Source organism: Ornithorhynchus anatinus, chromosome 5, assembly GCF_004115215.2.
Source record: "Ornithorhynchus anatinus isolate Pmale09 chromosome 5, mOrnAna1.pri.v4, whole genome shotgun sequence".
NCBI classification, from domain to species: Eukaryota; Metazoa; Chordata; class Mammalia; order Monotremata; family Ornithorhynchidae; genus Ornithorhynchus; species Ornithorhynchus anatinus.
The window spans coordinates 68426463-68570641 of record NC_041732.1 but is presented as its reverse complement, the minus strand read 5'-3'; the positions used below and the strand labels follow the sequence as shown (position 1 = coordinate 68570641).

General features: G+C 48.9%; 2 protein-coding genes across 8 annotated transcripts in view; both read right to left on the bottom strand.

Moving 5' to 3' along the window:
- CLSTN1 (calsyntenin 1) overlaps nucleotides 1-10917 on the bottom strand; it is an 81307-nt gene extending 70390 nt beyond the window's left edge. For 2 of the 4 annotated variants that reach the window (XM_029065770.2, XM_029065772.2), the window contains exon 1: nucleotides 10628-10917. In XM_029065770.2, the coding sequence (XP_028921603.1) occupies nucleotides 10628-10739 (112 nt within the window). In that variant the 5' untranslated portion in view covers nucleotides 10740-10917. The remainder of the gene's footprint in view (nucleotides 1-10627) is intronic. The other 2 variants (XM_029065771.2, XM_029065773.2) reach the window with 1 other exon arrangement.
- Nucleotides 10918-57183: 46266 nt separating this feature from the next.
- CTNNBIP1 (catenin beta interacting protein 1) lies at nucleotides 57184-129079 on the bottom strand. Of its 4 annotated transcripts, XM_029066800.2 has the most exons (6): nucleotides 128903-129079; nucleotides 91352-91438; nucleotides 84932-85139; nucleotides 83486-83617; nucleotides 82253-82343; nucleotides 57184-57984 (listed from the first exon to the last, which is right to left on the bottom strand). In XM_029066800.2, exons 4-6 carry the CDS (start codon nucleotides 83579-83581, stop codon nucleotides 57926-57928), a joined length of 246 nt encoding a protein of 81 aa, XP_028922633.1. In that variant the 5' UTR covers nucleotides 83582-83617; nucleotides 84932-85139; nucleotides 91352-91438; nucleotides 128903-129079; the 3' UTR covers nucleotides 57184-57925. The 4 variants fall into 4 exon arrangements, with proteins under 4 accessions (XP_028922633.1, XP_028922632.1, XP_007660128.1 ...); XM_029066799.2 differs by lacking the exon at nucleotides 84932-85139 and having other exon boundaries at nucleotides 128903-129078; XM_007661938.4 differs by lacking the exons at nucleotides 84932-85139; nucleotides 91352-91438; nucleotides 128903-129079 and adding an exon at nucleotides 84621-84718.
- Nucleotides 129080-144179: the final 15100 nt, after the last annotated feature.

Here is a 144179-nt window from a genome sequence, read left to right as displayed (position 1 = left end):
TACACTGTCAGGTTTTAAAAAAAACAAGTATTTTAATGATGATTCACTTCAGAAAGATTATGATTCTAGGCAGAAGAAAATGGGACAAAATAGATTCTCCATTCGTTGAAAATGCAAAGCATTAACTCCTAAAGTTAATGATCTCTCATCTAAATGGAAATTCTTCATTTGGAACAATTTGGATATTTACTATCCCACAAAACTATCAGTGGGACAGTCAGTGTAAAGAAGCTTCATTATAAAGAATGTTTAAAATGAAGATTGTTTCCTATTTTAGCCTTTGGGTATATAATATAGTCAAGCAAGAAAAAGTTCTCAAGGACTTGGGTTCAGAATTTGTTTAAACCTCTGTCAGAGTGAAAAATCTGCCCTTACATAGGGCCCATGAACAGACATTACTAAGAATTTTCCAGGAATACAGAAGTGAGATTATCACACACACAACTAGATTACTCAAGTACTGCTTATACCTTAGCTGCGTTGCTTCCTTTTCTTCCTGCTACCTCCCAGTCTTTTGACCACTGCACTGGTCCTTGGGACCTCTAGAATCTGAACAAAAGCAAGGAAGGCGTTTTACTCAAACCTAGTCGATTTTACTATTTTCTAATGGCCCAGGGAAACAGGTTTGGAGGTATGAGGGGTAGAAACTAATTGTTAACGTGAAATTGTTTGATTATCTGAGGACTTTCATTAGCTAAGCACCTCACTTCCGTATTCACAGATAATCAGAAGTCGGCCATTCTCCACTGACTACCCAGCATTTTAACAGGAAGAACTACCTGCTTCTTCTATTGGTCACAGGCAGCAGTATTTTTTAAGTTGTTACTACGTGCCAGGCACTGTACTACACTCTGGGGTAGACACAAGATAATCAGGTCCCACTTGGGGCTTGCAATCTGAGTAGGAGGGAAATCAGCTATTGAATCCCCATTTTACATTCATTCGACTGTATTTAGTGAGCACTTACTATGTGCAAAGCACTGTACTAAGCGATTGGGAGAGTACAACAGACACATTCCCTTCCCACAACAAGCTCAGAGTCTAAAGAGGGAGACAGACATTAATATACATAAATAAACAGATGTGTATATATGTGTTCTGGGGATGGGAGGGAGGATGAATGAAGGGAGCAAGTCAAGGTGATGCAGAAGGGAGTGGGAGGGAGGAGGGTTTAGTCAGGGAAGGCTTCTTGGAGATTTACCTTCAGTAAGGCTTTGAAATGGGGGGAGAGCAATTATCCCTCTGATATGGGGGGGGGGAGCAGTTATCTGTCTGATTAGACTGTAAACCCGTCAATGGGCAGAGATTGCCTCTATCTGTTGCCGAATTGTACATTCCAAGTGCTTAGTACAGTGCTCTGCACATGGTAAGCTCTCAATAAATACCACTGAATGAATGATATGAGGAGGGATGAAGTTTCAGGCCAGAGGTAGGATATGGGCAAGAGATGAGATTGAGGTACAGTTAGATAGAGAATACACTGAGATTGAGGTACAGTGAGTTAGTATTACAGGAACAAAGCATGCGGGTTGGGTTGTAGTAGGAGAGTAGTGAGGTGAGGTAGGAGGGGGCAAGGTGACTGAGTGCTTTAAAACCAATGGTGAGGAGCTTGTTTGATGTGGTGGTGGGTAAGCAACGCCTGGAGGTTCTTCAGGACTGGGGAAACATGGTCTGAACGTTCTTAAAGGAAAATGATTTGGGTAGCAGAGTGGAGTATGGAGTGGAGTGAGAAGAGACAGGAGGCAGGGAGATCAGCAAGAAGCCTGATACAATAATCAAGGTGGGATAGGATAAGTGCCTGCATTAATCTGGTAATTTACATTGTAGTAATTAATGTGGTAATAATGTGGTAACTTACATGAGAAAATTTATAGATGAGAACTAAGGCACAGAAAAGTTAAGGGCCCAAGGCCCTACAGAGTCAGGATTAGAACCCAGGTCCATGCTCTTTCTAATAGGCCACAACTGCTGATGGTGTTTGAGACATATCTGACAAGACCTTCACCTCAAACTAAGTCAATACAGTTACTTTCCCCAATTACTTTCCCCAACCCTTAGAAGCCGTTAGCACCGAAAGGACTGGGGAGTTCCAGCCAGGAGGATGAGAACCAGTTGCCTGGGGGTGGCAAACTCAAAGAAGAATGTATTGTGGCCTCCGTTGATCAGGTGGCATGCTCGCAGACATTTACCATTAAGCCAACATGGTAGAGAGAAGGCAACCAGAGGACAGTGCTGGACTTTAGAACTGCCTGTCAGTGAGGAGAGAACCTGAAAAACTCTGATATAATGGGGCTCTTACTCTTTTTTATTGTAATCCTTTTGTAACATGTTGTTTTTACTATTTTAATCTTTTCTTTTGTGTTCGTTGCTAAACCCTCCTCAATCTTACTCGGATTATAAACGCCCTGTGGGCCAGGACCAGGGTCTAATTATTATCCTGTACCTTTCCACATCATTTTTTATGGTATTTGTTAAACACTTTGTGTCATGTACTGTTCTAAGCCCTGGGGTAGATACAGATACAAATACCTTGCCTCCAAGGTCCCACAGCAGAAAATTGGCAGAGCTGGGACTAGAACTCAGGTTCTTCTGACTCCCGGGCCCATGCTCTATTCACTAGGCCATGCTGCTTCCACACAAGAGGCTCTCAATAAGTACAACTGAATAAACAAGGAACTTCCTATAGCTCTCCAAACTCCTCAAGGAAAGGACCATGACTCCAGTCCATCCTCACCACCTTGACCTCTCACTACCTTTGACACTGTGGATCATTCTTTATCCTGGAAACATTATCCAACTAGGGATTCTCCAAGGCTATTCTCTCCTGATTCTCCTCTGTTTCAGTCTCTTTCACAAGTTCCTTCTCTGCCTCCCATTCTCTAACTGTGGGAGTTCCTCATGGCTCAGTTCTGGAACCCCTTTTATTCTTCATCTGCACCAACTCTCTTGGGGAGCTGATTTGCTTCTGCACTTCAACAACCTACCATCTCCACGTGGATGATTCCCAAATCTACCTCTCCAGCCCCAACCCCTCTCCTCCTCTGAAATCCGCACATTCAATCCCTATCAATGCTGTAGCTTCTACCTTCACAGCACCTCTAGATTTGCCCCTTCCTCTCCTTCCAATTGGTTAACCTGCTGATCCAAGCACTTATATTCCTCCTTGCCCGCTGCATCAGCCTCCTTGTTGATCTCCCCACCTGTTTCTCCCCATTCTAGTCTACACTTCCCTCTGCTGCCCAGAATCAGTTTTTCTTTAAAAAAAACCTTCCCATCCACATCTCTCCATTCCTCAAAAACCTCCAATGGTAGCCCATCCAACATCCTCACCACTGTCTTTAAAGCACTCAAATCAGCATTCCCCCAACCTTAACTCTCTGATCATCTACTACAACCCAAACTTCACACTTAACTCCTCAAAACGCCAACCTACTCTTTGTACCTTGATCTCATCTATCCCTCCACCAACCACTTGCCCACATCCTCCCTCTGGTCAAACTCTCTCCCTCTTCCTTATGTGACAAACTGCCTTCCTCCCCACAATCAACGCCCTCTTAAAATCACATCTCCTACAAGCCGCTTTAGCTTTGTCCTCATTTCCCCTTCCCGCCCTCCCTTCTGTATGAATTATTCAGTTAGATCTGTACCCCTTAAGACCTTGGTATTCACCCCCACCTCAGTCCCACAGTACTAGACAAATCCTTACACTCTCATTTCCCCTATTAATGGTTTATATTACTGCCTCTCTTCCCTTCTAGACTGTAAGCTCCTTGAAGGCAGGGATTATGTCTACTAACTCTACTATGCTGTACTTTTCCAAGTGCTTACTACAGTCCCCTGTACATAGTAAAATAGTCAGTAAATACCATTAACTGATTGTACTTCTATTTTATGTCCCAGTCCTCAGTACAGCGTTCTACATACAGTAGGTGTTCAATTCATATTGTTAGTCAGGAAAAACTATATAGCCGTATTCAAAGATGATGCTGATGGTGAAATCTTATTTCCTCATATTGTGTGGCTATAGACAACTAGCAAATCATTCCATGAGATGCATGACAGATACTCCTTTGCTTCACTGATTTTACCACTTGCTATTGGGGGGGTGGGATGGGGGAAGCCAGGAGCTATATTCCAGACAGCAGATACTAAAACCACTTGCTCCATATACTGATCTTCCCAAAAATGATATTTTCCTTTCTTTCAATACTCAGATGCCATTTTCTCAACTGGAACTAACTAAACTGAAGCACAAATTAATAGACTAACAACCTAAGCCCAGTAGAGCTTGAAGTCACCTCAATGTTCCACAACATTTGAGTTGATTTTGAGATGGATAGAGCAGGAGTTTGGTAACTCCTGGCATGCAATGGGAATGGCACACACCGATCAGTTCTGGCTGGCACACCAATTTTTGACTGGGCCAGGAAACCAATGCCCATTTCTCAGGGAGGCAATGGTCCAGAAAAGAAACAGGAGACTAATATTGGATCCCCCCATAAATACCATTAGCTTAATGAGCCAAGTGAGGAGATGGCAAAAAACTGCAGGATCACGTCTACAAACCCTATGGCATTGAACCCTTCCAAGCCCTTCTAAGAGGGTGCTGCATATAGTAAGTGCTCAGTAAATATCTCTGATGGATTGCAAAATTGACATTTGTGAAACCTAAAAGCATTGGATGTAGACAAAAAGCTCAGATGAAGGTGGCCCATGAAATCAGGGCTTCGAAAATTGTGTTCAAAAGCTAACTGCCCAACAAATGACCACCCCCACGGATCCATAGATGTACCTTCCAGGAATAAACTACAGCAAAAGAGCGCATTCTGAATGCATATCTGGGCTCTGAGAGGGAGATAAGGGCAATGTTGTAGGTTCTTCGGTGAGAAAGGTCACAATTCTGACAGAGGCCACAACAGGGAACAGTAGATCTGAGGCGGGAATCCGACTGCAGACTAGGGTCTGATTACCGAGTGTTAGGACTCTCTAGGGAACAATGATTTTACTAGATCAAGATTTTCAAGGAAGATGAATGGCAGTTCTTTACTTAAGAAACAGAAAAATAGAAATCTGTCTCCTTGCCTATATAGTAAGCACTCAATAAATACCACTGGGTGATTTGGGTAGCTATGTAGGCAGTCTCAAGTGAGACCCCTCTAGATTGTAAGCTCACTCTGGGCAGGAACTGGGTCTGCTTGTTATATTGTACTCTTCCTAGTGCTTAGTACATTGTTCTGCACGCAGTAAGCACTCAATAAATACGACTGAAGTGAAGAGAGTAGTTGTGTTGCCTGCCTAAAACTCCTAGTTTTTTGTGATCTAGAACCTGGAAGGTGTTGCGGCCGAAAAGAAGCCCCAAATACATTTATAAAATAAGAAACGTAATCCATCTCAGTTCTCCTGGATTATTCGGCATCGTTCGTATTCTGGATTTTTCCATTTTTATATGTACTAGATCTTAATCTGGAACTGCCTACTGAAGTGCTTTCAACTGAAAGTCAATTTGAAAAAAAAAACTGTCTACAAAATTACAATGAAAGATAACATTGGTGATTCTTTGCCTTACAGGGCAAGCACAGAGCCCCAGGGGGTGGAGTCAAGCGGCTGGCTCTGTCAGAAAGGTGAGCTACCTGAAGATTTAATGGATGGATGGATGGATGGTCAGGCTTATCCACAGGGAAAGCCTGCACCACTTACCTTTCAAAAGGGCTCTCTCCCCAAGTGCCCATAAAGTGCCCCAACAAATAGAAGGTGTCACCACAGATTTTTCTGCCTCACAAGGACATCGTAGAGAATATTGGGCACAATATCCAATTCTCCGTTCTACTAGACAAAATTTTGGCAACCAGGCAGCTGCATTCTTCAAGCCCTGGCCAAATCTTCCTATGAGACCTCACACCAAATCGTCATATGAAATCTATTGTCTAATGTACCCCGGATTTCCATAATGGCAGCTCCTGTCCCCTGCTCCTTAGAGCCCTATAGGGGAGCAGACCTAACCCTATGAAAGGGGGGTCAGGGAGAGGCCAGAGAGGGAAGTCTACAGGTCCCTTCCAACATTTGGGACCCCTTGGGTGGGGGAGAAGGTAGGGGTTTAACACAGCTTTCGAAAAAGCAGCTGTGGCACCATTGTACATGCTCAGTCTGGCACATGCAAAAATCCTCTTAGATTTACAGTAGCAGCACTAAGTATTTATTAAACATTTAACTGTATGCACTGCAAACCAGTCCAGCATCAGCCTTGCCCTTCTGGACCTGAATGCCGCTCAACCCCTGGGTCCAGACTCCACAAGCTTGAAGCAAAGCTTACATCCAAATGGACTAAAATTGAACCCACTGCACCAAAACCACAGACCCTACTGAAGCCAGAAAAAAAGGTTTCAATAATTAGATCAGAAAATGAAAAGTAACGGTGCCAGTGATACCTAGGGTTTAAGAAATTCTAAAAAAGGAAGACAAAAATTAGCATCAGCTTTAACTATTATTCTCTTCCTGGAACCTTTACTACTTGGTTGCTGCACTCTAAGTGAAACAGATGGCACTCAATAATGCACTTCATTTACTAAATGCCATTAAGACCCTAAATTCAAAATGTACTTTCCATTAATATTCCTCTGTTCCTAAACTACCTCCGAGAAATTGGAGAGAAGTTTTCAAATGAGCAATTTCTTTTTTTTGATTTCCTCAAAATTGCAATGTTTCATACAAAACCAGACAACTGACATCCAAGGAATCCAGTTGTTATTTGGCAGGTTATGTTCTTCGATCAATCATTCAGTGGCATTTATTGAGCATTTACTCTGTGCTGAGCTCTGTACTAAGCCCTTTTAGAGTGGAATAGATTTGATAGACACCATCCCAACCCACAGAGTTTACACATTACAAATTAAATGAAAAAATATTGAATTGCTGGGCAAAAGACAGAGTTTACTTGGCTTTTCCAATTAAATATTCAACTTAAGTACAAATAAAACTGAGATCGAGAAGCTGTTTTTTAATTCAAACCTAGCCATCATTCTCTCCCAATATTTCATCAGGACCATTTGGCCTTTTTTGGCTGATAAGAATGACCTTACCTAACCCCCTCCTCTCAGTCCAGAACAGTAGCTCGTAATATGCTCATCAGGTTCCCTGCAGTGGCCAGCTCGGGTATTAATAATCAAAAAATCACTTCCTACCACTAAAATGTGACCACAAGCTAGATGATTCCTACCACTAAAATGTGACCACAAGCTATATGACTGAAAATTAAAATCTGGGTCATTTCAAAGAAGCACTTCATATTTTGTTCTTTCATTAGCTTGTCACTTAATATTCATGAATCAGTCTCATAACACAGAGGGAATTGACCCAGAAAACTGTAGCAGCTCTACCATTAGGACAGGGGATCTGCTTGACAACATGTGCTTTTAAAAACTTCAAGAGACCGCATTAAGAAAATGACCAAATCTTACTGAACAATCACTATAATTGGGTCAAAAAAGCAAATACTTTTTCAATTAAGATTTTTGCTCAGTTGTTTTGGATCCGTGGTAATTATAATGCTTGTGATTCAAAATTCGTATCAAATGACCTCAAAATCCAGTTGACAGTAAGCCGATCATTCTTAGGATGAGAAGCTGACAAATTTACTGAAAGGTGAGAAAAATCTAGCTAGGCAAAAATGCCTTGAAATAAGACTCTAATGAAGTGTGACCTGAAACGATTTTCAAAAATCCAATTTGCCAAAATAGCTGTTAAATGTTGGAGTGAAAACCTTTGTAACAGAAATACATCTTTTTAAACCAATCTTTTAAAATATAAGACACTTTAGAAAAGGCTTTCAGTTTTAAGGCTAAAATCTAAAATTTAAGTTTTGTTTAACACAAACTACGTAAATTGAGACGTGGCTGCCAAACCCTAGAGGTCAGCATCAAATGTAACATAACTGAAAATGAACCTGGAGAGGTCATGGGAACCAGAGATAGACGGGTGGGATCTTGCAACAAAAGATGCATTTTGTCTCCTATTAATTTGTGAACAAAACACTCAATATGTCGAGTCCCGAGAGAGAAAAAAGAAATGGATCATTGAAAAAAGCCCTATAAATGGAAATAACAGATTTGTTGGGTTTCCGCACCCCCTCGAAACTATGCAAATAAAATTCCTCCTCGTTTATACAATATTCCCACAAGCAGTTAAATCCATTTAGGCACTACCTGAGGGCTACATCTGGATTACCCGGCTCCACAGCCAAGGAAAGACGTTTGCAATCCCGAGATCTGTTCAGAAGCAGATCTGCAATGCGTATGCTTTCCCTTTGCAAGATCAATCAATAACAAAAGGATAGAACATTTAAAGAGGTTAAGTGGCTGAAGGCCCGTAATCAAGCAGCTCCATTAAACAGTAAACGCTATCTCTAACGTATTTATGAAATCATTTCGGTTCCACATTCCTAGGGAACGGACGGGGTGTTGTGTTTTCCGTTTCTCTTCGCGACCAGCCTCTGAGCGCTTCCCCCCTTCCCAAATGACATCCTCAAAAAAACAACAACAACCAAAAAAACCCTCTGCATCCAAGCTGTCGGGGAGAGCCAGCCCTTCGGATGCAACGGGAGAGACCTTGGTTGTCAACCTTATCACGATTCACGATTTTAACCTTTTCTTTTTTTGGCAACAAGTTACGACCTCTGGCCTCCTGGTGATTTCAAAGCAAACAGTGGTCTAAAGACAGCGGGGAGAGAGGCGAAGGGGGGGAGAAGTGGAGCTGCCCCGTCCCATTTCCAATTAAAAAAGAAATAAAAATAATTGCCGAGCTTCGGCAGGGGACACCCCCAAAATGGGCATTTAATGCGGGGCTCCTTATTCGGGTCCAGGCATACACGAACCCAGGGAGGAGAAGGCCAAGGCAGAGATGCTTCCCCGACACTCCTCGGGGGGAGACCGGGGAAATAACACTAATAATCTAATAATACTAATAATAGTAGCTGCATTTCTTCAGCGCTTACTACATGTACCGACTCTGTACTGAGCGTTGGGGCAGGCCAGCGTTCTAATCCCCCGGGTTCCGCCACTTGTCTGCTGTGTGACCTTGGGCAAGTCCCTTCACTTCTCTGGGCCTCACTTCCCTCATCCGGAAAACGGGGGATTGAGACTGTGAGATAGCCTGACTACCCTGTATCTACCCCAGCGCTTACAACAGTGCTTTGCACAGAGTAAGCGCTTAACAAATACCATCATTAATTAACAGTGCTTGGCACAAGGTAGGCGCTTAACAGACACCATCATCGCTACTTTTATTACCCCAGCGCTTAGAAGAGTGCTTGGCACAGAGTAAGCGCTTAACAAATACCATCATTAACATTACTCCAGCGCTTAGAAGAGTGCTAGGCACAGAGACTGTGAGCCCGTTGTTGGGCAGGGATTGTCTCTATCTGCTGCCGAATTGTACATTCCAAGCGCTTAGTGCAGTGCTTTGCACATAGTAAGCGCTCAATAAATACGACTGAATGAAGGGGTAAGCGCTTAACAGATGTCATCATTAACACCCCGGTGCTAAGAACAGTGCACGGCACATAGCGCTTAACAGATACCATCATTAGTATGATTACCCCAGCGCTTCGAACAGTGCTTGGCACAGAGTAAGGGCTTAACAGATACCATCATTAGCATTATTACCCCACCGCTTAACAGATACTATTATTATTATTAGGAGGGGGGGCCGACCGGCTTTCCCCTTCTCGTCCGCCAGTACCTCCCCTCTCCCCCTAGTCCTTTGCGGATGGTCCTGGGGGTCCTAGGGGGAGGGGGAAAAGGGGAAAGGGAGAGAAAGGGGAAAAGGGGGAAGGGGAAAAGGGGAAGAAGGGGGAGAAGAGGGGAAAGGGGAGAAGGGGGGAAAGGGGAGAGAAGGGGGGAAGGGGAGAGAAGGGGGAAGGGAAGAGAGGGGGAGAAGGGAGAGAAGGGGGAGAAGGGAGAGAAGGGGGAGAAGGGAGAGAAGGGGGAGAAGGGAGAGAAGGGGGAGAAGGGAGAGAAGGGGGGAGAAGGGAGAGAAGGGGGAGAAGGGAGAGAAGGGGGAGAAGGGAGAGAAGGGGGGAGAAGGGAGAGAAGGGAGAGAAGGGGGAGAAGGGGGCAGAAGGGGGGAAGGGGGCAGAAGGGGGGAAGGGGGCAGAAGGGGGGAAGGGGGCAGAAGGGGGGAAAGGGGCAGAAGGGGGGAAAGGGGAGAAGGGGAAAAGGAGGGGAAGAGGCAGAAGAGGGAAAAGGGGAAAAGGAGGGGAAGAGGGAGAAGAGGGAAAAGGGGGAGAAGAGGGAAAAGGGGGAGAAGAGGGAAAAGGGGGAGAAGAGGGAAAAGGGGGAGAAGGATGGAATGGGGAAAAGGGGGAAAGGGGAGAAGGGGGGAGATGGGGAAATGGGGAAAAAGGGGGAAAAGAGGGAGATCCCCAAACCCTGGGGGGGGGGGGGGCGTCCCGGCTGGAGCGAGGGGAGGACGAAGCCCCCCGCGGCGGCCGCCCCCGAGACCCCCACCTCCCGCCGACAACTGTCCCCGGCGGGCGGGGAGGGGGTGCAGGGGCCGGGGGTCAGGGGTCAGAGGTCGGGGGGTCCCGTGTCCCTCCCCTCCCCCCCACTCCCACCCCCCGGCGGCCGGCCCTTACCTCGGGCAGCCCGGGCCCCGCTGCACAGCAGTCCGAAGAGGAGGAGCCAGGCCGGGACCGGGACCGGGACCGGGGCCGGGGCCGGACGGAGCGGGCGGCCGGGGCGCGGCATCTCTCGGGCTCCCGGCCGGAGGGGACGTGCGGGGAGCGGGTGCGGGAGCAGCCAGGGGCGGGGAGGCAGGGGCTCCCCCAGCCCGGTGCCGTGACGGAGGCCCCGCCTCTCCCACGGCCGGCGCGGCGGGAGCAGCCTAAGATGGCGGCGGGGCCGCGCTCTGTCCGGGCCGGAGCCGGGGCCGGACCCGTCCCCCGGGGCCGCGGGAGCGCAGGGCCGAGCGACGGGGAGGGAGCGAGCGAGCGAGCGAGCGAGAGCGCGCTTGCTCAGCCGCGGCCGGGCCCGGAGCGCGCACGCACGGCGGGGAGGGGGGAGGGGGGCGCGCACGGACGCAGGGAGGGAGGGAGCGCGCGCCGCCGGAGGGGCGGGGCTGCGGAGCGCGCGCGCGCGAGAGAGAGAGCGCGCGCCCCAACGGGCCCGCGGGCGGCGCGCGCCTGCGAGGACGCGCCCGCCCCTCCCCAACGGGATTTCCCCAGACCCGGTTCCGTCAATCAGTCGGTCCTATTTATTGAGCGCTTACTAGGGGCATTCATTCATTCAATCGTACTTATTAAGGGCTTACCATGGGTATTCATTCATTCAATAGTATTTATTGAGCGCTTACCAGGGGCATTCATTCATTCAATCGTATTGAGTGAGCACTTGCTAGGGGCATTCATTCATTCAATCGTACCTATTGAGCGCTTACCATGGGCATTCACTCAATCGTATTTATTAAGGGCTTTCCATGGGTATTCATTCATTCAATAGTATTGATTGAGTGCTTACCATGGGTATTCATTCATTCAATAGTATTGATTGAGCACTTACCATGGGCATTCATTCATTCAATCGTATTTATTGAGCACTTGCTATGGGCATTCATTCATTCAATCGTATTGATTGAGCGCTTACCATGGGCATTCATTCATTCAATCGTATCGATTGAGCGCTTACCATGGGCATTCATTCATTCAATCGTATTGATTGAGCACTTACTATGGGCATTCACTCATTCAATCGTATTTATTTAAGTGCTTACCATGGGCATTCATTCATTCAATCGTATTGATTGAGCACTTACTATGGGCATTCACTCATTCAATCGTATTTATTTAAGTGCTTACCATGGGCATTCATTCATTCAATAGTATTGATTGAGCACTTACCATGGGCATTCATTCATTCAATCGTATTGATTGAGCACTTACCATGGGTATTCATTCAATAGTATTTATTGAGCGCCTACCATGGGCATTTATTCATTCATTCAATCGTATTGATTGAGCGCTTACTATGGGCATTCATTCATTCAATAGTATTTATTGACGCTTACTTTGGGCATTCACTCATTCAATTGTATTGATTGAGCACTTACTATGGGCATTCATTCAGTAGTATTTATGGAGCACTTACTATGGGCATTCATTCAATAATATTTGTGGAATGCTTACTATGGGCATTCATTCAGTAGTATTTATGGAGCACTTACTATGGACAGAGCACTGGACTAAGCGCTTGGAATGGACAATTTGGCCACAGATAGGGACCATCCCTGCCCAACAACGGGCTCCCGGTCTAAACGGGTAGAAAGACAGCAAAACAAAACAAGTAGTCTGGTGTCAATATCATCAAGATAAATAGAATCCTAGTTATGTACACATCATTAACAGAATAAACAGAGTAATAAATATGTACAAATCTGCACAAATGCTGTGGGGAGGGGAAGGGGGTAGAGCAGAAGGAAGGAGAAGGGGCCACTCTGCTGCCCGGCTCATCTTCCTGCAGAAACGATCTGGGCATGTCACTCCCCTTCTTAAACAACTCCAGTGGTTGCCTATCAACCTCCGCTCCAAACAAAAACTCCTCACTCTAGGCTTCAAGGCTCTCCCTCACCTTGCCCCTTCCTACCTCTCCTCCCTTCTCTCTTTCTACCGCCCACCCCGCACGCTCCGCTCCTCTGCCGCCCACCTCCTCGCTGTCCCTCGGTCTCGCCCATCCCGCCGTCGACCCCCGGGCCACGTCCTCCCGCAGTCCCGGAACGCCCTCCCTCCTCACCTCCGCCAAACTGATTCTCTTCCCCTCTTCAAAACCCTACTTAAAGCTCACCTCCTCCAAGAGGCGTTCCCAGACTGAGCTCCTCTTCTCCCTCTACTCCCTCTGCCACCCCCCCTTTACCTCTCCGCAGCTAAACCCTCTTTTTCCCCTTTTCCCTCTGCTTCTCCACCTCTCCCTTCCCATCCCCACAGCACCATACTCGTCCGCTCAACTGTATATATTTCCATTACCCTATTTATTTTGTTAATGAATTGTACATCGCCTTGATTCTATTTAGTCGCCATTGTTTTTACGAGATGTTCTTCCCCTTGACTCTATTTATTGCCATTGTTCTCGTCTGTCCGTCTCCCCCGATTAGACCGTAAGCCCGTCAATCGGCAGGGACCGTCTCTATCTGTTGCCGACTTGTTCATTCCAAGCGCTTAGTACAGTGCTCTGCACATAGTAAGCGCTCAATAAATACTATTGAATGAATGAATGAAAGGGAGGGGAGGAAGGGCAGAGGGAAAGGGAGGGCTCAATCTGGGAAGGCCTCCCGGAGGAGGTGAGCTCTCAGTAGAGCTTTGAAGAAGGGAAGAGAGTTAGTTTGGCAGATGTGAGGAGGGAGGGCATTCCAGGTCAGTGGTAGGATGTAGGGCAGGGGTTGACGGGACAGGTGAGAACGAGGGCCAGTGAGGAGGTTAGGACCAGAGGGGCGCAGTGTGCGGGGTGGGCTGGAGGAGAGAAGGGAGGTGAGGTGGGATACAGGCCCCTGCATTTGGGGAGGGGTGATTTTGCGTGCTCTCTGAACCCTCCCACCTCTCCATCCCAACTTTGGGTGGCGAGGATCCATTATCACCCCTGCGCCCCAGGTAGCCACCCCTCAAGGGGCCTCTCTTCCCAAGAGCTGGGGATGCAGCCTTTGGGCTAATGTGAATGAAACAGTGCTCTGCACACAGTAAGCCCTCGATAAATACAATTGAATGAATGGATGAAATCCTCAGGGATAAACTCGAGGAGTTAAGACCGTGTCGTTGGGAAAAGCAGGATGGCCTAGTGGATAGAGCACGGGCCTGGGAGCCAGAAAGACCTGGGTTCTAGTCCCGGCTCTGCCACTTGTCTGCTGTGTGACCTTGGGTAAATTACTTCATTCATTCAATCGTATTTATTGAGTGCTTACTGTGTGCAGAGCACCATACTAAGCACTTGGAACTTCACTTCTCAGTTACCTCCTCTGTAGAATGGGGATTAAAAACGAGAGTCCCATGTGGGACAGGGACTGTGTCCAACCTGATTACCTTATATCTACTCCAGCGTTTCGGACAGTGCCTGGCGCATAATAAGTGCTTAACAAATGCTAAGGGTCATGCTCTTTCTTTTAGGGTGAAACTCTTCATTGTTATGTATATTCCCAGTGTTCAAGTCTATATTGTGATGCACCTTCCCTGGCTCTGTACAGGGCATTTCAAAGACAATAAGAGGGGGTCAGGATCCTTTCAAAGACAATGAGAGGGGGTCAAGATCCTAAGATCCCACTCCTGGTGGGCTCTCCAGACCTTATGTCTTTCCCCTGGGCTTCCAAGATTAGAGTGGGAAAATGCTAGTGCCCTTCTAGAGATCCTCCAACTAAGGACGGGAACCCTGGTCCCACCCCTGGGGATTCCCCCACCCCTGGGGATCCCCCTCCCCAAATGGCCCCCCAATTCGCTGCAGTGCACACACTGGGAAAGGGAGTGTGGGGAGAGAGGTCGATAAAAGAATCAATCTATCAGTGGTGTTTCTGGAATTTACTGCATGTTTGGGGGGGTACAATACAATAGAGTTGGCAGACATGATCCCTGCCCATAAAATTCGTGGTCTAGTAGATAGAGCACAGACCCAGAGTCAGAAGGACCTGGGTTCTAATCCCAACTCTGCCACATGTCTGGTGGGTGACCAGTCTTAATCCCCACTTTACAGATGAGGTAACTGAGGCACAGAGAAGTAAAGGACAAGTCACTTTACTTCTCTGTGCCTCAGTTACCTCATCTGTAAAGTGGGGATTAAGACTGGCCCGGAATGCCCTCCCTCCTCTAGTCTGTGAACTCTTTGTGGGCAGGGAATGTGTCTAAGTGCTCTGCACACAGTAAACACTCAATAAATACAATTGAATGAATGAATGAATCTAACAGACGATGACTCTCCCCCACTTCAAAGCCTTATTGAAGGCACATCTCCAAGAGGCTTTCCCTGACTAAGCCCTCCTTTCCTCTTCTCCCACTCCTTTCTGCATTGCCCTGACTTGTTCCCTTTATTCATATCCCCTCCCAGCCCCATAGCACTTACATTCATATCTGTAATTTATATATATTAACACCTGTCTCAATATAGTGCTCTGCACATGGAAAGTGCTCAATAAATATGATTGACTGATTGACTGACTGAATGACTGACTGTGAGCCCCATGTAGGACAGGAACTGTGTCCAACCTGATTTATTTGTATCCACCCCAGCACTTAGTACAGTGCCTAGCACATTCATTTAATCATATTTATTGAGCACTTACTGTGTGCAGAGCACTATACTAGGCGCTTAGGAGAGTACAGTATAACAATAAACCGACAATTCCCTGCCCACGACGAGCTGGGAGTCAGAGTTCGTGTCTATTCTTCACTCCGCTGCCTGGCTCATCTTCCTGCAGAAACGCTCTGGGCATGTCACTCCCCTTCTTAAAAACCTCCAGTGGTTGCCTATCAACCTCCGCACAAAACAAAAACTTCTCATTCTAGGCTTCAAGACTCTCCATCACCTCGCCCCTTCCTACCTCTCCTCCCTTCTCTCTTTCTACCGCCCACCCCGCACGCTCCGCTCCTCTGCCACCCACCTCCTCACCGTCCCTCGGTCTCGCCTATCCCGCCGTCGACCCCTGGGCCACGGCCTCCCGCGGTCCCGGAACGCCCTCCCTCCTCACCTCTGCCAAACTCATTCTCTTCCCCTCTTCAAAACCCTACTTAAAGCTCACCTCCTCCAGAGGCCTTCCCAGACTGAGCTCCCCTTTTCCCTCTGCTCCCTCTACCCCCCCCCCCGACCTCTCTGCAGCTAAACCCTCTTCTCCCCCCTTTCCCTCTGCTCCTCCCCCTCTCCCGTCCCATCCCCTCAGCACTGTACTCGTCTGCTCAACTGTATATAACTTCATCACCCTATTTATTTTGTTTAATGCGATGTACATCACCCTGATTCTACTTATTTGCTATTGTTTTAATGAGATGTTCTTCCCCTCGACTCTATTTATTGCCATTGTTCTTGTCTGTCTGTCTCCCCTGATTAGACTGTAAGCCCTTCAAAGGGCAGGGACTGTCTCTATCTGTTGCCGATTTGTCCATTCCAAGCGCTTAGTACAGTGCTCTGCACATAGTAAGCGCTCAATAAATACGAATGAATGAATGAATGAATGAATAATCCCGCCTCTGCCACTTGTCAGCTCTGTGACTTTGGGCAAGTCACTGAACTTCTCTGTGCCTCTGTTACCTCATCTGATGGGGATGAAGCCTGTGAGCCCCACATGGTGCAACCTGATTACCTTGTATCTGCCCCATTACTTAGAACAGTAATAATAATAATAATAATGGCATTTTTTAAGTGCTTACTATGTGCAGAGCACTGTTCTAAGCACTGGGGAGGATACAAGGTGATCAGGTTGTTCCACGTGGGGCTCAAAGTCTTAATCCCACAGATGAGGTAACTGAAGCACAGAAAAGTGAAGTGACTTTCCCAAGGTCACACAGCTGACAAGCGGCCGAGCCGAAATTTGAACCCATGACCTCTGAATCCCCAGCCCATGCTCTTTCCACTGAGCCACGTGTACTTGGCACATAGGAAGCGCTTAACAAATACTAAGCCCGTCAAACGGCAGGGACTGTCTCTATCTGTTGCCGACTTGTTCATCCCAAGTGCTTAGTACAGTGCTCTGCACATAGTAAGCGCTCAATAAATACTATTGAATGAATGAATGAAATACTATTATTTTTATTGGAGGGTTTCGAAGGTGATGAGAGTGGTGGACTGTGGATTTGAAGGCAGAGGGGGAGTTCCAGGCCTGAATGAGGATGTGGGCAGCAAGGAGGCAGCACCCAACAGAACCCTCCCTGGCTGGGATGGAAGCCTGGCCCAGTGAAATTCTGAAGATCTAAGGTATCACCGAGCCTGCCTATCATCGGCAAGAGGAAATGCATTCCTCCAATGCTTGACCTGAAACTCTTAAAACTGTGACCCATGTAGTCACCTATAGCCCCCAAGCACCCTAATCAGATATGGGTCCTAGGAGAGGCATGAGTGGTCCAGTGGTCCAGAGCATGGGCATGGGGATCAGAGGGACCTGGGTTCTAATCCTCATTTTGCCACCTGCCTGCTGTGTAAGCTTGGGCAAGTCACTTAACTTTTCTGTGCCTCAGTGTTCTCATTTGAAAATGGGAATTAAGATTGTGAGCCCTCGGTGGGTCAGGGACTGTGTCCAACCCAATTATCTTGTATCTACCCCAGCGCTTAGAATAGTGCCTGGCACATAGTAAGTCCTTAACAAATATCACAATTCATTCATTCATTCAATTGTATTTACTGAGCGCTTACTGTGTGCAGAGCACTGTACTAAGCGCTTGGAAAGTACAATTCGGCAACGGATAGAGACAATCCCTACCCAACAACAGCTTCACGGACTCCGTCCTCTCCTGGTTCTCCTCTTATCTCTCTGGCCGGTCATTCTCGGTCTCCTTCGCAAGTGCCTCCTCCCCCTCCCATCCTCTAACTGTTGGAGTTCCTCAAGGGTCAGTTCTTGGCCCTCTTCTGTTCTCCATTTACACTCACTTCCTTGGTGAACTCATTCGCTTTCAGGGCTTTGACTACCATCTCTACACAGATGACACGCAGATCTACATCTCTGCCCCTGTCCTCTCCCCTTCCCTTCAGGCTCACATCTCCTCCCGCCTCCAGGACATCTCCACCTGGATGTCGGCCCACCACCTAAAACTCAACATGAGCAAGACTGAGCTCCTCATCTTCCCTCTCAAACAAGGTCCTCTCCCAGACTTCCCTATCACCGTGGATGGCACGACCATCCTTCCCGTCTCTCGGGCCCGCGATCTCGGTGTCATCCTTGACTCGTCTCTCTCGTTCACCCCACACATCCTATCCGTTACCGAGACCTGCCGGTTTCACCTTTACGATATCACCAAGATCCGCCCTTTCCTCTTCACCCAAACGGCTACCTTACTGCTACGGGCTCTTGTTATATCCCAGCTAGACTACTGTGTCAGCCTTCTCTCTGATCTCCCTTCCTCCTCTCTCGCCCCACTCCGGTCTATTCTTCACTCCGCTGCCCGGCTCATCTTCCTGCAGAAACGATCTGGGCATGTCACTCCCCTTCTGAAACACCTCCAGTGGTTGCCTATCGACCTCCGCTCCAAACAAAAACTCCTCATTCTAGGCTTCAAGGCTCTCCATCACCTCGCCCCTTCCTTCCTCTCCTCCCTTCTCTCTTTCTACCGCCCACCCCGCACGCTCCGCTCCTCTGCTGCCCACCTCCTCGCCGTCCCTCGGTCTCGCCCATCCCGCCGTCGACCCCCGGGCCACAGCCTCCCGCAGTCCCGGAACGCCCTCCCTCCTCACCTCCGCCAAACTAATTCTCTTCCCCTCTTCAAAACCCTACTTAAAGCTCACCTCCTCCAGAGGCCTTCCCAGACTGAGCTCCCCTTTTTCCTCTGCTTCCTCTACCCCCTCCTTCACCTCTCTGCAACTTAACCCTCTTTTCCCCCCATCTCCCTCTGCTCCTCCCCCTCTACCTTCCCATCCCCTCAGCACTGTACTCGTCTGCTCAGCTGTAGTTATTTTCATTACCCTATTTATTTTGTTAATGAAATGTACATCGCCTCAATTCTATTTAGTTGCCATCGTTTTTACAAGATGTTCTTCCCCTCGACTCTATTTATCGCCATTGTTCTTGTCTGTCCGTCTCCCCCGATTAGACTGTAAGCCCGTCAAATGGCAGGGACTGTCTCTATCTGTTGCCGACTTGTTCACTCCAAGCGCTTAGTACAGTGCTCTGCACATAGTAAGCGCTCAATAAATACTATTGAAGGAATGAATGAATAGAATGGGGAGACAGACAACAAAACAAGTAGACAGGCATCAATAACATCACAATAATTAGAATTATAGATATATGCACATCATTAATAGCATAAATAGAATAATAAATATGTACAAATATACACAAAAGCTGTGGGGTTATCATTATTATTATTATTTTGGGGACTCCGAATGCCGTGATAATAGGCACAATGGAAATGCAAGGAAGATGGACAGATAAGGTGGAGAATTGCTACCTTCTGTTGTTTTCTACTATTAGGAGAACCTTATAAAGCTTTAATCTTCTTCCAAGAAATAACTCAGACAGATTACTGTGAAGTGCTAAAGTAAAGGATTGAATGAGAAAAGAAAGTTTCAGACTCGGTATTAAAACAAAGGGCAATAAGGTACAATGCTGTCAGGAAAATCAAAATATAGATGTCCATGAGAGGAAACAACAGTGCCTTCCTATTCAGAATTTTGCATCACTACCTCCCCGCCTCATAGTTAGTTAAACAGCAGAGGGATCCAAAAGATTCAGAGAAAGGTGAACCAGATGGCTAGAGAACTCAGACTTGCACATGCTGAGATTTTGCCCACACTAGGATTAGTCAGTCTGGGAAAGAGATCAGTTTGAATGTTGAAAATTCAGGAAAGAGAAATAAAAATTGTTTTTCCCTCTGTCCAACAACAGCACCGAGCATTTATATGGACCTTTTCAAAGGCTCTTTCCAGTGCAAATCAGTTCATCCACAAAACTTGTCTGGGAATTATATTACCGCCAACTCTATTTTACAGATGAGGAAATGGAGGCCTAGAGAAGAGTAGAATTTAGGAATTCTGGTTTCCAGGTCAGAAGCTAAATGGACATCTCATTCTCAGGGCTAGATTATAGAAGAGCGATGATTAACTGGAAAAGGAAGGGATTCTTTTGGGAAAAAAAAATTATCCTACCACTACGCTGTTAAGGGACAGGTAAAGGGAATCAGTGGAAAAATCAGTGAAAAATTAACGACTGAAGAGCCAGAACCATGTCTAACAAAATTCTCATGTCCTGTTTCAAAAGCAGTTGTTTAGAAAGTCAGAGGTTCGAGTCCTAGCCTCATTTCTGCCTCTCTCCCTACATGATCTCAGTCTGGTCACCTCGGCTCTCCGTGATAAATGCGGTAATTATACTTGTTTATCTAAACGGGCCCAAGAGCTCTCTATAAGCTGCTGCTTTCAGCCCTCTCAGCAGAAAGTGTTCTCGTTAAACAGAAAACCTTGTTTCCTTGCATATAGAACCTGAAAACAAAAAGAGCTTTCTTCCCAGTGCCTGAGAAGCAGGTTAGGGCCTGCGGGTTCAAGGATTTGTTCCCCCGGGGAAGGAGCCGGGGAGCCCAGTTAGCAAGTGAGTAATTAAAGGGGGCCCACACCCTGCCCAGAGGACTAGTCTCTTCTGCCTGTGCTCGGGCCCTTTGATCAGCACATTCAATTAGAGCAGATTTCTGCAGAAAGAAAATCCACCTCCCCATCATCCAGGGCTTTCTAAAATCCGGAGGGCAGACAGCCTAAGGGCCTATGATCAGATTTTCCCCGAGTATCGGCCATTTCACTCCCAGAGGGCAACAAAACTCCAATGCACGGGAGGCCTCCCCCAGCCCTTAGTAATGGTCTGGTTTCAGTCAATCAATCGATGGTATTTACTGAGCACTTACTATGTGCAGAGCATTGTACTAAACTCTAGAACTGGAATTAGAGCAGGAGAGGAACACAAACCACTCTTCTCAACCAGCTCAATTTGCTTTTAATAATGTTGGTATTTGTTAAGCGCTTACTATGTGCAGAGCCCTGTTCTAAGCGTGGAGGTAGATACAGGGTCATCAGGTTGTCCCACGGGAGGCTCACAGTTAATCCCTATTTGACAGATGAGGTAACTGAGGCACAGAGAAGTGAAGTGACTTGCCCCCAGTCACACAGCTGCCAAGTGGCAGAGTCTGGATTCGAACTCATGACCTCTGACTCCCAAGCTCGGGCTCTTTCCACTGAACCACGCTGCTTTTACTCTCTAGCATTTAGTTAATGGTCCCAGTAAGTTCGTAGCTGTGCACAATCAATCAGTGGTATTTATTGAGTGCTTACTGTGGGCAGAGTGCTGTACTAGGCATTTGGAAAAGTACACTAAAGTAGAATTGGTAGACACTAACCCTGCCAACAAGGAGCTTAAAGTCTTAGAGGGGGATAGATATTAAAATAAATTACTGAAAGGGAAATAGCGGAGTGGAAAGATATCTAAATAAGCATTGTGGGGCTGAGGATGGGGTGAATATCAAGTGCTTAAAGGGGATAGATTTGAGTGCCTAGATGATGCAGAGGGGAGTTGGGGGAGGAGAAATGAGGACTTAGTCATGGAGATGGAGAAGTGTCTTTAGTAAGGATTAGAAAGTGGGGAGAGAGGTGGTCTGTCAGATAGGAAAGGGGAAAGAGTTCCAGGACCTCTAGAGGGAGGATGTGGGCAAGACGTCAGCAGCAGGATAGATGAGATCAAGGTACAGCGAATAGGTGGTCATTAGAGAAGGGAAGTGTGTGAGTTGGGTTGTGATAGGAGATCAGCAAGGTAAGGTCGGAGGGGGAGAGCTGATTGAGGGCCTTAAGGCCAACGGTAAGGAGATTCTGTCAGATGCAGTGGTGGACAACACAGGGAAAGCCATAGTCGCCACCATGCTCACAATAATTAATAGTGGTATTTGTTAAGTGCTTAGTATGTACCAAGGACTTGTACTAAGTACTGGGGTAGATACAAGATAATCAGGCCCTACATGGGGATCCTCAGCCCAAGAAGGAGGGAGAACAGGTTCTATATATTTATGTTGATGTCTGTTTACTTGTTTCGATGTCTGTCTCCCCCCTTCTAGGCTGTAAGCGTGGTGTGGGCAGGGATTGTCCCTATTGCTGAATTGTACTTTCCAAGTGCTTAGTACAGTGCTCTGCACACAGTAAGCGGTCAATAAATACGATTGAATGAATGAATTTAATCTCCATTTTGCAGACGAAAGAACAGAGGCACAAGAGAAATGAAGTGACTTGCTCAAGGTCACACAGTAGGTAGGTAACAGAATGGGGATTAGAAGTAGGTAGGTGACAGAATGGGGATTAGAACCCAGGTCCTCTGACTCCCAGGCTCATGTGCTTTTCATTAGAAAAGCTGCTTCATGAGAAGCAGCGTGGCGCAGTGGAAAGAGCACGGGCTTTGGAGTCAGGGCTCATGAGTTCAAATCCCAGCTCTGCCACTTGTCAGCTGTGTGACTGTGGGCAAGTCACTTAACTTCTCTGTGCCTCAGTTCCCTCATCTGTAAAATGGGGATTAAGACTGTGAGCCCCACGTGGGACAACCTGATTCCCCTGTGTCTACCCCAGCGCTTAGAACAGTGCTCTGCACATAGTAAGCGCTTAACAAATACCAACATTATTATTAGGACATGGTGCTTCTTGTTCCCTCCTCAAGAGTCACCTGAGGAGCAATCCAGTCACTTTACCCTCAGAACCGAGGTCCTTTTCCCAGGATGAGTCTCCAGCAAAACCGTGCTTGCTCTGCTCCAGTAAACCCCAGAGTTTCACAATACTCCCAAGTTTCTTAGCTGAACATCTGGGACTAAATTGAAAAGGGGAGGGCCCTTGTCTGCCCAGTGTGATGAGCTGGAAAGAGGGATTTGGGGGCAGAGCAGATCTGGGAAGTCCTGCCTCTCAAAAGGTGACAGTCTACTAGGAACCCATCCTGGAGCCTCAGAAGGGGCCCCCTCCAGCCTCTAATCTATAAAGGCCTTGTGGGCAGGGATCTTACTCTCCCAAGCACTTAGTACAGTGCTCTGCAAACAGTAAACACTCAATAAATACAAGTGATTGATTGATGGACTGGAGACCCAGCCTTCAGAACCAAGGGTTGCCATTCAGTTTCCTGTCAACAGCATTTTGGGGGAAGGGACACATACACCCTGCCACAGCATCATCCTGACTTCTGGAAATTCCCTGAAGACAGAGATTGTGTCACATGCATGCTCTGAACAGTCTCCAGCTCTTTTGGGCACTTCCAATCAATCAATCAATTGTATTTAAGAGAAGCAGCATGGCCTAGTGGCAAGAGCACAGGCCTGGGAGTCAGACGATGTGAGTTCTAATCCCTGCTCTGCCAGGGATCTGCTATATGACCTCGGACAAGTCACTCAACTTCTTTATGACTCTGTTTCCTCATCTGTAAAATGGGTATTAATCCTACACTCTCCTACTTACACTGTGAGCCCAGTGTAGGACAGGGACTGTGCCCGAGGTGATGAACTGGTACGTACCCCAGGACTTAGAACAGTGCTTGGCATATAATAAATGCTTAACAAGTACCCAAATTAACATTTATTGAGTGCTTACTGTGTGGGGAACACCGTACCAAACACTTGTACTAAGTATTGTGTAACAATATAACAGAGTTAGTAATAATAATAATAATGTTGGCATTGGTTAAGAGCTTACTATGTGCCAGGCACTGTTCTAAGCACTGGGATAGATACAAGGTAATCAGGTTGATCCACGTAGGGCTCACAGTCTTCATCCCCATTTTACAGATGAGGGAACGGAAGCACAAAGAAGTTAAGTGACTTACCCAAGGTCACACAGCTGACAGGTGGCGGAGACGGGATTAGAACCCATGACCTCCGACTCCCAAGCTTCTTTCCACTGAGCCACGCTGCTTAGTAGACACTTTCCCTGCCCACAATGAGCTTCCAATCTGATTATCCTGAATCTACCCCAGCACTTAGCTCAGCGCTTGGATGTAGTAAATGCTTAATAATTACCACAATTGTTATTATTTTCAATATGGATAAAACATCTTCAGATAACAACAGCAGTCTAACTTCTGGTTGAGCTGCAGGGTGATTAGACCAAGGGAGGAGAGGCAAGTTTCCAAAAAGACCTTCACTGGACAGGATGTGCTCAAGTTCGAGACTAAGGATTAATAATAATTAATGATTATAGTATTTGTTAAGTGCTTACTATGTGCCAAGCACTGTTCTAAGCACTGGGATAAATACAAGGTAATTAGGTTAGACACAGTCCCTGTCCCAAACGGGACTCACAGTCTTAATCTCCATTTTACAGCTGAAGTCACTAAGGCACAGAGAAGTTAAGTGACTTGCCCAAGGTCACACAGCACACAAGTGGCAGAGTCAGGATTAGAACCCATGGCCTCTGACTTCCAAGACCATGCTGTTGCCACCAAGCCATGCTGCTTCTGCCTCTGATTACTGGGCCAAATGATCTACTGGAATTCTAGGAAGTAAAAGACACCACAAGGTCATCGTCAGTAATAGCTCTCATAGACACTTGGACAGGAGACCCCATTAGATATCATCAAATCAATCAATCATATTTATTGAGCGCTTACCATGTGCAGACCACTATACTTGGGAGAGTACAGTAAAATAATGTAACAGAGCTGGTAAACATGTTCCCTGCCCACGGGGAGCTTATAGTCTAGAGGGGCATGTGTCAGGCCAGGCCTGCAGTGTAATGGGATGATATCGTGGATGCTATTTTGCTGAAGTACCTGCAATGTAAGGTGATGATATCATGGATGCTATTTTGCTGAAGTGCACTCTGAGTTCACCCGAACCTAGAGTCTTTCTCAGGGTGGATCCCCGGATCACCCCCAAGCCCTGGCTCCAAGGCTTTGCATTCCCCTCTCAGATCCCTCTGAGCACAGTTGCCACTTCTCAGCTGTGGGACCCGCCGGCAGGAGCCAAAACAGCAGAAGGCTGGGCTCTTAAAAGAAAAATTCCACTCATACAGTAATCTGGTGTCATAGCCATCCTGGACAAGGGAAAAGATGAGCTGCAAGCTGAACTGTCAAGTATAAAAGTAGACCCCTAGTTGGAAGGGGTAGTCCTTGAGTCTCTCACACGACCCCTGAGCCCTGGGAAGGTGCACTGTGTCACCCCCTCCCTCCTACCTGGAAATCACTCCCCTTTCATATTCTGCGGACCACTGTTCTCTCCATCTTCAAGGGTTTTCTGAAATCACAACTCCTCCAGGAGGCCTTCCCTGATTTGAACTCTCATCTCTCCCACCTATATACGCCACAACTGCTCCTTCAGAACTTCTGCATCACCTAAGCATTTGGGTTCTCGTATCCTCCCTGGAGCATTTGGTACATATCCATACATGCTATTGCTTCCTCCTGTCTGTAATTTATCTTACTGCCTGGGTGCTCCATTAGATTGGAAGCTCCTTGAGAGCAGGAATTGTGTCTACTAATTCTGTTGTCCTCTCCTAAGTGCTTAGTTCAGTGATCTATTCGGATTTGGCAGTCAGTAAATACTACTGACTGACTGATTGGCTTCTAAGGACTGGGTAACATGATCTGTGGGCTTTTAGACTGGGAATGTGGGGGAAAGATTAAAGATTTCTCTCCTGCTTCCTCTTCTCCAGCACTACCTCCCCCTCTGTGCCCCTTACATCTACCTTCCTTGGTGTGGGTGTCACCTGCCCCATCGTTCATTCATTCAATCATATTTATTGAGAGCTTACTGTGTGCAGAGCACTGTACTAAGCACTTGGAAAGCACAATTCAGCAATAGAGAGAGGCAATCCCTGCCCACACTGGGCTTACAGTCTGGAAGGACTAGACAACAACATTGTCTGATGGATAGAGCTTGGGCCTGGGAGTCAGAGCACCTGGGTTGTAATGCCAGCTCCACCACTTGTCTACTGTGAGTGACCTTGGGTAAGTCATTTCGCTTCTCTAGGCCTCAGTTCCCTTATCTGTAAAATGGTGATTAAGCCTGTGAGCCCCATGTGGAACAACCTGATTACCCTGTATCTACCCCAATTCTTACTACAGTGCCTGGCACATTGCAAGAGTTTAACAAATACCATAAAAATAAAAACCATGAGATGCTAAGCAAGACTTGCACTTAGGCCAGGCTTCATTCCCACCTCCAAGCCTGCCCTGCCAGGGTACCCTGGGGAGTGTTTTTTCCAAGAGGGTGCTGGCTACTTCCTGGGAGGGAATGAATGATGGAGCAAAGGATGGGATTTCCTATTTTAGGAGCAACTCTCGTTTCCTCCTTTTTGGCTCTCGCCTGGGGGTCGTGGGGGTGAGGGGAAAGAGAAGAGTTTTTCCTCTTCCCTCCGCCCCACTGTCTAGTCCCGTTTGAAGCTGTGCAGCCGGCTCTTTGATTGTCTCCGTGGATTGATTTAGGGGATGCAAATGAGAGCGCCGGCAATCTGACTAAGAAAATCTTTTCCCCTGACGGTTCTGAGTGTGCTCAGAGAATACTCAATAAGCCACTGATGTTGGCTTATCAGCAGGGGGGAAAGAAAGAAAGAGAGAGAGTCTGGGCTCCAGGAAGGGAAACAAAGGGCAGAAAGTATCTGGAGAACCCATCGCCTCTGCACTGTTTTTCTATTCATTCATTCAGCCGTATTTATTGAGTGCTTACAGTGGGCAGAGCACTGTACTAAGCATTTGGGAGAGTACAATACAACAATGAATAGATACATTCCCTGCTCATAAAGAGTTTACAGTCTAGAGGGTGAGATAGACATTCCGGACCTTTAACTCTCTCCTAGGCCCCCTGTTCCTCCCCCTCCCCTATCTCTCACCCCCAATGATCTGGCCACCTATTTCCTCACGAAAATCAACACGATCAGGTCTGAGCTCCCCAAAGTCACCCCTCCGCCTCTCCCCTCCCCCCCACCGACCCTCTCCCCTACTTTCCCATCCTTCCCTGCAGTATCCTCAGAGGAACTCTCCTCCCTCCTTGCAAGTGCCACCCCCTCCACCTGCGCCTCGGACCCCATTCCCTCTCACCTTATTAAAACCATCGCCCCTGCCCTCCTACCTTCCTTAACTTCTATTTTTAACCACTCAATCTCCAATGGCTCCTTCTCCTCTGCCTTCAAACATGCCCACGTCTCCCCCATCCTAAAAAAACCCGCTCTTGACCCCACTTCCCCCTCCACTTATCGCCCTATCTCCCTACTACCCTTCCTTTCCAAAATCCTAGAACGAGTCGTCTACAATCGATGCTTAGAATTCCTTAACTCCCATTCTCTCCTAGACCCCCTCCAATCTGGCTTCCGTCCCCTCCACTCTACCGAGACTGCTCTCTCTAAGGTCACCTGTGACCTCCTTCTTGCCAAATCCAATGGCTCCTACTCCATTCTAATCCTCCTTGACCTCTCTGCTGCCTTTGACACTGTCGACCATCCCCTCCTCCTCCATACCTTATCTCACCTTGGCTTCACGGACTCTGTCCTCTCCCGGTTCTCCTCTTACCTCTCTGGCCGGTCATTCTCGGTCTCCTTCGCTGGACCCTCCTCCCCCTCCCATCCTTTAACTGTTGGAGTTCCTCAAGGGTCAGTTCTTGGCCCGCTTCTGTTCTCCATTTACACTCACTCCCTTGGTGAACTCATTCGCTCTCACGGCTTTGACTACCATCTCTACGCAGATGACACGCAGATCTATATCTCTGCCCCGTCCTCTCCCCCTCCCTTCAAGCTCGCATCTCCTCCTGCCTCCTGGACGTTTCCTCCTGGATGTCTGCCCACCACCTAAAACTCAACATGAGCAAGACTGAGCTCCTCATCTTCCCTCCCAAACCCGGTCCTCTCCCAGACTTCCCTATCACCGTGGATGGCACGACCATCCTTCCCGTCTCTCGGGCCTGCAATCTCGGTGTCATCCTTGACTCGTCTCTCTCGTTCACCCCACGCATCCTATCCGTTACCGAGACCTGCCGGTTTCACCTTTACAATATCGCCAAGAGCCGCCCTTTCCTCTCCACCCAAACGGCTACCTTACTGCTACGGGCTCTCGTTATATCCCGGCTAGACTACTGTGTCAGCCTTCTCTCTGACCTCCCTTCCTCCTCTCTCGCCCCGCTCCGGTCTATTCTTCACTCCGCTGCCCGGCTCATCTTCCTGCAGAAACGATCTGGGCATGTCACTCCCCTTCTTAAACAACTCCAGTGGTTGCCTATCGACCTCCGCTCCAAACAAAAACTCCTCACTCTAGGCTTCAAGGCTCTCCATCACCTTGCCCCTTCCTACCTCTCCTCCCTTCTCTCTTTCTACCGCCCACCCCGCAGGCTCCACTCCTCCGCCGCCCACCTCCTCACCGTCCCTCGGTCTCACCTATCCCGCCGTCGACCCCTGGGCCACGCCCTCCCGCGGTCCCGGAACGCCCTCCCTCCTCACCTCCACCAAACTGATTCTCTTCCCCTCTTCAAAACCCTACTTAAAACTCACCTCCTCCAAGAGGCCTTCCCAGACTGAGCTCCTCTTCTCCCTCTACTCCCTCTGCCACCCCCCCTTTACCTCTCCGCAGCTAAACCCTCTTTTTCCCCTTTTCCCTCTGCTCCTCCACCTCTCCCTTCCCATCCCCACAGCACTGTACTCATCCGCTCAACTGTATATATTTTCATTACCCTATTTATTTCGTTAATGAATTGTACATCGCCTTGATTCTATTTAGTTGCCATTGTTTTCACGAGATGTTCTTCCCCTTGACTCTATTTATTGCCATTGTTCTTGTCTGTCCATCTCCCCCGATTAGACTGTAAGCCCGTCAAACGGCAGGGACTGTCTCTATCTGTTGCCGACTTGTTCATCCCAAGCGCTTAGTACAGTGCTCTGCACATAGTAAGCGCTCAATAAATACTATTGAATAAATAAATAAAATTACAGATATGTACATAAGTGCTGGGAGGGAGGATGAATAAAGGAAGCAAGTCAGGGTGACGCAGAAGCGGGGGAGGGAGAAGAGGAAAGGAGGGCTCAATCTGGGAAGGCTTCGTGGAGGAGATGTGCCTTTAATAAGGCTTTGAACTCGTCTCCTGCTCCTCAGGGTCCGTGGGGCAGAGGCTGGGACTTTTTAAGGACTGGCTTCAGGAAAAATGCACAGCAGGGCCCCACCCAGCTCTACTCCTAGAGTGGAGCTGAATTGGGATCTGAAATGTCTGGGAAACAAAATTAATCTCCTATGCGTTGGGTGGTCATCCTCCTTTTACTCTCTCCCTGACCCCCAAGGGGCCCCTGGGTCACACCAGGAGAGTTTCCAGTACTATACTCGTCTCGACTATGGGAGGGAGAGTCAAGCAGAGGCCTATTCATTCCATTCCTAGCTTGGGCAGTGGCTAGTGAGAGGAAGGCAATCTGCTACAAGTCAAAACTCACCTGTGCTGGGCAGCAGCGGTGTGGGAGAGAGTCAAGAACAGAGACTCAGGTTTACTGCATGGAAGGAGGCAATGGTAAACCACTTCTGTACTTTTACCAAGAAAACTCTATGGATCTACTACCAGAATGATTGCAGATGGAGGTGGGTCGTTCTGGGAGAGATGTGTCCATGGTGTCGCTATGGGTCGGACACGACTCAACAACATGAGACAACAATGACGCCCCAAGGCTTCACCCTTTGGGCAAGAACCTGACAGGCAAGGAGGCTTGAGATTTAAGCAGCATGGCCAGGGATTGGAAAAAGGGCCTGGGAGTCAGAAGGACCCATGTTCTAATCCCTGCTCTGCCATTTGTCTGCTCTTTGACCTCGAATATGTCACTTAACTTCTCTGTGCCTCAGTTCCCTCATCTGTAAAATGGGAGTTATGACTGTAAACTCCAGGTGGGATCTGGAGTGTGTCCAACCTGATTAACTTGTATCTGCCCAGTGCTTAGTACAGTGTCTGGCCAATAGTAAATGCTTAACAAATATCATGTAAAAAACCCCACCCAAAAACAAATAAAAACAAGCAATATGCTAGTGAGGCTTGGAAATAAAGACTGAGGAACCCCTGGCCCTGCTGCTGAGAAAAGGGAATTGTGTGTTTGGATATAGGAAACTGAGGTGATGAGGCTCGCTGCAGCAGAAAGAGTTTCAGCAAAGGAACGTTCTAGCAGTTTGGGGAAACTAGACTTGATAACACTGACAACTGAGGGAGCCTGGTCTGGTGGAAGGAGCAGGGTACTGGGAGTCAGAGATCTAGGTTCCAATCTCAGCTCTTCCACTGGCTTGCGTGTGACTATAGCAGTCATTTAACCTCTCTGGACCTCAATTTCCACATCTGTAAAATGGGAAAAATAACACGGTATCAGCCTCATTGCTAACTTACCAGCCCTTCTGTCTCTCCCCACTCCAGCCCACACTTCACTCTGCTGCCCTGATCATTTTTCTACAAAAACATTCAGGACAGGTTTCCCCACTCCTCAAGAAACTCCAGTGGTTGCCTATCCACCTCCACATCAAAAAAAACCTCCTCACCATTGTCTTCAAAGCACTCAAAGCACTCAATCACCTGGCCCCCTCCTACCTCACCTCTCTACTCTCTTACTACAACCCAGCCCATATACTTAGCTTCTCTAATGCTAACCTTCTCACTGTACCTCAATCTTGTCTATCTCACTGCCGACCCTTAGCTCACGTTCTTCCTCTAGCCTGGAATGCCCTCCCTCCTCAAATCTGACAGATATTGACTCCCTCCCACCCCCCAAAGCCTTATTGAAAGCACATCTCCTCCAAGAAGGCTTCCCTGACTAAGGCCTCCTTTTTCTCTTCTCTTACTCCCTTCTGCATCTCCCTGACTTGCTCCTTTTATTCATCCCCCCTCCATGGCCCACAACACTTACGCATACATCTTTAATGTATTATTTATATTGATGTTTGTCTCCCCTTCTAGACTGTGACTCCTTGCGGGCAGGGAATGTGTCTGTTTACTACTGTATTGTACTCTCCCAAGTGCATAGTACAGTGCTCTGTACAGAGTAAGCGCTCAGTAAATACGAATGAATAATACCTGTCTCTCCCTTCCTCACAGGGATGTTTTGAGAACAAAAATCAGATCAGTAAAGTGAAAACACTCCAGAAAATGAATAGTGCTCTATAAATTCCAGATCTTAATGCCAGGAGGTCCTGAAGCTGAATTGCCCCAAAGGGAAAGGGGACACCATCCCATTGCCACCACTGCCAGAGACAGAATATTGGACTGGGTAGCCACCAGCCTGACCCAGGAATGGCCTTGCTTATGGAAGAGAATCCAGGAATTACCTCTTCTGACTGTATGCCCTGGGCAGGGACCCTGGGGACTACTGCCCCACTTGAAGGAGGGTCTTCCTATCTGGCCACTCCCAGAGGAGATCCAGGAGCAGAGAGCTGTGGGCCCCAGTACCCGTGTCCACAGAGCACACCCCTGGGCCACCTGCAGCCCAAAATAGGCTTTGCCTTTGTGTGAGTCATCCCTCACATAGGAGAGAACAAAGCCAAACGCAGCACCCGGAGGCACAGGATTTGTGGGTATTTCTGCCACTCTGTTTCATTGTTCAACCTGAGGGGATGTCTGCTGCCTCCCTGGCATGGCTCACCTCGTTCATGTTCATGGGTTGCCAGAGTAACGGGATTCACGAAGGGGTTGGTGACCCCTTTCTCACCGGGGAGAGTCATCCATCCTCCCTGGCCTGCATAGGGTGGGGAGCTGGGGCTGGGGATGGGCTGGGACTGAGAATAAAGCTGGAGCTGGGACTGGAGCCGAAGCTGGAGCTAAGGCTGGGGCTGGGGCCAGGGCCAGGACTGAGATGGAGTCTGGGACAGAGGCCAAGACCAAGACTGGGGCTGGGACTAAGGATGGGGATGGGGCTGGGGCTGGGACCGAGGCTGGGGCTGGGGCTGGGGATGGGGCCAATGCTGGGGCTAGGGCCAAGGCTGAAGCTGGGGCCGACATTGGGGCTGGGACCAGGATTGAAATTGAGGCTGGAGCTAGGGATGGGACTGGAGCTGGGGCCGGGCCTGGACGTGGGGCTGGGACCGAAGCTGGGACTAGGGCTGGGGCCGAGGCCAATGCTGGGGCCAGAACTGAGATGGGGGCTGGAACTGAGGCTGGGACTGAGGCTGGGACTGAGGCCAGGATCGAGACTGGGGCTAGGACCAAAGCTGGAGCTGAGGACAAAAGTGGGGCTGTGGCCAGTACTGAAGCTGGGGCCGGACTGAGGTTGGGACTGGGGCTGGGGCCAGTAGCGGGGCTGGGGCTGAGGCCAAAGCTGGGGCCAGAACTGAGACTGGGATGGAGACTGGGACTCAGGCTAAGGCCGGGACCAGGCTTGGGCCTGAAGCTGGGGCTGGGACCAGGACTGTGGCTAAGACTGGACCCAGTCCTGGGTTCAAGTTGGGGCGGGGCCCGGCCTGGGGCTGGGGCCAGGACTGGGACAATTAACAAAGCAGTTCACAAAGGTGCCCTCCATAGTCCCCATGCTGCTTCCCAGCTCTGCCCCCCCTTTGCAGGAAAAAGGAGAAGTGGTTGTTAAATGATTCCTTTTGCCTAATTTGAAAAGGAGTATAAACAGCAGTGTTCCGTTGCAGAGTTCTTCAGAGGGTGCAGTTTAAGTCCAATTATGTGCTATTAGTGCATTTGCTCTTTGTTCCCGTGGCATATTAATTGCATAGCTGGTATTCTGGCAATTAACACAATTATGGGCTCTCTCTTTTCCGGCAGGTCCCAATTCCTGGCTTTTTATTCCATTGAACGGGGCTGGGCAGGCGGGGGTACTGGGGAAAGCTCATTAGTGGAGATCACAGGGAGAACCTCATCCTGTCCACTGAGGGATCGGCCAGAACGGGAGGCCGAGCTGGGTGAGGGAGGGAGCGAGGGAGTCATCATCCACTGGGGGCCAGTGGCTAACGAGGGCACTGATTTCCACTAACCAGGAGAGCAGGAGGAGGGAGCCTTCCTCCCCACCCACCCCAAAATCAGGGCCAGTCCTCCCCACTAGACCAGAGGCTGGGCGGATGAATGTAATGTAAATTCTGTGAGTCACTCGGCTGAGAAGCTCCCTGTTTGGGAGCTGTTTGCTGCAGATTCTCCCTGCCTCATGAAAGCAAGAAGCTTTGTTGAGAAGGCAAGGTCTGTACAGCCTTGGGAAACACGGCTGCTGTTAATCCTGTAGACAGTAAAATCAACCCCCTACTGCTCCCCTCCCCCAGTTCAGATTGGGTTAAGAGGCTTTGTTGATGTTTGGGGTGTTTCTCACGAAGGGAGTTAATGAAGAATTCTCGGCTCCAGAGACACAGGGGACCAACAAATCACTCGGGGATCCCCAAGTAGGGTGACTACTAACTACTGAAAAGGACAGCTCCTTCAGATCCCAGGCCACCAGGGAATGCAGTGTGACATCCTACGCATTTAGCAGAAGGCCGCCAAGCCCATCTGAACCTACAAAGTGTTCCTGGAGATGTGGGGGAAGCCTGAACCTTACATTTGTTCCAATCAATCGATCAATCTATCAATCAGTGGTACTTGTTGAGTACTTTCTGTGTGCATAGTCAATGCACTCCTCTCCCGGGACCCTGCAAACACAGGGACCGCTTCTGAGCCGTGGGGACTGGGGGCCAGAAGCCTAGGCGGTGGAGGGCCGGGGGATTGCTCAAATTTAAAAATACTGGGCTTCATGCTATTACTATTGCTACCAATAATAATAATAATAATAATAATAATAATAAATGTGGTATTCATTAATGGTATTTGTTATGTTCTTAACTATGTGCTAGACACTGTACTAAGCACTGGGGGTGGATACTAGCAAGTTGGGTTGGACGTAGTCCGTGACCCATGTGGGGCTCACAGATTCAATCCCCATTTTAGAGATGAGGGGAACTGAGGCCCAGAGAAGTAAAGTGACTTGCCCAAGGTCACACAACAGACAAGTGGTGGAGCTGGGATTAGAACTGCGCCCCCCCCCCCCCCCCCAGACTGTAAACTCGCTGTGGGCAGGGAATGTGTTTGTTTATTGCTGTACTGTACTCTCCCAAATGCTTAGTACAGTTCTCTGCCCACAGCTCAATAAATATGATTGAATGAATGAATGAATGAACCCAGGTCTTTCTGACTCCCAGGCCCATGCTCTATCCACTTGCCCACGCTGCTTCTCTTGTATAAGATGGTCTGGTATAAAACCATATGTCTTGTGACCCTATTCTTAAGAGAATTACTGGCCAGGTGTAGACCTGCCTGAAATGCCCTTGTTGTGATGAGGAGTGATTGAGCGGAAGGTGAAGCCAGAGTCCTGGTAGGCATAGTCATGGGAAACCAGGCTGGGGGAGCTCTCAACAGGTGAGGACGACACCTGGGGGCAAGAAGAAGGAAACCGCCCAGTTCCTTCTCTCTAGGTCCCCTTTCTAGATGTCACGAAGGGGCAGATTTGGCTAGCCCTGCAAGGTCAAAGGACTTTGTGCCAAAGGAGTTTCTAGGTGCCCCGAGGGCCCCAGGTGGAGATGGGCACTGGGCTTGGAGCACCCTCCAGAAGTGAGGGCTTAATGGCTTTAAAAGATCTTTAATCTTGCTAAGCCCTTCCACAGAGGCCTCTAGGTAAGTATTAGCTAATCCCTCCAACAACCCAGGGAGAGGGGTCAGCACAGCAAAAAAAAAAAGTAGGGCAAAGAGTGGGAACAGCACTGGAGCGCAATCTGTGGGGTCTTCCATTTCCCACTGGGCAATTTGGGAACAGAAACAGAACTCTAGGATGTCACACTGCTCCTCAAAAAACTCCAGTGTTTGCCCGTCCACCTCTGGATCAAACACAAACTCACCATTAGCTTTAAAGGAGTCCACCACCTTGCCCCCTCCTTGCTCACCTTGCTACTCACCTACAACCCAGCCTGCACACTTCACTCTTCTAGTGCTAATCTTCTCACAGCGCTTCCATCTCACCTATCTCCCCGACCCCTAGCCCCAGTCCTGCCTCTGGCCTGGAACACCCTCCTTCCTCAAATGTGACAGACAGTTTCCCCTGCTTCAAAGCCTTATTGAAGGCACATCTCCTCCAAGAGGACTTCCCAGACTAAACCCCGGCTTTCCTCTTCTCCCACTCCCTTCTGCTTTGACCTGACTTGCTCCCTTTGCTCTTCCCACCTCCCAGCCCCACAGCACTTACGTACATATCTATCATTTGTTAATTTGCATTGATGCATACAGTCTCACCACTCAAGACTGTAAACTCCTTATGGGCAAGGAATATGTCTGTCCATTGTTGTATTGTACTCTCCCAAGTGCTTAGTACAGTGCTCTGCACACAGTAAGCACTCAATAAATATGACTGAATGAATGAATGGACGACTCTGCGCAGGATAGAAGCAGCATGGCTTAATGGATAGTGTACTGAGGGAGAGTTAGAGGGTCATGGATTCTAATCTTGGCTCTGCCAAGAGTCTGGTGTGTACTCTTGGGCAAGTCACTTAACTTCTCTGTGCCTCAGTTACTTCATCTGTAAAATGGGGATTGAGACTGTGTCCAACCTAATTTTCTTGGATCCACCCCAGTGCTTATTACAGTGCCTGGCACATGTTAAGCGCTTAACAAGTACCACAGTTATTATTTTTGAGACTTTAGATCCTTGAGGGCAGGGGCTGTGATTCCTCTTTCTATTGTACCATACTCTCCCAAGTGCTTAGTACAGTGCTCTGCACATAGCAAGCACTCAGAAAAAGCTTGGTCTAGTGGAAATTTATTCATTCATAACATCAATCATATTTATTGAGCACTTACTGTGTGCAAAGCACTGAACTAAGCTCCTGGGAGAGTACAATGCAACAGTAAACAGACACATTCCCTGCCCACAGCCAGTTTTATTCATTCATTCATTCAATAGTATTTATTGAGCGCTTACTATGTGCAGAGCACTGTACTAAGCGCTTGGGATGAACAAGTCGGCAACAGATAGAGACAGTCCCTGCCGTTTGACGGGCTTACAGTCTAATCGGGGGAGACGGACAGACAAGAACAATGGCACTAAACAGCGTCAAGGGGAAGAACATCTCGTAAAAACAATGGCAACTAAATAGAATCAAGGCGATGTACAATTCATTAACAAAATAAATAGGGTAACGAAAATATATACAGTTGAGCGGACGGGTACAGTGCTGTGGGGATGGGAAGGGAGAGGTGGAGGAGCAGAGGGAAAAGGGGAAAATGAGGCTTTAGCTGCGGAGAGGTAAAGGGGGGATGGCAGAGGGAGTAGAGGGGGAAGAGGAGCTCAGTCTGGGAAGGCCTCTTGGAGGAGGTGATTTTTAAGTAAGGTTTTGAAGAGGGAAAGAGAATCAGTTTTACAGTCTAGATAGGGTGTGAGTCTGGGAGTCTAATCCTGGTTCTGCCATTTGCTTTCTGAGTGACCTTGGGCAAGTCACTTAACTTTTCTGGGCCTCAATTTTCTCATCTGTAAAATGGGGATTAAATTCTACTCCTGTTCCTACTCCTACTCCTACTTGAGACTATGGAGTCTATATGGGATGGGGACTGTGTCCAGCCTCCTTATCTTGTACAATAATATCTTATTATCTTAACATATCTTAATAATAATAATGTTGGTATTTGTTAAGTGCTTACTATGTGCTGAGCACTGTTCTAAGCGCTGGGGTAATAATAATAATAATGTTGGTATTTGTTAAGCGCTTACTATGTGCAGAGCACTGTTCTAAGCGCTGGGGGAGACACAGGGGAATCAGGTTGTCCCACGTGGGGCTCACAGTCTTCATCCCCATTTTACAGATGAGGGAACTGAGGCACAGAGAAGTTAAGTGACTTGCCCACAGTCACCCAGCTGATAAGTGGCAGAGCTGGGATTCGAACTCATGACCTCTGACTCCCAAGCCTGGGCTCTTTCCACCGAGCCACGCTGCTTCTCGATATCAATATCTTACTCTTATAACATTATCTTTTCTTGTAAAATAATAATATTATTTAAGCTCTTACTATGTGTCAGGCACTGTTCTACATTCTGGGGAAGATACAAGATAATCAGTTCAGACACAGTCCCTGTCCCACACAGGGCTGACACTCTAAGTAGGAAAGAGAACAGGTATTGAATCCCAGAGAAGTGAAGTGACTTGCCCAAGGTCACATAGGCCAAAGATGGAGCCTGGAAACTCCAGCCTGAGGCCTTCTGAACTCAAAGAACACTGGGAAGGCCGCGGCTGTTGTGACTGTTGAAATTCTGAGCCTAGAAGGGCCTGAAATTCTATTCCTCTAGCCACAGTATTCATTCATTCATTCATTCATATTTATTGAGCACTTACTGTGGCAGAACACTGTACCAAGCACTTGGAAGAGTACAATACGACAATCAACAGACACATTGCCCTAATGTTCTGACATCTACTTTTTTCATGGCTTTTCTGTTGTTATTGTTTTAGCTCTCATCATAAGGAAGTCAGTCAGTCGATCGTATTTATTGAGCACTTACTGTGTGAAGAATACTGTATTAAGTGCTTGGAAGAGTACAGTATAACATACACATTCTCTTCCCACAACGAGCTTACCATCTAGAGGGGAGTCTATCACCAATCCCTCCCCAAACCTAATTCTTAGATTGTGAGCCCTTTGGTGCTCACGAACCATTGTCTAATTCTCACCCATGTATTTTTTTCCCAACGGTTAGTACAATACTCTGCACCCAGTAGAAGCTTAATAAATATTATTTCTGCTCACTTACATTGAAATCTAACCAGCACTGCCCCCTTCAAAATACCAAATGAAAGACCTGCCCCAGGAAGTGGATCGTCCATTTCTCCTTAGGGGGAAGAGAGCAGGGACTTCCTTGCTCCGCCACTTGTCTGCTCTGTGACCTTGGGCAAGTCACTTAACTTCTCCAGGCCTAGTTACCTCATCTGTAAAATGGGGATTAAGACTGTGAGCCCCATGTGGGGCAGGGACTGTGTCCAACCTGATTAGCTTGGATCTAACCCAGTACTTAGAGTGCTTGACACATAATAGGTGTTTAACAAATACCACCATTATTATTAGTATTAGGATTGAGGATTGGAGCTCCATGTTATAGCTGCTGTTGCTGCTGTGTTGCTGCTGCTGTGGCCCCAGGCTGAGTAGACCTTGGCCTTCCCTGCTGTTATTAAAAATTCCAGCCTTGCCTCAGGCACCTGATGTGTACCAACTCCCTGGGTGACAGAGGTGACAGCTCCCACAGATTTCTGAGCTGCACTCCCAGGCTCGGGCACCCCAGGCCCTGATGAGACCTAAAGTGCCCAGTCAGGGCAGAAAAAAGCCCAAATAGCAGCTTTCCAACTCCTTGGCTCTCGGAAGACAATTCCTCCACTCCCCCTAAAATCCCCCCCTCCTTTCCCCCTCCTTCCCTGCTCACAATGAAGAGATGATATCTAGAAGGGAAGCTCAGAGACCCTCTTATTTTTTTATAATGGTATTTGTTAAGCGCTTTTGTTATATGGTATTTGTTAAATGCTTACTATGTGCCAGTCACTGTTCTGAATGCTGGGGTAGATACAACTTAATCAGGTTGGACACAGTCCATATCCCACATGGGACTCATGATCTTAATCCCCATTTTACAGATGAGGTAACTGAGGTAATTGAGAAGCAGCATGGCCTAGTGGATAGAGCACAGGCCTGGGAGTCAGAAGGTCGTGGGTTCTAATCCCACTCTGCCATCTGTCTGCTGTGTGACCTTGGGCAAGTCACTTAACTTCTCTATGCCTCAGTGACCTCATCTGTAAAATGGGGATTAAGACTGTGAGCCCCCCATGGGATAACCTGATTACACTGTATCTACCCCAATGCTTAGAATAGTGCTTGGCACATAGGAAGCACTTAACAAATACCATAATAGTTAATAATAATTGCACCAGAGGCATGCGCTCCCGCAGCTGGAACTCTGGTTCTTCTCTCTGGTGTCCAGCTTCCCCAGAGGCATCCAGGAATGAAGAGTGAAGCAGGGTTGGCACTTAGCCCAGACTGGTATTGCAGCTTATGTTTCAGGGCTCTGAGGTGGGCAACAGGCCCTTAAACTGAAGAGCATAGAGAGCAGAAAAGGAGGATTTTCCCTGGAAACCACAGTTGGGTCAGAAAGCTCAACAGCACCAGCCACCCAGCTCTCTTCTGGGGTGAGGGGGTATACCCCAAACAGGATAAAGTTGCCTCTTCTCTCAGCCATGCTCCATCTGCTGCCAGGATCATTTTTCTACAAAAATGTTCCAGAAATGTCACCCAGCTTCTTGAAAAACTCCAGTGGTTGCCCATCCACCTCCGCATCAAACAAAAACCCCTCACTATTGACTTTAAAGCAGTCCATCATATTACCCCCTCCTACGTCACCTTGCTTCTCTCCTTCTACAACTCAGCCCTCACACTTCGCTCCTCTACTGCTAACCTTCTCACAGTACCTTGATCTCACCCATCTTGTCGCTGATTCCTAGCCCATGTCCTGCCTCTGGCCTGGAATGCCCTCTAATCTGACAATTGGCTGCTGTGTGACTTTGGGCAAGTCACTTAACTTCTCGGTGCCTCAGTTCCCTCATCTGTAAAATGGGGATTAAGACTGTGAGCCCCACGTGGGACAACCTGATTCCCCTGTGTCTACCCCAGCGCTTAGAACAGTGCTTGGCACATAGTAAGCGCTTAACAAATACCAACATTATTAAAGTGTTATTCAAGGCACATTTCCTCCAAGAGGCCTTCCCAGACTAAGCCCCACTCATCCTCATCTCCCACTCCCTTCTGCATCACTCTTTCTCCCTTTGCTCGTCCCCCATCCCAGCCCCACAGCACTTATATACATTTCTGTAATTTTATTTGTATTGAGGTCTGTCTCCCTGCTCATTGTGGGTAGGGAATGTGACTGTTTATTGTAGAATTGTACTCTCCTAGGTTCTTAGTACAGTGGTGTGCCCACGGTAAGCACTCGGTAAATATGATTGCATGAATGAATGATTGTTTTTCCTGCAGCTCCACACAGATGTTTGTTTTTCTTTCATATCGGGGCTCATCGGGTCCACCCACAAACACCCAAACACAAAAATGCACATCCATAAAACAAAGCGCTATTTTTATCCTCCACACCGTTTCCTTTCAATGCTTCCCAAATCTCGGGCCAAGGTAAAGCCTCTGTCTTCCTTGGGCCCCTGTCCAATGCAGTGGTGGGAGGGGCGGAGCCCAGCACCTCTTACCCCCTCCAGGGATGGCTCTCCTGGCTCCAGGGGTGGCCCCAGTCACCAAGAAGCTCCAACTCAGCTGGATGCCATGAATTACCATTCCCCTTTACTCTCATACTGGTCTCAGGGTCACCACCAAGCCTGATCTCTTCAGCCTTGGAGGTCACAACCTGGGGATGAGCACGTTTTAGGATGGGAAATAAAGATGAATCCTCTTTTCACAGAAGAGGCACACTGAGGTAGAAAGAGGAAATTTCAGGACTAGGATTAGAACCCAAGCAACATAGCCTAGTGGAATGATCCTGGGCCTGGAAGGCAGGGGACCTGGATTTTAATCCTGGCTCCACCACATACCTGCCATGTGACCTTGGGCAAGTCACTTAACTTCTCAGTGCTTCGGTTTCCTCATCAGCAAAATGGGGATTCATTATCTGTTCTCCCTCTGATTTAGGATATCAGCCCCATGTGGGACCTGATGATCTTGCATCTACCCCAGTGCTTAGTGCAGTGTTTGGCACATAGTAAGTGCTTAACAAATATTACAATAATTATTATTCTTCCTGGATTTCAACTTCTGATCCTTTCCTCCCTCCCTACTTCCAGCAGCCTCACCCCTGTAAAATGTATCAAATGCTCTGTTTGCAGCTAATTCTCCCTCTCTGCTTCCTGGACAGACTCTGCTTCCCTCCCTCCATCCCATGGTTTCTGGAGGCATGATCCAGGTGGGGGAAGGGGTTTACATTGAGGCTGGCCTGCTCCTGGCCTTATGGAAAAAATGAGATTAGGGCAGTCATCACTACTGTGATTGGGGCCGGGGGTGGATGGAGGAGGTGGTGATGCCAGAGAAGGGCAGACCAAAAGGGAGAGGAAGAGCCAGGAGCCAAAGCTGTAGCTCAGAAAGGGAGGTTTTAAACTCTTCTCCTCATCGCTCCGTCTGCCTACTAAAATCCCAGAGGGAGCCAGGAATCTCAATAACAATAATAATAATAATTTGTTAAGACCTTACTATATGGCAAGTACCGTTCTAAGTGCTGATACAGGCTAATCAGGTCCCACATGGGGCTCACAGTCTAAGTAGGGTGGAGAACAAGTATTGAATCTCAATTTTGCAGATGAAGGAACTGAGGCATGGGAAAGTTAAATGACTTGAGAAGCAGCATGGCCTAGTGGATAGAGCCTGGGCTTGGGATTCAGAAGGACCTGGGTTCTAATCCTAGTTCTGCCACTTGTCTGCTGTGTGATCTTGGGCAAGTCATTTCACTTCTCTGGGCCCAAGTTACCTCATCTGTAAAATAAGGATTAAATCTTTGAGCCCCACGTTGGAGAAGGACTATGTCTAAACTGATTAGCTTATACCTACCTCACAGTGCTTAGTATAGTGTCTGGCACATAGTAAGTGCTTAAAAAGGTCATAAAAAGAAAAAAATTTACCTAAAGGCACACAGCAAATATGTGGTGGAGCCAAATTTTAGAACCAAAGTCCTCTGATTTTCAGGCCTGTGCTCTTTCCATGAGGCCATGCAGACTGTTCTCCTTCTATTCTTCCTCCTTCCACCCTCCCACCACAATCAGGTTTTAAGGTCCATGTAGTTCCTAGGTACCTGGGAAGGACCCCTGTTACTAACACAACTTCTCCAGGGACTCCCCAGGGGAGAATGGATGACGGCCACATCCCTAAGCAGCTTTCACACAATCATCTGAATACCATGTGGTTGGCCTGGGTTCTAAAGATGAATAAAGGGAGCAAGTCAAGGTGGCACACAAGGGAGTGGAAGAAAAGGAAAGGGGGGCTTAGTCAGGGAAGACCTCTTGGAGGAGACGTGCCTTTAATAGGCTTTCATTCATTCACTAGTATTTACTGAGCGCTTACTATGTGCAGAGCCCTATACTAAGTGCTTGGAATATACAATTCGGCAACAGATAGAGACAATCCCTGCCCAGTGACGGGCTTACAGTCTAATCGGGGGAGACAGACGGACAAAAACCAGACAACATAATCACAATAAATAGAATCAAGGGGATGTACACCTCATTAACAAAATAAATAGGGTAATAAAAATATATACAAATGAGCCCAGTACTGAGAGGAGGGGAAGGGAGAGGGGGAGGAGCAGAGCTGTGAAGGTGGGGAGAGTAATTGTCAGATATGAAGAGGGAGGGAGTTCCAGGCCAGAGGTAGGATGTGGGTCAGAGGTCATGGGCGAGAGAGGTGAGATTTCAATTCACTGAGAAGGTTGGCATTAGAGGAATGAATGTGTGGGCTGCACTGTAATAATAATAATAATCGGGGTATTTGTTAAGTGCCTACTATGTGCAAAGCACTGTACTAAGCGCTGGGGGGATACAAGGTGATCAGGTGGTCCCATGTGGGGCTCACAGTCTCAATCCCCATTCCACAGATGAGGCAACTGAGGCACAGAGAAGCTAAGTGACTTGCCCAGAATCACACAGCTGGCAAGCAGCGGAGACAGGATTTGAACCCATGACCTCTGACTCCCAAGCCAGGGCTCTTTCCACTGAGCCACGTTGCTTCGCGACATGAGATTGAGGTACAGTGAGTAGGTTGACATTAGATGAACCAACTGTGTGGGCTGGATTATAGTAGGAAATCAGAGAAGTAAGGTAGGAGGGGGCAAAGGGACAGTGCTTTAAGCCAGGGGGAAATAGTTTGTTAGGTTTGGCAGCAAGATGGACAAAATTGAACTACAAAGAGTAGGTTGACATTAGAAGAGCAAAGTGTGTTGGGCTGGGTGTAAGGGAAGATCAGGGAGGTAAGATAGGAGACTGTAGACTCTACACTGAAAGCTGCTCCTCTTGTAGGGAATGTGTGTTACAACTCTGCTATATTGTACAATTACAAGTGCTTACTATAGTGTTCTGCACAGAGCAAGTACTCCAATACCACTGACTGATAGGAGGGGGGCAAGCTGATTGTCTTAAAGTCGGTAGTAAGAAGTTTCTTTAATGTGGAGATGACTGGGCAATCATTGGAGGTTCATGAGGAGCAGGGAGATGAGGACAGCATTTTGGTTTTGGGGGTTTTTTTTAAGAAAAATGAGCCAGACAGCAAAGCAAAATATAGACTGGATTGGGGAAGAGACAGGAGGCAGCAAAGTCAGCAAAAGGCTGAAACAGTGCTCAAGGGGGCATCAGATAAGTGCTGGGATCAGTGTGGTAGCAGTTTGGAGTAGGAGAGTAGCGAGGTGAGCTAGAAGGGGGCAAGGTGACGGAGGGCTTTAAAACCTGGCTAAAACAGCTTGCAAAATACGGTTTTCACCCTGGAAATCAGGAGACCTGGGATCATGCCATCAGCAGTGGAGGTTTCTAACTGGAGAAACACATAGGGTGTTCAAAGAGGTGGACAGACCCAGCAGGATTCTTGAGAAGAAGCCGGCTAGTGTCAACAGCAAAGACCTCAGTGATGAGTAAGGCAACCACTGGGGCAAATTCCCATTTGTATACTCTTTAGAGAAGCCGTCTTGGCCTAGGGGAAAGGGCATGGGTCTGGGAATCAGAGGACCTGGGTCCTAATCCTGGCTCCACCACTGGTCTAGTGTGTGACCTTGGGTAAGTCACTTCACTTCTTTGTGCCTCAATTCCCTAATTTGCAAAATGGAGTACCTGGCACGCAGAAAGAGCTTAACAAATACCACAGTTATTATTATAATTATTATTTCCCAGTGGTAAATATAGGGATAGTAAGAGCTTAATATTATTAGCACTACTACTAGTGGGTCATGGTGCTATTCTGAGATCACTCTGGCCATAAATGGATCCTACACAAAACGATATGTGCGTATGTGTGTGTGTACGTACTTCACAGAAGGGCTGCCTGCAGTCTCATTCATTGCCCTCCATGGCCCAGGGGAAACAGAGCAGGCAGGGGCACCACACAAACCACTAATAATAATAATAATAGTAATTATGATACTCATTAAGCATTTAGTATGTGCCAAGCACTGATCCAAGTGCTGGGGTAATTACAAGTTAATCAGGTTGGACACAGTCCCTGTCCTTCATGGGCTCACAGTCCAGGTAGGAGGGAGTAGGATTTAATCCCAGTTTTCAGATGAGGTTACTGAGGCACAGAGAAGTGAAATATTTGCCCAAGGTCACACAGCAGACAAGCAAAGCTGGGGTTTGAACACAGGTCTTTTAGCTCCCAGGTTTCTGCTCTTTCCACAATAGGTCACCCTGCTTCTCAATCACTGCTTCTCCCTACCATTCTAATTGATCCCTGTGCTCAGGTTCTGAGCCAATTATTTTTATTGAGTACTTACTATGGCAGAGCTCTGTACTAAACACCTGGGAGGGTCCAATATAACAGAGTTGGTAGACATGATTCCTGCTCACAGGGAGCTTACAGGCCAGTGAGTCAGTAAGTCTGTCAGTCAGTCAATAGTATTTACAGAGAACTGTGTGCAGAGCACTGTACTAAACACTTGGGAGAGTACAATATAACAGACACATTCTCTGCCCACAGGAAGCTCACAGTTTGGAGGGGGAGACAGACATTAAGATAAATAAGTAAAATTACAGATATGTACCTAAGTGCTATGGGGCTGGGCCGGGGGAATGAATAAAGGGCGCAAGTCAGGACAACACAGAAGGAAGTTGAAGAAAAGGAAAAAAGGGCTTAGTCAGGGAAGGTCTCTTGGAGGAGCTATGCCTTCAATAGGCTTTGGAGGTGGAGGAGAGTAATTGTCTGTCAGGTATGAGAAGGGAGTTATTCCAGGCCAGAGGCGGGAGGTAGGTGAGAAGTCTGCAGCGAGATAAATGAAATTGAGGTACCATGAGTAGGTTGGTATTAGATGAGCAAAGTGTGGGGTCTGGGTTGCTGTAGGAGAGTAGCGAGATGAGATGAGGTCGGTAGGGGCAAGGTGGTTGAGTGCTTTAAACCCAAAGGTGAGGAGTCCAGCAGGTTCTGAAGTCTTAGGACTGAGACTAACACCCTGATGGGATGTTCCATTGTCAGAATGGGGCACTGGACCTCGAGGGAGAAGCCAGCAGTCTCACAGTCACGGAACCTCCTCTGCCATCAGGGTTCTGTGATCCGTGGGGAGCCTGACACTAGGGCACCCACCTTCCCCTGGCCCACCAGCAAGCCTTAGCAGCCCGAGCCTGGGCTTGGGAGTCAGAGGTTGTGGGTTCTAATCCCGGCTCTGCCATGTCTGCTTTGTGATCTTGCGCAAGCCACTTCTCTTCTCTGGGCCTCACCTTAAGGATACTAAATGGGGATAAAGATTGTGAGCCCCACGTGGGACAACCCAATCACCTTGAATCTACCAAATGCTTAGAACAGTGCTTGCCACATAGTAAAGCGCTTAAAAAATTCCATAATCATCGTCATCATTGGGGCAATGACCCATCTTGTTGGAGAAGAACAGGTGCTGCTGCCTGAACTTTTCAAGCCTTAGGAAGGTTTCAGTGTTTTGGGACTCAAGTGGCCCCTGCCTGGAGCCCACAGAAGCCTGAGGACTATTCTTCTTATGTATCCTTAACCTCCTTGACCACTGCTTCTGCCTCCTCGCTAATCTTCTGGCCTCATGTCTCTCCCCATTCCAGTAATAATAATAATAATGGTATTTATTAAGCATTTGCTATGTGTCAGGCACTGTTTTAAGTGCTGTGGTAGAAACAAGCTAATCAGGTTGGACACAGACCCTGTCCCACATAGGGCTTACAGTCTTTATTCCCCATTTTTCAGATGAGGTAACTGAGGCACTGAGAAGTTAAGTGACTTGGCCAAGGTCAAACGGCAGACAAGTGGTAGAGCCAGGATTATGAACCCAGGTCCTTGATTATGAACCCAGGTCCTTTTGACTTCCAGACCTGTGCTCTATCCACTAGGCCACACTGCTCCTCAGTACTTACTTCACTCTGCTGCAAGAATCATCAAGAAAAACGTTCAGTCCGTGTCTTCCTGCTCCTCAAGAACCTCCAATGGCTGCCCATCCACCTCTGCATCAAACAGAAACTCCAAACCATTGGCTTTAAAACTTCCATCAGCTTGCCCCATCCTTCGTCACCTCACTGGTCTACTACAGAACCCAGCCAGCATACTTCGCTCCCCTAGCACCAGTTTACTCAATGGGCCCTGTTCTCATCTATCTTGCTGCTGACCCCTTTCCCACATCCTCCCTCTAGCCTGGAAATTCTTCCTCATCCATATATACCAGACCACCAGTCTCTCTATCTTCAAAGTATTATTAAGGTCAGATCTCCTCCAAGAGGCCTTCCTTGATTAAACCCTCCCTTCTGTGTTGTCTATGCGCTTGGATCTGTGACCTCTGGGCAGGTGATATTCACACCACCCTAACCCCACAAAACTTAGGTACATATCTTTAAATTATGTATTATAAATTTTGTATTCATATTACTGTCTGTCTCTAGACTAAGCTCTCATGAATAAGGAGTGTGTCTGCGAATTCTGTTGTATTCTCCCAAATGCTTAGTACAGTGCTCTGCACATTGTAAACGCTCAATAAATACCATTGACTGACTGATTGATTCTTCTTATTCTCTCCCAGCTGTGGTGGACTTCTGTTTTGCTTGCAGCTGTTGCTGTTGTTGAGCTGCTATCTTTACTGAATTTACCCAGATATTGTCTTTCCTAATGGGAATGGCCACCCCTTGACCCAGGGGTGGGGTCTAATGAGTGTCTTTGAACCTTTCCCCAGCACTTTAGCCCAGTGCCCTGCAGGAGTGAACGTTCAACATTAATCAGTACATCAATTAATTATGTTTATTAATGTTGGTATTTGTTAAGCGCTTACTATGTGCAAAGCACTGTTCTAAGCACTGGGGAGGATACAAGGTTATCAGGTTGTTCCACATGGGGATCACGGTCTTCATCCCTATTTTACAGATGAGGTAGCTGAGGCCCAGAGAAGTTAAGCGACTTGCCCAAAGTCACACAGTTAAGCGGTGGAGTTGGGATTAGAACTCATGACCTCTGACTCCCAAGCCCGGGCTCTTTCCACTGAGCCACGCTGCTTCTCTACTGAATAACTACAATCATAATAGTGGCATTTGTTAAGCACCACTATGTGCCAGGCACTGTTCTAAGCACTGGGGTGGATACAAGCAAATTGGGTTGGACACAGTCTCTCCCCGACATGGGGCTCGCAATCTTAATCCCCATTTTACGGAGGAGATAACTGAGGCACAGGGAAGTTCAGTGATTTGCCCAAGTTCACACAGCAGGCGCGTGGAGAAGCCGGGGTAGAACCCAGATTCTTCGGACTCCCAGGCCTGTGCTCTATCCACTAGACCATGCTGCTTCTCATTAAGCTATGCTGTTTGTGTGCGGGGCACTGTACTGGATGCTTGGGAGAGTACAATATAACAATAACAGTATAATATAGACATGTTCTCTGTCCATAAGGAGTTCACAGTCTAGAGGAGGAGGCAGACGTTAAAAGAAATTACGCTTATGAACATAAGTGCTGTAGGGCTGAGGGTGGGGTGTATAAAGCAAACAAACATGGAGGCTGGGGAAAGGAAAAGGTCCTGGCCCCGGGATGATCAGTGGGGAGGAAAGCCGGGGAAACAGTATAGCCTAGTCAATCATTCATTCTTTTTTTTTTGGTATTTGTTAAGCGCTTACTATGTGCCGAGCACTGTTCTAAGCGCTGGGGTAGACACAGGGGACCTGTGGGGCTCACAGTCTTAATCCCCATTTTACAGATGAGGTAACTGAGGCACCGAGAAGTTAAGTGACTTGCCCAAAGTCACACAGTTGACAAGTGGCCGAGCCGGAATTCGAACCCATGACCTCTGACTCCAAAGCCCATGCTCTTTCCACTGAGCCACGCTGCTTCTCTATGATTCATTCAATCAATCATATTTATTGAGCACTTACTGTGTGCAGAGCACTGTACTAAACGTTTGGGAAAGTACAATATGACAATAAACAGATATATTCCCTGCCCACATCAAACTTACAGTCTAGACATTAATACAAATAAATAAATGACAGATATGTACTTAAGTGCTGTGGGGCTGGGAGGGGGAAGAACAAAGGGATCAAGTCAGGGCAAAGCAGAAGGGAGTGGGAGAAGAGAAAAGGGGGGCCCAGTCTGGGAAGGCCTTTGAAGCTTTGAACAGCGGTGGTGGGGCGGGGGGTTGGGGGTGGGGGGAGGAATTGTCTGTCGGATTTGAGGAGAGAGGGCATTCCAGGCCAGAGGCAGGGTGAGGGTCGACGGTAAAACAGGCAAGAGAGGCACAGTGAGAAAATTGGCATTAGAGGAGCAAAGTTTGCGGGGTGGGTTGTAGAAGGAGAGTAGTGAGGTAAAGGTAGGAAGGGGCAAGGTGGTGGAGTACTTTCAAGCCAATGGTGAGGAGTTTGATGCAGAGGTGGATGGCCAACAACTGGAGTTTTTTGAGGAGCGGGGTGACGTGTCCTGAATGTTTCTGTAGAAAAATGATTCAGTATAGAGGATAGAGTGGATAAAGCACAGGCCTGGGAGTCAGAGGACCCAAGTTCTAATCCTGGTTCCACCACTTGTCTGCTGTGTGACTTTGGGTAAATCATTTCGCTTCTCTGTGCCTCCGTCACCTCATCTGTAAAATGGGGGTTAAAACTGTGAGCTCCATGTGAGACATGGACTGTGTCCAACTAATTAGCTTGTACCTACCCCAGTGGTTAGTACAGTGCCTGGCACATAGCAAGTGCTTAAGAAATAAAAGCAGGGAGAGGGGAGCAAGGGTGCTGTCTCCTGAAGCAGCATGCAGGAAGGAGGATGTGGCTGGGGAGGGACTCAATAAATGGAGGTTGAAAGTGCCTCGAGGGCAAGATCAGGATTTTCTGTCTTTATGGGACCCCCACCAAGAGCCTTCTCAGTAAGTCACTCAATCATATTTATTGAGCGCTTACTGTGTGCACAGCACTATTCTAAGTTCATGGGTGAGTACAATATAAGGATACATAGCCTTGTGCAGTGCTCTGCATAGAAGCAGCTCAGCAAATACTGATGGGGATGTTGGTGGTGGTGGTTTGGGGGGATGATGATGATGATGATGAGAAGCAGCGTGGCTTAGTGGAAAGAGCACAGGCTTGGGAGTCAGAAGTCATCGAGGCTCTGCCACTTGTCAGATGTGTGACTTTGGGCAAGTCACTTAACTTCTCTGAGCCTCAGTAACTTCATCTGTAAAAATGGGGATTAAGACTGTGAGCCCCACTTCAGACCATCTGTAACCTTGTATATCCCCCAGTGTTTAGAACAGTGCTTGGCACATAGTAAGTGCTTAACAAATGATGATGATGGCTGTGGGATAGTGGTTGGGGAGAGGGCAGAGGAGTACTGGCTGGAAGAGAAGCAACATGGTATAGTGGCTAGAGTATGGGCCTGGAAGTCAGAAAGTCATGGGTTCTAATCCTAGCTCCATCATTTGTCTGCTGTGTGACCTTGACCAAGTCACTTCACTGTTCTGTGCCTCAGTTACCTCATCTGTAAAAAATGGGGATTAAGAGTGTGAGCCCAAAGTGGGCAGGGACTGTGACCAACCTGATTAACTTGAATGTATCTCAGTATTTAGAACAGTGCTTGGCACATAGTAAGCGCTTAAGAAGTACCATAATTATTAATAAATCTGATTGATTGACTAAGAAAACCACCAGAATAATGGTTGAGGGTCCAGGAGACTAAATCCTCATCTTCCCTCCCCACCTCTCCCCCTGTGTCCCCCTTAAGCACTTTGATATTCACTGGAGTCCCGCAGTACTTATCTTTAGTACTCTATTTCCCCTCTCTGCAGTTTATTTAAATGTCTGTTTCCCCTGTATACTGTAAGCTCCAAGCTCCTTGTGGGGAGGGATTGGGTCTACCAACTCCACTGCATTGTACTTTCCCAAGCACTTAGGACATCCCATTGATTGATTAGAAGGAAAAGAAGACAAGAGAGGACCAGGGACCAGCACATTCTCCCTCTTCTCTCCCCTCCGCCTCCCACCCACCAGCTGCTAAACACCATTCAGCCTCAAAACCCAGTCACGCTCAGCCCAGGAAATGTTTTCTGACAATTATGACCAGCAGGCAGAGGAGGCAGGATTCGGCAGGCAGGAGCTTTGTAACTCCCAACTCACAAGCCTAATTTTTGGGATCGTGATTAAGGATTTAATTTCACTCAATTCCCAGTGGCTTTTGAGTCCCTGCCACGTGTCTTCTGTCCCCTCCAGAAAAAAACTCACGGCATGAGCAGAGTCACTGAGAGGCAGGTGGGCCATCGCCCAGACCATGCTGGCTTCATAGTAGCTCCCCCCGGTCCCTCACCTCATTCCCTACTCTACATCCCCTGGGGCTGGGCTTGGGTGGGAGAATGGTCAGGGTCTGCTCCAAACAAAAAGCTTGAAGAGCAACTATCTGAGCCCAGGTAAGGGATGCTATATGATAATAATAATAATAATGGTATTTGTTAAGTGCTTACTATGTGCCAGGCACTTTAATAAGCACTGGGTTAGATACAAGCAAATTGGGTTGGACACAGTCCCTGTCCCACATGGGGCTCACGGTCTCAATCCCCATTTTACAGACGAGATAACTGAGGCACAGAGAACATAAGGTCACACAGCAGACAAGTGGCAGAGTCAGGATTAGAACCCATGACCTTCTGACTCCCAGGCCGGTGCTCTATCCACTACACCATGCTGCTTCTCAAGAGCCTACCAACTCTACTACTTGTTTTGTTGCCTGACTACTTGTTTTGTTTTGTTGTCTGTCTCCCCCTTTGAGACTGTGAGCCCGTTGTTGGGCAGGGATTGTCTCTATCTGTTGCCAAATTGTACATTCCAAGCACTTAGTACAGTGCTTGTAAGCACACAGTAAACACACAGTGAGCGCTCAATAAATACGATTGAATAAATGAATGTATACTCTCCCAAGAATGCTTAGGACAGTGCTCTGCACACAGTAATAAATGCCACCGATTGGTTGATTGATAGGAGCCCTTCATTCCCTTTCATTAATGTCCTTCTGCAGGTTCAGAGTGACTGAATGCCACCTTGAGAGCTGCATTTGGATTTGCACCCTTTATTCACCTCTCCCTCAGCCCTACACCATTTTCTTTTTTTTTTAAATGGTATTTGTTAAGTGTTTACTATGTGCCCGGCACTGTACTAAGTGCTGAGGTGGATACTAGCTAGTCAGGTTGGACATAGTCCATGTCATTCATTCATTCATATTTATTGAGCAATTACTTTTTGCAAGCACTGCACTAAGCGCTTGGGAGAGTACAATGCAACAATAAACATATTCCCTGCACACAATGAGCTCGATCCCCATTTTACAGTTGAGGCACAGAGAAGAGAAGTGATTTGCCCAAGGTCACACAGCAGACACGTGAATGGAGCGGGGATTATAACTCAGGTCCTTCTGACTCCCAGGCCTGTGCCCTGACTACTAGGCTGTGTACATGCATATCTGTAATTTATTTATACTAATGTCTGTCTCCTCTAGATTCCAAGTCACTGTGGGCAGAGAACACGCCTACCAACTCTTGTTATATTGTACTCTCCCAGGTACTTAGTACAGTGCTTTGCACATGGTGAGTGCTCAATAAGTACCATTGATTGATTGAATGAGTGGCTGTGATTTAGGATGAAGGTGGTGGGAAGCGAAGAGGGAATGCCCCCCTTTGGCTCCTCCCCGCCCTCCTCAGCCCTTTTCCATGGAACGGGGCAGGGACAGGTTGGGGAGAGCAGGTGAAGAGGAAGGATTCCACCACGGGTGGTTTGGAAAGGCCCAACCTTTAGAGGGAGGACTGTCTGCTTAGCCACTTTGAGAGTAGGGATTCTGTCTACTAATTCTATTAGTAGAATTAGAAGCAGTATTGCCTAATGGGTAGAGCATGGGCCTGGGAGTCAGAAGGATCTGGGCTATAATCCTGCCATTTTAGTTTGCTGTGTGACCTTGAGCCAATCACTCAACTTCTCTGTGCCACAGTTATCTTATCTGTAGAGTGGGGATTAAGACTGTGAGCCCCATGTGGGACAGGGACTGTTTCCAACCTGATTAACTAGTATCTACCCCAGTGCTTAGAACAGTACTTGGCACAGGGTAAGCGCTTAACAAGTACCATAATTATTACAAGACCCCAGCCTCAAGGAACAGGAAACCCCAGCTTTGTTAGAGCCTGACAGCCCCCCCAAACCGCCCACCCGGCCTGCCATGTGTCCTTTGAGCAGCCAGACCTGTAGAAAAGCTCCAACTAGTTCAATCCAGCCCTTCGAGTGCCCGGCGGTAAGAAGCTGACACGAGACACACCCTTTGGTTACGGTAGCTCAGTCAAGAAGACAAAGCTGGTCTCCAGTCATCCCCTCTCGGGGCCCTAAGCCACAGCTCGCCAAGAGGAACCCCAGCTCACAGCGGTGGAACAGGGCTCCCCTGCCAGGAGGGAAGGGAGCTGAGCTTAGCGCTAAGATTTGCCAAAGGAAGAGGTGGGGCTGAAGATTGGTAAACAGCTCCAGACTAATCCCTGCCTGCCACCTGTTGTTCCCACCCTGGCTTGGGGGGGCAGGGAGTAGGTTCCAGGCCACAGCTGGCCTTCCTAGAAGGCAGTCAGGTGGCACACCATGTGACCCTACCTCTCTCCTCACCCCCCCAACCAGGTGTTGTCCAGGATCTCCTCTCTTCTCTCCCCAGTGCCCATGGCAGGCTCTACATCCCCCTCCCTTCTCCCCAGCCAACCAGACCGGATCGACACCTGAGGAAACAAGAGGCAGCCTGGATTCACGTGAGCTACAAGGCTCACTCTTTGGCTGTGTTACCAAGCTGGCAGGGGAGAAACCTCTATGGCTGGGGAGGTGTGGTGTCAGAGGCTCAGGGTGGGGAGGCAGGAGGGTGCTAAGATGCAGGGAAAAGATGGAGACGAGACATGGGGAGCAGTGGGCATTTCTGGCTCCAAGATAAGAAGGGACTTCCTGTTGAAGTCAAGAGCTCGGGTCTCAGTCAGAAACTCTCCATGGCCTTGGGCAGGGCTCTTCACTGCTCTGGCTTTGGTTGCCAACACTGTGGCCACGGTTGGGGTGATACAGGATTGCTCCATATCCCTAGACTGGGTGTGTGTGTGTGTGTGTATGTGTGTGTGAGGGTTTCTGTGGGCAGGGCTCTGGCAAGGCTCCCTTATAGAGGAAACTCATCTGAACAAGGAACAATACGGAGGATCATTTTCCCTGCCACAAAGGGCTCCATACAAAGCAGAGGGGGCAGCAACTGTTCTCAGTCGCTAGTCACCTGCAGAGGGACAGGGATCCCTGCTCCTTTCAATTCTGAATTCTCCCCTCACCCTGTAAAGAGGCCTGGAAAGCAAGGAGCCACAAACCCCTGGTTGTCTTCCAGCTGCCAGCATGGGGCAGTTTACAGTTCTATCCCTCTCTTCCCCCCTTCCAAACCCCTAGACTGTAAACTCATTAATAATTATGGTACTTGTTAAGTGCTTACTATGTGCTAAGCACTGTTCTAAGCATTGGGGTAGACAAAAACTGACTAATTTTTGTCCCTGTCCCACCTAGGGCTCACACTCTCAATCCTCATTTTACAGATGAGGTAACTGAGGCCCAGAGACTTGCCCAAGGTCACACAATAGACATGTGGTGGAGTCATGATTAGAACCCATGACCTTCTGACTCCCAGGCCCACGGTCTATCCACTCAGACTTGCTGCTCATTGGGGGCAGGGAGTGTCTCTCATATTGTATTCTCCCACACACTTAGTACAGTGGTTTGCACACAGTAAGTAATCAATCCAGCCAACTGACTGTGGTTCTGGCAAATATCCAGGCCCAGACATTCATTCAGACCTCCAACCTCAATAGGGCCCTTCCCCATCCTCCACCCAAGTGTCTGTGTTCCTGGTGTATTTTCACATATTGGCATTCCAGGTGAGCCTAGGGAGGCATGTGTCTAAACATGGGCCACCATGTTTCAGGGGCTTGTTGGGGGCTGCTGTTTGTTCTCCTTTCTTTCCGCTAGATCAGAAGCTGTCTTCTAACTCCATGCTCTCCCAGGGTACCAGATTCAGTGCCCAGCCTCTTGGGGGTGTTTAACTCTGCATTAAAAGTGGCACTTCTGTCCTGGGCAAAGTTCAGGAACTCCAGGACAGAAAGAGATTAATCATGCTGAAGACCCATTGGCATGCCTTTAGGCCCAATCCTAGAGTGTCCATCTGCCTGGTTTTATTATAATAATAATAATAACTGTGGTATTTGTTAAGCACTTATTATGTGCTAGACACTGTACTAAGCACTGGGGGGAATACAAGTAAATCGGGTTGGACACAGTTCCTGTCCTTTATGGGGTCACAGTCTCAATCCCCATTTTACAGGTGAAGTAACTGAGGCCCAAAGAAGTGAAATGACTTGCCCAAGATCACACAGCAGACAAGTGGCAGAGCCAGTATTAGAACCAATGACCTTCTGATTCCCAGGCTCGTGCTTTATCCACTTTGCCATGCTTTTTCCTGTCTGCCTGCCTACTTTGGCTAAGGCACCGGATACCTTTCTGCCTGGTATTTTTAAGCTCCCAGTCTCCCTCCACCTCGGTCCTGTCACTGAGATCCACATTGTGGAGGAGGTGCCCATGTTCAAAGGAACCTGGCAGGGGAATGGCTCTGGAGCCAAGTGGGAATAGGCAGGGAGTTCAGGCATGTCCCCAAGAAACGCTCTAGATTCAGGCAAATTTGGGCATAATGTTCCGTGGAACATTATTACTTTACACTGTGTGCTTGTCACTATAGATGTACTCTGTCAAGAATGTCTGGGGGGTTCAGTGCCCCCTAAACGCTACTAGCCATCCTACGCAAATGCAGCCTGTCTAGGGGGACTGGCAAATCTTCCAGTGGCTCTTCCCCACAGGGCTCCGATTCTCCAGTAGCCACGAGCTGTCACAGATCTCATTGTGGGCAAGGAACATACCTACCACCTCTGTCATATTGTACTCTCAAATGCTTAGGATAGGGCTCTGCACATAGCGAGCACTCAAATGCCATTGATGATGATGAGAATGATGATGATGATGATGATCAGAGTTGGGAAACCACGCATGAGGCCCCAGGAGACATCAGCTCTGTCTGGCTGGGGACAAGCTATTAAAATCTTTTATTGTTAATTGTCTTTTTTCTCCCCCAACACTTACATTTTTAGTCAAAAGATTAAACCACAGAAACACTTTCACTTTTCTTCAGAAGATGAAACATCGTTACACATGAGGAACGCACGTTAGTTTGACAAAGAGAAACACATACACAGCCACCCGGTCCCATTCACACACCCATTTCGGGTTAGACCCTACCTCTAAGACCCGAAGCCGCTCAGCAGAGATCTGCCCCAGAGAAAGAGGGCGACCACGGTGACAGAGAGACCCCCGACCTCCCCCACCACGGGACCGGCATCCAGGTGATCGGACACTCATCCCTACCCCGATATAGGCAGAGATGGCAAACTGTGGGCACTCGGGCCGGGGCCCCTGGGCCTGCTGAGGCCAAGCCCAGGTGAGAGCCAGTGAAATCCTCCAACTCCTTCCGAGCCGGGCAGAGGTTGGGGAGGAACCTTTGTGTCTAGCGCCCGCCTGATCCAGAACCCAAGGGGTGAATAAGAAGGATCCCTCTCCCTAAGTGGCTGATCATTTACACCTTTTCAAATATTTTTTTTTAAACAATTCCTCTTCACTCTACCTTTCTTTTGCACCAACTTCCCTTTCTGCAGTGGAAACGGCGAGGCCTAGTGGAAAGAACCCGGGCCTGGGAATCAGAGGACCTGGGTTTGACTTTTGGCTCTACCACTGGCCTGCTGTGGGACCTTGGGCAAGTCACTTAACTTCTCTGGGCCTCAGTTTCCTAACCTGTAAAATGGAGATTCAATCTCCCTGCTACTTAGACTGTGAGCCCCATGTGAGACAGGGACTGCATCTGACCTGATGATCTTAGTATAGTGCTTGGCACGTAGTAAGCACCTAACAAGGGCCACAGTCATAATAATCATCATCCTGCATGATGGCTGTATTTGGCTGGACCTGGGCTTGCCCAGGGTAGAGTAGGGTGGAGGGCAGCAGGGGACGGGGTGGGGGACAGGAGTTACTGCCAGCATCCACAAACCTTAGCTGGGAATGAGGCAGAGGAGGACGGGTGGGAGGTCAGCTGGGTCTGGAGGACGCCACCTTCACCCTGTCTGCAAGACCCAAGTCGGCACTCCTGGCCCTCAAGCACTGGGGAAGAAGCCTTCTCTCCACCAGTCAGACCTAAGTTCTAAAGAATAAGGGGCTGGGGGCTAAGTAATTGGCTGGTCTGGGGTCCAGTGGGGCACCAGGCACAGCCGGGCACTTCAAAATATAAATGGATGGCAACTTCGCCAGGCTGAACCCGGGCGCAGGCCTTGGCAGCTTTGGGTAAGATTGTTTCTTCTTCAATGTGCGACTACCACTGCAGGTTTGAGGACAAGAACTCTCTGTGTTTTTGCTCTTCCTGCGGGGCCGGGGGCCGGTGGGGTACAGAGGCTGAAACCTGGGGAGTCGGGTGGGAGGGCTGGGCTCCCAGACCCACAGCTGAGGTCACATGGGGCCTCGGGCATGGCCGTGACTCTGCTCTTGACCATCCCTTCATGCGGGCAGCTCCCTCCCTCCTACTTAAAGCAGTAGCCGCATGGCGCAGTGGATAGAGCACGGGCTTGGGAGTCAGAAGGTCATGGGTTCTAACCCTGACTCTGCCATTTGTCTGCTGTGTGACCTTGAGCAAGTCCCTTCACTTCTCTGGGCCTCAGCTATCTCATCTGTAAAATGGGGATTGAGACTGTGAGCCCCACGTGGGACAGGGACTGTGTTCAACTCGATTTGGTTGTATCCACCCCAGAGCTTAGTGCGGTGCCTGGCACACAGTAAGCGCTTAACAAATATCAAAATTATTATTAGTATTATTAAATCCCAGGGTGGGAGGCAGCCTGGGAACAGCAGGGCCCTGGCTTCAGGGAACAAAGCTGGGCCCTGCCCCGGGAGCAAAAAGCTTCTTAGAGAATGAAACCGGAAGATCAGTTTTGGGGGCAGTCATTTTGTTCTCCCCATGAGGATCTGGCCCTTTCCTTAAGGCCGCCAATCGAGTTCCCAGTGACCTCCACAGGCTCTGGAAAGCGGCTGGCCCAGGACCATGAAAGAAATTTCTCCCAGCTGCTGCTCTCCAGGTGCAAGCCCTCCTGGCCTCCAAAAGAGCTGGGTTGAGGGCAACCTTCGTCAGGTGGGCAGAGTCAATGCCCTTTCAAGAGTCCTCCTTCCTTCAGGCCTGGCCCCAGCAGCCTCCAAGCAGCCAAGTGAGGGAAGTTCTTGGGGTACTAGGAATCACTCGTACAAGGCAATGGCCAAATTAAAAAAATCAAATCATAAAAGCAGCAGCAGCAAGCTCACTGTGTAATAAATATTGCAAAGCACCCTCGGTTTCCCTTTTTACAAGTCATTAAATGTCACAACCGTCAATGCCCCAAGCCCTGTTTTCTTCCTCCAAAACCGAGAGCTGAGGTGGTCTGAAGAGCCCTTGAAGCCAATCACAGAGAAACGCACTTTCTATTAACCCGCCAATCAAAATCCTTTTCCAGTTTTAAGAGCCAATCTAAATCATTTCACATTGCTAAGTGACCTATAAAAAAAATAATAATAAAATAAAAGCACCAGAGCATGGAACGCTTCCCGGGCAGCTGACACAGAGAGTCGCAGGAAAAAAAAACCCCAAAACAGAACACACACACACACACACACACGTTTAAAATAAAATAAGTCAGAAATAAAAAGAAAAGGTTTCCGTTGGTCAAGAATGGAAAAAAAAAGTTTCTTCCTTTAGCCAATCACGGAGTCCGTCCCTCTGGGCAAATCTGAGTGACACCACTGCCTTTTCTCGACTCACAGCCCAGCTGAGCAGCGACGGAGAACAGACAACAGACGGAGGCTGGGGGATGCTTTGGAGGGGAGGTGTGTGTGTGTGTTGGTGTGTGAGTGAAGGGGGCAGAGGGGTGGACAGGAAAGAACTCAGGAGGAGCTGGGGGGAGGGGGACAAGGGGCAGGTTCCTCAGCCAGCCTCCCAGATCTGCAGAGCTGTCATGGCCCCGGCCAGCCCCTGGGGCTCTCCCGAAGCTTCTCCGGCTACTGTCTCCTGTCTTCCGTCTCCGACCTGGAAAACGCCATGACCACGTCCTCTGCACCTGCAGCACAGACAAGCAGAAGGGGTGGGTGAGTGTTCCGGGGGTCAACCCTTCCAGGGGAGCAGAGGATGAGGGGGAGAAGGGAGAGGAGGACAGTTCCCTGGGTGGGTCCAGTCTCTAATCCCGGCTACGCCATGTGACTGCTGTGTGACCTTGGGTAAGCCACTTTACTTCTCTGGGCCTCAGTTACCTCATCTGCAAAATGGGGGTTAAAAGTGTGAGCCCTATGTCAGGGACTACGTCCAACATGACTAACTAGCCCCGTGCTTAGGAGAGTGCTCTGCACACAGTAAGCGCTTAACAAGTACTGTAATTATCAATGCTGTCAATCGTTTTTACTGCGTGCTTATTATGTGCAGAGCACTGTACTAAGCGCTTGGGAGAGTAAAATACAACAACATAACAGGCACATTCCCTGTCCACAATGAGCTCCTTAAGCTTGGGCAAGCTGATTTGAGTTGGTACCACCACTGCATGGATCACTCCCCTGGGAAACTCTTTACCCTACGCCGCTGGAGACCCTGCCTGCATTCTCGCTCTCAACATCTCTGCTTCCCCTGGTGGGAGCCCCAGGCTCTTTCCCAGAACAATCACAGGAGAGACAGCCGAGTCCATGGGCAGTGAGCAGGTGACCACAGTGAGGGTGCATGAGGAGCCCCCAAGTTCCTATGAAATCCCTGCTCACTCAGGAACCACAGGATGATGGAACAAGAGTCAGTCAACTCCCCAGGGTGGAGGGGATATCAATCCATCAGTGGTATTTATTGAGCACTCACTATGTGCACAGCACTATACCAAGTGCTAGGGGGAGAACACTATAACAGAATTAGGAGACACAGTCCCTGCCCATAACAAGCTTACAGCCTAGGGGATATGAGCCAGACTCGGGAGTAACGAAGAGAATCCTTACTTGCTCTCAAGGTACCATTAAAGACTGTCAAGCCTAGTATTTTCCATATAGGCAAACTTCATGGCGGTAATGGGATCCCTGAATTTAGGGGGGCCCAGCCATGGCCCTGGTTGTCCCAATGAGGTTCTGAAGTCGAGGCACTTGTGGAATGGCTCTGAAAATAGCCGGGCTATTGGGTCCAATAATAATAGCATTTATTCAATGCTTGAGAAGCGATTCTAGTGGAAAGAACACGGGCCTGGGAGTTAGAGGACCTGGGTTCTAATCCCTACTCTGCCAATTTATTGCTTAGAGCCTAGGGGCAAGTCACTTAAATTCTCTCTGCCTCAGTTTCCTCTACTGTAAAATGGGGATTAAATCCTATTCCCTCAGGCTGTGAGCCCCAGGTGGGATAGGGACTGTCCAACCTGATTGACTCGTATCTACCTCAGTGCTTAGAACAGTGCCTGACACTTAGTAAGCACCTAATAAATATTGTAATAATAATAATAATAGCTTTTACTATGTGCTAAGCACCTTTTGGCACTGGGGTAGAGACAAGAGAATCAAAGTGGACATAGCTCTTGTCCTACATGGGGCTCATAGTCTTTGAGGAAGGAAGAACAGGTATTTTATCCCCTTTTTACAAGTGAGACACAGAGAAGGTAAGTGATTTGTAGAAGCAGCGTGGCTCAGTGGAAAGAGCATGGGCTTGGGAGTCAGAGGTCATAGGTTTGAATCCCGGCTCTGCCACTTGTCAGCTGTGTGACTGTGAGGAAGTCACTTAACTTCTCTGTGCCGCAGTGCCTCATCTGTAAAATAGGGATTAAGACTGTGAGCCTCATGAGGGACAACCTGATTACCCTGTATCTACCCCAGCGCTTAGAACAGTGCTCTACACAGAGTAGGTGCTTATCAAATACCAACATTATTATTATTATTATTATTAAAAGGCACCCAGCAGGCAACTGTAGCCAGAACTAGAATCTGGGTCTCCTGACTCATAGCTTTGTGCTCTCTTCTCTAGGAGCTTCAATCTTGTGCATTGAGAGTTTGGGGAGTTTCCATTGCACATGCTCCATCGTCCTCTCGCTCTCTCCTGCCCCCCACCTCACTCTTGCTCTCATCTTTATAGCTGTTGTGTAAAGAAAACCCTGGGACCCTGTCTGCAGTAGCTGCCCTGCTCAGTCTACTTGTGCTGACCAGGCAAGTCCCAAAATCTGGAGCGGCTGTTGAGACTTGAATGGTTCAGGGTTCATTTGTTTTCACCTTCAAACTCTGACCTGAACACTACATGGCAGCGTAGCCTAGAGGAAAGAGCACGAGTCTGGGTGGGAGAGGCCTTGGGTTCTAATCCACCTCTGCCATGTGCATGTTGTGGGACCTTGGGCAAATACTTAACTTCTTCGTGCCTCAGTATCCTCACCTGTAAAACAGGGATTCAATACCTGTTCTATCTCCTAAGAGTGAGCCATGTGGACTGTGACTGTGTCTGATCTGATTTTCGCCACCTTCAAAGTCTTATTAAAATCACATCTTCTCCAAGAGGGCTTCCCCAGTTAAGTCCTTTTTTCCCCTACTCCCTTCTGCGTCACCTATGCACTTAGATCATCCCCCTCAGCCCCACAGCATTTATGAATATATCCATAATTTATTTATTTTAATGCCTGTCTCCCCTTCTAGACTGTGAGTTCCTTGTGGGCAGGGAATGTGACTATCAACTCTGTTGTCTTCCAGGGGCTCAGTAAAGTGCTTGGAACACCGTAATAATCATGGCATTTGTTAAACACTTACTGTGTATAAAGCACTATACTAAGCACTTGGGTGGATACAAGCAAATAGGGTCAGACACGGTCTCACATGGGGCTTGCAGTCTTAATCCCCATTTTCTAGATGAGGTTACTAAGACACAGAGGAAGTGAAGTTACTTGCCCAAGATCACACAGCAGACAAGTGGTGGAACCAGGATTAGAAGCCAGGTCCTTCTGAATCCCAGGCCCCTGCTCTATCCACTAAGCCACGCTGCTTCTCCCAGTTCCTACTTTTGGCAGTCCCAACTCCCCATAGGTGAGAGGTGTGGGTTGGACTCTGGAATGGGGGGCACACAATATAAAGGGTTGATAAAGGCTTGTGGTGGTGCTGGTGTTGGGGAGGGAAGCCTAAGGGGTCCCTGGATAGATTCCGAGGTCTCTGGAGGCTGGGAAGAGCTTCCCCCGCATTGCCTTTCCCAAGAATGGCTCCTCACCCTCAGCCCCATAATCCTCTTTCCCTTCTTTGGTTTTGCTCTCCTCTGAATCTCATGTCTAAATTCTGTAGCTTCTCCTCCCGAACCCAGATTTCTTACTCAGCTCCTAGGTGGCAGGGCATAGCAATGTTATGGGGGTGCTGGAGGAGAGGAGGCTGAGACAATCACAGGTGAGAAAAGCAACCTGGCCTAGCTAGAAACTAGAAAAACTGGAGAACTGCCAAAAGTAAGAACTGGGAGAAACAGCATGGCTTAGTGGATAGAGCACAGGCCTGGGAGTCACAAGGACCTGGCTTCTAATCCCGGCTCCACCACCTGTCTGCTGACTGACCTTATGTCTGCCTCCCCAGACTGTGAGCCCACAGTGGGCAGGGATTCTCTCTCCTTATTGCTGTACTGTACTTTCCAAGCACTTAGTACAGTGTACTGCACACAGTAAATGCTCAATACAATTTAGTGAATTAATGAAAGGAAAGAGTTGGAGCCTGAGAGTCAGAAGATCTGAGTTCAAATCCCAGTCCCGCTACTTATCTGCTGTGTGATTTTGGGCAAGTCGCTTCGCTTTGTCCCCCAGTTATACCTCACTTGAAGGCTGATGAAGACTGTGAGCCTTATGTGGGACATGGACTGTGTCTCAACTGATTATCTTGTACCTACTCTAGCACTTAGTAGAGCGTAACACATAGTAAGTGCTTAACAAATACTGTGAAAAAAACGTGGAAAGCAGATAAGTAGAAACAACCCATTCACCAGCCTACTTTCTCCTCCTCTCACCATGAGTGGATCATTACTTAGCTTGGGTGAATGGCTATGTGCAAGGGTGGGGAGAAACTGGCTCTCACTGATGGCTCATCAGGACCAAAAGCTCGAGGGAAATACCCCATGCCTTTCCTTTCCCAACAACCAACTCATCCTTTTCCCAGATTCCCACACCTGTTTCCCGAGAACCTGGCCCAGCTGATTTCTGGCCAGGCAGTCTGCCCTGTTCCTGTGCTTTGGGTAGGATCGCTCTTTTTCAATCTGAATTTTAGATTTGGACCGGGGCCTTTGTGAAATCACTTCCTTTGTCATGTTTTCCATTAACACAGGCTTCTAGGGATAGCCAGCAACGGGGTGGGGATTGCTGGGGGTGGGGGGTGAGGGGGAAGAGAAGGGACAGGATGGGGAGGACAGGGGCTCGCCAGAGGCCAAAGTCCTCCCTGAGCAGACCATTCACCCCAACCCTCCTGGGCCTGGATGCCAGGCACCTGAAGGGGAAGGCAGGGGTGGTAAGTCTCCTGTGCGCCCAGGCCCGTGCCTCCCTCTCCCTTGGGCAGCCTGACCCCCTGCTCCCTGCCCAGCTGCTGCCTCCCCCATCCCGTTCCCAGGGAAGTGGCTCCACGTGGCTCCCAAACAACAACCCAGGCTGACCCGCGGCCTTTCCGGCACAATCCCATTGCGCGTTCAAGAAGGAATTCTTCCCGGGAGGAGGAGGAGGGGGGCGGATTGGAATGGCACAGACAAGAAAAGTCACATACAAGAACGGGCTGTGGTGCAGCAGGGTCTGGCATATGATGACGGGTGAGGGCGGAGGGGTTTGGCAGGTGGATGGGTGAGGGGAGCAGAGGTTGGGAGCCCTGGGTACCCGCCCCCAGGAACGGTGGCCTTCCCTGGGCCTTCCACCTCCTCGGAGGCTCGACTGTTCGCTCCCTTCCCCAGGAACCCCAGAGATGGTGAGGCTGCTTCTCCCGGGCGCGGCTCTCCGCCAACTGGAACCGAGGCAGGGACCCCTGGGAGCCCAGCAAAGCCAACCGCCACCCCTCTGAGGAGAGCTGTAGTGGAAAGGCAACAAGCCATCCACAATTAGCCAATTCAACCACTGACCAATCAGGCCCTTCCTTCCACAATCCCCACCCTACAAGAAACTTGGCTAATCACCCAACTGGGTCCACCCGGGGTGGTCTAAACCTCCTCTGTCCGGTTGTCCGAACTCGCGGTGCGATCCAAACAAGGCTCTGGATGTTCCGCTCTCCCCTCTATTGATCCCATCGCTCCCTCACCCCGCCCGGTCCCCTATTCAACTGTAGAAAGCCAGCGGGTGGCTTACAAAACCAATCTCCTGCCCCCACCGGGGTCCGGACACCCCCGGGCCCGGCTGGCCCCTGGGAGAAGACGGGAGAAGCAGTCAGGCGGAGGCTCGAGTCATTTCATTTTCTCCTTCCCTGGGGCTCCTGCTGCTCCTCTGCTACCTCAAGCTGCTCGCCCGTTCCGGCTCCCCGCTCACCAGCCCCGGGAAGCCCCGCAGTCCTTCCCTTCACATCTCGGGAACATCCTGTTCCCTCCTCACACTGAGGACGGTGCAATATCACTGCAGGAAGAATTTCCTAGCAACAGCAGAATCAGAGATTACATCATGCCCTGCACGGCAGCTGAGCTGGGTACCTAGCAGATGCTGATTTCCCCCCTTCCCCCTCCCCACTCCTTACCTCCCTCATGACCTGCCAGAGAAGGAGGAGGGGGAGAGTGGGAGGGTGTAATAAATGGGGAGATCTGCAGAGCAATTTCATCGGCAGGAATCCTCGGGTGAATAGTAATGGTTGCAACCCTCTTACTTCTTCTTTTGCTAGAGAGGGTCTCCCCCTTCTCCCTCACCAGAACGAGGCTGCTCTTCTGCCATTAACTACAGGAGCCGAAAATAGCATTGGCAGCTCCAAAAGGATGCTGGGAAGACTGCAGTTCAGTTGCTGCTGGGAGAACCTGGCTCCCCTCTAGACTCATTATGTGCAGGGAACTTGTCTGCTAATTATTTTGTACTCTCCCAAGTGCTTAGTACCATACTCTGCACATAGTAAGCATTCAGTAAATACCATTGATTGATTCCCTTTCTCCAGTTTCCTGCAAGGGGGTACAGTGGGGAGACATAATCCCAGGGCTACCCCTTCAGATCCACATCCTCCTGGCCTGCAGCCTAGAAACAGGTTCTTTTATTTTTAGCCCTCTGGGGGTCTTTCCATCTTACGGGCACCAAGTCATTTCTTCCACATCCTTTGTAGCCATGTCTGAGCCCTGGATGCCTTGGAAACTGAGGTTCGGGGAGGGAAGGTGACTTTCCCAAGGTCACCCAACAAGCCCTCAGTGAGGCTAGGATCAGAACCCAGGTTGCTTCTTGAAGCCGTTCCCCTCTTCTGCTCTTTGGTGCTCCACTGGGAACCTTAACCCCAGCAGAGAGTGGAAACTTCAGCCCCACCTCAAGAATTCTTTAGATTTATTTTTAGAATTCTTGCCCCCTGCCCCCTCGCCCCCGCCATACTGGGGAAGGTCAAGGCAGGACTAATGGAGATTCCTGGACGCCAAGCTGCAGAATCTCCAGCTGAGCAGCAGTGAGGGTCAAGGGGTGGTCAGCAGACTGACGTGCCTGAGATGGGTGGGGAATTACAGAGTGGCTGACCATTCTGTTCTTTTGATTAGCACTGAATGTTAAGGCCAGCCCACCCCTCCAATGTTTTACACACTTGAAACTCTTTGGTAAATGTGTCTACCAACTTCGTTACATTGTACTCTCCCAAGCACTTAGTACAGAGTGCTGTGCACACCGTAAGTGCTCAATAAATACCAGTGACTGTCTTCCTGCTTGCCAATCAGACGAGCCTTGTAGATAGTCATTGGCCTGGGGGCCAGTCACAGAATTGAGAATGTGGAATTTTCTCTATCTTACTCTGGGCCAGGATATTCTGGTTCTCTGATCACGGACTGCACCGGTCTTCCCAATTGGTAGACCTGCACAATTTGTTCCTAGGCAGAGGGTGACAGAATATGAATGGGTCAACACAAACCATCATCACTACTCAAAGGGCGGCACTGGGAGTCAGGAGACTTGGCTTAATAATAATTACGGTATTTATTAAGCGCTTACTATGTTCCAGGCACTGTACTAAGCACTGGGGTGGACGCTGGGGTGGATAGAAGCTAATCAGGTTGGACACAGTGCCTGTCCCATGTGGGGTGCACCATCTTAAACCCCATTTTACAGATGAGGTAACTGAGGCTCAGAAAAGTTATAAGAGTTGCTCAAGGTCACCCAGCAGACCAATGGGGGAACCGGGATTAGAACTCGGGCCCTCTAGCTTCCAGGCCCATGCTCTTTCCACTTGGCCAAGCTGACGGATGGCCCACCGTTATTCAGGTCCTTGGAGCTCGATTTCTGGACTCCTGCCTTTTTAAATGACCGTGGCGTGGTTGCTGGGTTTAGTCAAAGGATAAATATGTCCTCCTCCACCACCGAGCTTGCCTGCTGACTCCCAGCTTAACTCGGACCCTGCCCCAAGGGAGCAGCTGTAGAAGGGAATTGCATGGGGGTGGGAGTGGCTCCAACAGGCCCCTTCTGCCCCAGCACATTTCAACCCCCGGAAGGCCAGAACCGAGGCGCGCCAACCTCTGCTCATAAGCTCCTTAACGCTTCATCTCCTGGGCACCTGGCCCACCTGCGGCTTCCAAACTAGATTTCAATTCAAACCCTCCAGTTTTCCCCAGCCCCCTTGCCCCCTCCCACTCTGCAGGTCCGTTGGGCTTTAGGTAAGGCAAGAGCAGGGTGGCCCCCTCAGCCCCCCGCTGCCTCCACCTCCCCTGCAGTCAGCAGTGCCACCTGCCCAAACCGGCACAAACTCCGGGAAGAACACGTACCAGGGCCGGGATGCAGGCTAACACCCAGGAAGGGAGGGTGAGTGAGTAATCAGGGGGTAGACAGATGATCCTGGAACCCCACGCCCTCCATATCCACCCTCCTCGGGCCCGGTTCGGGAGATGCCAGCATGCAGAGCTCGGGGCAAGAATGAACAAGAAGCGATGCAGCTCCTCCTCCTCCTCCACCACCACAAAGCCCTCCGTTTTCTGTTTTGTTTCTGACTTTAAAATGTAATAGCGGGCTGTGGCCCAGACAAGAGGGGAAACGGGGCCACAAAGGGAAGGCCGCTGTTTGTCCAGAGAATAGTCACCATGAATAATTGATCTCCCTGCCAGACGGGTCCTGAGCTTCTTCCCCACAGGGCCTCGGGCACAAAGCAGTAGCCCCTGTTCTGCCTGCCAGGAGCTCTCAGACCCAGGTCTGAAAAATAAAGTCGGTGATCCCAGCCTGGGGGAGATGGCTAGGCCTGAGCCTTAGGGTGCTGTTCTATGGCCATTTCTCCCCCTCAGTGACCTTGAGGCCATCTTCCCTAGACACACTGGAGTTTTGTTGCCTCCATTTTAGAGGTGAGGATATTGAGGCCCAGAGAAGTAGAAAAACAGTGGCATTTGTTAAGAGCATTCTAGGCGCCAAGCACTGTACTAGGCGCTGGGGTAGACACAGGATAATCAGGCGGGACAGCATCCCTCTCCCACATGGGGCTCACAGTCTAAGGGAGGGGAAATGACTTCTCCCAGGTCCCAAAGCAAGTCAGAGAGGAAGCTGGATGAGGAGCCAGACCTCTGGAGTGCCACCCAGGACTCTGCACACTTCCTTTACCTGCTCCAGACCCTTGCTTTGCCCAGAAACAAGAGAGCCCACCCCAGAGAGCTCCTGGGACAAGCAACCATAGGTTTCTATCCGGACCCCCGACAGGCCACTTGTCAGGGGACTGGACTGCTCGACGGTCACTCTCTGGCACCAGGTCCGGGCCAGTGATCCATTCCGATGCTCCTCCCTGCCTGCTAGAGAAGGTACGACTCTAGCCCTCACCATGATGTAGCTTGCAGCATGGGGGCGGAAGAACATCTAAAGCCCTGACCAAGGTTTCTTCTATCCCCACCCCCACCCAGATACCCACCTACCCACCATCAGGCTGGCTTTTCCCTTTCAGGCCAAGTGGGAGACCAAACTGACCACACAACCCCCAGGAGCGACTGGAACAGGGAAACTGGTCTGGCCCAAGCTGAGACTCAGACAGTGGGGCTGACACTCCCAGTTACTAAGAATTGGAACAATGAGAAGGTGAAGACAGGCATGGCATGTAATAATAATTGTGGCATTTGTTAAGGACTTATGCGTCAAGGACCATACTAAGACCTGGGGTAGATACAAGATCATCAGGTTGGATACAGTCCCTGTCCCATGTGGGGCTAATTGTCTAAGCAGGAGGGAGAACAGGTATATAACTCCCAATTTATATATATTACTTATCATATAAATATAAACCATTTTATATTTTATATTCATTTACATTTTATATTTAACTCCCATTTTCTATATTGCATATATAAATATGAACCATACACATAAAATAAAGTGATTTATATTTTATTTATATAAACCTCCTCCCCACCCCCTAGACTGTAAGCTCACTGTGGGCAGGGAACGTGTCTGTTATATTACTGGGTTGAACTTTACCAAGGCCTTAGTACAGTGCCCTGCACACAGTACACACTCAATAAATACGTTTGATTGATTTTACAGACGAGGTAACTGAGGTACAGAGAAGCTAAGTTACTTGCTCAAGGTTACACAGCAGGCAAATGAGAAGCAGCATGGCTTAGTGGACAGAGCATCGGCCTGGGAGACAAAAGGATTAGAACTCAGGTTCTCTGGCTCCCAGGCCCGTGCTTTTTCGACTAAGCTACAAGGCAAGCCCCTAGCCCACAGCTCTCTCATCAGGAGCAGGTCTGTTGCAGAAGGGAAAAAAACACCCTACATAACCCTTCAGGGTTGCAGCAATCCCACTGTCAAGTCACTGCCCAGAGACACTCCATGGGAGACCGACACCAGCCCAAGTTCTATCTCCACCCTCTCCATTTTCCAAGACCCCACCAGGATTTAACTCTTAGAGCCGAGATGCCCCCTGCTCTGATTTTTGACTCATCACCAAGTGCCCAGTCGCGAAAACGCAAAGCCAAGGCCTCATTTCCCCACCCCGGACCATGCCAGCCGAACGGTCCTGATACAAAAGAGGCACTGGTGAAGCAGCCTGCTGCTCCTCTTCCTGTTTTTATAGTTTCTCAGACTCTTCTCCGCCCGCACCTCCCACCCAAACCATCATAAGAAGCGGCCCAGCCCACAGCCTGACTCGGAGGGGCTGCCCGAGCTGTCTGGGCACTTTGACAGGCTGTTCTCCTCCCTGTCGGCTCTGCCAGGAAGAACTGGGATCCAGTCTTTTCTGGCTGGGGTGCATTGAGAGAGCTGCCAACATCTATGTGTCACATTTCACTGAAGGCGGTTTTGGAGAAGCAGCGTGGCCTAAAGAAAAGAGCATGGGCCTGGGAGTCGGAGGACCAGGGTTCTAATCCCAGCTCTGCCACTCACTTGATGTGTGACCCTGGGTAAGTCACTTCACTTCTCTGTGCCTTAATTTCCTCAACTGTAAAGTGGGGATTCAAAACCTGTTCTTCTTTCTACTTAGACTGTGAGCCCCACATAGGGTAGGAGTGTTATCTGATCTGCATATCCTGTACCTAACCCAGCACTTAGTACAGAGCTTGGTACATAGTAAGCACTGAAATACCTTTTAAAAAATAAGATTCAATCCCAGGACACAGGGAAAACTATGTCAGACATTCCATTTTGGAACGTTGGCAGGAGGAGGAGGGAGAAAGGTGGGGAGGGGAGTAGGGGGAGCAGTTTTTCCCCTAAAAATTCCAACCTTCCATTCTGCTCCAGTGGATCCTAGTCTCCATCCCTTCCAGGATGTAAGGAGAAGGGGGAGCCCCTGGGGTCAAGGGTTCAAGTCAAGATGGAGTAATAACATTAGAGCATGCAAGCAGGCTCCTTGTGGGCTCCCTAAAAACCACGTCATCACAAAGATTTTACTGAAAATGGGAAGACAGGTCAGAAAGCCCGTGGCCTCTTGCTGCTTCCAGCCTCTCCGATCCACCCTTCACTAGGCTGCCTGGATCGTTTTTCTAGAAAAATTGTTTGGTGCACAACCTTCCACTCCTAGAAAACCTCAGTGGATCCCCATTTCTCTCCACTATAAGCAGAAATCCCTCACCATCAGTTTCAAAGCAGTGAATCAGCCCTCTCACTCCTCTCCCATAACACCCCAGATCCCATCCTTCGTTCCTTTCATGTCATCCAACTCAATGTGCCTCACTCCTGTCAATTTCTTGCTCACGCTCTCCCTCCTGCCTAGTTTCCTCCTCTTCTCTCTTCATCAGGCAGACCACTGAAATCACCTGATTCTGAAATCACCTCTTCTTCCCATCCTATCCCCTCCAGCCCCACCCTTGATTCTGCTACTTCAGAACTTTCAGGTCACCTAAGCACTTGGGTATTCAGTTTTCCCTCATCGCCTCCACAGTAATAATAATAAAAATAATGGTATCTGATAAGTGCTTGCTATGTGCCAGAAACTGTACTAACTGTTGGGGTAGATACAAGATAATTGGGTTGGACACAGTCCCTGTTCCACACCCAGATCACAGTCTTAATCTCCTTTTTACAGATAAAGTATCTGAGGCACAGAGAAGTTAAGTGACTCCTCCAAGGTCACACAGCAGACAGGTGATGGAGCCAGGATTAGAACTCAGGCAGGCCCTCTGATTCCTAGGCCAACCTGCTTCTCCAAAGTATTTGTGTACTTTTCTTTAAACTCTGTCGCTTCTCCCTATTTGTATTTCATTTTAATGCCTACCTCTCTTACTGTATAGTAAGCTCCCTGAGGATGGGGATCATATCTACTAACTCTATTGTACTCTCCCAAGTGCCTAGTACTATACTCTCCCATGTGCCGTACACAGAATAAGAGCTCAACAAATACCTATCGACGAAGGATGCCTCCTCCCTCCCCTTAAGAGTATTCAGGGCAGACAGCTCCACCCTCCAAACCACCAGGTTCCTCCCAGCTGCTGATTCTCAACTGAGTCAGGAGGGCAGCCCTGTCTAGCCCCATCCATCAGCAGAATTTGTCTGGGCCTCAGGGGGCAAAGGGCTCCCTTTTCCTTTTCCTCACCACCCTCCCAGGCAAGAACTCCCAAATTCATGAGCTCCTGGTTCCCCTACCCCCAGCTCCACAGATCCTCATGGAATGGGAATGAGGGTGGAGGGGTACAGATGGCCCGGAAAGGGCTGGATGAATTCCAAGGGCTCTGCCCACCTCTTCCTACTGCACCACTTAAGGCACCAGCAAAGAGAGAGCTCACACCCCCATCCTATGCTGCCCAGACTGAGATCAGGAGACCAATGGCCCTCTTGCCAGCTCCTGAGGGGAGGACTGGGGGACCTGGAGGGAGCTGGGAGTTAACTCAGCCAGATGCCCCTCTAGGGCCCTCTGCCAGGGTGTGTACCAGGTCCCTGGGTGTCCCATGACTTCCCCCAGCCCTTCCCTTCGGCGGGATTAGCAGTGGCAACGCCCTGGGCTGCCTGGGAGAGTGAATGATGCAAACAGTCTGAGCCGTCAGGGGAACAAGGCAGGCCCAGCGGTTGCCTCGAAAGCCAAGCATCTGCGTCTCTCCTCTTGGAAGGCAGGTTCCAGCTCCCAGGCCAGCCCCTCCTGTCCCGGCCACCAGAACCCGGTCTCGGCAAACAGCGATGTTCCTGAGCTTCCCTGGAACGCAGCCTGGCTCTGCCTCAAGCTCCGCGGTCCCCACGGCTCCCACAGGGCCCAGCTTTCTCTCAGAGACAGTGTAACACCAGTTTCTATGGGAATGGCAGCCACAGAGCCACTGCAGTCTGAGCAGGCTCCGTGATGCTAACAACTGCAGAGCACGTCAGACACATAGGAGAAGCAGTATGATCTAGTGGAAGGAGCATAGGTCCGGGAGTCAGAGGACTTGGGTTCTAATCCTGACTCCGCCATTTGCTTACTTTGTGACCTTAGGCAAGTAACTTCACTTCTCTGGGCCTCAGTTCACTCTTCTGTGAAATGGGGATTCAATACTTGTTCTCACTCCTAGACTGTGAGCCCCATGTGGGACCTGGTTATCTTGTATTTACTCTAGAGCTTAACAAATACTACAGTTACTATTACAAACCAGTTTGGTGAGTGACACAAGGTCTCCAGGCACATTCAATCACGAGAAAACTCACAAGTGGGGGAACCCATGGGGGTCTCGAAACACTAGGTGAGAAGGGCTGGGTTCTTTCTCTCTCCCTCCCCCTGCAAATGGATCTGTTAAGTGCTTACTATATACCATATATGTGATATAGATACATGATAATCTGATTGACAGACCCTGTCCCACATGGAGCTCACAGTCTTAATCCCCATTTTATAGATGAAGAACTGAGGCACAGTCCCCCTTCTAGACTGTGGGCCGGTTGTTGGGTAGGGATTGTCTCTATCTGTTACCGAATTGTACTTTCCAAGCGCTTAGTACAGTGCTCTGCACACAGTGAGCGCTCAATAAATACAACTGAATGAATGAAGCTCATTGTGGGCACGAAATGTGTCTGTTATACCTGTACTCTCCCAGGTGCTTAGTACAGTGCTCTGCACACAGTAAAATGCTCAACAAATGCAACTGACTGACAGAAATGACTTGCCCAAACAAGGTCACACTGGAGACAAGTGGTAGAGCGAGGATTAGAACCCATGTCTACTGATTCCCTGTGCTCTAAACATTTGGCCACACTACTCCTCCTGGTAGAGAAGTTCTGCAGGCACTTCCCTTCGCAGCTGGCCAAAGGAAAAGCTCTCAAACTCCCAAATCCTGAGTTGAGGTGGGTCCAGTCACCACCAATTCACTTGCCCCTGCCCAGACACCCCACGGCCCTGATAGCTTGCTGGTTGAGCTCTGTCCTGGCAGGCATAAGGTGGGAGGAATATGCAAGTGTCCCTGCCCAAACCTCTACCGCCTCATGAATCCCGGGGGACAGGTCCTCGGCCCTGAGGCCTTTGGGATGAGACTGAGGCTCAGCCGTCGTTTCTGATGGGAGATACCGACATCACCTCCCAGTCTTTCAGCCTCGGGTTGCTGCTGCTGGCTTTCGAGACTACCTCTGCCAAAGTCCACCCCCACCGTCCTAGACAGAGGTCAGACTGGTTGAAAAAGGACAAATGGTCACTAAAAGGGGGTTTCAGGACAGTCGTTGATTCCAACTCTGATTCACCAGTGGAGTTGCTTTGTGCAGACCTCTCTGAAAGGTGGGCCTAAACCAGGGACTGGGAGTCAATCCTGGAGCTGGGAAAGTCAATCAATACCACTTTTTTTAGTGCTTACTGTGTGCAGAGCACAGAGCATGGAGGTCTTGGAAGAGTACATCAGAAGTAAAACACACAGTGGTCTCAATGTCTTCAGAGTTCTAACACTAATTAGTGTAACTTGAAATAACACTGCCTAGATGTATCAAGCTTAAACATTTCCAAGGCGCCTTCGCCTTAAATGATCTCGCTTGGTGTTCCTAATAGCCCCAGGGGCTAGGGAGACATGGTCACGAATCCTTGTTTAACAATAATAATAATAATGCTGGTATTTGTTAAGCGCTTACTATATGCAGAGCACTGTTCTAAGCGCTGGGGGAAATACAGGGTCATCAGGTTGTCCCACATGAGGTGCACAGTTAATCCCCATTTTACAGATGAGGGAACTGAGGAACAGAGAAGTGAAGTGACTTGCCCACAGTCACACAGCTGACAAGTGGTAGAGCCAGGATTCGAACCCATGACCTCTGACTCCCAAGCCTGGGCTCTTTCCACTGGGCCACATTGCTTGGGAGTTCAGAGAAGTTAAGTGAGCCGGTACTAAAGCCCTGGTTTCCTGACTTTCAGATTTGTGCTCTTTCCACTAGGCTACACTTTTCTCACTAGGGAGTTGGGTCCATAATGCACTTCACTCTAGCACCTTAAGACACAAGTCCTCAGCTCTAAGCCCTAAAACGGGTGGCCTTAACTAAAGATGAGGTCAAAGGAAGGGTCTTCCACCAGATTCCCACGTCTCTTCGGACCGTTGATTTAAATAACTCTTCCATTGCCCAGCAAGTCGTTTCCCGTGGACCCTGCATTTGTTGCTGGGTCCACCTAATGACATGATTTAGCCAGGCTGTACTTCTGATCAAGACCTCTCAATTAGGATCAGCTCTGACCCCACAGAGAATGTCCATCTGTTCCCATGAGGAAGGGAAGGGGGACGGAAGAGTGGGTGGGAAAGGGGAAGAGGGCAAAAAGGGGGGGGAGGGGAGAAAGAGAGGGGAAAAAGAGAGGGGAGGAGGGGAGGAGAGGAGGAGGGTGAAACGAGGTGAAAGAAGAGGAGCAAGAAGGGGAGGAAGAGGGGGAGGAAGGGGAGAGGAGGGAAAGTGGGGAGATGGGAGAACAAGGGGGAAGAGGCAGAGAGATTTGAGAAAGATTTGGACCATTCCTGGTCCAGCTGGTTTGCTTAGAACTGCTTGGCACTTCATGTTAATGACAAGAAGCCTGCTCCAGGCTAAGTGACCTACTTAAAGCTCTCCTGACACTATACCTTGCACTTGCGGTCCAGCTCTCTTCAAGCGATCCAGCATTGCCCCAGAAACCACTGAGAAGCTTAGGGACATTTCAATCAATCAATCAATCGTATTTATCGAGCGCTTTACTATGTGCAGAACACTGTACTAAGCGCTTGGGAGAATAACACAACAATAGAACAGGCATATTCCCTGCCTAAAGCTGCTTGGGGTTTGGTGCTTTAGAACCTGCCCTTGGCTCCGAGGATGGGACTGGGAGCTTGGCCCAGAAGGCCAGGTAGAATACACACAGGCTTACAAACCAAGGCGGGAGCTTGGGGTGAAGGGAAAAGTCTCTCATGCTACATTAGGAACAGGGACCAGGGCACTTTTGGAACAAGATGCTTCCAGAAGGATCGAGCTCCACCCTCTCTCTGCATTCTCAGAGTCTGGAGGAGCAAATCAAGCAGGCTCCCTTTTTTTAGGGAGGTTTGCCAGGCTGCGCTCTCTGAGCTCTACAGCCCACAGAAAATTCTTTCTGGCCTGCACCAGCCTTTGGAGATCTGTGTGGGTGATGAAAAATCACTCATCCGATGAAAATCGAAACCCCCTTCCTCCCCGGGGTAAGTGGGCCAGCGGCTATCTGCAAGGTCACTTTCAGGATTGCTCAGGAATGTTCTGGTCAGCGGCTGTGGCCCGGGATTCTTTGTGCCTGTCCCCTCCCTGACTCGGATTGATTTCTCTCCGTTTTAGAGCCAGAGCTAGGGACTTCCTGGCCGTCAGGGCCGACAGCCAGAGACAGAGGCGTGGGAGACAGAATGTGGAGGCGAGCTCTGCATTGCGAGCTCTGACAGCTCCTGGGTTCCAGGAATCCTGGCTGGCGGCCACAGCCTCGTTTGGGACTGAAGTTAACAGAGCCGGCCGCTCCCCCTTCACCTTCCCACCTCCTCGGAGGCAGAAGAGACCCTTTGACTTTGAGCTTTCCAGAATCCCAGGGCACTTTCAAACCAGTTCTGTCTTTGGAGAAGCAGCGTGGCTCAGTGGAAAGAGCCCGGGTTTAGGAGTCAGAGGACATGGGTTCTAACCCTGGCTCTGCCACCTCTCAGCTGGGTGACTTTGGGCAAGTCACTTCACTTCTCGGTGCCTCAGTTCCCTCATCTGTAAAATGGAGATTAAGACTGTGAGCCTCACGTGGGACAAACTGATGACCTTGTATCTCCCCCAGTGCTTAGAACACTGCTTGGCCCATAGTAAGCGCTTATCAAATACCAACATTATTATTTGGACAGCTCTCCTGCCCCATGGGTGGTATCTGGAAAGAGAGGATGAAGGTTCAGTCATTCAATACTATTTACTGAGTGCGTACTATGTGCAGAGCACCGTACTAAGCGCTTGGAATGTACAATTCGGCAGCAGATAGAGACAAGCCCTGCCCAATGCCGGGCTCAGGTTGAGACTTGTCCCTTTGGGCCAAGATGGGGTAGGCTGGGCCATGCACTTGGGAGGGTTGGGGAGAAATGGCTGCCTGGTAGAGGAAGGCCACCATATTCCCATTCCACGGAATGGGAGTCTGAAGTCCGAAGGAATCCTTACGTCTTAATTCAGGGGCCTAAGGAGGGAGCAGAAGAGGGAGCAGTGTGGCTCAGTGGAAAGAGCCCGGGCTTGGGAGTCAGAGGTCATGGATTCGAATTCCGGCTCTGCCACTTGGCAGCTGTGTGACTGTGGGAAAGTCACTTCACTTCTCTGGGCCTCAGTTACCTCATCTGTAAAATGGGGATTAAGACTGTGAGCCTCGCGTGGGACAACCTGATTACCCTGTATCTCCCCCAGCGCTTAGAACAGTGCTCTGCACATAGTAAGCGCTTAGCACATACTAACATTATTTGAGAAGCAGCATGGCTCAGTGGAAAGAGCCCGGGTTTGGGAGTCCGAGGTCATGGGTTCGAATCCCAGCCCTGCCCCTTGTCAGCTGTGTGACTGTGGGCAAGTCACTTCACTTCTCTGGGCCTCAGTTCCCTCATCTGTAAAATGGGGATGAAGCCTGTGAGCCTCACGTGGGACAACCTCATTCCCCTGTATCTCCCCCAGCGCTTAGAACAGTGCTCTGCACGTAGTAAGCGCTTAACAAATACCAACATTATTATTACTATTATTACTTGGGAGAGGGAGAGAATGAATGCTTTGGACCTTTTGCTGAGAGAGGCTGCCACCTAGTGGCTGAGAGTCACAGTTCAGACTGGCCGGGAATGCTGGATCCCACCAGAGATCCCTTCTTCTCCCATCAGAGAGCTGCCCCCTTTCCCCACCACCTCCCCGCAACTTGAATCCTCCCCCAGAAGAGTGACCACCCGACAGGGCACACACCAAATCTTTAGCAGCCAGGGTCCTCTGCTGAAGGTGCTGGGAGAAACGCTAAAGCCCTCAGGAGGTCCCACTGAGTCAGGGGGTCCTCCAGGGGGCCGGCAAAACGACTGTCTGGACGTCTCCTCTGGACTCTAAGCTCCTTGTAGGCGGAGAAAGTGTCTGTTATATTCTTATACTGTACTCTCCCAAGAGCTTAGTACAGTGCTCTGCACACAGTAAGCACACAATAAATTCGATTGACTGACTAAAGGACGGAGCCACAGACAGTGGCCCAGGGGACTTGACTCTGCCCGGCCATAATAACGAGATATTCTTCCCCTTGACTCTATTTATTGCCATTGTTCTTGTCTGTCTGTCTCCCCCAATTAGACTGTAAGCCCATCAAACGGCAGGGACTGTCTCTATCTGTTGCCGACTTGTTCATTCCAAGTGCTTAGTACAGTGCTCTGCACATAGTAAGCGTTCAATAAATACTATTGAATGAATGAATGAATGAATGAATAATGTTGGTATTTGTTAAGCACTTACTATGTGCAGAGCACTGTTCTAAGCGCTGGGGTAGACACAAGGGAATCAGGTTGTCCCACGTGGGACTCACAGTCTTAATCCCCATTTTACAGGTGAGGTAACTGAGGCAGAGAGAAGTGAAGTGACTTGCCCACAGTCACACAGCTGACAAGTGGTGGAGCAGGGATTCGAACCCACGACTTCTGACTCCAAAGCCCGGGCTCTTTCCACTGGGCCACGCTGCAGAAAGCCTCCTCTGTGCCCAGCTGTAATAGGCGAACAATGGTCGGTCTGTCTGCTCTCGAATCCTTAGATGGGGTGTGAAGATGTGACACTGTTTCTTTGGCTCAGCCTCTCACCTCCATACACGCTGACTCTGAAAGTCTGCATTCTCACATCTTGGCTTGTTTCCCCAAGGCTTCTGGGCCCAACCGGAAGCACCTCCAGCACTTCTCCCTGCTTCTCCGAGGATCCCAGAAAGGACAGAATGGCTCCGAGCCCATCCCCTCCGACGGCCCCGTGTTGGCAGCCGCCTGGGACTCATGCCTTGGCTTTCCTCTCGGGAGTCACGGAGCAAGTCCTCTGCGAGTCCTGCCACACCACCCCCCAGAGCACGAATCCCCACCCCGTCAACCCCGGAAACCATCAACGGGGCCACCGTCGCCCCTGGGGCGGCTGGTTAACTGGATGAATTTGATTTCAGCTTTCAGGCCTGTCTCAGAGAGTCAAGAGACTGACCCAGCGGGTGAAGAGGGCGGGGAGGGTGGCTGCGGAGAAGACTGACAATTCCCTCGAGAGGATATGAAGCACTTTACAGTCTCTCAGGGAAGTGCTGCTGGGAAAGAGGCCATTCCTCCAGGGTCAGTATCTGCTGGCCAAGGCCCTGTTTGAGCCTGCCAGGCCCCCAGGACACAGCCACTAAGATTAGCCCCCGAGGTGGGGGAAGCCCACACTCTGCCCAGAATTCATTCTCTGAATCTCTCGCCTCCCCCCTCCGCCCCCGGCAGACTGAAACCTGCTGTAACATTTTAAGCCCGCTCGGGCACGTCCCTGCAGGTCCGGTTTGGAGGACGGCCACCCTGATTTAACCCCGTGGTAAGCCTCTGATGGGCTCAGCTACGAGATCTCACACCCAAGCCCCCCCCCCCACCCCTACTCCTGTCTTTGGGAATGTGTCATTGGAGCAAGTGCAAAGCCACAATGCGGCAACAGCAGCAGCAGTGCACGAGTGGGTCGGGGACCACAATCACAGCCACACACACCAATCTCCAGAACAACAACAATTATAATTGTGGTATTTCTAAAGCGCTTACTAGGTGCAAGGCACTAAGCGCTGGGGTGGATAGAAGCAAATTGGGTTGGACACAGGCCCTGTCCCACATGGGACTCACAGTCTTAATCCCAATTTTACAGATGAGGTAACTGGGGCACAGAGAAATGACTTGCCAAAGGTCACACAAGAGACTAGTGGTGGTCCTTCTGATGACCAGGCCTAGGCTCTAACCACTAGACCATGCTGCATCTCAAGGGAGAAGGGTAGAAATTACCTACTTGCTCTTCCCCATTTCCACCTCCCCGGCCACTCGGCTTGCATGCCCAAGAAAAGCTTACCAACAAAGCTAGAAGCTTTTTGGCTCCTTGGGTGGCCGGCCCAGGCGAGGCTTACCCTGAGGCTCCCCAAGCCAGACTTGCCTATGGGCTGGGCCCTACAAGTCAGGTGGGAGACAAACAGGCTCTAATGCCTCCCGACGTTCCTGCATTCAGTTCCCACCTTAGGGCTGGGTTCATAGGGGAGGGAATAGCTGCCCAAAGATCCATTAGACCAAAAGCTCCTAGAGGGCAAGGATGGTGTCTTCTCCCTCCCAAGTGCGCAGTAGAGTGCTCTGCGACAGTGCTGTCAAAATACCTTTGATTGATGATAGCCTCCGAGCAGCTAGGACTACCATCCTGGGAGCAGCCCACGAAAGACCTTGATATAAATATAGCCTGGGTCCCCTCCAGTCCTGACCAGACCCAGACTGGACTCTGAGCCTGAGGTCTCAGGGTTCATCTTGGGTGGCGGAGGGACCAGAAAAATCCAGCCCATACATGTTCTACTGGGGTCGCTCTACAGACTGGATGTCGGGAGAAACCCCGCCAGGGCCCAGGGAAGAGATTTCTGAATCTCCCCAGTTCCACCCCAGATCTAAACTGGGGGCTCCTCCAGGTGGTGATCTTCCAAAGCTCTCCATCACCTTGCCCCCTCCTACCTCACCTCCCTTCTTTCTACTGCCCACCCCTTACATTCTGCCACTCATCTCCTTACCGTCCCGTCCCCCGTTCATGCTTATCCCGCCATCGGCCCCTGGCCCACGTCCTACTGCTGTCCTGGAATGCCCTCCTTCCTCACATCCGCCAAACTAACTCTCTACCCCTCTTCAGAGCCCTACTGAGAGCTCACCTCCTCCAAGAGGCCTTCCCAGACTGAGTTCCCCCTTTCCCTCTGTTCCCCCCATCCTCTGCTCCTTCCCCCTCCCCTCAGCACTGTGCTCATTTGTATATATTATTTATTATCCTATTTCTTTTAGGATAATCTGTTGTCTGTCTCCCCTGTTTAGACTGTGAGCCCGTCACTCGGCAGGGATTGTCTTTATCTGTTGCCGAATTGTACATTCCAAGTGCTTAGTACAGTGCTCTGCACATAGTAAGCGCTCAATAAATACTATTGAATGAATCACCCCAGGATCACCACCAGGTGCAACAGCTCCTGCAGCAGCAGGCAGAGGCTGGGGAAGTCCCTGGGATTTCCCCAGTTTGTTTGGGAGTGGGATGGCAGTTTATTCTCGCCTGGCCCATCATCCTGTTGCTCGACCCTCTTCCCCCGCCTGCAGCCTTTCCGGCTTCCAGCTCTGACGCAGAAATGGATGGTTCCTCGGTCCTGGCTGAGCCCCCTCCCCGGCGCATTGTGAGCCCTCGAAGCTGGGATCCCCTTCCTCTGACTCCAGCCTCTGCCTCGGGCTCCGGCGGGATTCAGTGAGAACCGGCGGGCACCCGTGATAGTCGCATGGTGAAAACCGATGTGGAACCTGAACGAGAAACAGTCCAGGTCACCTCGGGTGACCCAAAGCTGAAAAACCAGCTCAGTGGTGGTAGCTAAAGCTTCCCAGGCCCTGGGTGGGAAAAATAAGGCACTCGCCACTGCCCACACACGGCCAGGGTGGCAAGGGGAACTTTCCCTGTTCCAAGACTTCTTTGGGGCTGGAGAAATATCTTCACCCCCTCCTGCTCAGGCCACAAGCTGGTCCTCTTAGGAGAGCAGTTTCCAGTTTAGCTGAATGGGCATGCCAGTAGGTAAGATTCTTCCTTCTGCAGTTGTAGCATTGCTTCTTCCTCTTCCTCCAACCACAGTCAACAATAATAATAATAGCAATAATAATAATGATGATAATAACGGTATTTGTTGAGCCCTTACTATGTGTCACGCATGGTTCTAAGAGCTGGGGTTGATACATGATAATTGGGTCAGACCCAGTTCCTGTCCCACCTGAGGCTCAAAGCTTATGTAGGAGGGAGAACAGACAGTGAATCCCCATTTTTCAGTTGAGGAAACTGAGGCCCAGGGAAGTTACCTGACTTGCTCAAGGTCATTCAGCAGGCAAGCGGTGGAGCTGGGATTGGAACCCAGGTCCTCTGATTCCCTAGATCCTCTGTGTTCTTTCTCTTGGACCATACTGCTTTCCATCAATCATAATTATTACTTACAGTGTGTATAAAGCACATTCATTCATTCAATAGTATTTATTGAGCGCTTACTATGTGCAGAGCACTGTACTAAGCGCTTGGAATGTACAAGTCGACAACAGATAGAGACAGTCCCTGCCCTTTGACGGGCTTACATCCAAGCACTGCGATACACATAAGATAATAAGATGGGACCCAATCCCTGTCCCACAAGGGCCTCAAGGTGAGCAGGTATCATTATCACCAATTTACAGATAAAGAAACTGAGGCCACAAAAGCTTAAGTGATTTACCCCCAATATTTCAGTGCAGGCCAGTGACAGAGCTGCGAGTAAGTAGAACATGAATCTCCTGCCTCCCATCCACCTCTTTCCACTGCGTCAAGCCCATAATGCAAGTCTGACGACGCTTTGTGACTCCCGGGTTAGTACGCAAGGTGTCGGTCTTCGTGGTCTGCGATTGTGCGGAGTCAGTCAAGGACCACAAGGCATGAAGAGGGATGCCCTTAACCCAGGGTTTGGCAAAATAGCATCCTCGTCCTCAGCAGAAAACTAAACGCATCTTTGAAAGGTTGTGTCTGGCAAATTTCCCCCATTTAACTCAACTCCTCGAGGGCAGCAACCATGTCTTTTTATTCAACTCCCAAGAGCTCAGTACAGGGCCCGGCAGCCCGGCCACCACCCACCCAGGTCCTGACACTGCAGCCCACCATGGGCTCTACACTGGGCTGGAAATGGGTCCTGCACAGGGACCAAAAAAAAAAAAAAAAAATCCCTTGCACACAAATTGCAATGTGCCGCACTCCTGTCCACCTACCTGCTCACTGCACTCTTTGTTTGAGCGGGAATTTGACTGGCTAAGAAGAAAAAGTGTGCATGGCACCATACTAACCATACACATTATAATCAATTTTTCCACACAGGTTCTTGGTCCTGAAACCTCTGGACAGAGGCTTTGCCACTGTTTTGGGGTTTTTTTTTATGGTATTTGTTAAGCACTTACTATGAGTCATGCTAAGCGCTGGGGTAGATACAAGCTAATCGGGTTGGACATAGTCTATGTCCCACAAGGGGCTCAAAGTCTTAATCCCCATTTAATGGACAAGGCCACTGAGGCCTAGAAAAGTGAAGTGACTTACCCAAGGTCACAGAGCAGACAAATGGTGGAGTTGGGGTTAGAATCCAGGTCCTCTGACTCCCAGACCTGCGCTCCTTCCACTAGGCCACACAGCTTTTCTAATGAGAGGGTCCATCACCATGTCAGTGCTCTGCATGTCACAGCAGGCACTCAACAAATGCTAGCAACTGTCCAATGTGCTCGAGATCACCCAGAAAAACTGACCTCCCTCCAGCGTCTTTGAAAGAAGTTAGTACAGTGCTAAGCGCTTAGTACAGTGCTCTGTACACAGTAAGCACTCAATAAATACGATTGAATAAATGAATGAATGAATGAAGTTCCTGGATTCCTTTTTTCTTTTTAACATTATTTGTTAAGCACTTCTATGTGCCAGGCACTGTACTAAGTGCTGGGGTAATTTACAAGCTGATCAGGTTGGACAGAGTCCACATCCTACATGGGGTGCTCAGTCTTAATCCCCACTTTCCAGTGGAGGTAGCTGAGGCACAGTGAAGTGAAGTGACCTGCCCAAGATCACACAGCAGATGTGGTGGAGGCGGAATTAGAACCCAGTTTCTTCTGACTCTCAGGCCTGTGCTCTATCTACTAGACCACACTGCTTCTCTTCCTAAAGAGATCCTGGGGCCAGGTACTGAGGTCCCGAATCTTAATCCCCATTTTACAGATGAGGTAACTGAGGCCCAGAGTAATATAGTATAATAATAATAATAATGTTGGTATTTGTTAAGCGCTTACTATGTGCAGACCACTGTTCTAAGCGCTGAGGTAGATAGTGTCATCAGGTTGTCCCACATGAGGCTCACAGTCTTCATCCCCATTTTACAGATGAGGGAACTGAGGCATAGAGAAGTGAAGGGACTCGCCCACAGTCACACAGCTGACAAGTCGCAGGGCCGGCATTCGAACCCCTGACCTCTGACTCCCACGCCCAGCTCTTTCCACTGAGCCACGCTGAGAAGTGAAGTGATTTGAAGTGAAGGCTGGCCAGGTCTTCTCCTCCACCGCTCAGGGGAGTGGACTCAGCGGGGAGGTACTCTTGGGCCTGGGTCCACCCTGCCCAGGCCTCTTGCCCCCACCACCCTCGTCCACCCCCCTCCACCACTCACCCTGGTCGATCGAATGCTGTGGGAGCTGGCTGAGCTGGCTGTTCACGACTCCCGCGTACGTCCGCAGGAATTCCTCTTCGCTGGTCGTCAGCTGAAAGGGAGAGAGCCGGCCGGGTGAGGGGCGGTTCCCAGCTCGGACAGGACAACTTGCCAGCCAGAAGCCCTGTTTGGCCCCCTACCTCTCATTCTCTTGGAGTCCAGCCAAGTGTCCGTGGGAGGGAGATGTGGATGGCTCAGGGAGTTAAAGGGCCCAGAACCCACCCTGAACCAGAGTCCCTTGTTCTGTTGACCCCCCAGGACCCCTCATTTTCAGCTTTCCATGCCCAGTCCAATGCACCCTGGGCCCACTGGCTCTGAAGCCTGGTCCCACAGACAACAGCTACTAAAGCCAGTTCAGGGGGCAATCTCTCCCCCATCCCCCCTGCTCCCCGACTCAGCCCATTTTTTTTACAGTATTTGCTTAGCACTTACTACATGCCAAGCACTGCTAAGAGCTGGGATAGATACAAGTTAATAATAATGATAATAGTATTTAAGCGCTTACGATGTGCCAAGCATTGTTGTCTCTATCTGTTGCCGAACTGTACATTCCAAGCGCTTAGTACAGTGCTCTGCACATAGTAAGCGCTCAATAAATACTATTGAATGAATGAATTGTTCTAAGCGCTGGGGGAGGTACAAGGTAATCAGGCTGTTCCACGTGGGGCTCATAGTCTTAATCCCCATTTTACAGATGAGGTAACTGAGGCACAGAGAAGCTAAGTGACTTGCCCAAAGTCACACAGCTGATAAATGGCAGAGTCAGGATTAGAACCCATGACCTCTGACTCCCAAGCCGGGGCTCTTTCCACTGAGCTACGCTAATCGGATTGGACACAGTTCGTGTCCCACATGGGGCTCCCAGTCTTAATCCCCATTTTACAGATGAGGTAACCGAGGCCCAGAGAAATGAGGTGACTTGACCGAGGTCACACAGCAGACAAGTGGCAGAGCCGAAATTAGAACCAGGTCCTTTTGACTCCCAGGCCCATGCGCTATTGAGTAGGGATGAGGAGGGGGACTCCCCGGGGAACCGGATACAAGGAGTCCCCCAGGCTGATCCTGAAACCCACCCTGGGAGAGCCGGGGGCCTTGCACCTCTGTGGCTCCCTCCTGCCCGCTCCTGCCCCCCGGGCATCTCACCAGCCAGAAAGCATCTCCCTGCTGTGATGCCAAGGACCCCAGGGAACTTACGTTCGACCCCATCTTCCTCAGCATGAGCAGGACCCGCACTTTCTGCTGAATGTACATCTCCTCCGGACTCTTCCCGGGAACACCCTCACGGTTCATACCCCTCTGCCCGGCTCCGGCGGGGAGGGGAAACTCCTGCAGAGTGAGAAACAGAGTCAGAGAGTGAAGGGGATGGAGAGGGAAGGGCATGCGTGCCCAGGTCCAGAGACAACTCCTTCCCATCCTCCCTGCCCTCCTTCCACCTACCCCGGCACCTCCTGATTGCAACGGGGCCCAGGATGTGTTTGTGCATCTGACAGCCGGGCCGGGATGCTTAGGAGTCTCATTACTGATGGCCCAGAGGCGGTGATGGTGGTGTCAGAGCCTGCCACTGCCGTGGATCGCCCCTGCCTCTCACAGAGCCACCGCCGGCGGGGCCTCTGGACAACCCACAGCCCCATCCTGCAGCAGTGGCAGGGGCAGGAGCCCGGAGAGGGTGGAGCTGGGCGGGGAGGAGAGGCGGCTCTCTCCGCAGGAGTGTCTGCTCTCTCTGGTCCCCACATGATCGGCTCCGGGGCAGCACACGTCCTCTTCTCCCTGCCTTTCCGGCCCACACCCTCATCTTCCACCCCCGGGCCCAGGGAACTCCTTGGCTGCAAGAGACCCACCTATTTAAGTCAGAGACCCTCTGTCCCCGTCCTCTGCCGCAGGAGCCTTCCCAATGGCCAGGGTTCTCCATCCAGAGGCCAGAAGGGTTAGTTTTTCCAAACAGAATCTAGGTCGCGTGGAGCAACCCAGTCAAGGCAGCGAGTCTGGGCATCGGCATAAGAGACCTGTCAGTCCCATCCCAAGGGGAGTGTGGGAAGGGAGGCTTCTGCAAACAAACACACCACATGCCTTTCTCTCTTACCCCAAAACAATCCCCCCCGCCCCGACTTGCTCTTCCTCTCTTTCCTCCTTGCCCCCCTCCCCGTCTAAAACTGCATCCTGCAGCAAAATGGCCCCGGGAGACCAAGGAAGAGGCCTGGCCGATTCTTCAGAAAATCCCTAAGGAGACAGCGTCCCTGGCCCTGGCCACACTGCACCCAGAAGCGACACCGCCTAGCCTCCCCCGTGAGAAGCTGCTCCCCTCCTGACTCCCTGCCCAGCGTCACCCCACCTGGCAGCTCCCGGCAGGCTGCGACGAGGCGGAGGGGCCGCCCGGTGCGTCGACCGGCTCCCGGGGAGCTGGGGCAGCTCCACGCTCTCCCTTGCTGTGGGAGCTGGAGGAGCGGCAGGGCGTGGAGGAGTTTAGATCACACGTCAGTGACTCCCGGGTGAGTCAGAAATAACACAGCAGCTGGGGGGTGGGGTGGGGGTGGGGCATTACCACCCACTGGGTGACGGCAGTGTAGAAGAGCACTGCAGCAAGGGAGGAGGAAACAGGAGCACCAGTCACCCTGCTACCTCTTCGGGGCTGGTCTGACCTACCTGGGCCACTTTCCTCCTCACAGTCCCCTCCTACTGAGGCAGTGGGGGTGGACGGGGAAGGGAAAGGAGTCGGCATCTACACCCCCCCTCAGGATGGCCCCCTCCAATGGCAGAAGGGTTCCCGGTGGATCGGTGTTGAGTGACAAGGAGTGACTCCACAGCTTATGCTTTATGCTGAAACCAGATCCATTTAGAGAAGCAACGCGTCCTAGTGGATAGAGCACAGGACTGGAGTCAGAAAGACCTGGGTTCTAATCCCGGCCCCGCCGCTTGTCTGCTGTGGATTTTGGGCATATCACTTCATTTTTCTGGGCCTCAGTTCCCTCGTCTGTAAAATGGGGATTAAGGCTGTGAGCCCAATGTGGGACAGAGACGGCACCCAACCCAGTTATCTCCTTTCTACCCCAAAGCTTAATACTGTGCCTGGCACATAGTAAGTGCTTAACAAATACCACAGTTCTTCTTCTTCTTCTCCTTCTTCTTCTTCTTATTTTATTATCCGTGTCTCAATCACCCTGGCCAGACTTCCCTGGGGGAATCCGACCACCATCTCTGGGGCCTAAAGCCCTGGTTGCCCCCCACTTCCCTGACACACAGCCCCTTAGCCCTCATCAAGAAGAGCAGCAACTGTCCTTCGGTGGGCTCCCCTGCCGACACTCCAAAGTTAAGCGAGAAGAGTGTGTGGGGAAGTGACCTGTGGGAAATGCCACTCTGGGGCCAGGAGCCGGGGAAGCCCAGCAGAAAAAGTATCCCGTGCAGCTCACACTCTACTCAGCAGCTCCAAAAGGCTGGCCTCTCAAGAGCCCTCTGACCCTGGGTCGAATCCCTTCTACCCCAGCCGGTCGCCCCCCGGTCGGCCTGGGCTGCAGCCTGAGGCTCAAGAGCAAGTGCTAATAATTATAATAATAATTATGGTATTCGTTAAGCGCTTACTATGTGCAAAGCACTGTTCTAAATGCTGGAGTAGATACAAATGAATCAAGTTGGACACAGTCCCTGTCCTGGGACTCACACTCTTAATCCCCATTTTTACGGATGAGGTAACAGGACGAGAGAAGTTAACTGACTTGCCTAAGGTCACGGTAGACATGTGGCGGAGCCAGGATTAGAACCCAGGTCCTTCTGACTCCCAGGCCCATGCTCTATCCACTAAGCCACAGTGCTTCTCTAAGTGACCCGAGGATGCCCAGGTGCTGGGCAAGGGTGTCCCAAGGATGACCATTCCAAACCCAGAACAACACTGACCATCTTGGCTAAAGCTGAGGGATGGATTTTTACAGTTTTATCTACTTTAACCCTAATTTCTACTCCTTTAAACATTTCTAAAATTTGGGCAACATAATAACGATAATGACGATTGTAAGCTTGTTGTGGGCAGGGAATGCATTTGTTAACTTTGTTGTATTGTACTCTCCCAAATGCTTGGTATTGTGTTCTGCACACAGTAAGTGCTCAATAAATATCACTGGTGGATTGATATTTATGAAGCACTTGTTAGGTGCTAAACACTGTGCTAAGCACTTCCCCCTCCAAACTCACTCAGAAAATTCAGTTTTAAATATTTTTTTTTAATTTTCACTGCCAAAATTAGCAGCAAATTACAAATCCATCCTATCTTGCCAAGGTGGACGAAAATCGCTTTAGCCCATTTGTGTGATGAGTAGCTTATAACTCCACTGGGGGCAACAGAAGCAACAAGAATTTTGGGATGTGACAGCTGAAAAAAGTAGCCATTTCTAGATCAATGTTATTTACTGAGCATTTACTGTGTGCCGTGCACTGCACTAAGCACTTGGGAGAGCACAATGCATAGAATGTCAAGTCTAGAATGGGAGGCAGACAGTAATATAAATAAATTACAGATATGTGCATAAGTGCTGTAGGGCTAAGGATGGAGCCAATATCAAGTGCTTAAAGGGTAAAAGTCCAAGTTTAGAGTCGATGCAACAAGGAAAGGGAGTTGAGGAAAAGAGGGCTTCTAGATGTGTCAAAGATTTTATTTTCCTGGAGGATTTCCCTTCTGCCCACTTTACCATAAGTTCCTCGTGAGCAGGGATCCCATATCCTACAAATGCTCTTCTCTCCCAAGCACAGTACAGTGCTCTGCACACAGTAGGTGCTCAAAAAATACTTTCCATTGATTGAGACCGCAAAGAGTCTGGAATTGCTTTTGAGTAGGGATCAGATTTTACCCGTCTCTTATGTGAGGGCCACATAGAGAAGCAGCATGGCTTAGTGGAAAGAGCCCAGGCTTGGGAGTCAGAGGTCGTGGGTTCTAATCCTGGCTCCACCACCTGTCTGCTGTGTGACCTTGGGTAAGTCACTTAACTTCTCTGTGCCTCAGTTACCTCATCTGTAAAAATGGGGATTAAAAAATGTGAGCCCCATGTGGGACAATCTGATTACCCTGTATCTATCACAGTGCTTAGAAGAGTGCTCTGCACATAGTAAGTGCTTAAATACCATAATTATTATTATTATTCACTTCCAAACCAAGATTTGCCTGGGTTCATTTTTGGACTGGCAGTGGAGTTTAACACCCTAAATCAAACTAAGTTACTTTCCAATGACCAGGTGTACCAACACTGCCGTGATGTTGAGCATTTCTTTTGTGACATCTGGCTCAACATAACAGCAGAAAGGAGTACCATCCCCAAACAAATTCTTGTCACGCACGTTGTTGCGTTGAGTAGGACGGAGGTAAAAAAAAAAAAAAAAAAAAGCATAATCAATTGGAAATTTTTGAAATTGACACTCAGTCTTTCCTCCTGCCCAAAGACACATACGAGTTTTAAAAGTAGAAGGGTCCAAAAACTAACCCTCATATTTTACATTCATGAGAAGCGGCATGGCTCAGTGGCAAGAGCTGGGCTTGGGAGTCAGAGGTCATGGGTTCGAATCCCAGCTCTGACACTTCTCCGCTGTGTGACAGTGAGCAAGTCACTTTACTGCTCTGGGCCTCAGTTACCTCATCTGTAAAATGGCGATTAACTGTGAGCCTCACATGGGACAACCTGATTACCCTGTATCTACCCCAGCGCTTAGAACAGTGCTCTGCACATAGTAAGGGCTTAACAAATACCAACATTATTATTATATTCTATTTTTTAAAGCAGAAAAACCCACCTGGATTGAAGACCAGGAAACATAGGCGACCTACCACTAGATGGAGTCTCCCCCACAAGAAGCAGTGTCTCCAGATGGCTCCTGGTATTCCCAGGAGGCTCCAGTTCCCAGGAAGCAAAAGCAGGAGCATCGCTCTGCACAGAAATAAACCTAATCCCAAAATATCCTACCATGCTTGTCTCAATCCCTCATCTCCCATCTTCAATGGCATCTACAGCTGCTTCCTAGGAGGAGCCCAAAGTGAACGGTTCCAGGAACCCCATGTCCCATTTAGAGCCCAACTGAAATAAACGGAGCCTGGTTTAAACAAGCGGCCAAGTCAGTGCCAAGGGCAGAGGAATGCCCTTGGCCAAAAGGATGTGAGAAGCAGCTTGCCCTAGTGGATAGAGCACGGGCCTGGGAGCCCAAAGGACTGGGGTTCTGATGCCAGTTCCACCGCTTGGTTGCTGTGTGATCTTCTGCAAGTCACTTCACTTCTGTACCTCACTGACCTCATCTGTGAAATGGGGATTAAGGCTGTGAGCCCCACGTGGGACTGTGTCCAATCCAATTATCTTGAGTCTACCCCAGTACTTATAGTAGTGTGTGGCACATAGTACGCGCTTAGCAAATATCAATAAAAAACAGGTGTGTTTTTCCATTTTGATAGGATCACACGGAACACCACTTTTCCACTGGTGTGGACTTCATGTCCTTCACCCGGAGCTGCTGCTGCTGCCTCAACCGTTCTAATTACCAGTGCCATCTCTGGCCGGGTTCTCCGGCAGCTGCTGCGCTGCCCTGCCCTGCCCAACCCTGCCCTGACAGGCTAACCTGGAGCATTCAGAAGCACACTCTGCTACTTCTACCACTTGTCCCCTAAAGACGGAACCTGTAGCTAAACATTCAGGCTTCTGGGAAGCAGCAGTTGCTCTGTATTCATTGCCCATTTCTCCTTTCTTGATTTCTAGGCCCTTGTCTGCCCTAGCGAGACAGGGCCGGGACCAAGAGCTTCCAGATAGGTCAGAGGAGGGCCAGGAAGAGACGTGTGGATAGCCATAATTAGACTGAGGTGGGTGGAGGGGCGTGGGTGCACGCATGCAACTGTCCTATATACACATTTCATCAATCATGGCTTGATTCCTTAATAACCTTGCAGACTGAATACAGGATACAAACACGAAACAGCCAAATGAGTAAGGGAATAAACCCCAAGGACAGGAGTACAAAATGGCCCTTTTCGAATCTGATGTGTTATCTCTTCCCCTGGTGTGCTGAGTGAGCAACAGTGTTTCCCTATTTGGGCTCACTGGCTATCCACAATCATTACCCATATTAAAATTTAATCACCCTTCTCGCTTACAAACGACAAATTAACTTTACTTGCCCGTTCTTATTCCCCCCCGTAGGGCGGGAGAAGTGCTGACAATTAAAGTGCATCTAAGAGCTCAGATCGTAGCTCGCTCACACAAACGTTTCGATTTATCCCGAGACACTGAGCCGAAGGTGTTCTAGACTGTGAGGTCCTCATGGGCGGGGACTGTGTCTTCTGACTCTGTTATATTGTACTCTCCCAGGTGCTTACTACAGTGATCTACACACAATAAGTGTTCAATAAATACTCCTGACTGACCCGTTGATTGGTCAACACCAAAAGCAGCGGAGCATAGTCTTGGGTTTCAGAGGACCTGAGTTCTAATCCCAGCTCAGCAATTTATCTGCCGTGTGACCTTGGGCAAGTTACATCACTTCTCTGTGCCTCAGTTACCTCATCTGTAAAACAGGGATTAAGGCTGTGAGCCCTATGGGGGACACGGACCGCGTCCAACCCGACTATCTTGAGTCCACTCAGCACTTAGTATGGTTTCTGGCATATAGCAAGGGCTTAACAAATACCATTAAAAACAAACCAAAACATAAAAACACTCAGCCTCTGAAAAGTAACTGGCACTGCCAAGCCAAGGGACTCAACTGATGTCTGTCTCCTCCCTTTTAGACTGTAAAGCTGGTGTGGGCAGGGACTGTCTTTATTGCTGAATTGTACTTTCTAAGCCCTTAAGTACAGTGCTCTGCACACAGTAAGTGCTCAATAAATATGATTTGAATGAATGAATGAATGAACTGGGAAAACTCAGTCCCAGTCACCAACCAATCAGTGGTATTTGAGCACTTACTGTATGCACAGCACTGTACTAAACACATGGCAGACTACAAGATAATAGAGTTGGTAGACATATTTCCTGCCCACAAGGAGCTTACAGTCTAGAATCCAAAAGCCCAGAGGCTTCACCAGACTCCCTCCGCAGCATCCTGGGGAGACTCTCTCAAGGGTGTCGAACCCAAAAGAAATCAGCCTAATATCCTCCACATGTATTTTTTTCAAATGGTATTTATTACACCTCCATTCCAAACACAGGTGTAGATACAAACTAATCAGGTTGGCCCCAGTCCCTATCCCACACGGGGCTCGAAGTCACTCCCCATTTTACAGATGAGTTAGCCGAGGCACAGAGAAATGAAGCAACTTGCCCAAAGTCACAGCGCAGAAAAATGGCGGAGTTGGGATTAGAATCCAGGACCTCTGACTCCCAGGACCATGCTGTTTCTGCTAAGCCACGCTGCTTTCCTTGCCGAGCCACCAGACATGTCTGGCCTGTAGAGCTCCACTTGGCTCTTCTGCTTTGGTCCCTGCTCTTATCTAATCATACACTCTTATCTAGCCTATATAGAGCGGGCCAGAGGGAGTGATTGCCATAGCGGGACTCTGGATACTACCCTACTCTAGACACTCCCGGCTTCTTGTCTGGTCCTTCTAACTACGGCTGCTCCAGGTCACCAGAACAATCCCTGGTTTTGGCAAGCTGTCTGGAGTCCCACCCTGCTGCCCAATCCCATTCAGTTGATTATCCCTAATTAGCTTTATTTGCAAGGTTTGGAATTAGGAATTCTGGACCACTACTTGACAGAGACATTTACATACTGGAAAATCGGCACCTTTACGCTGCCACCCCCCCGACACCACAAACCACCGAGAAACGGATCTCCTCAGACTGAAATTTCAGGCTCGATTTTCTCCACACCAGGAAATTATCACGGTAACCACACCCAGTATCTTCACAATCCCGAAAACTCACACAACCTGAGTGGATTCCTTTAAGAGCCTATAGAAAAGCCTTTTGAAAAAAGCACCATTCCTTTCTCTGTAGCCACAATGAACCCGAGTAAGAAAAATAAAGGAGCTTCGCCTGCCGGCAGCCCCGACTTCCCTCCAGTTCTGCCCTCCACCAGCGGAATCGGTTTCCTTTTCTGACTTACCTGCTTCTAGAAATGAACTTCAGACGAAGGGGCGGGCAACGGTGAGCAGAGTGGCCACGGCCTGAGAGGAATCCTGAAGATACTGCCCTGTGGGGGAACACACACACAAAAAAAATTCACTCAAGGAGGAAAAAAAAGACACTCGGGATAATCTCTCCTGTAGTTGTCACTCTCTCCCCAGCTGCAGGACGAACAATTGCTAGAACAGAAGCTTCCAACTGAAGGGCCGAGCCACAGGTCCGGGAATACCTATTTTTTTCCCTGTCCGGTTGCTCGGGGACCAGCCTAGGCAGCACCAGCTCCAAGGAACTGGGGTGATAAAGGCGGAGGCTTCCCCTCACTTCCGCCAAACCAGGTCACCGTGCCTGACATGTTTCCCCCTCCCCCGAGGGATTTAGTCACCTCAGTGTAATTGACAGCTCCTGCTCCAGGGAGAGGTTCGGGATAAGAGTTGAGTCACCCTGGGATAGCTGAATTACAGCTTCTGGTAGAGAAGATTTAACTCCACCCCTCTCTCAAGCCCCAACCCAAATATTATGTGCAGGAGCAAGGCAGAGGGAGCACTATGCATACTTTGGGATTCTGAAACCACACAGAGTAATATGAATATATGTGGAAAAGGTACTAATTTCCATCCATTTCAACCTGCCCCGGGACCTGCCCCGGGACCAAACTATTTCCCCAATCAATCATATTCATCAAGTGCTTACTTTGTGTAGAGCACTGTACTAAGCACTTGGGAGAGTACAGTGCTCTACACACAATAAGCGATCAATAAATATGCTTAAGAGTTGGCAGACATGCTTCCTGCCCAACGAGCTTACAGTCTAGTCTAACCCCAACCTTCTGATGGCCATTCCCTCCCATCACCCAACATATTTTCTCTTCCCTTTCCATTTTACTAATATCAAAGGGAAACAGAAGCCCAGAGTAGCCCCAGACCTCATGCTGCAGTTACTGGATCATCATCATCATCATCAACGGTATTTACTGAGCACTTACTATACTCCCTGTACTAGGCACTTGGGAGAGTACAACAGAGTTGGTAGACACATTCCCAGCCCACAGTGAGCTTAGAGTCTAGAAGGGGAGTCAGGCATTAATGTTTTTAAAAATCTATAATATAATAATAGTGGTATTTATTAAGAGCTAACTGTATGCCAGGCACTATACTAAGCACTGGGATGGATTTGACACCGACCATCCCCTTCTCAACACGTTCTCCAACCTTGGCTTCACTGACTCCATCCTCTCCTGGTTCTCCTCTTATCTCTCTGGATGCTCATTCTAAGTTTCCTTTCACAGGATCCTCCTCCCCCTCCATCCCCTAACTGTAGGGGTTCCTCAAGGGTCAGTTCTTGGTCCCCTTGTGTTCTCCATCTATACTCATTCCCTTGGTGAACTAATTCGCTCCCACGGCTGCAACTATCATCTCTATGGGGATGATACCCAAATCTTTATCTCCTCCCCCGTTCTCTCTCCCTCCCTATAGGCTTGCATTCTCCTACTGCCTTCAGGACACCTCCACTAGGATGACCTCCTGCAACTAAAACTAAACATGTCCAAGACTGAGCTCCTTATCTTCCCTCCCAAACCCTGTCCTCTCCATGACTTCCCCGTCACTGTGGACGGCACTACCATCCTTCCCATCCCACAAGCCCGCAACCTTGGTGTCATCCTTGACTCCACTCTTTCACCCCACATATCCAATCAGTCACCAAAACCTGACGGTTTCACCTTCATAACATCGCCAAGATCCGTCCTTTCCTCTCCATCCAAACCGCTACCATGTTAGTACAATTGCTCATCCTATCCCAACTGGATTACTGCATCAGCATCCTTTCTTATCTCCCAACCTCCTGTCTCTCCCCACTTCAGTCTCCGGATTTTCTACAGAAGCGTTCTGGGCATGTCACCGCCCTCCTCACAAATCTCCAGTGGTTGCTACCAACCTCCGTATCAAGCAAAAACTCCTCACTACTGGCTTCAAAGCTCTCCATTACCTTGCCCCCTCCTACCTCACCTCTCTTCTCTCCTTCTACATCCCAGCTCACACACTCCACTCCTCTGCTGCTAATCATCTTCACTGTGCCTCATTCTCGCGTGTCCCATCGTCAACCCCTGGTCCACGTCCTACCTCTGGCCTGGAACACCCTCCTTCCTTAAATTTGCCAAATAATCACACTGCCCCCTTTCAAAGCTCTAATGAAGGCTCGCCTTCTCCAGGAGACCTCCTCAGACTAAGCCCCCCTTTTTCCTCAGCTCCCCTTCCCCTCCCCATTGCCCCGACTCGTTCCTTTTGCTCTCCCTCTTCTCCCCGCCCCACAGCACTTGTGTATATATGTACATATCTATAATTCTATTTATTTATATTAATGCCTGTTTACTTGTTTTGATGTCCGTCATCCCTCTTCTAGACCGTGAGCCTGTTGTGGGCAGGGATTGTCTCTCTCTCTTGCTGAATTGTACTTTCAAGTGCTTAGTATAGTGCTCTGCACACAGTAAGCACTCAATAAATGATTGAATGAATGAATATATGAATGAATATAAGCAAATCGGTCTGGACACAGTGCTTGTCCCCCATGGGGTTCACCATCTCGATACTCATTATACAGAAGAGATAACTGAGGTACAGAGAAATGACTTGCCTAAAGTCATATAGCAGACAAGTCGCGGAGCCGGGATTAGAATCCAGGTCCCCTGACTCGCAGGCCCGTGCTCTATTGGGCCACACTGCTTATAGATACGTACATAGGTGCTGTAAAGTACTGGGTATAGATGAGTAGGTGAGGGAGGGCCGGTCTGAATGGTGGGCTTTCCCTTGGCCAAACCCATTGTGCCCTGGCTAGCCCCTCCCAGCAAGACAGACTCAATCAATGGTATTTACCAAGTGCTTACTCTATGCTAAGTGTTTGGGAGAGTACAACAGAGTTGGTAGACAAGTTCCCTGATCCCAAAGCGCTTACAGTCTAGAGAGGGAGACAGACATTAATATTACAGATATTTTATTCATATTTATTTTATATTAGGTGTTCTATTAATAGTAATTTATACATATACATTTATATTATTATATTTATATCTGTTTCCCCCTCTAGACTGGAAGTACTTTGTGGGTAGGGAACATGTCTACCCATGCTGTTACACTGTACTCTCCCAAATGCTGAGTACAGTGCTCAATAAATACGATTGATTTAGGAGCTTATAGTGGCAAGGACCCCAGAGCAGCAGCAGGGGTGGGGGCAACCATCTCAGCCCCACTCCCTGGGTGATGTTGCATGATGTCCACAGGGGAGGGTAAGGAGGGAGAGAAGGATTTAAGACACATTTCTGGACTGTAAGCTCACTGTGGGTAGGGACCACCAATTCTTTTAATTTGTACTCTCCCAAGTGCTTAGTACAGAACTCTGTCCATGATAAGTGCTCTGCCCACAGTAAGTGCTCAATGAATACCACTGATTGATTGATTTCTGCTCTTTGCATAGCCCCCATTCCTCAACCCAGACCCCCACGCCCTGTGGGAGAGTCTTCTCCCTTCCTCTTCTCCTCCCATGGCTGATCTAGAAAATAGAAATGGATGGGAAATGGCTCACACTATTTCTTTCAGGAACCCTGGCTGAGAAATTGGAAATTCCTCACCTGGGCACCCCATCTAGGTGTCCAGCAACAGCGCCTGCAGATACTGGATACCAGGACTCGTGTGACGTCACACACGTTACGCCAGGCATGCAACATAACGTAATGATTTCATAACGAGCATTTTTCCATACCTTGGACATTTCTCTGGGGGCACACCTGACTCCTCCAAACCCTGCCCCAGAATCCCTGCATTCCTCTCTCCTGAGTTGCCATTCCCGAGCAATGGGACTCGGAGGCAGGAGACTGTGTGATTCAAATAAAAATACTGGACAGAAAAAAAACACAGCAAATACCACAATTATCATTAGGTGTTGTGTCCGTACTGGACCGATTAATGGCCACTCCACATCCATAACCACAAAAGAGATGACGATTTATCTATGATTCTCTTATCTGACAATCACTCCCATCACCTTCAAAGTCTTATTCATTCAATTCATTCGATCACATTTAGTGAGCACTTACTGTGTTCACAGCACTGTACTAAGCACTTGGGAGAGTACAGTAAAACAACAGACACATTCTGAGTTCACAGTCTAGAGGCACATCTTCTCCAAGAGGCCTTGACTGACTAAGCCCTCAATTCCTCTTCTCCCACTCCCTTCTAAGTCACCCAAGCAAGTGGGTTTGCTCCCATTATTCACCCCTCCCTCATCCCCACAGATCTTAAGCACATATTTACATTGTTTACATTTTCTGTCTCCCCATCTAGATTGTAAGCTTGTTGTGGGCAGGGAACATGTCTAGCAACTCTGTTGTATTGTACACTCCTAAGCATTTTTAGTACAGTACTCTGCACTGGATAAGCGCTCAATAAATATGATTGATCAAATGACTGATGAGACCCTGGAACTCCACTAATAATGGTACTTGTTAAACACTCACTATGTGCCAAGCACCATTCTAAGTGCTAGGGTAGATACAAGATAATCAGGTTGGACACCGTTCCTTAACCACATGGGGCTCACAGTCTTAATCCCCATTTTACAGATGAGGTAATTGAGGCCCAAAGAAGTTAAGTGACTTGCCTGAGGTCCCAGAGCAGATATGTGCCGGAGTCAGGATTAGAACCCAGGTCTTCCTGACTCTCAGCCCTGTGCTCTATCCACTAAATCAAGCTGCGTCTCTCAACTCCACTCTTAGGGCTCGGCTTCCAGCCTTCTTTCTCGGGTTAGATTCCTTTCAACTTGTCCCATGGATCCAGGCGGGCCCATCCCTGGAAGACTCCACTATTTCTAATCCTCTGTTGCCCTCTCAGTCTAATGAGCTCCCCTTCTGCATACATCCTCCAGCAGCCCCAGGATCCATAACCACAAAGGTGCTTTCAGGCTGGACACCATTTACAGTAACTAATGGCTTCTTTTATTCCCCTTCATATCAAAGCACTAAAACCCCAAGGAACAGTAGGGGACCCTAAGAGACTGATTCCTTCAAATAGAGATTAAAAGAGCAAGAGCCAGCTTTCTCCCTCCCTCCCTCTCCAGTCCCAGCTCCTCCTCTTCTCCAAGGGCCAAGAATTCCCTTAACAGCCAAGAATTATATTCGCTTTCTCATCCACCTCTCAGGCTCAGGCTCTTGGCAAGGAGCAAAACATATGTATTTTTGACCTCAAAGGGGCTTCAGTGACTATGCCCTGTGAAATTCCCTCTTCCTCCTCCCCACTTTAAATGGGAAGAAATTGAGGACCAGGCCAGCTTACCTACCCAGACGAGCCTGCTTATGGACCATGAGACTCCCAATCAATAATATTTATTGAGCACTTAATGTGTACGGAGCACTGTACTGAGTACTTGGGAGAGTACAATATGTTGATATTAAATAATAATAATTATGGTATTTGTTAAGTACTTACTATGTGCCAGGCACTGTACTAAGTGCTCGGGTGGATACAAGCAAATCGAATTGGACATAGTCCCTGTCCCTCATGGGGCTCACAGTCTCAATCCCCATTTTACAGATGAGGTAACTGAGGATCAGAGAAGTGAAGTGATTTGCCCAAGGTCACATAGCAGACAAGTGGCAGAGCTGGGATTAGAACCCATGACCTTGACTCCCAGGCCTATGCTCTATCCACTATACCATGCTGCTTCTAATACACAATAACAACATAATTTAATGCACTGTTATAGTAGATATAACTCCTCTAATCGGAGTTCCTATCCCAAAGAGAATGGGCTGGGCTTTCTTTAAAGGCCCCTGGGATCCCTGATTCTCAGGGAAGGGTAAGAGAAGGAGACAGGAAGGAAGTTCCCAACCTCTGATCTGGAAACTTTGGCTCAGGAGCCCCCGACCCCAAGCTACAGCCTGAAGAGGAACAGTGAAGCAACACCAGGACAGGAAAATGGGGATCAAACAGAGGGCCGTGAAACACTGCATCCCCATCAAATGATCTGCCTACAAATCTCATTTTTTGTTTTTATATGGTATTTGTTAAACACTTCCTATGTGCCAGGCACTGTACTAAGCACATGGGTAGATACAAGCTGATTAGGTTGGACACATCCATGTCCTACATGGGGCTCACAATGTTCATCTCCATTTTACAGATGAGACAAGTGAGGCACAGAGAAGTTAAATGACAACCAAGTCCTCACAGCAGACAAATGGGTGGAGCCAGGATTAGAACCCACCTCCTTCTGACTCCCAGGATCGTGCTCTATCCACTAGGACACGCTACTTCTCAGTTCCATAGCTCCCACCAGTATTGGACTCTTCCAAATGTGACGCTCCCCTACCCACCACCCCCACCACCGGCCCCGGAAGAGATCAGCCACCACTTAACTCAGCTGCTGGTTTCTGGTTGGGCCTGTCCTGGCCTGGGGTCGAGGTAACTTTGAATTAATGGGCTGAACACCACTGGCTGGGGCTCTGTGGGCAGGTCTCCCAGATTCACATCCAACTCCCTGGAGCCAGAGCCAGTTGTCAGGCACCTGCCCCACCATGTCCTGCTGGACCTCAACATCCTCACCTGCAGGAAGCCTTCCTCAAAGCTCCTGCTAGTGGAGCTCTCTCTTAATCCCTACTGCAGGCGAGCTTCCTGGGCCGTGGGCCGGATGCTCTCGGGAAGGGCTGGGGGAGAGATTAGCCCCATCCCACACAGACATTTCTGGTAGCAAAAGTGGCAACATGGCCAGGTGCATTGGTTTGGGGGAGCTGCCTGGTTACAGACACTCTGAAAAAAGAACCCCAGATCCCATCGGTGTGGCTATGCCAGGTTGTTAGAGAGGAGGGGAGGAGAGGTTCTCGGGGTGTGGCCTTGTTTCCGGGGAGCGGAAGGACTAGAATTTACCAGGACAGTGTTCTGTTTTGGGTTTTTAAAAAATGGTATTTGTTAAGCACAAGTTAATCAGGTTGGACACCGTCCACATCCTACATGGGGCTCACAGCCTTAATCCCCATTTTACAGAGACGTGCGAGTGACTTGCCCAAGGTTAGTCAATCGTACTTATTAAGGACATACTGTGGGCAGAGCACTGTACTAAGCACTTGGGCGAGTACAATATAACAAACGCGTTCCCCACCCAAGACGAGCTTACAGTCTAGAGAGGGAGAGAGACATTAATATAAATATATAAATTACAGATATGTACATATAAGTGCTGTGCGGCTAGGATGGGAGATAGATAAAGGGAGCAAGTCAGGGCAATGTAGAAGTGAGGTGAAGAAAAAGAAAAAGAGGACTTAGTCAGGGAAGGCCTCGGAGGAGATGTATCTTCAATAATGCTTTGAAGAGGGGGAGATTAATGGTCACATAGTAGACAAGTGGAGAGATGTCATTAAAATTCAGGTCCTTCTGACTCTCAGGCCCATGCTCGTCCCAGCATAGCACTGTGAGAAGAGCACGGGCCTAAGAGTCAGAAGGTCGAGGGTTCTAATCCCAGTTCTGCCTCTTGTCTGCTATGTGACCTTGGGCAAGTCACTTCACTTCTCTGGGCCTCAATTAGCTCATCTGTAAAATGGGGATTGAGACCGTGAGCCCTACGTGGGACAGGGACTGTGTTCAACCCGATCTGCTTGTATCCACCCCAGCGCTTAGTACAGTGCCTGGCAGAGAGTAAGGGTTTAACAAATACCACAATTATAGTTCCATCCCTTCAGTCACCCCCACCCAACAATGAGGCCAAAAGTCAGTGGTTGCAAGGGCTAATTTGGTCATACAGAAACCAATTTCTCCTGGGCCAAAGAGTGGGGAAGATCTTCCTGTGCCAGAGGGCCCAGGCACGCTGGCAGAAGGTTGAGGGTTTATGAACTGAAAGGCTCTCATGCAACCCCAAGACGAGAGACCCAGGTTTCCCAGATCCCCCTAACCCCAGCCCACACCCAGCAGGGGCATCTCTAGGCTAGCAATCAAGAGCAAGAGGTGGGAGGCCGAGTTGGAAAACCCACAGTTCAGAAGGCCATCATCACCCACCAACACTCTCCTATGGCTTTCCGAGAGTCAGCGACTGTTCTGCCAGGGACCAAGTCGGGTGAACCTCCAGCCAATGCCGACCCCTTAACTAACGCCGACCCCACGGGCCAACGCTGACCCCATGGGCCAATGCCAACATCACAGGGAGTCGAGGAGCTGAATCCACCCCAACCGGAGCGATCTTCCCCCACCCCCGCCCCACATCATTAGAACACCGGGCCAGAATCCCAGGCGGCCACCGGAACCAGCTTTGCCCATCGGTCCGAGGCCCAGGGAGCAGTCCCAGGCTTTAAGGCCCAACTGGGAGGTGGGCAGGGGCAGGAGAGCGAAGCCATCTCTGGCACAGAACGTGAAGTTCACCAAGGACTGGGAAACTCCAGCAGGTTCTTTATGTTAAGATTGAAGGAATGGGCTGGGAACTGGGCAGTGCCCAGGGTGCAGAAATCATGTGGGTTAGACAGTTTGGGGAAACCTTAAGGGGGGGTGTGTGGGGTGGGGGTGTGTGTGTGTGTGTGCGCGTGCACGTTTAAGGGTGAAAAGGGGAGTATGATCTTTCAGTGGTACCTAAAGGAAATGAAAAGTGCATGAATGGGAGGGAAAACAAATGGGTTCTGATCCCAGCTCTACCCCCGGCCTGCTGTGTGACCTGGACCAAGTAACTTAACCTCTCTGGGCCTCTTTTTATTCATCTGTAAAATAGAGATGCTCTCCTTACCTCAAACTGTGAGTATCATATGGGATAGGAGCTATGCCTCCCCTGATTATTTTGGGTTTACTCCTGTGCTTAGCACGTAGGTAGTGCTTAACAGAGGCCATGATTACTATTATTATTGTTGTTACAAATACCAGGCTGTCTTCCACCTTCCTTTCTAGCTCCAAACATGAGCCTTCGTTTGGCTGATCAGGAGGTTTTGGGCTTATTCCGCAAAGGAGGAAAGCAAGTACTGAGTTACAGGGGAAAGATACAGCACCATCTCTCTCTTCCCCCTAAGTCCAAGTCCTCTTACAGCAAAATCAGGCCAAGAATTGAAGTGCAGCTTCCTGCTGGCACATCACACACCAGGTTACCAGCACCTAAGAGCTTTGATACTTTATCAACATCAAAACTGGAATATCAGCAAGAACTTCCACTCAGTCTGCACTCAAAAATTCATCTTCAATCACAAACTCCCTTGGACCTCAGGTCCAACATCCTAGATAACTCAGGATTTCTTATCCTCATAATTAAATTTTTTCTTTTGTGAATTGCGTATTCATCCTTGTCTTTTAGGTTGTTTTAATATTTGAATGTTTCATCGCTCCTAATGTGCCTGTCTCCAGTCCTCTCCTCCTATGTTCACAGTATGCGAGCCCTTCAGGGGGTAGGCACCGTAGCTAGCTTCCACCTAATAATAATAATAATAATTGTGGTATTACTTTCAGCATTTTCTATGTACCAGGCACTGGACTAAGCACTTGGGTGGATACAAGCAAATTGGGTTGGATACAGTATTCTGTCCCACATGATGCTCACATTCTTCACCTCCACTTTTCAGATGAAGAAAATGAGGCACAGAGAAGTGAAGTAACTTGCCCAAGGTCACCCAGCAGACAAGTGGCAGAGTCAGGATTAGAACCCAGGTCCTTCTGACTCCTAGGCCCATGCTCTATGAGTTATCTATGAGGACCATGCTGCTCCTGTGGGCTGTTTCCCAGCACAGGGCTATGCCCCTTGATTCTATTTATTGCTATTGTTTTTGTCTGCCTGTCTCCCCCGATTAGACTGTAAGCCCGTCAGTAGGCAGGGACTGTCTCTGTTGTACATTCCAAGCATTTAGTACAGTGCTCTGCACATAGTAAGCGCTCAATAAATACTATTAAATGAATGAATGGTAAGTGCTTAATTAATCATTCAGTGGCATTTATCAAGTACTTTACTATGTGCATAGCACTAAAATAAGCACCTGGGGGAGAATAATTCAACAGAATTAGCAGAAATGTTCCCTGCCCATAACCCCTAAATTGACTGCCTGATTTAGCCACATTTTGGTTTAAGGAGCATCCTCCTCCACCTGCGAGGTGGTAACTGAGGCACAGAGAAGTGAAGTAACTTGCCCAAGTTTATACAGAAGTGGCATCGTGTAGTGGATAGAGCACGGGCCTGGGAGTCTGAGCGTCATGGGTTCTAGTCCCAGCTCTGCCACTTGTCTGGTGTATGACCATAGGCAAGTCCCTTCACTTCTCCGGGCCTCAGTTACCTCATCTGTAAAATGGGGATTGAGACTGTGAGCCCCACATGGGACAAGGACTGTGTCCAAACCAATTTTCTTGTAACCACCCTAACACTTAGTACAGTGGCTGGCACATAGTAAGCACTTAAAAAAACCCATAATAATTATTATTATTAAGGTTAAATAGCGACAAGTGGCAGAGCTGGGATTAGAATCCGTGACCTTCTGTCTCCCAGGCCTATGGTCTATCCACTATACCATGCTGCTTCTCCCACATGGGGCTCAAAGTCTTAATCCCCATTTTACAGATGAGGTACCTGAGGTAAAGGGAAGTTATGTGACTTGCCCGGCCCAGTCCCAAGCTCTCCCCCCGAACCCCAGCACCTTCAACAGCCCCTCTCCAAAAATGAGAAGTCCCTTGGCTCTAATTGTTCTGCTACAGACAGATGCTGCCCACATCCTTGGCCGCATCCTTGACCCTCCCCAGCCCCAGGCTAAAATGGCTACTTCTGAACTCCCCAGGAGTGAAGATTGGAAGTTCCAGTATCTCAGGGCAAGGGTCTCTTGCCCGACTTAGGCCATGCAAGTATTGTATTTTTATGGCCTTTATTTAGCGCTTACTATGTGTCAAACACTCGACCAAGCACGGGGGTGGATACAAATTAATTAGGTTGGGCACAGACCTTGTCCTGCCTGGGGCTCCCAGTCTAAGTAAGCACAGGACAAGGCCTCCTGGGGTAGGCCCGAAATCCTGGCTTTGCCTGCTGCTTTGGTCCACGCTACTCTGGCTCACTCCTGAGCAGGTTCGCATTAGGCCGCTGACAGCCCGGGGCCCCTTTCCATTCCTGGGTGCTCGCTGAAGCCGAATGGAGCACTTTGGAAGCAGTTCCCTTCAGGCTTCGCTGGATTTGTTAGGAAGGAAGCCCACGGAGCCCAGGGAAAACGGTGGGAAGCGGGATCTTAGGAGGCCTGAGGTGAACTCACTACAAAGCGGTGACAAGCAGGGTGGCCTAGTGCAAAGAGCCGGTGCCTGGGAGTCAAGAGAAGCAGCGTGGCACAGTGGAAAGAGCCTGGGCTTGGGAGTCAGAGGTCATGGGTTCGAATCCCAGCTCCGCCACTTGTCAGCTGTGTGACTGTGGGCAAGTCACTTAACTTCTCTGTGCCTCAGTTACCTCATCTGTAAAATGGGGGTTAACTGTGAGCCTCACGTGGGACAACCTGAGTACCCCGTATCAACCCCAGTGCTTAGAACAGTGCTCTGCACATAGTAAGCGCTTAACAAATACCAACATTATTAAGATGACCTGGGTTCTAATCCCACTTTGCCCACACTGCTGTGTAGACCTTGGGCAAGTCATTTAACTTCTCTGGGCCTCACTTTCCTCTTTTGTAAAATGGGGATTCATTTCCTGATCTCCCTCCCACCTGAGTCCAAACTGATGATCTTGTATCTACTCCAGCGCTTAGCACAGTGCCTGATGCAGTGTAAACGCTTAACGACTACCACAAATGCTATTGGATGTAATGACCTGAGCACAGCAGCAAGTAATGCTCCTGTTCCAGCCCTGCTTACCTGTGTGATACCTTTACCAGGACCACATTCCAAAACACCCAGACGCACACCCCCATAACCCCTACCACAGAGTGACTCCAGGCATCTCCCAAGGTCTGCTTTCCCCAGCTGGGGGCTCCAGGCAGTGACAGGACCAGAGGAAGGTGACAATGATTAATAATAACATTAATAATAATAATGTTCGTATTTGTGCCAAGCACTGTTCTAAGCACTGGGGTAGATACAGGGTAATCAGGTTGTTCCACGTGAGGCTCACAGTCTGAATCCCCATTTTCCAGATGAGGGAACTGAGATGCTGAGAAGTGACTTGCCCAAAGTCACAAAGCTGACAGGTGGCGGAGTCAGGATTGGAACCCATGACCTCTGACTCCTAAGCCCGGGCTCTTTCCATTGAGCCACAAGTGATTGTATGGCAACCCCTCAGGGAAGCAGAGGGTGGGAGAGAAGGCTCTTCGACAATTTGGCTCCTGGACATATCCCTCTCAAGTTCCCCAATACCCAGGAAATAAGGACCAGCACTGCTCATCCTCTAGCCTGATTACCTTGTAATAGTACAAGGAACATAGTAAGCACTCTACAAATACCAGTAATTATTATTATTATTGTCATCCCTTATCACCTGTCCATGTTGATTTCCTGGCTACCTGAAAACAAAAGCCCAAAGTAAATAGCCTGGCTTATAGAGCCCTCTTGCTTTAATTCTGAGACTGTGGTATTTGTTAAGAGCTTACTATATGCCACGCACTGTACTAAGTGCTGGAGTGAATACAAACTTTGAGTTGGACACAGTCCAGATATGAGAAGTCAAAGTGTGCAAACAATCTCTATGGTGGGGAACACCACACACCTTTTCCCCCTAATTACACAAAGCCCCATTTCTTTCAAAGGTAGCATCAGCCCCACTGCTGTCCCTCTCCCCTGGAAAACAGAACTTCTCTGCTTGAATCGAGGATGGAAATGGCTGCTTGACTTACTGCAAAGCAGAGCAAGCCATGCCCCAAGCCAATTTCCCTCAGCCTTGGACCATCATTAGCCCAGGTTGAGCCACTAAACTCTGCGATTCACTTCTGAAAGAATAATAATAATAATAATTCTAACCGTATTTGTTAAACACTTGCTATGTAATGTTGGTATTTGTTAAGCGCTTACTATGTGACAAGCACTATTCTAAGTGCTGGGGTAGATACAAGGTAATCAGGTTTGTCCCAGGTAGGGCTCACAGTCTTAATCCTCATTTTTACAGATGAGGGAACTGAGACACAGAGAAGTCACTTGCCCAAGGTCACACAGCTGAGAAGCGGCGGAGCCGGGATTAGAACCCATGACCTCTGACTCCCAAGCCCAGGCTCTTTCCACTAAGCCAAGCTGCTTCTCTGTGCTAGGCACTGTACTAAGTGCTGGGATAGACACAAGGTAATTGGGTTGGGTGTGGCTTAGCAGAAAGACCCTGGGCTTGGGAGTCAGAGGTCGTGGGTTCTATTCCCAGCTCTCCCACTCGTCCACTGTGTGACTTTAGGCAAGTCACTTCACTTCTCTGGGTCTCCGTTACCTCATCTGTAAAATGGGGATTATTCATTCAGTCGTATTTATTGAGCACTTACTATGTGTAGAGCACTGTACTAAGCACTTGGAATGTACAATTCGGCAACAGATAGAGACAATCCCTGCCCAACTACGGGCTCACAGCCTAAACGGGGGAGACAGACAACAAGACAAAACAGAACAAAACAAAACAAGTGAGCATCGCATGGGACAACCTGATGACCTTGTATCTACCTCAGTGCTTTAGAACAGTGCTTGGCACATAGTAAGGGTTTAACAAATACCAGAGTCCCTGTCCCACATGGGACTACAGTCTTAATCTCCATTTCACAGATGAGGTGACTGAGGCAAAGAGAAGTTAAGTGGCTTGCCCAAGGTTACACAGCAGACAAGTGGCAGAGCCAGTATTAGAACCCAGGTCCTTCTGATTCCCAGGCCCGTCCTCTTTCCACTAAGCCACACTGCTCCCCTGCTTCAAGGGAGGGGCCAGCTCAGAGTGGGTCAACCAGGGTGGAGAGATAGGGTAGGGAGAGGAGAGAAGGGGTTCCTCAGAGCTAACTACATTACCCTATTTATTTTGTTAATGAGATGTACATCACCTTGATTCTATTTATTTGCTATTGTTTTAATGAGATGTTCATCCCCTTGATTCTATTTATTGCTATTGTTTTTGTCTGGCTCCCCCGATTAGACTGTAAGCCCGTCAAAGGGCAGGGACTGTCTCTGTTACCGATTTGTCCATTCCAAGCGCTTAGTACAGTGCTCTGCACATAGTGAGCGCTCCATAAATACTATTGAATGAATGAGAGTCTCCTCCCCCTCCAACGACCCAGCCGCCCCAACATCCCCACTGACCTTCTTCCCACCCACCCCCAGGGAACAGCTGAAGCCTTGAAACCCAGCCAAGCCAGAAACCTGAAGTCAGGAACCAGACTCTGCAAAATCCGGCCACAAATTTTCCTCTAATTCAATCTGACTTGTGACCTTCAGCCACTGGCAGCTGGGGGCTGCATCAGTTCCCCTCTCCAGAGAGGTGGATGATGTAGACTCCCCACAGCCTGGCTATTTTTAAGCAGACCATCCTAGCTGGATTCCTCATCGGTGGTGGTGGTGGTGGTGTCCGGGTCTGATCAAACTCAACCTAATTACCTTGTATCAACCCCAGGGCTTAGAAGAGTGCTGGGCACTTAGTAAGTGCTTAACAGATAATTTTAAAAGAAAAAAAAGAAGAAAAAGAAGCCCTCCCACAGATCTCCCATTCCCACCTGGGCCCTCACTAGGCCAATAACTCACTTCCAGGACCTGGTGGGAGTTTTCGAGTTAGTTAAGTATGAAGAATTCCCAATCTAGACTGGAGAAAAGGGTTTTACTTCACTTCTAAAGGACTCAAACCGGGGCTATTTCCCTTAGCACATGCAAGCACACACACTGCAATCAACCTTATCTTTCCTGTTGGATTTATGTTTGTATTTCATCTTTCCTGATGTGTCTACCACTCGACCACTCCCATTCCTAGAATGTGAGGGCACTGATGGCTAGGTATGGGTCTAATTCTCCTAGATACATTTTTTCCCCCTACAGTTTAATAGAATCAGTCAATCCTTACTGTGTGAAGAGTACTGCATTAAGTTCTTTGTAGAACACAATATAGTTGGTAGATAGGATACATGTCCTCATGGAGCTTTCAATCTAGCGGGGGAAGACAGACACTAAAATAAATTACAGATCCGTGGAAGCAAGAGATTATAAGGACTATAAGGATGAGGGTTGTGAAGGTGGGGTGAGCATCCAAGTGCTTGGGGGGGTACGGACCCAACTGAATTAGGCATTGCAGAGTGGAAGCAGATTAGGCTGGGGAGTTGAGAGGTTAGTCAGGGAAGGCTTCCTGGAAGAGATGATTTCAGTAGAGCTTGGAAGATGAGGAGAGTGGTAGTTTGCCAGATATGAAGGGGGAGGGAGTTCCAGGCCAGAGGGAAGACATGGGGAAGGGGTTGACAAGGCAGGTACTTAATGCTAATAATAATAATTATGGTATTTGTTAAGTGCTTATTATGTGCAGAGCACTGTTCTAAGTGCTGGGGTAGATATTGCGTAATCAGAGTGTGCCACGTGGGGTTCACATTTTTTTTTAATCCCCATTTTTCCAGATGAGGTAACTGAGGCCCAGAGAAGTTAAGTGACTTGCCCAAGGTCACACAGCAGACAAGTGGCGGAGCCGGGATTAGAACCCACGACCTCTGACTCCCAAGCCCGGGCTCTTGCCACTAAGCCACACTGCTTCTCTACCACTACCACCACTACTACACAATTATGATATTTGTTAAGCGATTACTATGTGCCAAATACTGTCCTAAGCGCTGGGGTAGAAACAAGTTAGTCAGGTTGGACACAGTCCCTGTCCCACATGGGGCTCACATTCTTAACCCCCATTTTACAGGTGAGGTAACTGAGGCCCAGAGAAGTGAAGTGACCTGCCCAAGTTCACTCAGCAGACGTGTGGGGGAGCCGGGATTAGAACTCAGGTCCTCCTGGCTCCCAGGCTCATGCTCTATCTCACACACACACACACACACACACACACACAAAGAGAGAGAGAGAGAGAGCTTGGTCTTGGGGCAATCGTGGCAAGTTTTTTATTGAGCTTTCCTGGGAGATTCAACCAATCAATGCTATCTGAATGCTCACAGTGTGCAGAGCACTGTACTACACGCTTGGGAGAGAACACTACAACAGGGTGGGTAGACATGATCCCTGAGCTCCCCTTTCACTATCCTAAGCTGTAGCCACCGCAAACTAACACTAGAAGCGCAGCTCGGCCACCGGGCTTAGAGGGTCGGTGTCCCATCCTCCCCGCTTCTCATGCCCACTCTCTCAACCAACAGAGAATCTGGCCCGGATGGAGTTTTCATCCACCCACCACATTAGACCAACTGCACCAACCCTGCCCACTGTCGGTCAGGGAGTTCAGCCAGGTCTTTGAAGAAGCTAAGACTTGAGTTCAGGAAAATAAAACCAGAAACCATTCCTCTTCTCCCAGTGCTCCCTAAGAAAAGGGGAGAATTGAGGGGGGTGGGGGGAGGGAAGAGGTTTTAAGGCTATTTACTTACAGCTGGGAGGAAAAAGAGGCTCTAGTCAAGCCTCCCAGCACACTGAATAACGGTTCCATTTCACCTCGTCAGCGCAACTGTGACCTGCAGGGAGGTTGGAATGGTGACTGGAGCGTTCTGAAGCCGCACACCCAGGCCCGCCCGCCTTCCCTCACGGGTGGACCCCAACTGCTCCCCTCCCATTGCCATGGTCTTGGGGCCCAGGGCAGAGCCCCCTCCCCCGCCCAACAAATGGCTTTTCATCCCTTTAAGTTTCCTATAATTAGTCCAAATAAACAAGCTTCCTGCTCTGCGCTCCCCTCAGAATCACAGCAGCCGGGAAAACTTCCAGCTTCCTGTTGTGCAGATTAGATCATTAAAGCAACTGGGTCGCCTTCCAGGCCGGGGGATTGGGATGTGGGGGTGGGGAAGGGCCTGACCTTCTCTCGGCCTCGACCCCCAACCCCCAGCTGCAACATCACTGCCAAGACTATCGCTCCCCTAATTGGGACAAAGGGGTAAAAAGAACAAAACGGGACCAACCTCCCAGACATGGGGTACAGGGAGGGAAGGAAAGAGGGGCGCTCCCCGGGACTAAGATCTATCAACAAGAACATGGGCCTGGAAATCAGAAGCACCCGGGGTCTTATCCTGGGTTTTTATCTCCTTGTCTGTTGTGTGACCTTGGTCAAGTCACTTCACTTCTTTGGGCCTCAGTTACCTCAACTGTAAAATGCGGATTAAGACTGTGAGCCCCATGTGGGACATGGATTTTGTCCAACCTGATTAGCTTGTAGAGCATGGGCTTGGGAGTCAGAGGTTGCAGGTTCTAATCCCAGCTCTGCCACTTGTCAGCTATGTGACTCTGGACAAGTCATAACCTCTCTGTGCCTCAATTACCTCATCTGTCAAATGGGGATTAAGACTGTGAGCCCCACGTGGGAAACCTGATTACTTTGTATGTACCCCAGTGCTTAGAATAGTGCTTGGCACATAGTAAGCACTTAACAAATACCATCATTATTACCTACCTGAGTGCTTAGTACAATGCCTGGCACATACTAGCATTTAAATACCATTAAGAAAAACCCCTCCATCTACCAAATGCAAAATTCAAACCAACTACTCAGCTTGGAGCCTTCTTACCCATCTCTAGCAATCAATCAGTGATATTTTTGAATGCTTACTGTGGGCAGAACTCTGTATAAGTACAGCGTGGCGCAGTGGAAAGAGCACGGGCTTTGGAGTCAGGGCTCAAGAGTTCGAATCCCAGCTCTGCCACTTGTCAGCTGTGTGACTGTGGGCAAGTCACTTAACTTCTCTGTGCCTCAGTTCCCTCATCTGTAAAATGGGGATTAAGACTGTGAGCCCCACGTGGGACAACCTGATTCCCCTGTGTTTACCCCAGCGCTTAGAACAGTGCTCTGCACATAGTAAGCGCTTAACAAATACCAACATTATTATTATTACTTGCGAGAGTACACTAAAATAGACTTTGTAGTCCTGAGAAGCTTGCAGTCTAGAGGGAGACAGTCAAGAAAATAAATTACAGAGGGGAAATGGGAGAGAATAAGGATATGTGTCACTAATTCAGTTGCATTGTACTCTCTCAAGTTCTTAGTACAGTGCTCTGCACATAGTAAATTCTCAATAAATAACTTTGACTGATATGTCCATAAGGGCTGGGGTGAATATCAAAGGTCCTTAAGGGGTTCAGACAAGTGCACAGGTGATGCAGAATGGAGGGAAAATAGGGGCAAGTAAGGGCTTGGTTGGGGAAGGCCTCTTGTAGGAAACATGATTTTAATAAGCCTTTGAAAATGGGAAGAATGATGGTTTGTTCAATATGAAGGGGGAGGGAGTTTCAGGCCAGTGGGAAGACTTAAGCAAGGGGTCAGCGGAGAGGTAGATGAAATTGAGGTACAGTAGGTAGGTTGGGGCTAGAGGAGTGAAGCGTGCAAGCTGGGTTGCAATAGGGGGTTGATGAGGAAAGGTAGGATGGGGAGAGCTGATCTGAGTGCCTTAAAGATGATGGTAAGGAGTTTCTTTTGGATGCAGAGATGATGGATGACCACTGGAGGTTTTTAAGGAGTGGGGAGATGCGGACTGAATGTTTTTTAGGAAAAGGATCTGGGCAGCAGGATGCTGTCTGGACTGGTTAGGGAGGAGAGAAGAGGTAGGGAGGTTAGCAAGAGACTGATACAGTAGTCAAGTCAAGCCATCTGTGCAGATGACTCCGTACCACTGAATTTAAAGTATTCAATCAGCTTGCCCCCTTCTATTTTATTTCATTGATTTCCTACTCCAACCCAGCCCGAGCACTTCGCACCTTTAATGCCTAACTACTCACCATACCTCGATCTCATCTATATCACCCCTGACCCCTTGCTCACTTCCTACCTCTGACCTGAAACTCCTTCCCCCTTCACCTTCGACAGATCCTCACTCTCCCCACCCTAACAGCCTTATTAAAATCGCATCTCCTCCAGGCAACTTTCCTCCATTGTGCCTTTTCTCCTATTCCCTCTCCCTTCTTCATCACCTATTAACATCCGATGCATCTGGATATTATTCCCATCCCCGCTCAGCCCTACGGCACTTTTGTACATAGCTGTAATTTATCTATTTATACTGATGTCCATCTCCCCATCTAGACCGTAAGCTCCTTATGGGCAAGGAACACATCTATCAACTCAATTCTGTTGCACTGTACTCTCCCAAGAGTTTAGTACAGTGCTTTGCCCACAGTATGAGCTTAATACCATTGATTGACTGATGGACAGATGTGCTGCTTGAAGTCTTAGAAGCAAATGAGTTCTCCAAGAGAGTGGGTGCAGATGGAGACTTAGAAGGTGACCCAGAACTGAGCCTGGCAAGACTCCCACAGTAAGGAGGGGCAGAGGTGGAAGTGGTGAAAGATATTGTGAAGAAGTGGTAAGAAAAATAGGAGGAGAATCAGGAGAGGACAGTATCAGTGAAGCCAAGGTTAGACAGTGTTTCCAGGAGAAAGGTGTGATCCATACCGTCTAAGGCAGCAGAGAGATTGAGGAGGATTAGGATGGAGTAGACAACTTTGGATTTGGCAAGAAGGAGGTTGTTGGTGACCTTAGGGGGGCAGTTTCTGTGGAGTGGGGGGAACAGATGACAGATTGTAGACTCTTGACCCTAAACTCGTTGTGGGCTGGGAAAGTATCTAACCCTGTTGTATTGTACTCTCCCAAGCACTTAATACAGTGCTCTGCACAGAGTAAGCACTCAATATACCACTGATAGATGAAAGGGGGCCAAGGAGAGAATTGGAGAAGCAGCAGCATTGAGAAGCAGCACGATCTAGTGGCTAGAGCACAGGCTTGGGAATCAGAAGGACCAGGGTTCTAATCCTGGCTCCGCCACTTGTTTGCTGTGTGACCTTGGTCAAGTCACTTCACTGGACCTCAGTTACCTCATCTGTACAATGGGGATTAAGAGTGTGAGCCCCACGTGGGGCAGGGACTGTGTCCAACCTGATTAGCTTGTAACTACTCCAGTGCTGAGTATAGTGCGTGGCACATAGTAAGTGCCTAACAAATACCATTTAAAAAAAAAGGAGAGGAAGTGGAGATAGCGGGTGTAGACAAGCCGCTTGAGGAGTTTATAAAGGATAACTGGGGAAATGGGGTCAAGGGAGTTTTTTTTTGTTTTGCTCTTTAGGATAAGGGACACATTGGTGGAGGAGCCATTTGAGAATGAGTGGTTGAAGAAGGCAGTGAGGGAGGGGTGTTTTAATATAGTGCCAAGGGATGAGAAAGGGGACACAGGTGGAGGGGGTAGGTTTTAAAAGGACATGGGTGATCTCTACTGGAAAGGATGGGAGAGTCAAAGAAGGGCAGGAGGAGGATGGGACTGGAAAGGTACGGGGGGATATTTGGGGCGATCACACCTGATGGCTCCTATCTTATTGATAAAACTGGTAGCAAGAGATGGGAAGGTGGGGAATGGGGTTTGAGGAGAGAGTTAAAAGTTTGAAACAGCTGGCATGGGCACTGGGCTTGGGAGTCAATAAGGATGGAGAAATATTGTTGTTGGGAAGAGAAGAGGACAGAATTATAGCAGGTGAGGGAGTTAAGTTCGATAGAGAGGGCCACACTGAAGGTGTGGATTTGTGCATCAAGAGAAAGTAGGCTGGGTATGGAGACCAATGGGGCCTGATGAGAGTGGAAAATTGATCAAGAGATCGGAGGTCTTGGGGGGGGGATAGGTCAGTTTTGTGGGGAGGGGAGTACACAAGGGAGAAGTCAGGTGAGGAGTCTGTAGTTGGAGGGTGAAATTTCAGGGTTGGCGAGGTTACTAATCATTCAGTGAGACTAAGGATGTCGAGATCAAACACATGTCCAAATTGGTGAGGTGGAGCAAGAGGTTGGTGGATTTGATTAAGAGAAGGCAGGCGGCGGGAAGGTGGTTGGGAACATCCACATGGACATCGAGGTCTATAAATCAGAGCCGCTGCTCCAAAATGTCTGCACGTAAGCTCAGACTTAGGTGGCTTATTTAATGTACTTGTTTTTAAGCAAGTCAGCCTACTGGAAAACACAATAGGAATCTACTTTATAGAATACATCCAGTCGGGTAAACATATAATCGCCTGCACTTCTGGGCTAAATGCTGTCAACACCAATTTCTCTCCCCACTGAGAAAGAGTAGTCACCTCAACGCAGCTCTGTCCTGGCATGCCACGTGATGATGGCAGTGGTAAGAATAGAGGAGAAGCAGCGTGGCCTAATGGTGTCAGAAGGACCTGGGTTCTAATCCCAGTTCTGTCACTTGTCTGCTGTGGGTCCTTGGACAAGTCAATTCACTTCTTTGTGACTCAGTTACCTCATCTGCAAAATGGGGATGAAGACTGTGAGCCCCATGTGGGACATGGACTACATCCAATCTGATTAGCTTATATGTACCCAAGGCCTTAGAACAGTGCCTGACACATAGTAAGCGCTTAGCAAATACCATTAAAAAAAGGGATCGTATCTCCTGAATACTTGCTGTGTCCAGAGTCAGTCAGTCAATCGTATTGATGGAGTGCTTACTTTGTGCAGAGCACTGTACTAGCACTGGGAGAGTATAACTGTTGGAGTTCCTCAGGGGTCAGTTCTTGGCCCTCCTGTTCTCCATTTACACTCACTCCCTTGGTGAACTCATTCGCTCTCACGGCTTTGACTACCATCTCTACGCAGATGACACGCAGATCTATATCTCTGCCCCTGTCCTCTCCCCCTCCCTTCAAGCTCGCATCTCCTCCTGCCTCCTGGACGTTTCCTCCTGGATGTCTGCCCACCACCTAAAACTCAACATGAGCAAGACTGAGCTCCTCATCTTCTCTCCCAAGCCCGGTCCTCTCCCAGACTTCCCTATCACCATGGATGGTATGACCATCCTTCCCGTCTCTCAGGCCCACAACCTCGGTGTCATCTTTGACTCGTCCCTCTCGTTAACCCCACACATCCGATCCGTTACCGAGACCTGCCGGTCTCACCTTAACAATATCGCCAAGATCCGCCCCTTCCTCTCCACCCAAACGGCTATTTTACTGCTACGGGCTTTCGTTATATCCCGGCTAGACTACTGTGTCAGCCTTCTCTCTGACCTCCCTTCCTCCTCTCTCGCCCCGCTCCAGTCTATTCTTCACTCCGCTGCCCGGCTCATCTTCCTGCAAAAAGGTTCTGGGCATGTCACTCCCCTTCTTAAACACCTCCAATGGTTGCCTATCAAAACAAAACTCCTCACTCTAGGCTTCAAGACTCTCCATCACCTTGACCCTTCATACCTCTCCTCCCTTCTCTCTTTCCACTGCCCACTCTGCACGCTCTGTTCCTCTGCCGCCCACCTCCTCACCATCCCTCAGTCTCGCCTATCCCGCCGTCGACCCCCGGGCCACGTCGTCCCGCGATCCTGGAATGCCCTCCCTCCTCACCTCCGTCAATCTAATCCTCTTCCCCTCTTCAAATCCCTACTTAAAGCTCACCTCTTCCAAGAGGCCTTCCCAGACTGAGCTCCCCCCTTTTTCCCTCTGCTCCCTCTAACCCCCCTTCACCTTTCCGCAGCTAAACCCTCTTCTCCCCCCTTTCCCTCTCCTCCTCCCTCTCTCCCGTCCCACCCCCTCAGCACTGTACTCGTCCGCTCAACTGTATATATCTTCATCACCCTATTTATTTTGTTTATTTTGTTTAATGAGATGTACAGCACCCTGATTCTATTTATTTGCCATTGTTTTTATGAGATATTCTTCCCCTTGACTCTATTTATTGCCATTGTTCTCGTCTGCTTGTCTCCCCCAATTAGACTGTAAGCCCATCAAAGGGCAGGAACTGTCTCTATCTGTTGCCGATTTGTACATTCCAAGCGCTTAGTACAGTGCTCTGCACATAGTAAGTGCTCAATAAATACTATTGAATGAATGAATGAATTCACAGGTGACACCTGGCAGGGGAAATGGGCAAAAGAATTTGCCTGTTCGCCCCATTCATTCATTCATTCAATAGTATTTATTGAGCGCTTACTATGTGCAGAGCACTGTACTAAGCGCTTGGGATGAACAAGTCGGCAACAGATAGAGACAGTCCCTGCCGTTTGACGGGCTTACAGTCTAATCGGGGGAGACGGACAGACAAGAACAATGGCACTAAACAGCGTCAAGGGGAAGAACATCTCATAAAAACAATGGCAACTAAATAGAATCAAGGCGATGTACAATTCATTAACAAAATAAATAGGGTAACGAAAATATATACAGTTGAGCGGACGAGTACAGTGCTGTGGGGATGGGAAGGGAGAGGTGGAGGAGCAGAGGGAAAAGAGGAAAATGAGGCTTTAGCTGCGGAGAGGTAAAGGGGGGATGGCAGAGGGAGTAGAGGGGGAAGAGGAGCTCAGTCTGGGAAGGCCTCTTGGAGGAGGTGATTTTTAAGTAAGGTTTTGAAGAGGGAAAGAGAATCAGTTTGGCGGAGGTGAGGAGGGAGGGCGTTCCAGGACCGCGGGAGGACGTGACCCAGGGGTCGACGGCGGGATAGGCGAGACCGAGGGACGGCGAGGAGGTGGGCGGCAGAGGAGCGGAGCGTGCGGGGTGGGCGGTAGAAAGAGAGAAGGGAGGAGAGGTAGGAAGGGGCAAGGTGATGGAGAGCCTTGAAGCCTAGAGTGAGGAGTTTTTGTTTGGAGCGGAGGTCGATAGGCAACCACTGGAGTTGTTTAAGAAGGGGAGTGACATGCCCAGATCGTTTCTGCAGGAAGATGAGCCGGGCAGCGGAGTGAAGAATAGACCGGAGCGGGGCGAGAGAGGAGGAAGGGAGGTCAGAGAGAAGGCTGACACAGTAGTCTAGCCAGGATATAACGAGAGCCCGCAATAGTAAGGTAGCCGTTTGGGTGGAGAGGAAAGGGCGGATCTCGGCGATATTGTAGAGGTGAAACCGGCAGGTCTCGGTAACGGATAGGATGTGTGGGGTGAACGAGAGGGACGAGTCAAGGATGACACCGAGATCGCGGGCCTGCGGGACGGGAAGGATGGTCGTGCCATCCATGGTGACGGAGAAGTCTGGGAGCGGACCGGGCTTGGGAGGGAAGATGAGGAGCTCGGTCTTGCTCATGTTGAGTTTTAGGTGGCGGGCCGACATCCAGGTGGAGACGTCCCGGAGGCAGGAGGAGATGCGAGCCTGAAGGGAGGGGGAGAGGACAGGGGCGGAGATGTAGATCTGCGTGTCATCTGCGTAGAGATGGTAGTCAAAGCCGTGAGAGCGGATGAGTTCACCGAGGGAGTGAGTGTAAATGGAGAACAGAAGAGGGCCAAGAACTGACCCTTGAGGAACTCCAACAGTTAAAGGATGGGAGGGGGAGGAGGCTCCAGCGTAGGAGACCGAGAATGATCGGCCAGAGAGGTAAGAGGAGAACCAGGAGAGGACAGAGTCCGTGAAGCCAAGGTGAGATAAGGTATGGAGGAGGAGGGGATGGTCGACAGTGTCAAAGGCAGCAGAGAGGTCAAGGAGGATCACAATGGAGTAGGAGCCATTGGATTTGGCAAGAAGGAGGTCATGGGTGACCTTAGAGAGAGCAGTCTCGGTAGAGTGGAGGGGGCGGAAGCCAGATTGGAGGGGGTCTAGGAGAGAATGGGAGTTAAGGAATGTCCCAATGTCCCCCAGACATGTTTATAGTGATCCATGCCACCTCCACCTTCTGGGCCTCTTGGCAATAGGCAGTGAGAACACCTGCACCTGACTCTTACCAGATCCACACCCATTTCCCTGAAAATCTAAGAAAAAGGTATAAGAAAAATAAAGAAGTTGAACTTTGCAGTGTTTTAGGCCCACTGCTTGACTCCTAGAGCCAAAAGGGAGGGAGCTAATGCATGATTAGTGGGAGTTGATGTGATTTTAATAAGGCTTTTAAGGTGGGGAGAAGCAGCATAGCCAGGTGGATAGTGCATGGGTCTGGGAGTCAGAAAGTCCTGGGTTCTAATCCTGGCTCCACCACTTGTCTGCTCTGTGAGGTTGGCAAGTCACTTCACTTCTCTGTCCCTCAGTTTCCTTATTTGGAAAATGGAGATTAAGACTGCAAGCCCCACATGGAACATGGATTGTGTTCACCCTGATTACCTTGTACCTACCCCAGTGCTTAGAACAGTGTCTGGCCCATAGTAAGCACTTAAATACCAAAAAAAAAAAAGTTGGTGGAATGGCAAGAGGAGGGTAGAAGAGAAATTTAACAGAGCAGTTACCCAAGCATAACCCAACTAATTCTACAGATAATGTGGGAGTGTGTGTGAGTGTAGATAAATATATACTTGGCCATGTGCTAATTTGCAAGGCTATATATAATTTATATACAACACAGAATTTGCTTGGCTATAAATAGCCATGGAAATTAGTACAAGTGCATGTTTAATCTTATACACACTCACATACACACACACAAACCTATAATGTATAGATAAACACAAACGCCCACATTTTCCATAGACTTCATTCTGTTGTGTTTGGGTAATGGCTTTGGTTCTATAACAAGCATCACCCTTCCCCAGTTCTCTCCCTCAAGCCCCAAAATAAAAAATTCAAGGTCAAAGGAAATCTCCCCTACTGTTAGGTAGCAGTTTCCTTCCTCTCGAAGCATTTAACAATCTGATACACAACGATAAGCCAACACAGAAAAGGTCACAATCCCCCGTGACTATCTGCAATTAAGTTGTTTGACAGGAGGGGACTCTGCAGACAGGAAGGTTCAAAGTCCCTGGCAGGCCACAAAGCCCGATGCCCACTGACGGGCTGCTGGAGTCCAAGCTGACGACTGGAGAGTGGCAGTCGGTGCTCATACAATTGTATTTATTGAGAGCTTACTGTGTGCAGAGCACTGTACTAAGCTCTTGGGAGAATACAAGACAACAGAATGGGCAGACATGTTCCCTGACCACAGTCAAAAAGAACACTTGAGCATCCAGCCCGAGGGCGAATAATAATAATAGTCATATTTGTTAAGCCCTTACAATGTACCGAGCATGAATAATAATAATAATAGTCATATTTGTTAAGCCCTTACTATGTACCCAGCACTGTACTAAGTGCTGGGGCAGGTACTATATCATCAGATCCTCCTTGGGGCTCACAGTCTAAGTAGGAGGGAGAACAAGTATCGAATCCCCATTCTGTAGATGAGGGAACTGAGGCATAGAGAAGTTCAGTAATTTTCCCAACGTCATAAAGTAGACAAGCAGCAGAACCTTGATTAGAACCCAGGTCCTCTGATTCCCAGGCCTGGGCTCTTTCCACTAGGTCATACTGCTTCTCAAGTGGGCTGCCGAAGCCCCAGAAAAGATGCGGGCATCCATCCACCCAGGGTCTCTGGGTCCAGTAGCCCAGCCAGGCAGCAGGAACGTGATGTAAAGCCTAAGAGTCGCTGGTTGCCTCACTTCTCCACTACGGGGCAGGAGCAAACACTCAGGCCTCGACGGACCCGCCCCATTCAATGGGTAAAGAAGCCAAACTCCCATTAGACCCCAGTAATTACCATACCTGTTCCCAAAGCCACAAGGCCATTAATCACCGAATTCAAAGGGAAGTTGAAGCCCTAGGCACACCAGTTTTACTGAAGCTACCAAGTCAAACGCCTGCCAGGTGCTAACTAGCCAACGGTTGCCCAAAGACCTAGTCTCGGCCCCACGATACAAACCAAAGAGATTTTTTACGAGCCCAAATCAAACAGCACCCACAAGCAGTCCATCGTTGGGTATGAATTTCCAATAGTCAGCAAGGAGAATGCAGTTGACATGAGATGAGTTGGTCTGCTGTTATCCACATTGGAGAGTTTTTTTAAAAAATCACCTGCCACTGATGATAACTGTGGCATTTGTTTAGCGCTTATTATGTGCCAAGCACTGTACTGTATCTTGGGATAGGTCCCTGTTCCCCATGGGACTCACGGTCCAAGGCGGTGGAGAGAATAAGTATTTTAGCCCTGGTTTCCAGATCAGGCAACTGAAGCAAAGAGAAGTTTGGCCAAGGTCACACAGCAGACAAGTGGCAGAGCCAGGATTAGAATTCAGATCCCATGACTTCCAAACTTGTGCTCTTTTCACTAGGCCAGGCTGCTTCCCTAGAGCAACTTTATTTTGACTGGAACCCACAATGCTTCAGGTTAAAAGCTAACAAAAAACTTTTGCTCGGAAGCCAGCCAGAAGACAGTTCCAACTGGTATTAGTCCCATACTCTCCGCCACCCTCATCTCACTGGGGGCAGCCAGAAGCATCAATCCTTGCCCGGAGCTGCCAGGAAAGCCCTCTGACTTCCAAGCCCTCTGTCTTCCAGCAGCTTTGCTTTTTGACAGGAGTTGAGGTCTCTGGGAAGAACCCAGAGTCCAAGAGGAAGCTATTAGCAATACCTGCCAAGAATTCCTGAACTTGCAAATGGGCAAAACAGCTTGCAAAGAGGACAGGCTGCCCCAAGAGCCAGGCAGAGTCACCGGACAAATCAGAGCAAAGTCAAAGGGCTCAACTGGGGATGACAGGTCAAGGATGACAGGTATCTGACTTCCTCTTCCCCATTCTAACTGGACAGACTCAATCCCCTCAGACCCTTTTCAAGCTATTCACCCGTTAAGGACCCAGTCAAGCCGACTTCAACACCTGGAAACAGAAGCAGTGTGGCCTAAAGGAAAGAGCACAGATCTAGGAGGCAGAGGACCTGGGTTCCACTCCTGGCTCCGCCACTTGTCTACTGTGTGGCCATTGGTAAGTCACTTCACTTCTCTGTGCTTCAGTTACCTCCTCTGTAAAATGGGGATGAAGATGATGAGCTCCATGTGGGAAATGGACTGTGTCCAACCCGATTAGATTGTATTAGTGTTTAGTAGTTTAGTACAGAGACTGGCACTTAATAAGCACTTAAATACCATTAAAAAAAGACAGAAGAACCTTGGGCAACGAGTTGACCTCCTTCTGATAATAATAACAATTATGGAATTTGTTAACGCTTACTACGTGACAAGCACTGTTCTAAGCGCTGAGGTAGATAGAAGGTCATCAGGTTGTCCCACGTAGGGCTCATAGTCTTACTCCCCATTTTACAGGCAAGGTAACAGGCACAGAGAAGTGACTTGCCCAAGGTCACACAGCAGACAAGTGGCGGAGCCAGGATTAGAACCCACTTCATCCAAACCCAGACCAACGGAGGAGAAACTTGAATTCTACCCTCTCCCTCCTGGCTCTGACTTGCCCTCGGCAAACCCAATGTAGAGCCTGACGCAGAGCAAAGTTCAGCCTCTTCACACCGAGCCACTCTGTCTGCCCCGGAAAGGAACGAACCCAATCAACCGCCTGCCCTGCTGGCCTAACTCCCTGCTCGGATGGAAGAGGTCTCTCTGAACCTCCCCCGACCAAGCTGGGTGCCTTCGGCTGTTGTGACTGCAGGTTCTCCAAGCAGAGGGTGTGCCGGAAACAAGAGGGCGGTTAAGGAGGTTCCCTGAGAATATCGCTCTGCGTTCTGAAGGATCCCGCGAGGGGCACGTATCCAGCTGTCCTCCACCGACTCCGGGCAGGCAGCGGGCACCGGTCCAGCATGCCAAGACCTGGAGGCTCACCATTCAACCCGCGAGGTGCCCCTCTGGCAGTCATTTGGGGGCTGGCGAGCCCCCTTTCCCTGCTTCACTTTCTACTGATCAGTTCCCTGGCAATAAAAGCTGTGGTTTACCCCATGCTTAGATAACTCCGATTTATAGCCTCGATGGTATGAAATGATCCTGACTATGCTTCCCAAGAATGCGTCAAAACTGCCACTCCAAACGTGCAATTAAAAAGGAAAAGTGTTTTTTTTCTTCCCTTCAATACAGCAGCAGTGAGGAAGGGGGAGGAAAAAAGACCCCCTGAGAGATCAGGAAAATGTTCTCCTTTTCCCTTTGGCAGGGGCCCTGCGAGGCAGAATGCGAAGCCTCCAGACAGCAGCTATAATTTCTCCTACGTGAACAAGCGGAGAGGCACCTAGGTGGGCAATGGGGCTGAATGCCAGGACACGGAGAGCTTAAAGCATTACCTGCTCATGGGGGATGGGGGGGTCCTTGGAAACGTGGCCTAATGGATAGAAAGGGCCTGGGAGTCAGAAGGACCTGAGTTCTAATCCTGCTCTGTTCTGTCTGCTCTGTCACCCTGGGCAAGTCACTTCACTTCTCTGTGACTTCAGTTCCCTCATCTGTAAAATAGGACTAAAATTGTGAGCCCTAAGTAGGATAAGGACTGTGTCCAACCCAATTAACTTGTGTCTACCTCAATGCTTAGAAAAGTGCCAGGCGCTTAGTGAGCGTTTAACAAATACTAGTTATTACTATTATTATTATTACTACTAGTAATAATATTAGTCCACAGTTGGCCTGGTGGGTTTAGCGAAACGATGAAAAGGGGCTGGGTCCACTCTCGCCACAAGCCAGCATAGGGAACGGCCAGATCTCGGCCGAAAGTGTCACCAACAGAAGCCCGGGGGTGCCGGGAGGGTGACCTGGCCGCTTTGGAACTTGGAACGCTATGCGGCTCAGGGACATAAACCGAGCAACTCGAGCAGCGGGAAATGCATTACAACGGCAAGTGGGGAGAAAAAAAAAAAAGCCTCCACCAAACCTTTGAAAGCCTCCTGTCCCAGGCTTTCAGAGCAGAAGCTGAAGTTCCTGCCTCTCAAACTAGGTCACACACTTCCCAGCTCAAATGCTTCTGATTCCCTCAATGGTGCTCACGACCCCCGTTGGAAAACTAAGCGGCTGCATTGTTTAAGGGATCGACCCCGCTCTGTAATGAGCCACTTCTCCTATTCCGCCGAGCCTCGTTAAGCCTCAGAAATGCCGCCCGGGTTGCTGGAAGCCGGGCGGACACAGGCAGAAGGGCACATGCGGTGCCACCCAAGGTGAGTTGCTGCAGGGGTAAGACAGACAGCCCAGGGACCATCCTGACCAGGCCGGGTTTGTTCTTCTCACTGGGAACGTGGGTGGAGTCTCTCACGCTCACTCAGCCTCAGGCAGAAAGGACACCGTCCTAAAGAAGAACACCATGTGCCTTGTGCTCGGTTGCCTGGCTTCTTTATCCTGGCTCAGAAAAGAATACGACTTATGCATCTTAATTTTTCTTACAGAGAGGCCCCCGATGCAATTAAAAATCACTTGCTGACTGGCTCTATCCCATCCACCTCTCTAGATCCTGAGCTCGTTGTGGGCAAAGAATGGCACTGTTTATTGTTTAATTGTACTTTCCCAAGCCCTTAGTACAGTGCTCTGCAAACAGTAAGCACTCAAATACGATTGAATGAATGAATGAATGAATTGGCAACTCAGGCACCCAATATCATGCAGGTCCAGATTGACCCCACCAGAATCTTGAGGCTTCTACAGCAGCCCGTGGACCATCCCGGAGCACCCCTGGGGTCTATCGCCACATCCCTTCCGAGCAAAACTGAACTAAAGCTGATTTTGACAGGAGATCAATTTCAATGACAAGATGGGTATATTTGCAGACCTGAGAGGTGCCAGGAGAGGTCACCTGATGCAGCCTCCCTCCTCCAAATGGGTAAACACTAACTAAATCACTCTGGGCAGTCAATTTTCAATTTCACCACCTCTCCACCTCCCTTCCGCCCCCCACCAGTATTCCGACAATTTCATTATTTTGGATTTACTATCGATTTCTCACTGTGGGGAGGCAACATGCCTACCAACTCTGTCATACCCAAAGTTTAGTATAGTGCTCTGCACACAGTAAGCGCTCAATAAAAACCACATTCACTGATGGCTCCTTTCCTCTGAAGAGGCCACCTCTACTGCCCACATTTTCACGAAGTCAGTGAAGGTAGGTATTATTGTCCCAGTTTACTGTTGGATAAAGAATGCCTGAAATGGTAGAGTCGGTCAGTGGTGCAGCAGGGCTAGAATCCAGATTATCTGTAACCTCTAAGATAGAATTCTAGCCAGTAGACCACACTGCTTTATGCTAACAAACATTCTAGATACCCACTCGGTGACAGTCCTCAGGCAAAAACATCAAATGGCGGAAACGTGAAAAAGGAGAAAGAGTATCCACAAAGGTGAAAAATCAATGTCAGCTGTTCAGTCGCTCTTCTTCAGACTAAACCCACTGGGGCAGAAGTCTCTTTTTAGTTGTAATTTTTTCTTCCTTTTAGAGTGCTGATTGCATTTGTGCTACACAATAAGTCATTAATAATAACGTGTAATAACACTTCATATGCTCACCTTTCATCTGAAGAGTTCAAAAGCATTTTAGCAAGGTGAGTTCAGGCTTCCCAATGCCCCTGGGAAGTAGGAGGAAGGTGAAAAAAGTGTTACTATCCCCAGGTAGAGAAGGAAAAGGTGAGGCAGAGAGGTGAAATAGCTTGTACCAAATTGGGCCTGTCCTTAGCAGATTTAATCAGAAAATCCACATTTCCCTTCTGCCTGCAATATCCAGCTAGCCTAGCAACCATATTGGTTTTACATACGCAAGGATGACACCTAGCTAAGTTGGGAGTCTCTTTCATTATCCTAGAAAAGCCTAAAACTCATCTTCTCTGGACCAAGACATCTTCGACTAACCCCAGGTCGACTTCCCCAAGCGAGTTTCCATGCAGGCCTCTCTGAGGTTAATCTGCCAAGGTCATTTCTCTGGGAAACCTCTGTGCTTGACACAGCACCTTCTGAAAACTTCCGAGAGTCCAGTAAGCCTCACTCACTCCACAGGGAAGAAGAGAAGATTTCCCGTCACCTTAACATCAAAGAACTAAATCGCCCATATACTTCTGCCCAGCATCACCCTCTATTATCTCATGACACTGGGCAGTTGGGGCACAGGAGTGCCCTTTGCCCTATCCCCAGCCCCCACCCTCTCCACTGCCAAACACACACACACACACTTTAACTCCCTTTAAAGCACAAGTCAAAGGCTGGGAGACCAACCAAATCAATAACAAGCTCAGGATCTAAGATGAGAAGTGAAAGGGAGAAGCAGCATGGTCTAGTGGATAGGGCACAGGCCTGTAAGTTAGAAGGATCTGAGTTCTAACCCCAGCTCTGCCACTTACCTGCTGTCTGACTTTGGACAAGTCACTTCACTTCTCTGTGCCTCGGTTCCCTCTTCTGTAAAATGGGGATTAAGACTGTGAACCCCATGTTCACAGGGTTCCATGGGGAAGCAGCGTGGCTCAGTGGAAAGAGCCTGGGTTTTGGAGTCAGAGGTCATGGGTTCGATTCCCGGCTCTGCCACTTGTCAGCTGTGTGACTGTGGGCAAGTCACTTCACTTCTCTGTGCCTCAGTTACCTCATCTGTAAAATGGGGATTAACTGTGAGCCTCACGTGGGATGACCTGATTACCCTGTATCTCCCCCAGCGCTTAGAACAGTGCTCTGCACAAAGTAAGCGCTTAACAAATACCAACATTATTATATGGGATGTGGACTGTGTCCAACCTGATTATCATATATCTACTCTAGTGCTTAGTATAGGTGCATAATAACTGCTTTAAAAAAAAAGCATATCAACTCAAAACAGTCTCCTCAGGGGAAGATGAATTGCCCCCTTCTCAGACAGTGGGGGCAGGGGGGGCAAACTGGGCCACGGCAGATGGGGCCGACCCCAGCCATACTGCTCAGGTGTCCCCACCCCAGCCCAGATGGATTTCTCTCACAGGGTAAGCAGTGGGAGAATCCCAAATGGCCTGCTAGCCTGGAGCTGCCTTAAAGGATCTAAGGGGCCTAGTCTAATTGCTCCCCACCACTTTTCTGTTAAAGCTAAATATGTTCATTTCCATCCAGGGGGTTTCTCATAATTCCATGGTCTGGACCAGAGACTCTTTCCCAGCCTTCTTAGAAAAACTATGCCATATCCTTCACCCCCTTCAGCCAAAACACACACACAGCTTCTTGGCCTTGTGGACGGCAGTTTACCCACCACTGCCGTTCTCCAGCATAGGTAAATCCTTGGCCCTTTCCCCACTTCTAACTCAGCTCTGGAATCTCAATGGAGCATTGAATTGGCTGAGACATGTTTTTCCTCTTTGCTGACTGATCTGAAAATGGACTAGATCCACCCATTAGAGCCCTTTCCAGAACCACCAAATTCAGTCAGAACTCCCCTTCTCTTGCTTTCATGACACTCCCGGTTTTCCTCCTTATTCTTCCGGTACTTATTCACTGACCCCTCTTCTGCCTCTCACCCCTTAACTGTGGGTGAACCTCAAGGGTCGGTTCTGGGTCTCCTACTCTTCTAGTTTTATTTTCACTCCCTCAGGGAGTCCATCCACTACGACCCCTACACAGATGACTCCCGTATTTATCGTCTCACTCGTTCGGATCTCTCTCCTCTCTGCAATCCCCCAGTTTCTCTAGCTTCCAGGACACCCCATGTAGACATCCTGCGTGGGTTCAATAGGTCTAAAATTGAATTTATCTACTCTCCCAAAACCTCCTCTCCACCTCACTCTCCCCTACACAGCCTGGCTACACCACCAACCTCCCTGATTCCAGAGTCCACAACCTTGGGGCTAAGCTTGACTCCTGGCTCTCCATTTCTCGCATTCAGTCAGTTGCTGAATCCTATCATTTTTTTCCTCGACAACATCTCCCGGATCCACCCTTTCCTCTCCATCCAAATGGCCACCACCCTCTCCCAAGAGTTCATCATAGTCTGGCTAGACTAACCGTATCAGCCTCTTCACTGGCCTTCTGCCTCCAGCCTCTTCCCTCTCCACTCCACACTTCACTCTGCTGCCCAGATCATCTTTTTAAAACATTGTTCTGCACACATTTCTCCTCAGCTCAGACACCTTTAATGGTAACCCACTCCTCTCCACATCAAACAGAAACTGCTGATCGTTAGCTTTAAGTCACTCCATTAACTCTCCCCCTCTTACCAATATTCAATCTCTTCCCCAACTACACCCTCGCGTGCACTCTCTGCTTCTCCCAAATTCACCTTATCACCGTGCATCACTCTCAGCTCTCCGGGATCTTTCCCCTGGCTCACATCCTACCTCTTTGCCAGAATTCCTTCCCACTTCATATCCATCAGACTTCAGCTCTCCCCATCTTCAAGTTCCCCAGACTTCAACTTTCCCTATCTTCAAAGCCCTTCAGAAATCCCACCTCCTCCAGGCTTTCCCAGATTAATTTTTCTTCTCCTAGATCACGTCCTCCTAATCGTCATTTCAACACTTTTGCAACCATTTACAATATCGTGTGATGCTTTGGCACATGTCGATTTAGATGCTCTTTTACTTAAGCACTTTCTCCTACCCATTAACGTTCTAATGGGACAGGCAAAATATTTAAGAACCTTGAGGGCAAGGAGTGTGTCTTCTACCTCTGCTGTCTTCTTCAAAGCACTTAGTACGGTGTTCTGCAACCAGTAGGCACTCTATAAATTCACCTAAATCCATTTCTCTGCCTCACACGCCCTGGAGCTTCCAAGTTTAGCCAGGTTGACGAGTTTCTCCAAGTTTGGCTTTTGATCTTTCAGTTTGCCCAGTGAATCAAAGCAGCAAAAAATTCTATTCACCTGTACCACTTAATCTGGCCTGAACTGTTGGTGACACACTGCATCACGGATACACAAAACAGCAATCGGTGTTAACGAGGATAGAAACACTTGCTTTAGAGTGGCTCAGCAGTTTCAGAAGGACCTTCACTGCAAGCAAGGTTAATGGCTCTCTCGTCCCTAGAGCTGGCTTTGAGGGCTTCTGAGGTGTAATCCTAGTCTTGTTTCTGACGTCCTCCAAAGGCCTCAAACAGATCCCTTAACCTTTTGTGTCTCAGTTTATCCAGCTGAAAAATGGGCACGTTTCTCTACATTCTGAAATCAACAGTTATTTGGCTAAACGGAACTTCATCCTGGCTCCGTCGCCTCGAATCCCCTACAAGCTGACCTTCCAACACCCCACTTGATACTGCTAGGACAAATTTAGGTCAAAAAATGGTGGGAAGAGGGTTGCAGGGACCAACAGAACTCAAGCCTCCCATTTTAAACACCTCCAGCTTCAAATAACAATAATGAGGATGGTATTTAAGTGCAACCTATGTGCCAGGGAACATACTAAGCGCCGGGGTGGATACAAGCAAATCGGGTTAGACATAGTCCCTGTCCCACATAGGACTCACAGTCTCAATCTGCCACTTGTCATCTGTGTGACTGTGGGCAAGTCACTTAACTTCTCTGTGCCTCAGTTACCTCATCTGTAAAATGGAGATTAACTGTGAGCCTCACGTGGGACAACTTGATTACCCTGTATCTACCCGAGCGCTTAGAACAGTGCTTAGCACATAGTAAGCGCTTAACACCAAATAAAAATTGAAAATCTCCATTTTACAGATGAGGTAAGGGAGGCACAGAGAAGCAAGTGACTTGCTCAAAGTCACACAGCAGATAAACGTCAGCGCTGGGATTAGAACCCGTGACTTTCTAACTCCCACACCAGTGCTCTATCTACTCTGCCATGCTGCTTCTCATTCGAAGGAGAATGTTAATGCCGGGACATTGACAACTGATTTTGCTGGGGCTGCCAACCAAAGCCTAATAATAATGTTGGTATTTGTTAAGCGCTTACTATGTGCAGAGCACTGTTCTAAGCCCTGGGGTAGACACAGGGGAATCAGGTGGTCCCACATGAGGCTCACAGTCTTCATCCCCATTTTCCAGATGAGGGAACTGAGGCCCAGAGAAGTGAAGTGACTTGCCCACAGTCACACAGCTGACAAATGGCAGAGCCGGGATTGGAACCCATACCCTCTGACTCCCAAGCCCGGGCTCTTTCCACTGAGCCACGCCTAATGAGAAGTCCCCTGTGATTCTACAAGGAAGAACTAGGGTATCTCCAGGGAGAAGAGATTCAGAAGGTGCTTGGCCATCAACAGGAGAGAGAAACTGGCATAAAGAAAAGGAGGGAGGAAAGGAAAGAGGGAAGGAGGTAGGTGGTTTACCTTAAAGCAGCAGTCCTAGCGAAAGAGCAGGGGTCCAGGAGCCAGAGGACCTGGATTCCAATCCCAGCTCCTCCTCTGCTGTGTGACCCTGAGCAAGTCACGTAACTTCTCTGTGCCTCGGTTTCCTCATCTGCGAAATGGGGATTAAATCTCACTCCTTCCTACGTAGACTGCGAGCCCTATGTGGACAGGGACTGTGTCCATTCATTCAATCATATTTATTGAGTGCTTCCTATGTGCAGAGCACTGTACTCATAAGCCCTCGAGAAAGTAAGCAGCGTGAGTTAGTGAAAAGAGCATGGGCTTGTGAGTCAGAGGTCATGGGTTCTAATCCCCGCTCTGCCACTTGGCACCTGTGTGACTTTGGTCAAGTCCCTTAATTCTCTGGGCCTCAGTTCCCTCATCTGTCAAATGGGGCTGAAGACTGTGAGCCCCACGTGGGACAACCTGATTCCCTTGTATCTCCCCCAGCACTAAGAGCAGTGCTTGGAGCACAGTAAGCGCTTAACGAATGCCATCATCATTAATCCCGTCTCTGCCACTTGTCAGCTGGGTGACTTTGGGCAAGTGCCTTCACTTCTCTGGGCCTCAGTGCCCTCATCTGTCAAATGGGGATGAAGACTGTGAGCCCCACGGGAGCAACCTGATTCCCTTCTATCTTCCCCAGCGCTTAGAAGAGTGCTTGGCACATAGTAAGTGTTTAGCGAATATCATTATCATCAATCCCCTCTCTGCCACTTCACAGCTGGGTGACTTTGGGCAGGTCCCTTCACTTCTCTGGGCCTCAGTGCCTTCATAGAATGGCTCAGTGGAAAGAGCCCAGGCTTGGGAGTCAGAGGTCATGGGTTCGAATCCCTCCTCTGCCACCTGTCAGCTGTGTGACTGTGGGCATGTCACTTCACTTCTCTGTGCCTCAGTTCCCTCATCTGTAAAGTGGGCATTTAGACCGTGAGCCTCACGGGGGACAACCTGATGACCCTGTATCTCCCCTTGCGCTTAGAACAGTGCTCTGCACACAGTAAGCGCTTAACAAATACCAACATTGTTAAAACGGGGAGGAAGACGGTGAGCCCCACGCGGGACCACCTGATGACCTCGTCTCGTAGAAGCAGCGTGGCTCAGTGGAAAGAGCCGGGGCTTGGGAGTCAGAGGTCATGGGTTCGAATCCCTCCTCTGCCACCTGTCAGCTGTGGGGCTGTGGGCAAGTCACTTCTCTGGGCCTCAGTGACCTCATCTGGAAAACGGGGATGAAGACGGTGAGCCTCACGGGGGACAACCTGATGACCCTGTCTCTCCCCCCAGCGCTTAGACCAGTGCTCCGCACAGAGTAAGCGCTTAACAAATACCAACATTGTAAAAACGGGGAGGAAGCCGCCACGTGGGACCACCTGATGACCTCGTATCTCCCCCAGCGCTTAGAGCAGCGCTCCGCACAGAGTAAGCGCTTAACGAATATTATCATTATTAAATGGGGGGGGGGGGGAGGGAGCTGAGCTCCGGGGCTCCTTCTGCTGCCGCCCCTCCTCCTCCTCCTCCTCCTCCTCCTCCTCCTCCTCCTCCCCGGCGGGCGCCGCGGGAGACAAAGAGGCGGCGGCGGGTCGGCCGGGCTCCGGGACAGGCTGCCCGGAGGGCAAGGAGGGCGGCGCTTACCTGAGGCCGGCGAGGCTGCAGAGCCGGGGCTGCCCCCGGGGGCCTCGGGGCCGCAGGAGCGCGGCGGCCGGTCCTGGAGCGCGCTCAGCCCCAGCGCCCGCCGCCCTCCGTCTCCCGCTCCGGCGGTCACCGCGGCCCCGGGGAGGGAGGGAGGGAAGGAGGGAGTGAAGGAGGGAGAGAGGGAGGCCGGACGGACCGAGAGAGGGAGCGGCGGCGGCGCCGGAGACCGGGAGACCAGCGGGGCGGGGCGGGGCCGCGCTCCCGCCCACGGAAAGGCGCGGGAGGAGCCAGGGCTCGGGGCGGGGCTTAGGAAGGCGCCTCCGTGTCATTGGCTGATGAGAGCGAAGGGGCGTGGCTAAGGTGAGGACGGGCAGCGGAGGCGCGCTCTGGAGGCGGGGCTTAGGAAGGCGCCTCCGTTTCATTGGTTGGAGCGAGAGGAGGGGCGGGGCTCAAGTGAGGAAGGGGAGCGGAGGCGCGCTCTGGGGGCGGGGCTTGGGAAGGCGCCTCCGTTTCATTGGTTGGAGCGAGAAGAGGGGCGGGGCTAAGGTGAGGAAGGAACGCGGAGGCGCGCTCTGGGGGCGGGGCTTAGGAAGGCGCCTCGGTTTCATTGGTTGGAGCGAGAGGAGGGGCGGGGCTCAAGTGAGGAAGGGGCGCGGAGGCGCGCTCCGAGGGCGGGGCTTAGGAAGGCGCCTCCGTTTCATTGGTTGGAGCGAGAGGAGGGGCGGGGCTAAGGTGAGGAAGGAACGCGGAGGCGCGCTCTGGGGGCGGGGCTTAGGAAGGCGCCTCCGTGTCATTGGCTGATGAGAGCGAAGGGGCGGGGCTAAGGTTCGGAAGGGGAGCGGAGGCGCGCTCTGGGGGCGGGGCTTAGGAAGGCGCCTTGGTTTCATTGGCTGGAGCGAGTGTAGGGGCGGGGCTAAGGTTGGGGGGCACGGAGGCGTGCTCTAGGGGCGGGGCTTAGGAAGGGGCCTTGGTTTCATTGGCTGGAGCGAGAGGAGGGGCGGGGCTTAGGAAGGCGCCGTGGTTTCATTGGCCGAAGCAGCCAGGGGGCGTGGCCAAGGTTGAGAGGGGGCGGGGATTAGGGAAAGCGCCTTGCTTTCATTGGCTGAAGCGAGAGGCGGGGCGGGGCTAAGGTTAGGGAGGGGGAGCGGCGGGGATGGAGGCCAGGAAGCAATCAATCAATCAATCAATCAATCATCAATGGTATTGATTGAGGAAGCCGGCTTTCTGTAGCTGTCAGCTGGGACGCTACTTTGCCGTCCTGGTAGAAGTGACTGATTCTGTCCGCGGCCCAATTTAGAGAGGGAGAGGCCGGAGGGAAGGGGCAGGGCCGGAGGGGATCAATCGATAAGATCGACAGGCGAAGCCTCGGCCAAAGTGGGCTGACGCACAAAGGGTTTCCATTCATTCCCTAGTATTTATTGAGCGCTTACTCTGTGCAGAGCACTGGACTAAGCGCTTGGAATGAACAAGTCGGCAACAGATAGAGACGGTCCCTGCCCTTTGACGGGCTTACGGTCTAATCGGGGGAGACGGACAGACGAGAACGATGGCAATAAATACAGTCAAGGGGAACACTAGGAAGTGTGATAATAAATAAATGGTGGTATTTGTTAATAATAATAATAATAATAATGGTGGTGTTTGTTAAGCGCTTACTATGTGCAGAGCACTGTGCTAAGCGCTGGGGGAGATCCAGGGTCATCAGGTTGTCCCACATGAGGCTCACAGTCTTCATCCCCATTTTACAGATGAGGGAACTGAGGCCCAGGGAAGTAACTTGCCCACAGTCACCCAGCTGACAAGTGGCAGAGCCGGGATTGGAACCCATGACCTCTGACTCCAAAGCCCAGGCTCTTTCCACTCAGCCACGCTGCTTCCCCCAAAGCGCTTACTATGTGCCGAGCACTGTTCTAAGCGCTGGGGGAGATCCAGGGTCATCAGGTTGTCCCACGTGGGGCTCACAGTCTTAATCCCCATTTTACAGACGAGGGAACTGAGGCCCAGAGAAGTGAAGTGACTTGCCCAAAGTCACACACCTGACAAGCGGCAGAGGTAGGATTAGAACCCACGACCTCCCGACTCCCAAGCCCGGGGCTCTTTCCACTGAGCCACGCTATGTGATGCTCCCCTCGCCTTAATTTGGAACATTATTTCTGGAGTAGTTTGACCAGTTCCCAAGTTTTGCTAGGATCCACTCCATTGCTTATAATAATCATAATAATGGTATTTGTTAAGCACCTTATGTGACAAACACCATCATTAATAATGATAATAATAATAATAATGTTGGTATTTGTTAAGCGCTTACTATGTGCCGAGCACTCTTCTAAGCGCTGGAGTAATAATCAGGTTGTCCCACTTGAGGCTCACAGTCTCAATCCCCATTTTAATAATAATAATAATGGTGGTATTTGTTAAGCACCCACATTATTATTATTATTAAGTGCTTACTATGTGCAAAACACTGTTCTAAGCGCTGGGGGGATACAAGGTGATCAGGTGGTCCCACATGAGGCTCACAGTTTTAATCCCCATTTTACAGATGAGGGAATTGAGGCACAGAGAAGTAAAGTGACTTGCCCAAAGTCACACAGCTGACAAGTGGAAGAGCTGGGATTCGAACCCATGACCTCTGACTACCAAGCCCAGGCTCTTTACACTGAGCCACGCTGCTGAGGTAAGTGAGGCCCAGAGAATAATAATAATGGTGGTATTTGTTAAGCGCTTACTATGTGCCGAGCACTGTTCTAAGAGCTGGGGCAATAATCAGGTTGTCCCACTTGAGGCTCACAGTCTTTTAGTCCCCATTTTATAGATGAGGTAACTGAGGCCCAGAAAGAGCCTGGGCTTGGGAGTCAGAGGTCATGGATTTGAATCCTGGCTCTGCCATTTGTCAGCTGTGTGACTGTGGGCAAGTCACTTCACTTTTCTGGGCCTCAGTTACCTCATCTGTAAAATGGGGATTAAGACTGTGAGCCTCACGTGGGACAACCTGATTACCCTGTATCTACCCCAGCGCTTAGAACAGTGCTCTGCACATAGTCAGCGCTTAACAAATACCAACATTATTATTATTACTTGCCCAGTCACACAGACAGGTGGCAGAGTCGGGATTAGAACCCATGACCTCTGACTCCCAAGCCCGGGCTCTTGTCACTAAGCCACGCTGTCCTAAGCACTGGGGTAGATATAGGGTAAGCAGGTTATCCCACCTGCAGTCTTAATTCCCACTTTACAGATGAGGGAACTGAGGCACAGAGAAGTGACTTACCCAAGGTCACACAGCAGACAGGTGGCGGAGTCGGGATTAGAACCATGTCCTCCTACTCCTAAAATTGTGCTCTTTCTGCCAAACTACGCTGTTTCCCCTACCCCAGCGCTTAGTACAGTGCCTGGCCCAAAGTAAGTGCTTAACAAATACCATGATTATTATTATTATTGTTCAGAGTCTGATGTCAGTTGCGGAAGGGAAGAAAATTTGGGAGGAGGAGGAAGAGAATAAACGTGGGGTATTTTTTAGATTGAGATCTGAAAGCATAGGGGTTTTTTTCATATGGACTCTTAATGTAACTCCTCCTACCTGGGTCTGAATAACAGAAGAGCTTTAGGGACAACAATCCACGGTTTCGGGCTCAAAAGGAGGGGCCCTTCAAAAGTAAATATATTATTACATACATTAAAAAAATTGATCTATAATTTAGGATACAGATACATGTGTAACATCTGTTTTAAAGTAAAAAGAAGCCTATTTTAAATTAAAACAATAATCCAATAGTTGTGGTATTTATTTAGCACTTACTATGTGCCTGGCACTGTCCTAAGCGCGGAGGTTGGTGCAAGTAAATCGGGATGGACGCAATCCCTGTCCCACATGGAGCTCGCAGTCTTAATTCCCATTTTTCAGATGAGGAACTGAGGCCCAGAGAAGTAAAGTGACTTGCCCGAGGTGACAGAGCAGACAAGCGGCAGAGCCGGCATTAGACCCAGGTTCTTCTGACTCCTAAATCCGCGCTCTATCCACTTGGCCATGCTGCTTCTTGTTTCAGGACTGACATGTAGCCACAGAATGGCTTGGTGATTTTAAAAAGACAATAGTATTACTGGAGTGTTAATAGTCTCAAAGTCAGAATTATGATAATTTTCTTTTAAATTAGGAAAGACTTGTATACAGGGAGTCCACAAAATATAATCGCCTCTGGCCTATAGGAGAGTTAAATTCACCCCTCACCGGCCTCTCACCTGAGATTAAGACTATCATTTCATTCATTCATTCAATCGTATTTACTGAGCGCTTACTTTGTGCAGAGCACTGTACTAAGTGCTTGGAAAATATCATTTCATCCTTAAAACACTATGCCCCCTTTTCCCTCTTTGATTCCACACAAGCCATCCCCTCTCCAACACGGTATCTATAATAATGTTGGTATTTGTTAAGCGCTTACTATGTGCAGAGCACTGTTCTAGGCACTGGGGAAGATACAGGGTAATCAGATTGTCCCATGTGAGGCTCACGGTTAATCCCCATTTTACAGATGAGGTAACTGAGGCCCAGAGAAGTTACCTCTCTATCCTCCTCTAGACTGTAAGATTGTTGTAGGCAGAGAACGTGTCTACCAACTCTGTTATACTGTTCTCTTCCAAGTGCTTATTACAGTGTTCTGCACACCATAAGCACTCGACAAATGGGATTTATTGATTCATGAACATGTAACAACAAACACGTCAACGTAACGAGGAACTGGCTTCATTTGGGCACAGTGAGGTCCAAACTGTGAGTCTTTCGTTGGCCTTTTCGATCACACAAACACCATGGGTGAATTTTGCCAGCAGTGGCAACTTTTTCAGGTGTGAGGGACAACTATATATTCTCCAATATATACGTACTGGAGAATGCCACCACCCAGCTGGGTATCAGCATCCTAAAATAAGCACCAGATAAAAGGACATGCATGGGGTCAGAGAGTATGCACATAGGGGAAGGTTGTAAGCGAAATTATTTTCACCCCCACCACTTCAGGGTGTGGGGATGATTGGCCTGAAGATGATGCTTGGGATTAGAGGGGAACGTGAAAGCAGTAGGCCAGATACTTGTCTCCTGGGACGGAAACTCCACAACCTTTCCTGATAACCTATAAAAACAATTTTCTTCCTGACTGTCAAGACCTTATGTCCAACTCCAATTTTCCCTACCCTAATTTAAACCCATTTTCTCCTGTTTGATCATCTGAGGGCTTAAACAAAAATGACTGGTAAGCATTCTCCTCATAAAAACCTTTCATTGGTTTGAAGAGTTATTAAATTATTCTTAACCTTCTCTTCTCCCAGCTAAACAAGCCCAGTTCCTTTAAGTTTTCCATCTAGTACCTATTTTCAATTCCTTTAATCATTTCTGTTTCTCTTTAAACACTTTCCAGTTTTGCCATATCCTTTTTAAAGTAGAGTCACCAAATCTGGACATGATTGTCTCAGAAGTCTCTTACCAAGGCAGAGTAACAGTCTGTTCTATAACTGGGAGGTTGGGTTCTTGAAGAACTTCACATTTACAGAAAAAAACAGGCTTATCATGCCTTGACTGACATTGTATGCATGTGCCAAACTGTTCCTTCTGACCTCGCTTTGCACTACATCCCCACTGATGCGCATTCTGGAAATAATGTCCCTGAGCTCCTCAAGGGAATCCATCCAAAAGACACAATAAACACACGTGTTGTAAAAGAGTTGACTGTGAGTGAAATGATTACCTCTGTTTTACCTATGTCCTTCCTCTAAAATATTCCCCTTATCAATCAATCGATGATAAGATAATAATGTTGGTATTTGTTAAGCGCTTACTATGTGCAGAGCACTGTTCTAAGCTCTGGGGTAGATACAGGGTAATCAGGTTGTCCCACGTGAGGCTCACAGTTAATCCCCATTTTACAGATGAGGTAACTGAGGCACAGAGAAGTGAAGTGACTCGCCCACAGTCACACAGCTGACAAGTGGCAGAGCCGGAAGTCGAACTCATGACCTCTGACTCCGAAGCCCAGGCTCTTTTCCACTGAGCCACGCTGCTTCCCCATTTTACATCTAGCATAAACCTTTCCGGCGCCTCCAGAGTGGAAGATATATTTTTCTTTGCTTCGGAGTACATGCTTATCATTTTGAAGGATACAGTTGGCCTGCTTTCTCTTTATATGGCTCAAAGAATGGCTATTGAATCAGAAGCCCTCCATTTACTTATCATGGGTCTTCTGCTTGTGCTTGCCTTGGCAAATGATTTTTACCTGACTTCACTTAGGTGATAATAAAGAATTATTAAACTTAACGATGAAAGCATTTTGTAGATCAGTACATATTGCATCTTTTGTGTCATCAAGGAGATGTGGGCAGCTGTGAATAAATCTGCCAGCAAGTGTCTGGAGTGTTGGGAATCCGTATTATGTTACTGTTCTTTTTTTATGGTATTTATTAAGCACTTACTGTGTGCCAGGCACTGTTCTAACACGGGGATTGGTACGAGCTAATCTGGTTGGACACAGCCCAGATGAGGGCACTGAGGCCCAGAGAAGTGAAGTGGTTGCCCAAGGTCACACAGCAGACAAGTAGCAGAGCCAGGATCCTTATAACCCAGGTCCTTATTTCTGTATATTAATGTCTATCCCCCACCCTGTAAGCTCACTGTGGGCAGGGAATGTGTCTGTATATTGTTCTATTGTGCTCTCCTAAGTGTTAAGTACAAGGCTCTGCACACAGTAAGTGCTCAATAAATACAATTGAATGTATGACTCTCAGGTTAGTGTTGCATTCACTGGACCATGCTGCTCCTCATGAAGAAATGGTTCCACCCCAAATGCTTCCGTGGCCAGCATTTGCCCTGACTGGTGAATCAGGGAGACTCTCCCTTTTTACATTTAACCACCAAAGGCTCAGGCCAGTCTAATCTACACCCTGGTGCCAGCTAATGAAGAGCGCAACATGAAAAAGCTTCTGCAGAGAGCAAACCCTTGCTGCAGAGGGGCAGGCCTCCTGCAAATATCCCAGGAGTTAAGAATATTACTAGCTCTTCTCCTATGCACCGCACAAGAGAGAGTAATGATTATTCATTATTTAAGGGAGGACTATTAAAGCCAACACAGGCGGCAGGCTTCTTCTCCCTGGGATTCTCCTATTGTAATCATGTTAATTAGCCAAGAGCCCAAGCCAGAGGGAACAGGCAGAAGAGTTTCCTCAAATCCCCCCCCACCTTTTATTTTTTAGAAGAACCTGGGATTGCATTTGAATAAACTACAAGCAAAATAACCTTGGAAAATGAAATTCCAAGCCACTGCATTTCCCCCCTCCTCCTTTTGAGGTGATGCGACATCAAAAAGGAGCCAGGTAAGACTTTGGATGTCATTCATAATGATCCTTGTGTGAAAAAAGCAGCCTGCAACTACTGTCCCCACTTTAGACTGTGAGTTCATTGTGGCAGGAATGTGTCTGTTTGGTGTTATATTGTATTCTCCCAAGCCATTAAAACAGTGCTTTGCACAGAGTAAGCGCTCAATAAATGCAATCGAATGAATGCTGTCCTTGCAATAATAATAATAATGTTGGTATTTGTTAAGCACTTACCATGTGGCAAGCACTGTTCTAAGCGCTGGGGGAGATACAGGGTAATCAGGTTGTCCCACGTAAGGCTCACAGTCTTCATCCCCATTTTACAGATGAGATAGCTGAGGCCCAGAGAAGTGAAGTGGCTTACCCAAAGTCACACAGCTGACAAGTGGCAGAGCCAGGATTAGAACCCACGACCTGTGGCTCCCAAGCCCGTGCTCTTTCCACTAAGGCACACTGCTTCTCAATGGGGTGGTCCTCTTCACAAGCCTCCCTTAGCATGGCCATTCATCTGGTTTTCATGTCTGTCTGATACAGATAGGATACATCTGGTATTTTTAGTAATCAATCAATGGTATTTATTGAGCATTTACAGTGTTCTGCACTGTACTAAGCACTTAGCACTCACCTGTAGGTGCCCTGCCTCCCCCTGCTGTGCAACAGCTTGGTTATTACTTTCATTCAATGGTATTTATTGAGCACTTACTATGTGCAGAACACTGTACTAAGCGCTTGGAATGTACAAATCGGCAACAGATAGAGACGGTCCCTGCCCTTTGACGGGCTTACAGTCTAATCGGGGGAGACGAGAACAATAGCAATAAATAGAATCAAGGGGATGAACATCTCATTAAAACAATAGAAAATAAATAGAATCAAGAATTACTTCTGACTGAGAAGGGACTGCTTTGTTCACAGGGACCTTGGAGGGGAAGGCACAGTCTGTAGAGCAAGGAGGGATTCAGGGATCCCCTATGAGAAACACTCTGGGGTTCAGGTGGCCTTGGTAGACTTCCACAAAATGGCACCCTTGCCAACGTTACATTTTACTGCGTGCCTGCAGTAGCATTTGTAATGCATCGGGGTGTCCAGGATCTACAAGATTTCTTGACTCTGAACAAGGAAGCCCCCCTACCTTCCTTGATTTCCCTTCACTTCCCTAGGATGTTGGGCCCAAGCCTTCAGGATACTTCCAAATAAAGTTCCATCTCACTCCTACTCAGTTTAGCTTCATGATCACACGCAATTCAATTGTATTTATTGAGCGCTTACTGTGTGCAGAGCACTAAGTGGTTGGGGGACTATTATATAACAACAAACAGACGCATTCCTGCCCATAACAAGCTCACAGTCTAGAGGGGGAGACAGACATTAATATAAATGAATAAATAATTTAATAAATAAACAATAAAAATATAACTAGGTAAATAAATAATAAGCAATAAATCTCTTTTTACCTTTTGGCTTTCTTCACCTACTAAATTCTAGATTTAAAAAAAATGGTATTTACTAAGCACTAACTTTGTACGAGGCACTGTAATAAGCACTGGGGAAGGTACAAACTAATCAGATTGGACACATGGGGTGCACAGTATTAATCCCTATTTTATAGATAAGGCAACTGAGGTCCAGAGAAGTGAAATGACTTCCCCAAGGTCACACAGCAGACAAGTGGCAGAGCTGGGATTAGAAGGCAGGTCCTTCTGACTCCAAGGCCTGTGTTTTATCTTGCCTGCTTTGCTCCTCCCAAGCCAATTTTGTAACTGGACCTTGCTTGGGATTCTCCGGTCACTAAATTGGCGCTCATTCCCTTCGCCCCGCCTGGGGCTCCTGCCCACTTTAATCTGCCAGGTCACATCCCTGCCAACCTTCAAAGTCCTCTGGAAAACCCACTTCCTCTGGGAAGCTTTCCCCAGCAAACCCCTCCAACCCTCGTCACATCATCCCATCAGCTATGCTTAACGCATACAAATACATCGATTTATTCCATGTATTTATTCATCGTTTTATTTTTTGCTCACTTTTTGCTAGTATCAGCTTTTCTAGGTTTTGTCTTCTGTTCCCTCTGAATGTTTGCAACCTGTATCTGGCTACCACCCCCGGTAGGGTGTAAAGTCCTTGAGGTAGAGACTCTGTCTGGTAGGCCTGTTAATAACAATGATAATAATAATAGTAATATTTGTTAAGTGCCGGACACAGTCCCTGTCACCATCTAAGTAGGAAGGAAGGAAGGCACTGAATCCCCATTTTACAGATGAGGAAACTGAGGCCCAGAGAAGTTAAGCAATTCGCCCAAGTTCACACAGCAGGCAAGTAGCGAAGCCAGGATTAGAACCTATATCCTCTGACTCCCAGGTCCAGGTTCATTCATTCATTCAAATCCTATTTATTGAGTACTTTACTGTGTGCAGAGCACTATAGTAAGCGCTGGGGAAAGTACAATATAGCAATAAGCAGACACGTTCCCTGCCCAAAACAAGGTTATGGTCTGGGGTGGGGGGTGGGGGGAAGACAGACATCAATACAAATAAATAAATAACATATATATCTATGTATATAAGTGCTGTGGGGGTGGGAGGGGGGATGAATAAAGGGAGCTGGTCAGAAGGGAGTGGGAGAAGAGGAAAGAAGGGTTTAGTCAGGGCTCAGTGTTCTTTCCATTAGGCCATGCTGCTTCTCTTATCTCCAAGGGCTTCAAACAGGAGTCGTCAAACTGCAGCTCATGAATGTCATGCAGCTGGTGAATCTCATGCAGCTCATCTTTCCATGCTGAGGGCTTGCCATTTGATGATTTATTTTTGCTGTCGTGATGGGCTGCAGTGTCCCAGTGTTTCAACTCTTTTGGGAACAGTGGAAGCACACATGGGCCCGGGGTGAGGAGGGGTGTGAAACCCAGCCCCACCCTCACTGTCTCGCTTACTCCCACCATCCCCCTCCCGCACTGGAATGCCTGTTTGCTGTTTTTGATCTGCAGTTTTTGGCCAGGTTATGGTTTTGTCCTCTTCAATTCATAAAGCTTGGCCCTTCTGATTTAATCAGTCAATCAATCAGCGTTATTTAGAATATGGTCTTTGTGTAGTAAGCGCTAAATAAATAAATTAATGAAGCTTGTCATTTTCAGGTACAAGTTTGTGGTTTCTTTCAAATAAAAGCAGGTCTGGTTTATTCAACTTACTTCAGAACATGAGAGCTACCACTTTCAGATCAACAAAGGGTCTGTGTTAGATTAAAGGTTACGTGGGGAGATGCAATCTCAAAAAGGGCAGTGAAAATGGGGAGATCAGTGATCCATCAGATATGAAGTGGGAGAGAGTTCCAGGAAGAGGGGAGGACACGAGCAAGTGGTTGGCTACAGGAGAGACAGCGAGGTACAGTAAGTTAGGTTTGAGAGGGATGAAGGTTGTGAGCTGGGGTATAGTGGGAGAAGAGAGCGGATAAGTAGGAGGGCAAGAGCTGATGGACTGCCTTAAAGCCAATGGTCAGGAGTTTTCACTTAATAGGTAGAGGAAGCAGCATGACTCAGTGGATAGAGCATGGGTCCGAGAGTCAGAAGGACCTGGGTTCTAATCCCAGCTCTGCCACGTGTCTGCCGGGTGACCTTGGACCAGTCACTTCACTTCTCTGGACCTCAGTTACCTCATCTGTAAAATGGGGATTAGGACTCTGAGCCCCCTGAGGGACAGGGATTGTGCCCAACCTGATTAATTTGTATCTATCCCAGGGCTTAGAACAGTGCTGAGCACATAGTAATCACTTAACAAGTACATATATTGTTATTATTGGCAATTATTGGAGGGGTCTGGGGGAGTTGGGGGCATGTGCACTGCAAGACTATAGAAAAATAATCTGGTCAGTAGAGCCAGAAGGCGGACTGGAGGCTGGAGGCAAGGATATCAGTGAGAAGATTGATGTAGTTGTCAATCCAGAATATGTCAAGTGCCCGGAACAGTGTGGTGACTGTTTGGATCTTGGGGAAAGGACAGAATCTGGAAATGTTGTGGAGGAAGAATGGTCAGGATTTGGGCAACAGACAGAAAGAGGGGAAGGAATGAAGGATAATGTCAAGGTTACAGGCTTGAAGGACAGGGAGGATGGTTAGTGGTGTCAACTGTGAGAAGAAATTGAGGTAGGGGAGAGGATTGGGCCGGGGAGGGTGCGGAAGATGAGTTCAATTTTAGAAACATTGAGCTTGAGACACTGGTGGGACATCCACATGGAGATGTTCTGAAGGTCGGAGGAAATGTGAGATTGCAGAAAAGAGAGACCGGGGTAAGGAGTAGATTTTGAGAGTCTTCCGCATAGGGGTGGTAGTTGAAGCCAAGAAAGCAAATGAGCTCCCCAAGGGACTGAATGCAGACTGAAATGAGAAGGGGGTTCCAAAATAAAGCTTTGAGGGCCATCCATAGGGGGTGGGAGGCAGAGGAACAGTCAGCGAAAGACACTATGAATTGGCCAGAGAGGTAAGGGGAAAATCAGTGACACCCCAAAACAATCCTCTAAGATGGAATTCTGGGATACTTTGCCAAAAAGGATTTCAGAGCGTCAATGCAATCAGTTAATCAATCAGTGGTATTTATTGAGCACTTACTGGGTACAGAGCACTGTACTACGCGATTGGGACAGTACAATATAACAGAGGGGTTTTTTTATGGAATTTGTTAAGCGCTTGCTACGTGCTAGCCACTGTTCTAAGTACTGGTGTAGGTTCAGGATAATCAGGTTGGACACAGTCCCTATCCCACACGGGGCTCACAGTCTTAATCCCCATTTTATGGATGAGGTCAGTGAGACCCAGAGAAGTCAAGTGACTTGCCCAAGGTCACACAGCAGACAAGTGGCAGATCCGGAAATAGAACCCAGGTCCTTCTAAGTCCCAGGCCTGTGCTCTATCCACTAGGCCAAGCTGCTGGTAGACATTCCAAGCGCTTAGTACAGTGCTCTGCACATAGTAAGCTGCTCAATAAATACTATTGAATGAATGTTCCCTGTCCACAGTGAGCTTCCAGTTTAGAGGGGGAGACAGACATTAATATCAATAAATGAATTACGGATATGGAGGGAAGTGCTGTGGGACTGTGGGACTGAGGGAGGGGTGAATGAAGGGTAAAAGTCCAAGGGCAAGGATGGAATAAAAGGAAGTGGATCATGCAGGACTGATCCCGACACTCCGACCCCTACGGAACCTCTGGTAGGATCCTGCCTAAATTCACACCTGGGAGTGGCCCCAAATTAAACTCCACTGGAACATTTCAAGAAGCATTTCAGAATTGCAACTGAGTATTCTGTAACACTCACTGAGGGGAGAGCCCCTGTAATCCCCCACTGAGGCTGGAGGGAGGAAGAGTGTCCCCTGAAGACCTCCTTCGGGGTCACCACCTTGAAGGTTTCACCTAAAAAAAATCCCCACGTGGCATTTTCTAACCCTCCCCAGAGCAGAGTCGGAGAGGCAACATGGCCTAGTTGGAAAGAGCCTGGGCCTAGCAACCAGAGGGCCTGGGTCTAATCCCAGCTCTGCCAACTGCCTGCTGTGTGACCTGGGGCAAATCACTTCACTTCTCTGTGCCTCAGTTACCTCCTCTGGAAAATGGGGACTAAGACTGCGAATCCTGTGTGGGACAGGAACTGTGTCCAACCTGATTTACTTGTATCTACCCCACAGTGCCTGGCACATAGCAAGCACTTAACAAATATGACAATTATCATTATCATTATTATTGTTATTATGTCCAATCTGATTAACTTGCTTCTACCCCAGCACTTAAAACCATGCTTGACACATAGTAAGCACTAAATAAATGCCACTATTATTATTATTATTCTACAGTTGTCTTGAAGACCTTGTGTTTAGGAAAACTCGCTTTGCAGTACTCCGGCCTCGATTGCCTGCTGCCACGCACATGCACGAACGTGTTTTTTCTGACGTGACCTATCCAGACAAGCACATGTTGTCAGTAGAATACCATAAGCTGGTTATGGCCAGGGACCATGTCTGTTAATTCTGTTGCACTCTCTCAAACGCTCAGTACAGTGCAGAGTAAGTGTCCAGTGAATACCATTGATTGATTGAATATTCAGTAATCCTGCAATAGTGTTCTAGCCAAAATGTAACGTGAAAACACATTATGGGAGAATTTACCGTGCCCATGGCCAGAGGCAGTATAATCCAGGTGACAGATGTAGGTTCTCCTCCCTCAGACCCAGGTAATGAACCCAAGGCCTTTAAAAATACTCCCTCAGCCTAGCACAGTTTGTGCCTACACCCAACATGGCAATATGAAGAAATGAAGAAGGCAAAGTAGATCCCATCTGCTCCTCGATAATGCGAATGTTAGCAGCCTCGTTAGTGAACGGCAGCTCGGTCGCTAACATTTTTTGCCCTAATTCAGGATGCTTGCCTGGCAACACTAGCTTAGGCAGCCATTCTTCAGGTCTCCTCATGTGTGTCTCCAATTAACCCAGGATTCTGCCCAACTGACAGCAGTTTTCCAAGGTAGCTGCTAACCCCACGCTCTCTCATTTGCCCTGCCAGCCTCCCTGGGTCCTGATCTGACCGTTTCAAGCCAGCATCAAGGTGGGGAACAGGGATAGGGGCGAAAAGGGCTGTGGCATTAGGGACCCTAGAAATGGGAGGGAGAAAGGGCTCCATAGCGGGACTAATGATTGGTGTCTCATATGAGTTTTGTCTCCACAACTCAGCAGGCACTGCCAACCTTAGGTTGGCGCTGTTAAGGTTTCCCCATGTAGAATCAAGGCAGAAACAACAGTTTTTACTGTTTAGGTGTTTTGTTTCTGATGTCATTCAAATATGAAGCTTTATAATTCATTTTAGGGAAGCAGCATGGTGTAGTGGATAGAGCATGGGCCTGGGAGTCAGGAAGACCTGGGTTCTATTCCCAGCTCTGCCACTTGTCTGCTGTGTAACCACGTCATTTCACTTCCATGTGCGTCAGTGACCTTGTCTGTAAAATAATCATAATGGCATTTGTTAAGCGCTTACTATGTGCTTACTGTTCTAAGTGCTGGAGTAGATACAATGTAATCAGGTTGTCCCACGTGAGGCTCACAGTCTTAATCCCCATTTTACAAATGAGGTCACTGCAGCCCAGAGAAGTTAAGTGATTTAACCAAAGTCACACAGCTGGTAAGTGGCAGAGGTGGGATTAGAATCCACAACTTCTGAATCCCAAGCCCGTGCTCTTTCCACTAAGCCATGTTGCTTCTCCAGTGGGAATTAAGACTCGGAACCCCAGGTGGGACAGGGACTGTGTCCAACATGATTAGTTTGTATCTACCCCAGCACTTAGAACAGTGCTTGACACATAGTAAGCACTTAACAAATACTATCATTTTCCAATCCCCACCTCCCCATTAACAACTGACATACAGGCTGTCATGTAACTCCAGAATCTACTTCCCTCTTTTCCTTTTGGAATACCATATTCATTTTCCTTTCAGCTGTGACTAAGAGACAGTTGTTTTAAACTTTCCAAATCATGCCAATCTATTTCCTCAGCGAAACCAGCAGCCCCATCGTCGCTGCTCCAGGGAACCAGCTCCTTAGCCTGTCCAGATCTTAGTTTCTTGAACGGCTTGTGAAGATTTCAGGCTTGAGAAGAGTCTCCTAAGGGCATGACAAGAGCTCTTTTGCATGTTCTGATTTTGCCTTAGCTTGTCCAATTTTCTTTTCTGTCTTTCTTGTCCATGTACATCTCAGGGAACGTATCTGCCAATGCTGTTATATTGTACTCTCCCAAGCATTCAGTACAGTGCTCTGCACACAGTAAGTGCTCAATAAATGCAATTGATTGCTACTGTGGGACCTTGGGCAGGTCACTTCACTTCTCTGTGCCTCAGTTCCCTCACCTGCAAAATGGGGATACGATACCTATTCTTCCTCCTTACTTAGACTGTGAGGACC

Bases quoted from the DNA above. Each gene is read 5' to 3' on its own strand.
- CTNNBIP1 (XM_029066800.2), bottom strand. From the start codon at position 83,581: ATGAACCGTGAGGGTGTTCCCGGGAAGAGTCCGGAGGAGATGTACATT. The intron at 82,344-83,485 runs GTAAGTTCCCTG...TCTCCCTTTCAG, and splicing joins TGAGGAAGATGGGGTCGAAC to CTGACGACCAGCGAAGAGGA. The intron at 57,985-82,252 runs GTGAGTGGTGGA...TCTGTGCTGCAG, and splicing joins ACAGCATTCGATCGACCAGG to GTGCAGAGGACGTGGTCATG.